This window comes from Zosterops lateralis, assembly GCF_965231275.1.
Source record: "Zosterops lateralis genome assembly, chromosome: W".
In the NCBI taxonomy this organism is placed as follows: Eukaryota; Metazoa; Chordata; class Aves; order Passeriformes; family Zosteropidae; genus Zosterops; species Zosterops lateralis.
The window spans coordinates 25,152,476-25,296,654 of NC_139801.1; the positions used below are offsets into that span (position 1 = coordinate 25,152,476).

At 43.1% G+C, this 144,179-nt stretch overlaps 1 protein-coding gene across 5 annotated transcripts; it reads left to right on the plus strand.

Moving 5' to 3' along the window:
* The first annotated feature begins 27,626 nt into the window (after positions 1-27,626).
* On the plus strand, positions 27,627-117,875 carry LOC310922192 (mothers against decapentaplegic homolog 2-like). Of its 5 annotated transcripts, XM_083882610.1 has the most exons (12): positions 27,641-27,697; positions 28,297-28,335; positions 39,309-39,596; positions 87,826-87,915; positions 89,057-89,250; positions 89,753-89,887; positions 105,192-105,266; positions 106,948-107,001; positions 108,120-108,332; positions 110,147-110,284; positions 110,434-110,578; positions 115,991-117,875. In XM_083882610.1, the coding sequence occupies exons 3-12, from the start codon at positions 39,361-39,363 to the stop codon at positions 116,112-116,114; spliced, it is 1,404 nt and encodes a 467-aa protein (XP_083738736.1). In that variant the 5' UTR covers positions 27,641-27,697; positions 28,297-28,335; positions 39,309-39,360; the 3' UTR covers positions 116,115-117,875. The 5 variants fall into 5 exon arrangements, with proteins under 5 accessions (XP_083738735.1, XP_083738739.1, XP_083738736.1 ...); XM_083882609.1 differs by lacking the exon at positions 28,297-28,335 and having other exon boundaries at positions 27,627-27,697; XM_083882612.1 differs by lacking the exons at positions 27,641-27,697; positions 28,297-28,335 and adding an exon at positions 28,007-28,076.
* The last annotated feature ends 26,304 nt before the right edge of the window (positions 117,876-144,179 follow it).

A 144,179-nucleotide genomic window follows, 5' to 3' on the forward strand; every position in this document is an offset into this window, starting at 1 on the left:
TAGAAGAAGGAAAGGAGAAAAAACAAAAATTAGAAGAACAAGTAGAGGTGATACTTAAGCAAGCTGCCAATTTACCCAGCACTGTACAGATTCCCATTCAGGTGGCTGATTTGCAAGAGCATTATGGGCATAAACAAGGTGACACTGAAATCCAGCAAGTGGAATCCCATCAATGCATACATAATGTCTGATATATTTGGATTCCAGTTAATTCTTGTCAACAATTAATAACATCTTTAAAAGATATGGGAGCAGAACACTCCATTTTAGCACAGCAGGATGCCAAGAGGCTGACTGTATGACTCAGATGGCGAAGAGTTAAAACCACTGGATTAAATGGAGCAAGTGTTATCTACCGTGCTGCTAAGGTTAATTTATGGCTTTTGAGTAAGAAGTGGATGCCAGCTACTTGCTTTGCAAACAATGAAAATATTTTAGCTTCCAGTGTTCTAAATGATCAAATCTGGTGTCTTCTTGACTGTCTGCTTGACAGCAGTGTGTGGTCATTTGTTTTGAACATTAACTCAAACCCTAAAAGGAGTGCAGAGACTACAGTGTCTGCACTCCCTGATTCAAGGATTGCTGGTGTATCACAATGTTGGATTTTTGTTGTGGCATGGAGTGGAATTTCAGAAGTTCTGGACAATTAACAGCTGCAGGACCCAATACTGCAGACCAAACAGCCACAAAAAAAGCAGCAGCGTGCTTGGGCATTGACAGGGTGAGGACAGATTTGGAGAAAATTCCCCTTCTAATTCTTCTGTCTGTCTGGTGAAAAAGTCAAACAGACAGTCATGGCTTACAGTTTATTACAGGCAATTGAATGCCAATAGTGCACCTTTAACCGCTGCCGTGCTAAATTTTGCAGAACTGATAACTCAAATTCAGTGACCATCTTACTTGTGGAGGGCAAATCTAATTGCAGCAGGGATCCCCCCCCAAAAAGGTGGGGGAAGCAGCAATAGCAGTACAGCAAGAACATGACGTAGAAGTTGAGATTCCACCTGAGAAATGTCAAGGCCAAATTGGCCCCTGACAGACCGAAGAAATCTTCATTATTTAGCTCAATGGCATTTAAAGAGACAGAACAGAGATATTCTGAGTGGGAAAAAGGACTCTGAGCTGCTAAACAACTTGAGGCACTAAGGGGTAATCTGTCCAGACTAATCCCTTTGATACTTGTATTGTTTTCTCTTTTTTTTTCTCCAGGAATGATGCCAGTACACCCCCACAGAGGATCAAGTTAACCATTGAAGGATAGTTTATCCATATTTCAGGATCAATATTGCCAACATGAAGCAAATTTGGTTCACATATTGTCCTAGGGTGACTTTATGATGCTGTATTGTATCCCCTACTGTGGCAGTGAGTTAATGAGTGCTAATGGTTATCCTTTGCTGATGTGTTACGTGTTAATGTTGCATAGTTCATGACCTGTTACTCCTTATTCTCCCTATTCTTAGGACCATAAAGCAGTTACCTGTCAATCTTGTTGTTTACATGGCACTTGGCCTTGCCATTCAACCAGAGACCTCTCCCAGTGTCTAGAAACTTCTGGGAAGAGTCCTGGGTGATTGGTTAGTGTCAGAGTTTCCCCCTCCTATAAGTTATATTATGTACCCTGAATCCCTGCCATTGGTCCCCATGCTCTGCTGTCCCACGTGTTCCTTCCCCCCGTTTAAAAACTGTAACTCTCAGGGGTTCGAGGTCTCTCCGTCTCTCTGTCTCCCTGTTACTCGGAGCCTCGGCCCTGAGGTGGAATAAACCTCAGTTGCTGCCTTCGCGGAGGGTCCTGTCTCTCAATCTATCTGCGCCTTAGTAGTGACTTTGCTTCACTGGCTCAAAGACCCCTGTGTTGCAGTGGTGCCAGGGCTGGCCGGAGCCAGCAACACCTGGGAGAAAGCCACTGTAGGGTGGCGCCCAGCCTGGAGCAGCCAGAATCAGACACCAGTCGCTGCAGCGAGGCACTCGACGAAGAGCCCCTCTGAGGAGCTCTGCGAAGAAGTCCTTCCTCCTGTGGAATTTGTAGACTTTTCGTGTGTTTCTTGCCCCTGGTAGAAGCAGCCTTTGGGTGTGCTCCCAGGGGAAGAAGAGGGTAGCTTTGTCACACCCACGAGGTCCTCTCCAGCGTGGATTTCCAGTGCCACCGTTCCTTTGCCACGCAGGAGCCTGGTGAGGGTAAGTGGACGTGTCCCACGGGGGGATACACCCTTGTCCCATTCGGGTTTGGGCTGCTTGGTGACGACTTGAGGCTGCTGCTTTAAGAAGCCCGCTGCACGGTCCCTGGGGAGGGGGCTCCCTGTTTATAGCTCCCTTCCACGTTGTTTCGAAAGGCTTCCTGCATTTTAAGTTGAATTTTTCCTTTGTTTTTGTGTTTCCCTGTCTGCCGCTTCCCCAGGCGTGGGTCGTGGTGTTTAGAGGCAGGATTTTAGTTGTGCCTCGGCGCACCGGGGGAGGGGAAAGCCTGACCCAGGTTTTTTAAAGTGCCGGTTTTCGCATTTTCAGTTCGGTTTTTTTTTACGGTGGTTTCTGAAAGAGTGACTGATTTTACCATCACAAATGGGTGCTAAATTATCAGTCGCTCAGAGAGACGTTTATTTGAGTTTTGTTAGTGTTTTAGCAGTTAATAAAGTTCGATTCTCAAAAGGACAATTGAAGCGATTTGTGAGAAAGCTCTTTCTCCATTTCCCAGACACTACGCCAGAATCAGTAACTGAAGCTCGATATTGGGACTCAGTAATTTCTAAATTCACAGAATTGGCCACCTCCAGAGATGAAAAAGCAGCAAAATATTTATTTTGGTCTCAGAAAATTAAGTCCGCAGTCAGAAAAATAAACGGCGTGGAGAAAGAGCAGTCCCAGAGAGAAAGTTCCCGTTTCCCCTGTTCCCCCAAAGTGTCTCCCCGGTCCCCCAGCTCCCACAAAAGCATCCTCAAGGGTGCTGCGGGCAAACCCTGGCCCGCCAACCCTGGCCGCTTTGGGACGCTGAGATCCCCTCGCCCAGGCCAGACAAGGCAGTCTGCCTGGGACTCTCGATGCAGCCTTGGCCAGGCTACTAGAGATCTCTCCTTTCCCCGCACTTTTCCCAGTTCGCGCCCGAGAGTTCGTTTCAGTTTTGCGGGGGGAGAATCCTATCGGAATGACACCCCCAGCCCTCAGCTGGGAAATAGCGGCTGCCGCATGGCCCGCTCATCTTCCCTTCCTACTGTTTCTCCTTCTTCATCCCATAATCCTCCCCACCCCCGCGAAAACCCTTTTCCCCCCCCACCTCTCTCCCAAACTTTGGCCCGCCGCTCCACCTCTAGCCGTGCCCCCAAAGTTACATCACCCGATCAGACCCCTCCCATGGAACACCCCAGACCCCGCCCGCACCCAACCGGTTCCCACGCTTCCCCCTCCGGTTCCCACGATTGAGATTCAGAGGAGGAACAGCAAAGCGCTGGGAGTGACAGTCCCCGTATCCCATCCGTTGCTCCGGTAACCTACCGGAGTGCAAACAGTGAACAAGCCACAAACAAAACCTGGCAAGCAATGCCCCAGCAGGTTGTTAAAGATTTAATGAAGGCACTCAAGGAGTATGGGCGGGATAGTCCATACTTCCAAGGACTTTTAAATGCCCAGCTAGCCAGAACGGTTGTTGTCCCATTTGATCTAAAGCATCTATTCAGATGCCTCCACTCGCGAGCAGAGTACCAACTCTGGGAGGCTACCTGGAGAGATCTTTTAAGGGATGCCCTTCCAGAAATGTTATTAAATCCTGACACTGCTGAGGACATCCACAAAAATAAAATTACCATGCAACACCTAATGGGCGAGGGTGACTGGGAAACCCCTGAAAAGCAAGCCTCTGACATCCCGAGGCCAGTGTTAAAAAAGGTAACAAGCCTGGCAGAAAAAGCCTTCCTTGATATGCGGCCGTCTGGGCCCTTACAATATTATTTAGACATCTTTCAGAGTCCCAGTGAGCACTACCTCCAGTTTATCGAGAGGTTAACTGCAGCAGTGGAGCAACAGGTGGATGAAGACATCGCCAGAAAGTCAGTGGTGAGGTCGCTGGCTTTCACTCATGCAAATGAGGTCTGCAAGAGAGCCATGCTGACCTTGCCCAAAAAGCCAAAGCCCACCCTGCAGGACTACATCCAAGTTGTGACTGAAGTAGTGCCCATGATGACACCGGCACACCCTGGAAAAAAAGATCCTCACCACCAGACAGTTGCCGCAGCCACTGAGACCATTGAGGCGTTACCCGCAACACAAACCCCTCGCATGCCAGGGCCAACGATGCAACCCTCTAGAGGGTCCGCTGACAAGCCTTGTGCGTTGTGTGGGAAAAGAGGGCATTGGTGGCAATCATGCCCTCTCAGGGAGGAGTTCCAGCGCTTTAGGGAGGGCAAGGAGGGTGCAAATAAGGGAGTGCAAGGAGAGTAAAACCCTCACAAACAGCAAAAAAAACTAGAGAGTGAGCGCGAAGCCACCCAGCGTGAAGATGAAAATTGGGTGACCCAAGCCGGGGGGGGGGAGGATGGGAAATGAGGGACAAAGCATTACCGGACATGACTTACCAAACCAGGTTTTTCCTCTTCCAGCAGGAGATCGAGGTCCAGCACAAGATCTCGAACTGGAAGAAAAATTCCCAAAAAAGACGCAGGATCCCCCATTGCAGGATCCACCACCTGACGTGACTGATAAACAATTTTTGCCTCCTCCAGGTACATCCCTTGTTGGGGCTTTAACAGTTAATAATGCTTACAGAAAGATATAAAGGACACAGTAACCTTGAAACTGCTAGCTAGATAACAGTCATGCAAAGTTAAGCAGGAGTTGAGAAAAGACATATGGAGGTAGCATCTAAGCAGCATCTAAAAACCGCAAACAGGAAATTTTGCTAGGCGAGTGCCAACCAATCAATAGTAGAGCTTTATGCATGCTTGCCTCGTGCAATATGTTTATAGCAAATAGGAAAATGCATGATCGCGTGCACGGAAGCAAAAAACTGTATAAGAGTCCGCACGGACGCAACAATAAACGGAGCATTAGCCTACTCATCATATTGATGTGTCTCGCTTCTTCACCTTCGGCCGCGGCAATCCCTGACAACTAGTCAGCACGTGCCCTTTTGCCTGGCCCTCGTCTCCCCGTTGTGGATTCGAGATTCCGAGCGGCACACTGCAAAAGTCGCAAGGAACAGAGGTACCTGGCACCTAATTGGATCTGAATCTGTTGTTGTGGGGGATTGTAAATACACCCCGCCAGAGATAGAAATCGCACCTGGAAAGATGAACTCTGACCCAGAGTGGTTTGTTCTCTGGCTGCGCTGCATGCGCCTGCCAGTTTTTCTCACTAAGGGACAAATTGTGGCACGATTAATTCATGATCGACAGCCTTGGTGAACAAGAAAACACAACTCAGGCCCACAGGTAAACCCAGTCATCGTTATCGATGAAAACCGGCCTGAAGAAGAATGCCAACTAAAAGTGGGCGGGGAGACCAAGACCATCACAAGTCTCCTAGACACAGGGGCGGACATCACGATTATCCCTGAGCACATGTGGCCAGCACAATGGCCTCTGCAAACCGTAGTAGAGCAAGTCGAAGGTGTAGGGGGTTTACAATTGGCAAAAAGGTCCAAAAGCATGGTCCAAATTGAAGGATCCAGGGGACAATTGGCTAATATCCGCCCCTTTGTTTTGAATTACAGTGCACCCCTGTGGGGGAGAGATGTCATGGCCCAGTGGGGGGGTCACAATCGGCTTTCCAGACCCTCTGCAAAATTTTCAGGCAGCAACCACCGAGAGGCGCCCCACCCAAAAACTGAATTGGAAAACAGACAAACCAGTATGGGTGGAACAGTGGCCGCTTTCTAAACAAAAATTAAAGGCGCTTGAGGAGCTCGTAGAGGAGCAGCTGCGCAAAGGCCACATTGAGGAGACCACGTCCCCGTGGAACTCCCCAGTTTTTGTTATACAAAAGGCAGATAAGACCAAGTGGCGCCTCCTCCAGGACCTCCAACAAAATAATGATGTCATTGAAGAGATGGGTTCTCTCCAACCAGGGATGCCTTCCCCGACCATGCTGCCCCAAAATTGGAATTTGGCTATAATTGACATAAAAGATTGTTTCTTTTACATTCCTTTACACCCTGACGATGCTCCTCGGTTTGCTTTTCCGATCGCAAACATCAATCGAGAGGCCCCAAGGAAGAGATACCACTGGAAAGTGCTTCCCCAAGGCATGAGAAATAGCCCTGTGATTTGCCAGTGGTACGTCTCTTCCCTGCTGTCCCCTGTACGTGCAGCCGCACACCAGGCCATTAGCCATCATTATATGGACAATGTACTCGTGTGCGCCCCCAACGACGACCTGCTGGCCCACACGCTTGACCTTACAGTGACTGCACTGGTTGCCGCAGGGTTCGTGCTGCAAGAATCAAAAATTCAAAAGATGCCACCCTGGAAATACCTAGGACTCGAAATCGAGAAGCGGACCATGGTTCCGCAAAAATTGACTATTACAACCAAAATTGAGACATTAGCAGACGTCCATCAACTGTGTGGGGCATTGAACTGAGTGAGGCCTTGGTTAGGTTTGTCAACTGAAGACCTAGCACCCCTTTTCAATCTATTAAAAGGGGGAGAGGGGCTGAGTTCCCCCAGGTCACTCATCCCAGAGGCGCAGAAAGCCCTAGGAAGGGTCCATAACATCATGTCCACGAGGCAGGCAAATCGATGCAACCCAGATTTGCCTTTCCGGTTTATAATCCTCGGGAATCTGCCACATCTTCACGGTGTCATCTTTCAATGGGACGAAGGGGTTACCACCATCCCCAAAAAGGACCGAAGCGGGAGAGATCCTCTTCTTATCATAGAGTGGGTCTTTCTCAGCCACCACAGGTCCAAAAGAATGACAAAGCCACAAGAATTGATGGTGGACCTAATCCGGAAGGCCAGAGTCCGGATTAGAGAACTGGCCGGTTGCGACTTTAAATACATTCACGTACCAATTCAGCTGAAATCGGGCCAAATTACAAAAGCTATGCTGGAACACCTGCTTCAAGAGAATGAAGCTCTTCAATTGGCCCTCGACAGCTACTCAGGCCAAATTTCGATTCATCGGCCTGCCCACAAAATTTTTAATCAGGATGCTCAATTCAAGTTGGCATTAGAAAGCGTTCAGAGCAAAAAAAACCCTTGAAGCGCTGACAGTTTTTACTGATGCGTCCGGAAGATCCCACAAGTCTGTGATGACTTGGAAGGACCCTCAGACTCAGCGGTGGGAGTCAGATGTTGCTGAGGTGGAAGGATCCCCTCAGGTTGCTGAGTTGGCCGCTGTCATCAAAGCCTTTGAGAGGTTCTCTGAACCGTTCAATCTTGTAACAGATTCAGCATATGTCGCCGGAGTAGTCTCCAGGGCAGAAAATTCGATCCTACAAGAGGTGTCCAACACAGCGCTCTTTGAGCTGCCCTCGAAGCTGGTAAAGCTAATCTCCCACCCAGAGCAGCCATTTTACGTGATACATACAAGGTCACACACAGATCTGCCGGGGTTCATCGCGGAGGGTAACAGGAGGGCAGATGCTCTTGCTGCCCCTGTCGCTGTGGCTCCATTGCCGGACGTTTACCAGCAGGCCAAAATCAGTCATCAATTGTTCCACCAAAATGCACCAGAGCTGGTCAGACGGTTTCACCTGACCCAAAATCAGGCCAAGGCCATTGTGGCGACCTGTCCCAGCTGCCAGCGGCATGCTGTACCAACCCTGCATGCTGGAGTTAATCCCCGTGGGCTGTGCAGCAACAAAGTGTGGCAGATGGATGTGATGCACATCTCTCAATTCGGGAGACTTAAGTACGTTCATGTCTCAGTGGACACCTTCTCAGGTGCAATCTATGCTTCTGTCCACACAGGGGAGAAGTCTGGAGATGTCATCAAACACCTGCTCCAGGCCTTCTCTTTCATGGGCATCCCCAAAACAATTAAAACCGATAACGGTCCGGGGTACGCATCCAGGGAGTTCTGCAGCTTCCTGCAGCAATGGGGAGTGGAACATAATACTGGCATCCCCCATTCCCCAACAGGTCAAGCAATCGTGGAGAGAACTCATCAAAACATCAAAAGAGTTCTCAACCAGCAGACCCAAATTCTCAAATTGGAAACTCCCCAAATTTGCCTCGCCAGGGCCTTGTTCACCCTGAATTTTCTTAACTGTTCCTTCGAGTCAATGAATCCTCCAATTATCCGCCACTGGAGGAAACAAGGATTTGAAAGAACGCGAACGACCACCAGTTCTTGTCAAGGACCCAGAGACCATGAGGACAGAGGGTCCTCACGATTTAATCACTTGGGGACGTGGCTATGCCTGCGTCTCGACACCCGAAGGACTTAAATGGGTGCCGGCCAAGTGGGTGAAACCCTATGTTCCCAAGGTCTCAGGAGGCAAAAACCGTCAGGTGGCTGAAGCGTCCTGGAGGAGGAAAAAGAAGGTCCCAGGTCCGGACAGCGAAAGGTCTCCTCCCTCCTTCCAGATCCCTCTGTGGTTCTTTTCTAATTAATTTATTTTGCTCTTTAGTTGCAGATCTTGTCCGACCAAAATGGTACACCTGAGAGCCCCGTTGCTGTCCCGCGTCTTTCAAATCGCAGTCGTCCTTGGTCTCTTTGGATGCACCATCCCGTGGATTGTTCCTCAGCCGAAGGCAAACGTGTGGAGGACCCTCGCAAAGGCCATGGGGCAGGATCACATTTGCCTGTCTCAAGGCTCGGCCGAGGACCCGATTTCGTCCTGTCTGGTGGGGATCCCGTTTAAAGAGGCCGAGTACCCCCCCACACTCCTCAATTTTAAAGATGAATATAATAAAGGAACGCCCGGTCGCCAATCCCAAGCTCTGGAGGAGTTCTGCCTCTGGAGAAAAATCAAGCTCCCTGTTACCAACCCCCTGGTCCTGTGGAGAGATTGGGTTTCCACCTCCCTTCCCCATGCCGAAAGTGAGCCTCAGGAGCTGGAACTCCTTGGCTCATCCCCTGCCCCCTTCTGCATGTTTATCCCACCACAGGGCCAGGAAAAGACCTTCTCCCAAGTTATACAAACCAAAGATGAGTATCTCGCCAACACGTGGTGTGATACCATTACACGTGAAAATGGCTTCAACCCCAAGTTCGGTTCCCCTTTCCCTCCCCAAAGGCACCTTCTTAATTCATGGCAACCGTGCATATGCCAGCATCCCTTCTCGTCTCACCAGAGGTCCATGTATGCTTTTGGCTGCTACGCGGCGGGAGCGGTGTGGGAGCCGTGTGGGCCGGGACGGGGGCGGGCTGCCCCGTCGGCAGAGCCATGCCGGCGGCGACGGGATGGCCGCGCCGGCTAGGAGCAGCGGGCTGCCCCGTCGGCAGGGCTACGTCGGGACGGGGGCAGCAGTGGGAAGGCACGGGCAGCTGGCATTTCGCGGGGGTTGCAGGCTTCTCCGAGGCGGCGGGCGAGCCCGCTCCGGGGTCTGGGGGGAGGTGCAGGCTGTCTCAAGGGGGGGGGGGGGCTGGCGGCGGCGGCGGGCTGCCCTCATCGGCGGTGCCACGGCGGGGGTAGGGGCCAGGACGGCCCGCTTCGGTGTCTGTGCAGGCTTTCCCAAGGGGGGGGGGGCTGCGGGCAGCCTCCAGCGACCAAGCAGCCCCCCCTCACTGCCCCCTCCAGGGGGACCACGGAGGTGGTTCTTTACTGTTACATCACAATTTAAAATTATTACATTTAAAATATTAATACACTTATTCCATGACAATCAAGGGTTTTAACTTTTCAAATCTTTAACATTCTAATTTTCATTTTTTTCACAAGGGCAACAAATGTCAAGATATGCTATAATAGATGAGAAATTAGTAACCACAGAAAAGAGAAAGTTACTCCCCAGTTGGTCAGCTCAAGCATGTGAGTTGTAGGCTTTGAAATGAGCCCTGGAAATATTAACACAAGAGAGGGGGACTGTGTATACTGACTCTAAGTACACCTTTGTAGTAGCGCATACTTTTGGGAAAATCTGTGAAGAAAGAGGACTGTTAAATTCAAAAGGGAAAGGATTAATTCATGAAAGGCTTATCTCAGAAGTATTAGAAGCCTTACAATTGCCAGAGGAAATTGCTGTTGTGCATGTTCAAGGACATCAGAAAGGGACCATCTTACAAATACGAGGGAACCACCTAGCAGATTTGGAAGCTAAAAATGCAGCCGAGTCAAGAGAAGAGAAAATTATGATGGTCCTAACCCCCACAGAAGAAATTCAGGATATACCAGTATTCGGTGAAACAGAGGAAAATAAATTCATCTAAATAAGAGCAAAAAAAGACAATAAAGAAAAGTGTGTTACCTGATAGGAGACAGATGTTAAATAAACTGCTGGCCAGGAAAATATTAGAAAGCATGCATTACAAGACTCATTGGGGTACCCAAGCACTAAGTAATCATTTCCTGAGAAATTGGAGTTGCATGGGAATTTTTGGAATAGCTAAACAAATAACTGAAAAGTGTGTGATAGGCCAAAAAGTGAACAGAAAAATCATGAGGAAAGCACACCAAGGAAGGCAAGAATTAGCCTTACAACACTTTCAAAGTATCCAAGTAGATTTTACTGAATTCCCCCAAGTGCAACGGTGGAAATTTTTGCTAGTAATAGACCATTTAACTCATTGGGTAGAGGCGGTACCAACTGTTAAAGCTACTGCCAATGTTGTATGCAAAACTCTTCTAGAACTAATCATTCCACGGTATGGAATAGTGAACAACATCGACTCAAATCAAGGAACCCATTTCACATCAAAAATACTACAGGTGGTCCAAGCTCTAGGTATAGAATGAGAATTACACACTCCATGACATCCACAAAGTTCAGGATGGGTTGAAAGGATGAATCAAACTCTTGAGAGAACTCTAACTAAACTGATGATTGAAACCCAGATGTTGTGGGTAAAATGCCTACTCCTAGCCTTGTTAAGAATTAGAACTCAACCTAGATCAGATTTAGGGATTTCACCTTATGAAATAATGTTTGGCTTACCTTTTCTGATTTCACCAAATAGTATTGTCACTTATGAAGAAGGGGAGGACAGTTTCAAGAAGTATGTTCTGTCTATAGCAAAAAACCTAGAGGAACTGCGAGGAAAAAGAATAATCCCTCAGACTGCTACCCTAGATTTCAAAATTCATAATGTCAGTCCTGGGAACTGGATAATGGTCAAATCATGGAAAGACCAACCATTAACCCCATAATGGGAAGGTCCCTTTCAGGTGCTACTCACCACTGAATTGGCTGTACAAACTGCAGAACAAGGATGCACTCATGCTAGCAAAATAAAAGAACCAGTGGAAGATCCCAACGACTGGAAAATTGTCACTTCCACAGGAGGACTAAGAATGACTCTAAAATGAAACACATGTGCTCAATGTAGCAAGTAAACAACGGGCAACCACACATCAATCCAGACTGGGAGGGAGTTCCCTGTGGGCTTTATTGGTTCTTTTGTATTTCCAAAGGCCAGAGGCTATCCAAACTCTGACACAACCTTTGGGGCGGTGATTTACTTCCTCCTCAGTCGGAGGGATCAGAGTTATATAAATTAACAGACACCAGGGCCATAGGTGATTGTAGAATTTTTGCTTTTGCCTGTAACCTACAAAAAGAAAAAACATCAGCTCTCCCTGCTGAGACATCTCCCAGATTTATTCCTGGTCACATACCCTGCTTAAAGCACCCTAGGGTGAGACATTCAAGCCGGATACAATGTCAGTGTGAAAATTGCGACCATCTCTGGCGTTGTAGCTCCCCCAAGCGGCAGACGTGTAGCAAATTTTGTTGAGAGAAAGGGAAAAGTTCAAACACAAATCGAGGGCAAGTACCAATTTTAACGCTTTGTTGTGGAGTTGAATGGATACTCCCCAATACTCATGAGCTATTAGAAGCTGAGTGGAAGGCTGTAGTATATAAAAAACGGGGACCATATTTTGAGTGCAGACAACAATGCCATATAGTGGGGAGGTAATAAGACCCTATTCTGCAAGTGAAATTAAGTGCTGTCTGAATAAAGAACAGTAAAAAACCCAGTATAAGAAAAGCAGGTGACAAAGATAATTTCCTGGTAAGGAGATAAGGAGGAAAGACCAGATTAATCACTATACTCACCACCAAGAAGATCATACTTGTTACCCCTGCACTTAGAGGGGCAACACATTACGACGTGGGTGTGGACCCTCACAGAGGACAGCAGGCAGCAGCAGGGTAAAACATGGAAGGCCCTTTATTATCTGACTCCAATAATTTATATACACTTTGTACAGAGGGCCAAGATTGGCCCAAGGAGGTTACAACCTCCTGACCTGATTGGTCGCTCTTACTTTCAATCAAGTTCTCTCTCAGAGAACAACAATGCAAAACATACAGATAAATTCTAAGAATACACATTGTTTACATCAAGCTCCATGAGAATCAGGCTGCAAAGACTCAAACACTCGAAAGCAAGAAAATCAGGGGCGACACATACTTACATGCTGTGGGCAGCAAACCCATAAGGCATAGAAGGTGGGGGTATACATTATACTGGACTCCTATTACTCCTTATTAGTCTTTTCCATCTTGGGAATTCAGATGATCCATGTCACAAGTGCTCCAGACTGCTGTACCATGAAAAAAGTCAAGGTTCTTATTTTAACTTTCATACCTTCCTCAGCCACCACTGTTAAAATTCATCTAAAGTAGATATCTGCCTACTACATGGCCAAATGTGTGGGGTTACAAAAATTCTAGGGTCAAACAGTGGATGCCCATGAGGAGACAAATGGGTTTGTATCTCCATGGGTCAGACATGAGAATGGAAAAAGGAACGAGATTTGGTACGAGATTTGGTACAAGATTTAATACAGGAACAAATAACAAGCAAGCAAAAAAAGCAGATACAGCAATTGGGCCCAGAGCCAACTCCATGTGGAGATTTATATGCAAAACTCAAATGACAAATAGAAAATGAAATAGAAATACCAAGGTTAGGAAAAAACTTGTTTGTAGATTTGGGGGAAAGAATCAGTAAAGAACTAAAGGTTACCAACAGCTGGGTATGTGGGAGAGCTTTAATGTCCAAAGAGTAGCCATGGAAAGGTAGTAGCCTAGGCCCGGTTGAACTTCTCAAATGGAACAGAACCAACATGAGAGGCGAAAACCAGACAGAGGGGTAGATATTAAGTTCAGAAATAATAAGAGGAGTACCTCTGATGTATGGGAAGAAAATTCTTGGATGATGTAAGACAAACCTCCTGTAAAAGATATAGTCTATAACAGAACTTCCACGTGGTGGATCCCTGAAAAACCAATACAATATTAGACCCAGGAGAGGAAAAATAATTGTAAATATGAGAAGGAAATTAAACTTTTCCTGTGTAATGACCCTGGGAAAAACACCTATTATGGGATCCCTGAAATATCTAAATTTGGGGAAAACATGAATAACTAAAGAAAGGAGTGCTGAAAAGCATCAGATGGCTTATTCTGGATATATGGAAAAAGAGCTTATCCAAAAATCCCTCCCCTATGGAAAGGAAGTTGTACTCTAGGAATTATACATCAAAGATTTTTTCCGTTACCAAGCCAAGACAGAGATAATTTAGGAATACCAGTCTACGATGCATTAAAAAGAAACAAAAGAGAATTAATCAGAGAAATTGGGGCATATCAGAAGTGGGGTAATGAGGAGTGGCCTCCTGAGCAAATGGTACAAACATATAGTCCAGCCACCTGGGCACAGCATAGGAGTTGGGGATATCATACCCCAATTTATATATTAAATCATATTATAAGACTCCAAGCAGTTATAGAATGCATAACAAATGGAACAGCTGGGGCTATGGAATTAATAGTCAGCCAGTGTCTTGGTTTGGGAAGACAGGTATCTGCCAGGGAAAGCTGGAGCTTCCCTTGGAATGGAGAATGTAAACACCCTCCCCCCCTCCTTTTTCCAATTATAAATTTGCAGTTAGAGGCTTTTAGGCAAAGATTTGGGGATAGAAATATCAGATCTTTACTAGTATGTATAACAAAGCAAAACAGAAACAACAACTACAGCATTAATAACAAAACAATATCAAGAACCTTGAGGGCTTTGCTTTACAAAAAACCCGGTTCGGTCTCAGTGTCCCTGCAGGAATTCTCAGAACACCAAGCTGGAACAGAGGAAAGTCCCGGGCTGGTAGCTGTGATGGCAGGATGTCCCAGCAGGGCAGGGGGAGGTGCAGGGTCGCACTGTAGGAAGAGGAGCAGTGCTGAAGAAGCCAACGGCGGGGCAGGGCTGGCCCAACTCCAGCAAGGTGGCAGAGCAGCTCAGAATTCCAGGGCAAGCAGATGATGGTAGATTTCCCAGGACTGGACTCCTTTGGCCACAGTGAACTCCTCTAGCAGCAAGCAGCAACCCAGTCGTTCTCTCTCTCCGAACACTGAAAAACAGAGTGCCCAGCTGCCTCAAGCTCTGTCCTTTTCCTGCCTCAAACTCGCATTATCTCTCCCTCCGAGCTTTGGCCACCTCTTTGTTTTGGTTAGGTACTCTTAAGTATCCAACACTTAGTTTCCTTGGTAACTTATGGGGAAAAAAATCTTCAGAATGAAAAGAGCATCGGGCTCGCGTGCCCCACCGGGGCCCGTGGATGGTCCGGCCCCGCCGCTGTCGCTTCCCATGAATACCAGGGCTGCAGCGGGTGCCAGCCCCACAATGTTCACTTTTGGTGCAGGCGGGGATATGTCCACCAGGAGGCTGGTACCTCTCCGGGGCAAAAGGTCTCATGATGAATCTGTTTCAGCGTGTTTGTGGACATTACCCCCGTGCCAGGTGACGATGCGTCCGAGAGACCATGCAAGGTTTTGGGGGGACGTGAAAGCCAAAGTCAAAGAGATGAACGACTGTGACTCGGTATGGCGCCCCCTGGAGGGTGGAGATGAATTTACTAGCCCTGTTGGTGCAGCAGGGACTGCAATATCAGATGGGGTCGAGGTGCCTTCCAGCCAGGCATCTGCTCCTGTTCCTGGTGGAGTGCACGGGATGGGACCCGGCAGATGCGGATACCTTCCCAGGAGGTTACCAGGCATTCCCTGTGATTCAAGGTCCACTTGGTAACACCCATCAGGCTTTATCATGGCAAGCCCTGATAGATCTTCGTGATATGGTTGGTAAACATGAGTTGGGGTCTGCTGAAGTCATGCAGGTGCTTCGAGTTTTTGGCTCTGATACGCTACCACCTTATGATATCCGCAGTTTGGCTCGTATTCTTTTTCTGCCTGTCGAATATGACATTTTTGAGTCCAAATGGGCTCAGTTGGCACAGAGTCATGATGCAGAATACTGCACTGGGTCAGTAAGATCCCAGGCGTGTGATTGGGATGGATGAGCTGCTGGGTACAGGCAATTTTGCTGATCCTAAGAAGCAGGTTGCCTTTGACCCTCTGGTGCTCGAGCAGTGCACAAAAATGGGTATGGCAACATTGGTTCAGACCATAGAAATGGCTGCGCCACAGGACTCTTTTGTGACTGCTGTCCAGGAGGCTGAGGAAACCTTTCTGCAATTTGCAGGGAGGCTGACTGCCTCTGTGGAGAGGCAGGTGGACGATCCAACTGCTAGGACACTTCTGCTCAAACACCTTGTGAGAAGCAAATGTAATGCAGAGTGTAGGAAAATCATTGAGGCCTTGCCAGGCGATCCTTCTGTACCGCAAATGGCAGAGGCCTGTGCAAAGGTAGGCACCACAGGTTGTAAGGTGGCTGCCGTGGCTGCTGCCCTGCAGCCAGCCTGGAACTGGCCGCAGGGTGGGCAGCGAAAGCAGGGAAATGCTCAGGCCAGCAAGAAACAGGGAAAGAAAGCACAGAGGGTGACAACTCCCTTGTTTTTGTGTGGTCGGTGTGAAAGGCCGAATCATACCGTGGATGTCAGTAAGGCGACAGTTCATGTTAATGGTCAGCCTTTGTTGAGCTCAGGAAACGGGAAGTGGAGCGTGAAGGGGGAGACACGCACAGACACAAGTCTCTCTCCAAGCTCCGGAGCGGATGGAGGTTTGCTTGGCCGGCTTGCAGCCAGCACCAGTGGCTCAGCAGGGCTGGATGTCTGCACAGCAGCAACAGTCATCTTAGACTCTTGCAGAGTGCACAAGGTTCCCTTGGATGATGGCATGAGTGCTTTCATTATGGGGAGATCTAGTGCCATCTCTCAGGGTATCATTGTGCATGGGGGACTCATTGATGCGGATTTCACTGGACAAATTTACGCCATGGTTTCCACACCCACCCCTCCCGTCGCTATCCCTGAAGGAAGCAGAATTGCTCAACTTGTGCCTTTTAAGTCTTCTGTTTGCAGAGCAGAGAACCACTTGTGGGGAGACGGTGGCTTCGGATCTACAGGGTCACTTCAGGTTTACTGGACTGCTGTCCTGACAAAGAAACGTCCTGAGAAGATCTGTACCCTGTCTGTCCCTGGTGCAACACCGTCTGAGATCCACCTCCATGGGCTCCTCAACGCTGGCGGGGACATTACGATCATTTCCCTTGCCACCTGGCCCCTGGAGTGGCCTTTGGATCGGGTGCAGACGTCTGTCACGGGGTAGGCAGGAACGGCACAATGTTATGTGAGCCAGAGGCCTGTGATGATCATGAACCCAGAGGGACAGATAGCCACAGTTTGGCCTCATGTCACAGATGAAGTTTCTACCAATCTCTGGGGAACGGATGTTCTGGCTGCATGGGGGGTGCATGTTGGGACAGATTTTTGATGGGGGCCACTGCGATGAAGGGTGCAGGGTGTCCTACGTCTCCCATGCGATGGCTGGTGGACAAACCCATCTGGGAGAATCAGTGGCCCCTCCCTCAAGACAAACTTGTCGTCCTTCGTAACTTGGTGCAGGAGCAGTTGGACCAGGATAATCTGGAGTCTTCTACCTGTCCCTGGAACACTCCTGTTTTCTGCATCAAAAAGAAATCTGGGAAATAGAGGTTGTTATAAGACCTCCGAAAAGTTAATGCTGTGATGGAAAGCAATGGGGACATTGCAGGCTGGTATGCCGTCGTCCACCATGCTTCCCACAGATTGGTCGGTTCTCATCATTGATCTGAAGGATTGTTTCTTTACAATTCCTTTGCATCCTGATGACAGGCCGAAATTTGCCTTCTCGGTGCCAGCAATCAACAATGCTGAGCCTCCACAGATATATCAATGGAGGGTGCTTCCCCAGGGGTGTCACAACTCGCCAGCCATATGCCAATGGTATGTGGCCAGAGCCTTGTCTGGAGTTCACAAGCGGTTTCCTGATGCTCATGTTTATCATTACATGGATGACATATTGGTGGCTGTGTCCACCCAGGATGAGTTGCTGAGGATACAGCCTCAGTTGCTCACTCCTTTGCATTCTCATGGATTGCAGGTGGCTCCAGGGAAGGTTCAGCAGCAACCTCCTTGGAAATATTTGGGGGTCAAGATTTTGGAATGAACGGTTAAACACCAAGAGATGCAATTTGTGCATTCGGTGAAAACATTGAATGATGCCCGGAAATTGGTGGGTGTCATCACCTGGTTGTGTCCGTATTTGGGACTCACCATGGCACAATTGTCTCCTTTGTTTGATTTGTTAAAGGGAGACCCCAATTTGAAGTCACCTCGCACTTTGAACCCTGAGGCATGTCAGGTGCTGGAGGAGCTTCAGGGAGCTGTTTCTGCTCGCCAAGTTTATCGCATTGATCCCTCCGTTGATGTCACTGTGTTCATCACCACTACAGATTTGCATCCTACAGGTATCATTGGCCAATGGAATGACGAATGGTCCAATTCCTTGCAAATCTTGGAATGGGTCTTCCTGCCCCATCAGTCGCAGAAGACGGCAACTGCATTGTTTGAGCTGATTGTTTGGTTGATAATTAAATGCAGGCAACGGTGCTTGCAATTGATGGGTGTGGATTGTCATGGTTTGAAAGCAAAATGAGTGAGAGGCTCCAAGTCAGAAATACAATTTAATAAGAACAAAGGTAAAAAGGTAAAAAGAAAAGAAAAGAAAAGAAAAGAAAAGAAAAGAAAAGAAAAGAAAAGAAATGCAATAACACAAAGGACCACTGACAGAGTCAGAATACAACCTGAGCAGGATGGTGGAAGCAGTCCAGATGAGGTGCTCTCCCTGAAGCAGTGATCCTGTAGAAAAGTCTGGTAGCTCTGGTCCTCTGGGAATCCAGTAGGTAAGGGCTGCTTGTACTGTTCCAAATCCCAGATTATATCCAGGTGAGAATGCTTGGCTCCTCCCCCTGGGCAGAGCATCTCCATTGGGATGATGAGTTGTGAAGTGGGTCCTTGATGGCCCATTAAACAGAGATAACTCCTGGAGGGAGTTACCTGTGAGTCATGGGCAAGGCGCTGATGGGCCATTAGCAGAAGACAGCCCAAAGGCAGGGGGCCTAGGAAGAACACTGCCCCACTTGGTTTAAAGCTCAGGAAGATGGTGATAGAATACTTTGTGTACATTCTACACTACAACCCAGGACAGATCCTGCAAAGATCATACTCCCGGTACCACGGGAAGAATTTGACTGGAGCTTTGCAAACAATATTTCTCTGCAAAGTGCTCTGGAAAATTTTTTAAGGCAGATCACTTATTATCTGCCCAGACATAAGCTATTGCAAGTGGCGAAATTCATTGAAATTTCTTTGTGGCCCAAAAATAGTCAGGAGCCAGTGCAAGGACCCACCGTCTTTACTGATGGTTCGGGAAGGACAGGAAAGGCCATTGTTACTTGGAAGGATGGATTTGAGTGCCAGGTTCTGGAAGGTCATGAGGATGGGTCAGTCCAATTGGTTGAATTGAGAGCCGCTGTCATGGCATTTCAAGTTTTCCCAGGAACCTTTCACTTTGATCATGGATTCCGCTTATGTGGCAGACATAGCACAGCGGTTGGGTCATTCAGCTTTGAAGGGAGTCAGAAATGCTGCTTTGTTTCATTTCTTGAAGGTCCTGTGGTGTGCCATTCAGGCCTGGGTTTATCTATTCTATGTTCTGCACATCAGAAGTCATACCAATTTGCCAGGGTTTGTAGCGGAAAGTAACACGAGGGCTGACAAGTTGGCTAAGTCTGCGTGGGTAGCACCTCGTCCTGACACACTCACGCAGGCTAAGGCATTGCATGGGTTTTTCCATCAGAACGCACATACCTTGCAGAAGCAGTTTCAGCTGACACCAACAGAGGCTCGTGACATTGTCGAATCATGTGACAACTGTCACACACTGGCTGTGGCTTTACCAGCAGGGGTAAACCCCAGAGGCCTTAGGGCCTTGGAGCTTTGGCAGATTGATGTCACCCAAGTTGCCGATTTTGGCCGGTTCAAGCATGTGCATGTCACTGTTGACACTTTCTCCTCTGCAATGTGGGCTTCTGCTCACATGGGAGAAAAGACCCGTGATGTCATTGCCCACTTGGAGGCAGGCCTTTGCCATTCTAGGCATACCTTCTGCTGTGAAGACTGACAATGGTCATGCTTATGCCTTGCAGAAGGTGTGGCAGTTCCTGCAGTTGTGGGGTGTGTCAGACAAGTTTGGTATCCTTCATTCTCTGACTGGTCAAGCTATTGTAGAACGTGCTCATGGAACTCTGAAGCGGGTTCTTCAAAAACAAAAACAGGGAATGCAGGGTGAAACCCTGCACATTCGGTTGGCAAAAGCTTTGTATACCATCAATCACCTTATGGTGCTGCAGAATTCTAATAACCCTGTCATGTTGAACCATCACCTTTCATTGCAGGCTTCGGACGAGATGCATCAGCCTCGAGCAAAGGTTCAGGTGCGGAATTTGGTCACCAAGCAGTGGGAAGGTCCCTATGACCTTATCGCTTTGGGGCGTGGGTATGCTTGTATATCCACAGATACTAGGGTACGCTGGGTACCTGCAAAGTGTGTTCGTCCTGACCTGTGACCGCAAAGGCAGAATCCGGCCAACGGGCAGGCTGGAGACAGTGACCAAAATGAAAGGCAGCAAGTGGATGAACCACTGAGTGATGACTCAGATGCAGATGATATGAGTGTTCACTCCGATGGTCCCTCCACAAGCAGAGACTGAACATTGTTCATTTTCCTTTTTTCTTTTTTTCTAACTCAAAAAAGGTGAGATGTCGCCTTGATTTTCAGCCTTCTGATTTTGTTTACATATTTCTACTGTAGTTTCTCATGCATTTAACATAAACAAAGTAGATTGTTTTCTCATTCCTCTCTATGATGGACTGCTGGTTTGACCACTGGGGTCAGAGGGGCATTCCTCTTGTCCCCCAATCCTTGACCAAATCCCAAAAACTATATAAGCTGAAATTCCCAAAATAAACTTGTTGGAGTCCAGGACATTCCCTTGGATGACCTGGGACCCAGGAAAGGGAATTTGAGCCCTGGACAGGGGGGTGTGGAGCCGGTCCAGGGGGCTCGGAGACCTTGGCACAGAGCCCGGGAAGACACTGAGTTTGATTTTAGCCCATGGAAGAAACTTCCGACACTAAGAGAGAAATTGCAAATCACCAGGAAGTGAAAATAGTAGTTTAGCACAGTAGAAGATGCAAAATTCAGTAGTTTTAGGGGGTTTAGAATAGAGGTAAATGGGGGACAAGATGGTGGAATTTGGGTGGTACCTCGTGTCCCTCTCCTTCTTCCTCGTCCTTCATCTTCTGGGGTGGTGATGATACAAGGTAGTTAGAGTGGATTGGGTCAAAGCAGAAATGACCCTTTTAGTGTAAGCATTAGGCATTGGTACAAAATAGTAAATAACCTACACGTAACTGTCTGTATAAATGTAAGGTGATGTCCCATCGGTGGGCAGTCGCCTCATGTCTCAGCCGCTGTCCGGACCTTGGCTGGGAGCAGAGAAAAACTCTGAGATATCAAATAATAAACATCACGAAAGATCTGAAAACAAGGCCTTGAGGACTCCGCTTTTTTATACCAACGCGACTCGGGGCTTTTAGAGGGCCAAGGACTTTAAACAACCTAAATCTTGGGTGAGAAAACCAACCTGAGATAAACTTTTCTTTTCTCACTTTTCAACCTGACGGGTGAGTGTCGTTCTTTCATGTCGTGCTTGCGACAGTAGAAGTTATCTCCCTTTTATACCTTTAATCTCAACCAGACAAAACCAAAATGTAACAGGAGAAGAGCACCCATTGGCTGGCTCAGCTGCAGTTTTCTGTCCACAAGTCATAACTATCTCTCACCCCCCAACTGACCTTCAACTGTTCATCCTGCAGCTGTGCTTTCCTACAGGGCTTTCTGGTAAACATGAGCCTTAACAGCTTTAACCATTATAACCCCATATCCTACACCTCTGTAACTTCAGCTCCAGAATTCCAGTGGTTGACTCCAAGTCTCACCAGGCACCTTCTGCCAAAGGCTCCAGGAAAGACTATTGCTCTTGGCTGCAGAGTAGAGCACATTCTTCACCTCTGGTCCCATCCTGACTAGGCCAAGGACTACTGCATGAGTAATTTCCTGCTTGATCTGGGAGAAAACTTGTTGCTTTTCAGGGCCCCAGTGGAAATCATTCTTCTTGCAGGTGACCAGGTAGAGGGCTCATGATCTGGCTGTACTCAGGAATGTGCATTCTCCAAAAACCTATGGGGACTAGGAAAGCTTGCATTTCCTTTTTGCTGGTCTATGGAGACATTGCTGTGATCTTGTTGATGACCTTGGTGGGAACCTGAGGCCATCCATCTTGCCACTTTACCCCCAAGAACTGGATCTCTTGGGGAGGTCCCTTGACTTTGCTCTTTTTGATGGCGAAATCCTCTTCTAGGAGAATCTGGATGATCTTCTCTCCTTTCTCAAACACCTCCGTTGCCATGTTCCCCCCACACAATGATGTCATCAATGTACTGGAGATGTTCTGGAGCCTAATCATCAGTACCAAGTTTCTGGCTGCAGGCTCTGCAGCAGCCTGGAAAAAAACTAAGACCACTGCTTCTTCTAGCAGGATACATCTTTATTACATACACTTCAGTATTTATATGTTTCTACTATGGGAAAGTTTTAGGAAGGTGCAGAAGCAAAGACAAAACAGCCACACCACCAAGCACCTGTTAGAGCAGATGTTTCTGCCCTTATCAGTCATTCACTCAAACATGCCACCTCCCAGCATTCTGGGTGGTAAAGGAAAACATTCACACATGGTGTTTATTGCTGGAGTCAATCCTTTGGTACGCACCTTTCCCAAGAGAACAGAGCATTTCTCAAAGTTGAGATGTGACAGGCCACTGCTTCTACACAGAGCTCTCATCAAGGTCAGGATGGCCCAAGCAGGCTGCTGCTTCTTCAGGTTCCTCTGATACAATGAGTTGGCTTAGTTTGTCCTGCGGCCAAGGGATTGATGCAGCACTGAGTTAAAGATTTAAAGAGTTAAGATGTTAGCTAAGGGATAGAAGCAATTTATATTGATTAGCATTTAAGTTAGAAGCATAGAGATGAAGTGGAAAAGTTAATAATTATTAGATGCTTAAGCTAGAGCATAGGTGATGCATTACTTGCTCATTTCAGCTGTGTTTGTAGAAAGAAATAAGATAGATGGACCATTGTGATAGTAAATGAACTGTGACTGCACCAGGACACAGAAACTAATTGGAACCAAGCAGGAACCAAGACTGGACTATGCCAAAAGGTCATGTAAGCCTGCCAGCAAGATAAAGGTAAAAAGGTCATTGCAAGGAAGACTTTTTGACTTCATCCTTCAAGACCATCGACCCATTTCAAAGACCACTGACCCAATTTGAGAGAAGAATTGTGCAGGCGTAAAGGACTTTGGGCTCATTTTAATATGAAGCGGGAATGGGAGGTGCTGAGATTATGCATATGTATAAGCATTTTTGAGTATGTAAGACTTTTGTAAATAAATAGAGGGCTAGAACTTTGCGATTTGTGCGCATGCCTTTAGGAGGTTACTCCCGTGCCACCCAACGTTGCAATAAAACATACCACTTTTTAACTTTTACTAGTTGAGTTTTTTGTCTGTGATCTATTGATTTTATGCAAATCAGCACTACACAGGCCTTGGTCTGCTCAGATTAACTGTTATGTGGAAAGGCTTTACCTCTGAACTGGAAGGTTACTCATGGTTTAGGAGATTTACTATCTCACAAGGACAAAGGAGTCTGGACCAGGAAAGACAAGAGACTTTCTGTCAAACTCCTGAGCCCCTTTCTAAAAGAGAACTGAGCCTGAATGCAGGAAAGCCTTTCAGGAATTGAAACATGCTTTAATGACTGCTCCTGCATTGGGACTACCGGACTTAGAAAAACCTTTTGAATTGTTTGTGCTTGAAAGGTCCCATTTGACACTGGGGGCATTGAAATGACTGGGATCCTGGAAGAGCAAAGGATGGCCAGCCTGCCTTAGGGCAGTAGCCACAACAGTCCTCCTAATCCAGGAAGCAAGAAAATTAATCCTGGGATAGAAATTGACTGTTTTTGTGCCTCATACAGTTACAGTGGTGTTGGAACAAAAAGAAGGACACTGGTTATGACCAAGCAGGATGTTAATATACCAGGCAATATTGTTAGAACAAGATGATGTGGAGTTAAAAGTAACTGCCCTTCTGAATCCAGCAGTGTTCTTAACAGCTGACACAGAAAAAAGGGGAAGTGGTCCGTGATTGTTTGCAGACTATTGAACAGGCATCCTCCAGTCAGTCAAGATGATCTACAGGACATTCCCTTGGAAAAGTGGATTGGAAACTCTTCATGAACAGGAGCAGCTTTGTGAAAATGGAATCTGAATAGCTGGGTATGCAGTGGTAACTCAGCATGAATTAATAGAAGCCAAAGCTCTAATCCCCCAAACATTGGCTCAGAAAGCAGAACTGATTGCACTGATGAGAATGTTAGAACTCTCATAGGATAAGACTGTAAATATATGGACTGTCTCGAAATTTGCTTTTGGAGTGGTCCATGCCCATGAAGCCATTTGAAAAGAGAGAGGGCTGTAAACCTCTCAGGGATCCCCCATGAAACATGGACTATACAGAGATTGTTAGAGGGGGTACAGCTACCTCAAAAGATGACAATAATGCATTCTAAAGCTCATCAATTAAGAGAGACCCCAGTGAATACTGGAAATAGCCTGGCTGTCAAAGCAGCCAAGGAGGCTACTGGTAGAGACATCCTGTTGGTCTTACCTGAGAAATATTGGCATTTGGACAAGGAAGCTGCCGATTATCAGGCTGAAGATGAGAAATTGGCAAAATTGTTAGATGCTGAAAAGAGTCCTGAAGGATAGTGGATTACACCCAGCAAAGAGGTAATAATTCCCCAACACCTTATGAGGAAAATCACAGGGAAACAACATAAGGTAACTCATGGGGGAATAGAGTCTATAGTAGAAACACTGAAGACTCAAGTTTTGAGCATACGAATGACTGGTATCACTGAAAGAAATTATCCTGAGGTTTGGAGTGCCAGTGGGAATGTCATCAGTCAGAGGTTCACACTTCACTGCTGAAATAGTGCAAAGCCCAGCTAAAACATTAGGGATGAAATAGGACTTGCATACCCCATGGAGATCTCAGTTGAGCAGGAAAGTAGAAATAATGAATCAGAATCTAACAGAGTATGTTATATCCTTAGGGAAGGTGGTGTCTTCTCTCCACAGCTACATTGTACTGGCAGCACCTACAATGCTGGACATTACCACCCATCCACACCAACCTGGAGACTGGGTGCACCTCAAAAGCTTGATTGAAGAACTTCTCTGAGAAAGGTGGAAGGGACCATAACAAGTGATCAAGTGGAAGATGTGTTTAATTGAATAGCATCATGAATCCCAAATTTAAGTGCAATTGCAAGAAAACTGATTGGCATAATTATAATAGTTTTGATATTAATTGTTGGTTTATGGATTTTATTCAAAATTTGCAAAATGGCATGTAATAGAATGTATAGATCCAACAAAAACTATCTTTTCTAAAACTGAAAAAGATCTCAAAAAGATGGCTGGCTACTCTGCATGATGGAATTTTTTTGAAAATTACATTTGTTTACCTAGTGTTAAGAATCTTGATTAGCATTGTTAAGGTACTAGATAATTTAAATGTTTTACCTAATAAGTTTTATTAATAGTGATTATTGCATTTTAGTGTCTTAAGTCTTGCTAAACACTCAATGATTTAAGTGGAAGTAATCTTAAAAAAGTAATTAAGATCACTTCTAAAGGGGGAAATTGTTGGAAATGATAGATGTTTCCTAACTAATTTTTAATTAGTTGTTTTAATTAATTGTAAGCAGCGTCCACTTTTAGCCAGCACTAATTAAGTTTCTTCACAGACTCTTATTGTTACTTTGATCATTAAATCACTGAAACCTTAAGTTTTTTAAAACTAACCCTGACAAGCTTCAATAAACAAAGCCAAAAGGATTTGAATACTGGGCATCTGGGATCTTAAATGTGTGGTACTTCAAGGATGTTGGAGTAACCAGATGAAGTACCAAGGCCTAAACAACAGGCCTTGAGCCAAAGTTGACCTCTGGATGAACCTTCCAACCAAACATTATATGTATCCACTCATTAAGGAAGTATTATTAGCAATATGATATATGTATCATTAGTGAAACATGTATTTACCTTTCCATATTTAGAAGCCAGACAAGGCCATGAAATCAGTCATCTAGCTTTGTTTGGAGTTGTATGATCAAAGACAAATCCCTTTTTTCATCCTTGAGCCCTGGCCGGGCTTTGGGAGGAACCCAAGAGGAAGATGAAACCAGATGTTCCCACACTAGAAGTTATGTCGGCTTGTTTATTCAACAATATAAAAGCTGGGCCTTCTCACAGCAAAGTTGGAAGCCTTGCCTGTGGGTGGATGCACCACACAGGATTTCCCAGTTTCTGGGAGTGGTTCTCCAAACCTTCACTGTGACAGTGGTTTCCCCAGCTGCTGCGCAGACCTGGATGAAGGAGTTAAGTCTTAGGGTAACTGGTGATGTATCTTTCTTAACCACTAAAGGCAATGTTTTGTAGTAATGATTATGTGCATTGCTTAGCTTATCCTTTTCTAATTCTTTGCAGTTTTGCATTATAGTAAATTACACTTGTTCCTTAAGTTTGTGTCTGCGTCTTTGGTGTTGACACTGCCTACTGGCAAAACACCAGAAGATACAGAGGACATTAAGGCCTGGAAATTTGGAGACTACTCACCTGAGAAAAAGATAGCAAAAGGACTAAAGAATTTGGACCACATTAGCATGAAGAGGGAGAAATTATAACCAATAGAGGATAGAATACTAATGATTGAAAAGAATTATGTAACTTAGAACCAATGAATATTAATTTCTTTGTTTGCTGAAAATGCATAAATGAGTGAAAAAGTTTTGTATGGGCATCTGTGCGGAGGCCAGAACTTTGTCAGCTCCACACACGCCTCTTGGCCAAGAATAAAGTAATATCTTATTCACCAACAGCAAAAAGACAGTGTTAGGGAGTCTCATTTATCCCAACTATTTCAGTGACACTGTCACTTGTTACATGGGAGAGAAAATCAATCTCTATCTGGCTATAACTTCCTTTCAGGCAGTTATAGAGAGTGAGAAGGTCTCCCCTCAGCCTCCTCGAGAATAAACACCCACATCTCCCTCAGCTGGTCCTCACTGGACTTTTTCAGCCCCTTCCCGAAGCTACATTGCCCTTCTCTGGACATGCTCCAGCACCTTAATGTCTTTCTTGGAGTGAGGGGCCCAAAACTGAACACAGTACTCGAGGTGCAGCCCCACCAGTACAGGGGGCACGATCACTGCCCTCGTCCTGCTGGCCACACTATTGCTGATACAAGTAAAGATGCCCTTGGCTTTCTTGGCCACCTGGGCACATGCTGGCTCATATTCGGCTGCTGTCGACCAAAAGATTCAGGATGGGATAAGGGAAAAGGGGCCTGGTGAGGGCTGGGGTGCAGGCCATTTTGTCCTCACCATAGCTGCGAGGACTGTGCAGTATTGTGCCCCTGAGGGGTCACCGTGGTTCCCATCCGTACCCGGACTCTGAGGGAAGAGGTTTTACCCTCCCTTATCCAACGAACATTTAAACTTCGATATAGTTACGGCTTTGTTGGCCGCTTGAGGGCAGGAAGTCTGGATGAACGGAGCGGGGTGTGGCGTCACCGTGCCGGGCCCGCCGCGGTTCCTGAGGTAATTTATGTCAGGAAACAGCGCGCTACTTTTTTCAGCTCCCAACTGCGCCTGACGCGGAACGTTACGGCAATGGCGCGCGCTCATCCTCAGTACGGCTGCGCACCTGCGGGTAACTCAAACTTCCGCTCCGATTGTCCTTTCTTGATTAACCACCCCTAATGGGCGCGTGGAACGAGGAGTGATCAATAAGGGCCACCCTGCCCTCGCCGCGCGGAGCACATCACCCCGCCCAGCCAGATCCATCTCTCTTCGCCTCGCGTCTCTTTTTTTCCCTTTCTTTTTTTCGGGCCGTGTGCACTCTATTGGCGGCTCAATCCGCCAATCGGCGGCTGGGCTCGGGCCTTGACAACCGTTGCCCAATCCTCGCCCACTGTTTCTCAAGTGACGAATGGCTGAACCAGTGCGCCACCTCCCCGCCCACTGCTGGGGGCGGGTCTGGGCGGGAGCCAATGGGTGTGGGGAGGGTGGGCGCCCAGGGGAGAGCAACGCTGAGGGAGCAGGGCGGCAGGGCTGCTTGCTGAGGAGGAGGTTGGTCTTGGGGTGGTTTCAACGAGCGGCTTGGCTGCGCTGTGGGAAGGAGTGTCCCGTCGGCGGTGTATGGGCTGACTAGGCCCGGCCTGGTCCCGGCGGGAGACGGGGGCTCGTCCCCGCGCCCTCTTCCCCGCGCGCCTCTTCCTCCTTTGTTGTGGTGGGGCGCTGCTGGCGCTGAGGGCGGCAGAGGCGCGGTGGGCCCCACTGGCGGCGGCGACTCGGGAGGTTGTCTCTCCTGGCGGAAAGAAACTGCCGCGGAGGGGGGTGGGGCGGCTGCTGCTGGCTGCTCCCAGGAAGTAGGTCCGGGGCAGAGAGTCGCTCTCACCCCCTCCGCCTTTCACACGCTGCAATAGCCCAAGGCGCGGGGTGTTAAAAGGTGGGAAGGCTTGGCCTGCGCCCTCAGTGTGTGGATGAGGGGAGGGGGAAATATGCTTTTCTTTTCTCTCCTCCTTCTCTTGCTTGGACTTTTTTTCTTACAGAAGTTAGGTGTGCAAAGACTTTGTGCCGGGGTGGTGGAGAAAGCTAGAAGCAAGTTGGAAAGAAGTGTTTAGGATTGCAAGGCTTCACTTCAGCCAGTGCTCTTTTGTGTATTCCAGAGCCATGGATGTGAAATATACACAGTTTACATGAGACATGTACGTGCGAATTGATTAGTGGGTTTCTTCATGGTATTAATATTAATGCTATGGCTATCCATGCATTGTAAGATGTAAACAAACATAATCTGTTAAGTATGTCATCTACCTAGATAAGCGCATGGGAAAAGTTGTGTTGTGATAAATGCAAGTAGTTGGTGTTACTGCTGAGTTCTTTTTTGTAATTTTGTGGAGTTCCTATTTGTAATTTCTTTTGTAGGGGGTGGAGAGGAAGAGAAAAAGTGTGACACTAGTCTTTTAGTCTTCATTCTGGGGAAATAAAAGAAGGCTAAAAAGTGGGTGAGTGAAGAGCTCTTGTGATAGTCTTGGAGAGCTGTTGAATTGAACAGCTGGAATTCATACTGCAGCCTAGTCCCATGTATTTTTGTTTGTCTGTCACAGTTTTTACTAAAAAAAACCCAACGGGGGTGTTGTGCTCTTTTCAAATTCTTTACAAACAAGTGGATAGCATTAAGAAAAAGTTTTGCTTACTGGGTTTACCATCAAACTAGTTCTGAAAATAGTGCTAGTGAATGCTGCAACCTGTGTAGGGCTCATGTTATCACAGTTCATGGTTGTAAATGAGTCAGATTCCATATGTAACAAGCAGTTTATAATAACAGCTTATTAGGAGACTGCACATAACAGCAGGTTTGTCTTTTCTTAAGTGTTCCTCTTAGCCTGGAGAGCTGTACATTCAGATTGATTTGTGACATTATTTCTGTGGAGACTGGACTCTCTAGTGAGAGACTGATTAGTCTTTGTTCTGTTCTCCAAACTGGGAAAAAACCCCAAACCAACAAAACCCCCTCTTGTTAAAGTGAAAGGCTTCCCTTAGTCTATACAGCAACATCGTTCTTCTTTCCTATGCTTCGCTGCAGTGTTGGAGCTTGCATTGTGTAAGTAGAGTGACTGTGTGTTTTTTCTGAGGTATAGCTTTTAAAACTTTATTGTTTACAAACTAGCGAATTAGAGGAGAATGAGAATGTAAGTAAACAGGAAGTTTGTGAAGTCCTCCCATTTGCTTAGCACTATCATGATGAAAGATAGCATTAGTTACAAATGCCTTTAAAAAGAGAAAGGGGAGGGTCTCATTTAAAGTGGTTTAAATTTAACTCAGAGACAAGTCTAAGCACATATTTAAGAGCATATTGTGATTTTAATAGAGTAACCTGGTAGTTGATTGTTGTTCTGCAGTTGTGTGGGTCAGACTCAGACTACACTGACAGTCACCAAAAGGAATGAGTATTTGAAGATCCAGTTTTCTTTGTGGAAGAAGCTGGGTTTGTGTAATATAATCTTGGAGAAGAATTTTTCAACTTCTCTGAGGTTCTGCTTAATGATTAAAAAGAATACCACAACTGGAAAAAATGAGGTTAAAATCATTGATCTTTTAACTATTCTTTTATTCTACCCAGAAGCTAGATTCATGAACAAAATCAAATAATTACAGTGAATCTCCAAATGAAAGTCCCTTCTGGGTTCTCTGTTTTCCTGTTCCACTTGATCTTTCAGAAGTGTTGAGCACCAGTTCATATACTTGAGTTTATTTGAGCTCCAAAAAAATCTCTGATGCTAAACACAACTTTAAAAAAAACTTGTTTCCACCTCTCCAATCCCTTTCCCACAAAAGCACTGTGAGAACAGGCCTGGATAACGACTCTGATCTCTGCTTGAGACTGAAATGAATTCTTAAGTTTTGTTTGTATGAAGAACAGTGCACAAAAGTTTGAATTATCAAAAGTATTTTTGAGCTTTCAAATTTATTCAATGCTGCCTTAATGATTGTGCATATAAATGCCCTGTAATTGAAAGTGTTCATTTATGGGCCTGACTTGCTTAGTGAGCTGTAAATTCTGCATTTCAGATTGGATTTAATGACTTTTATCATAAAGCCATTAACTGATTGTCAAGTGTGCTAAGAGGCAAACAATACCTAAGCTTACTTTGCCAAAATATTTATAATTGTTGATTTGTTAAACTGAATTGCTGCAGGTCATGCGATGAGATTAGTTTTTTTTTGTTTGTTTTTTTTTTTTTTTTTTTTTTTTTTTTGTAATAGAGTGGAGAGTACAGGCAGCCCTGTATTCAGTACTCTGGGCTACTGCAGGAAACCTTCCTAAACATTCCTCTCCACTTTCTATAGAGAAACTGTTACAAACAGTAAGGCTTCGTTCCATATGACTTTTTATTATGATGATGGGTGATAGCCATAAGTGGTCAAGTAAGACCAAGAAAAGACTGTGAGAGAGCAGTTCCTGGGTGTCCTATCAGTTTAGTTTGGGACTCAGGCTAGATTTAAGTACCCTGGAGCAATATGAGTTTATGCAAAGTGAACTCTGCTTAACAAGGGGGATTGTTTGAGAAATGTTTATGTTTAGCCTGTATTAAAAGTGATCTTGTGTTAACTAATTGTTAAATGCAATTGTTTGGGGTTTAATGAAGTGGAGAAGCTGCTAAGCTATACAGATAAAAACTGAAACAGGTACCTAGGTACCTGATAATCAGTTCTGTGAATATTCCTGTCAAATTTAGCCCAGGAGTATTTATTTTTTAAAATAATGAAGTTGACACTTTGTTGCACATGAAAAATCTTAGTCAAAATTAATGAGGTAAGGGCTTAAACTGTTGTGGTTTGGAGTGCCTCTTTGGGGCTATTATGGCCTTTTAGCTTTAAGGAGCAATACTGTTAGGTTATTCATAACACTAAGTGGAAGAAGTTCTCTGCTTTGCAGAGACAGGTGAATTGGCTGACTGCAGTTGTAATTTTCCTCATTTGCAATTCTAGGGGAGTTGCTAAAATACCTCAGTCCTATTAGTAATTTCATCAAAGGTTAGTAAAATTAACGTCTTTCTTGTGTCTCCAGTTGCATGCAATTTTAGTATACCATAAATGAATGTGTTGCATAGAGTGCAATTTTCTAATAGCAATATTACTTTTCATTACTACATTTAGATGTCATTTACAGTAGTCCTTAGTAATTAAAAAAAGAATCCAACTTCTGAAGCTTTCCTAATGTCATGATTGTGCTTATTTTAGTTCTGTGTATGAGAAATATGAGTTTTCTCATTTGATTCATAATCAAACTTCATGAAGAGAGTGAGAGGAAAAAAGTCTACTTTCAAAGTAGATGGGTAATTCTGTTTTCAGTGAGTTATATAAAGACTACAGTTATGCAGTTTCAAGATGCATTGCAATAATAGAGCATAGTATACTTAAAAATTGTGCATGTTGAGTTTCTGTAGGCATGTTTGAAATTCTCATTCTAAAGTCGACCCAGAGCAAGAAGAATTTTCCTTGCTCCTGTCCCCCCCTAGATCACAAGCAGCCTGCCTCCATTGGCTCATGTCAAAGCTCAACCAGGACCTTGGCTTTACTCCTTGAAACTTTGGGCTGTGAGCTGGCCAGATGGAACCCCTTGGGAGGGAGCTCTTCAGAGCCATTCCCCACTGCTGGGCTAATTGGCTGAAAAGCTGAACTGGGAGGTAGATTTGAGGGCATTGCTCAGCAGGGCTGCATTCCCCTTCCTCCAAAGCAACAAGCTAAAACCCTGACACTCAAAAACCAGTAAGGGAATACTTGAAGCTGTCCTACTATGGCTGAAATATGAGAAGATGAGCACCATCTCATTTTCTTATGTGATTGTTTTTCAGAAAAGTGTGTATGTGACAGTAGTCTTGAGCTTCTCCAGTATGACAAAACCAGGTGTCTAATATTCATTTATAGAGAAAAAATTAGCTCTTATCAAATTGTGGCAGGCAGTTTTTGGAGGGATTGTGGCTGCAATAGAAGTGAAATGTCTTCTCTTGTCTGTTACACTGTGTAATTTAACTAGAGTGTATGCTATCTGAAAGGGAAAAAACTGGCTTTGATTTTAGTTTGAAGTTCATGCAAAATTCAGATTTCCTGAAAGTTGAGATCATTAACATGGAGGAGAACTTTCTCAGATTCCACAGAGAATAAACTGTCTCATTGGATGGAATAACACAGCCTGAAGGATCGAGAAGCCTACAATAAATTAGTTTTGTTTTTTCTTCTGTTCAATGCAAGATGAAATACTTGTTTTATTGTTTTTATAAGTCTTAATGACTTTGACTTAATATAGGAGACATGCAAGTACTGCATAAGCTATGCCTTTTAAAACTTCAACTCCCACTATTGTTTAACATGCTTCAATTAATGTCACTTTATTGTGAAACCAGTAATATCACAGGGGTGCATGTGAAGGGAAAGGGTGGATACACCCTTGTCTTCTGAAAGATTTGAAACATTGTGCAGTTGATGAAATTGATAAAGAATCTTGTCCAAATTCCAGGAGTAATGAAAAAATTTGCCTTAAAAAATCTCAAAAATGGGACTAAAATTGTGAGGAAATGAGCCTGTAGACTCTTTCTCAAATACCACTAATTATTTTCCTTGATCTTCTTTCCTTAGGAGCTTAATTTCTGTCCTCTTTATTCCAGAACAGCTCTTGCAAATGAAATTCCTCTAAGACAGAATGGTTCTAGTAAAACTAAGAGAGATCATATTTCTTTATTTTCAATTTTAAGATGAATAAGCAGACTGATATGAAATATACTGCATAAGGTTTTAGAATAAATTAGCCAGAAAGCACTTGATACTTTTGGTAGCAACAGTATGTTTATAGTATGTTCCAGATACTCAGGAAAGGAAAATTTCTCTTGAAGATGTTAGTCTGATAGCATGCTGTCTTTAAGGTTTACTTTGTATTTTATGCTTAGTTATTGCTGGGATAATGGGCTTAATATTTAATACTTGTTCCAGAGAACCACAGTAGAATGGAATAAATAGCAGACATGACTCAAGCTGTGACTTTAGAAGCTTCCAACTATGACACTGTTTGACACACTATAGAAACGTGTGCATCAAGAAGCAGAGATGCTATGGGGGCAGAGATGAAATAAATATCACCAGTTAGGCAGTTTGTAGCTTTTCCAGTATTAGTCTGTTAGGAATAACAGCATGTGTTCCCTGTGTTCCATCATTCTAAATAAACTCTTATACCTCTCTGGGCAACAGTGAGTGCACCTTGAGTATTCAAAGCTGCAGTTTTAAGGTACAATCCAGAGAAAGTGGAAAGGGATAAAACAGTGGAAATTTGCTGCTATGTATTGCACTGCTGCCTTGATACTAATAGTTCACCTATAGTTGAGCTAAGAAAGGGGTCTCAAAAATCTCTCTGCAGTTACTCAGAGTCCCTGTATGTTGGTGTGTTGTCGTGGAAATTAAAAATAGTACATGGGAATTAAAAATCAGATTTGGGCTGTGGTGTTGGGCCTCAGCAGAACAGAGTGAGCAAAGGAAGAGGCAGTGAAAATAATAAGTGATTGTGAAGCACACTTAAAATCCTTAAAAGCAAAGGCTGTAAATGAGTACTTATTTTTTTGAGATGAGATGTTGTAGACTGCAAGGAGGAGGAGATATTACATATTTAGCATATATTTAATTTGCAGCCAATTTAGCAACGTGGAAATGTTTCTTGCATCGTTGGCAAAGATTGTTTTCTGAGTGTGTTTGGGGAAAACATTTGGTTTTTTTTTGTGGTTGAAGAAAATGTACAAGGCAAAAGAACTAGAGCAATGTTTTTAGCAAGAGGCTAGTATCAACAGTGCCAGTGTTTAATAGGATGATTCTTTAGGAAGAAAGATCAAAACCTATATTACTGTATCAATTTGAAGGCAAAAGTTACAGTTGATTAATTGAAATGGGATTTGCTGGTCAAAAATGGGCTGCATCAGTAACTCCTAAACCTGTTACCATAAACATGGTGTCTGAGACTGGATAGATATTTAGAACACAACACAGGTGTTTTTATTTGATTTCCTGCCAGATATTCAGCATCAGATATGCACTCTGCCTTCTATGTCCGGTTCCTCACAAGGTGTAGATTTCTGTCTGTACTTTTTATTTAAATTATAATGTTGAGAGCTTTAGGATAATATGACCAAAAAGATAAGTGAGAAGATAACCATAGACTGATACAATTTTTCTGTGGTCTTTAGGTCAGTCCTTAGGCAATGTCTTTGAGTATTTGTAATTTAATCGAAGTAGTAAAGCTTTCAGGCTTGACATCTCTACAGAAGAGCATCCCAAACTGCATGAGCTGTGTTCAGATACTTTCTTTGTGACAAAAGGCTGATGATAGCCCTCCATTTGAGAGAAGGATGTGATTCAAATGTACAGAATCATGAAGCTTGCAGGCAAGATGAATACAAACAGTTCTTCAGCAAAGCTTGCAGCAGTAGTGTTGTCCACAAAAATCAGATTCGTTACCTGGTGTGCAACAAGCCAATAATTACATACTTGAGGCAGACATTATTTATTTCAGAGTTGCACAAGCCTGGATGCTCAGTGGTATTCCACAAATCAAGCACACCAACTATTAAAACTTTTTACTATTTATACATTTTAGCAAACAAAGGAATTAGTGTTCATTGGCTACAAGTTACATAGTTCTTAATAATTAATATTCTATCTTCTATTGATTAATGATTCCCTTGCTTCTAATGCTAATTATTCTGCATGCTCAGTCTTTTCTTTTGAGTCAGTGGGTTTCTTGGGTTAGTGGTTCATGAGTCTGTGGTTGTGATCTCCCCCTGCCAGAATTACCTTTTACCCAGTCAGAGCTGATTCAGCACAGCTGCTGAGTTGGCTTTAATAGTTTCTCCCTTATCTTGGGAGGTCTGCCAAATGTCCTTGTGGCCCATAAATTCTGCATTCTTTGTGTCCACTATCAGTGGTACATCTTTCTTGCCAAGCTTTGTTAACCTCCCCCTACATCTGAGATCATTGAAACATGTCCAGCCCTAAGCCTTAAGGCAATTCTACCAAGTAGTTTGTCTTTGTAACACCTGGACATCACTTAGAGCTTGTTAACTGCTCCCTGTTTCATGGATTAAATCTCCCTTCTTGTTGATTAGGCTTGAAAGTATATAAAGATCAAATAACATCCCTTTTAAAGAAAATTTTACATATTCCACATTTTGCAACAGTAGAACACGAGGCACTTTTTGAAACTAAGAAGATGATAAGGAAAATAGCTAAAAGTAGTTCTTTAAACAGTGAGCCGTTAAATTCTGGTATAGTCTGCCAGAGGTTGTGGAGACAGGTTCAAAAAGTGGTTAGGTGAATTTTTGGGCAGGAGATCCGTAAATGGCTGCTAAAGGGAATGGATAGACATGTAACCTTTAATTTACTGATGTAACAGTTTAAGATGCTGAAGAATTATGAGAACAGGCTCAGAAAAGAGCCAGGTACTTGTGCTTTTCTTGATTAGCATGTCCTTTTGCCACCTTTGGAGATGGAGTGCTAGGCTGGATGTACCACTCCTGGCAGAGTAGGGTATTTTTTATTAATTTCTTTATTGCTACTTTTTCCTTGCAGAATTTGCATTTATCTAAATTGCTCATAATTCAACCTAACCATGCCTCGCACTTTGCACTGTCTCTTCTAGGCTTGGAGCAGAGTGCTGTTCTCCTGTGAATAGTCATCACAATTGGCTGAAGTATTAAGATTAATGAAGTCCTGTCCTACTTGTTACATTTTCTCTGCTCCATCTCTTTGAAAGATACAGGGCCACTACTGAAATAACTTAGTGAAATTCTTATTGATACTCCTGGCAAATCCCTGATATGTCAAAACAATAGCTAGAAAGAAGAAGCTTGTTTAAACCTCCCAGACTTAGTCCTCAGCTGTGGTGTATGTTGTGTTTTTTGGTTTGTTTTTTTTTTTTTGGGGGGGGGGGGGGGGTGGTGTCTTTTTTTTTTTTTTATAAATAGATGCTAATGCTAAGCTGTAATAATCATTGTAATAAAGGGCTCTTTAAGTGTATCCCTTTGTGGTTTATATTTTTTAAAAGCTACTTTTCACTGGGGTAGCAGATTAAACACTGACAGCTTCTAGAGAAGCTGGATGAGCATGTCTATAAGGGAACTGGTTAAAACTAGGTATAGTATCTGGAAATTTCCAATTAGTTAGTTCTGAACTTAGAGTCTTTTGGAAGTGGAAAAAGAATGATTTATATTTTTTCCCCCTCTGAGTATGTCAAAATAGTGTGAGAGTTTAAATATACAGAAAAACTGAAATGCATGAGGCTTCTAAATTATTTCCTGCTGCAAGACTTAAATTATTCAAAATTGCATTTGAAGCAGAAAGGCAAATCTTGGTTAAAAAAAAAAAAAGAACACCAGGGAATACAGAAAATAATACATAGATCAATCTTAAGGGAGAAAATACTGCAAAATTGGACACCTCATCACAAGGAGTATTGTAAAGCTGAAAAATTGGATAAAAGCATTGAGAATGTTTAGAGGGCCTGGAAGAATAGGCAGTTTACCTTGGTGGTAAATGAGACCGTACTGAAGTGTGTGTTTTATAAGACTGACAATCAAAGGAGTATTCTGGGGCAATGAAAGGTAAAAAATTTGAAGCTAAACAGGAAATATGTATATTATATCTCAGTGAACTCCATAGATGGGGGGAAGAAATGGTGTGTGGATAAGCAGTGATAGTGGTACTTGGTTGCCCACACCTTTCAACACTGAATTTAATGTTCAAGTATTATACCATCAATTGCTGATATTTAAAATGGGATCCTTAAAGCAAAAGAGGTTATCTTCTTTGGTCTTTTTCAATTTCTTGCATATGCCTCTGAAACATCTAATGTTGGCCTTGCTCAAATATTGAAGTCTTTTTCTAACACTCAGAGTGACTGCTATTCCCTGTTTCAGAAACCTAGTGTGAGAGTTTAAAACAGTAGAGGACATGCAAGCCTCCTGTTTCATCTCTGGAGTTACTCAGTGTATTGCATTAGAGGACTAACATGTTTCACTTCCAGGCTTGTGAACAGTTCAGAACATGTGAAAAAGGGACTGTAAGACTGCCTATTTGGCTTTGCCACCAAAATAAATGATCTAAGTTAAAAGTATATGCCCAGATTTGCATTTCCAGCAAAGCAGTCAATGCTACAATGGCTGCTGAAGGCTGGGACTAGAGTCCTCCATACATACTCCTGTAACTCTCCTGACATCAGTTGGAGTACTTACAGTACTCTATGTGAGCTGCTGTAACTTGTTAACCTGAAAGAAAACTTACTCAGCAAAAAAAGTAAACAAAACTCACCCCTAAATGAATCAGTTTTTACTTGGTTGTCTAGCTGAGTCTTTGTGGAAAGGTATTAGCACAGATGCAGAGGTGGTAGTGGTGATGGTACCACAGGGAAGAAAAGGAGGGCTGTGCTCCCTGTGGCAGGAAGCTGTTGGGTTGGCTTTCCTCCCTATGAAACTACCCTGAGTGTTCTAGTCAGTGTTTAATTTGAAAATTTCTATGATTCTCTTATTTAGGATAGATTATTTCAAATGGCTTGCATAAAGTTCTCAGTGTTAATCTTGAGTCCCTGTTAATTGGAACTTCTGTCTCCCAGATCCGAGAAAACGACATTTCTTGCTCCATTTGTGTTTTTAGGTGCTCTCAAAAGCTGGTTTATGGAGGTATAATTTAGTTGAAACTGAAATGTCATGTCTACTGAATGTTCTGTTTTGTGGAAGTTGAGAAGTTATGATTTAAAGTTACTTGTTGAATATAATCTGGTGTCTGTTGACTTGGTTCTCAGTGAAACTGCAAAGACATGACAAGGCATAAATTAGCCATAAATACTGTAGCCTGAAGTATCCCAAATCAACTGTGCTGTTTTGCAGATGGGAAGCTTCAGTAAGATTAAGTTGGTGTATTTTGGATAGAAGTGAGGAGTATACCTATACAGGATGTAGAGACATGTAAGCTGCCTTGAAAGCTCAAATTGAGTAGACTGAATCTAGCGTTAAGTTTTAGCTAAAACAAGTTTTTTTCAGCTGTCTGAACTAATTTATATAGCTTGGAAATAAGGGAACTTTCTGGAGGTCATTGCCTGGAAATAAGATTGTTTTTGACTTCAGTGCCATACTTCTATCCATAACATCATTATGTACTTGAGCAATTTCTAACAGCTGTCTGCCTGAAATAATGTGGTTGGTTTGGGGTTTATATTTTAATACATAAAACTAGTCTAATAGAAGCTCCAAAACCAAGATTTTTTTTCTAAATGGCTATAATTTTTCTTTTAAATTATTTGAAGTGCAAGTTGTAGTGAATGTTAAACATAGCCCAACTTTCAGCATATCTTCTAATGTTTCATTTCATATAAACATCCTGATCAGGTAGTTGATACTGAGAGGCTATCAAAATTGAAAAAGGACAGTTCTACTTCTCATGTATCTGCAAGCTAAGATTTAATCCTTTAATAAATTTTGAAAGACTTGATGACTTTGAGCACTGCCAGTTGAGAAGATTAATTATCTGTAAGCCATTGAACTCTAGACTGAAAGATGGGAATAAGCTAATTACCAGATTTATAAGTGAATTTCAAATTGGTGTCCCCAGTGGAACAAAAATTGGTAGTTATTTAAAGCATGACAAACAAGGAGAAAAGGCTTGTGAAATGGCTGGCTGTTGGAAGACTTCTGTCAAGCTGTCATGAGTAAATGACATTTCAAACACAATTTTGCATGCTAAATTAATTTGGAGATGGACAGAATGTGCATATCACTTGTGGAAAATTTTAATAAATTAATAGACCCAGCCAGCCTAGGTGCAAAGCTAGACTAAAGTTAACTTTTTTTTTTTTTTTTTTTTTTTTTTTTTTTTTTTTTCTGGAACTGATTTAGCCAGGAAAGACTTGAGGGAAAATTAAATGTCCAACCTAACAGTAACCTTAGTCTGTGCTAACTGTTGAAGAGTCTGAAGCAAACTTGCATTTGAATTTTATTGGTGAAGTACCTAACCTTTATGCTGACATATCTGACTTATTTTAGGATGCAGGGGTCCTATGGCATTTGGTAATAAAAAGTCTGAAGCAGGGTATTTGTTTCATGTGAAACCTCAGTGCTAATGCATCTGTTTTGGTTTGTGTTTTTAGGGATCAGACAGGAATCTCTATTGCTTTCTGAGTGTTCTACCTGGTGAAAGTCATGTCATCCATATTGCCATTCACTCCACCAGTTGTGAAGAGACTTCTGGGGTGGAAAAAATCTGCTGGTGGCTCTGGAGGGGCTGCTGGTAGTGAGCAGAATGGTCAGGATGAAAAATGGTGTGAAAAAGCAGTGAAAAGCTTGGTCAAGAAGCTAAAGAAAACAGGACAGCTGGATGAGCTTGAGAAGGCAATTACCACTCAGAATTGCAGTACAAAATGTGTGACAATTCCAAGGTGAGTGCTGTTATGTTTGAAAATGTTACAACCACTTAGGAAATAAGTAAATGGATGTTTAGGCTATCTGAACAAATGACTAAAAAATCAGTTGCATGCTTTGATTCTTTACAAATTCTTTAAAACCTATTTTGGTTTTATATAGTGCTTGCTTATAAGTGAATTGCATGCTTTGTAAAGTTACAATTTCTAATAATATCTTTGTTTCAATTTTCATTGCTACTTAGATTTAAATTCTGTGTATTCCGGTGGTGTCTAGCACAGTTCTTAGTTTGTACCACTGCCTTACGATTTTATTTAATAACCCTGTCTATAATCAGAGGAACATACTTGAACTTTCATTTTAAAAATAAGACTAGTTTTTCCTTGGTCAACACTTCAGTCATCTATTTATTTTCTGTTGTGTCTGGTAGTTGCAGTTAAATTTTACAAGCTGTATCCGTTCTCCCTTTTGAAGTTTTGTCTTTGGAGGCACACTGTCTGAAGATGATTTTAATTTGTCATTGGTTAATGTAAATACTTTTTTATTTAATAACTTGGAGTATTTCTAGACCTGTTCTTCCACTCCTGGTATGTATATATGTTTAGGTAAATAACTCGCAATTCTCCTCCTTTGTCTTTCTCAACTTAATTCATAGCAACTGCTGTGCGAGGGGCAAGGGTTATGTTTGTAAGTATAATGCGGTCTGTTTTCCATTCATGTTGTACAGAAATACCACTAAGGTGCCTGTGCAAGCTCCTTATGTGCAACACAAGTATCAAATCACTTCACAGGTGTGTTTTTCTATGAAAAAGAGGATCTGGTGACATGGGAATATTTTGGACATTTAGTGCCTTGACACTTAAAATAATTTCTAGGGGAGAGAAACTTCATCTGGTTTATGATGCTAATTTCTGTATTAGCACATTCATGCCAACTACTTTTAAACTTTGTATTAATCATAGCACAAATTAGGTTTGACTGGTGTCACTAATGATTTCCATATATCAAATGTATTATAACTCTTATAATGGTTTTAGTGGTCTCTTTTAGATTTGACACAGCTGTTTGGGAAAATCATGAGTATGCTCTGAATAAATGACTACTTTAATTGGGTTTTCTCTTTTCTATCCACCTTTTGTTTCTAATGCTGCCCTCTGCTTGTATTTTCTTCCCTAGAGCAGTTCCAAAATTCTATGGGTTTCCCTTCTGCTTTCCTCCTTTTGCTGGCTGGAAAACAACCAGAAATAAAATATTAGCTCTTTCTTGTCTTGGTGTATATCAGTAGACTAAGATTGGAACCTGTAGGGGTATGTATTTCTTGACTTGACATAAGATGGCTCTGTATTTAGCAAGTCTATCATAATAAAGACAAAATGCTTTAATTGTGAGGTGTTTCATATGACAGAAGTTAAATATCCCATACAGAGATTCACTTGATCTAAAATGTGTTTCTGTCTTCTAGAGCTCTCCTGGAGGGGTACTGGGGCAGTAAATATTGGTATTTCAGAAGAACAGTTGTCTAATTTTTCTAGAGGATACAAACAATATGCTAATATATCATTGTTTTCCTAGTCTACATTCGGTATGTCCTTCTGCTTGCATGACCTTTTGTGTGGCATACTAAATAATTCTTTAAAACTGAATACAAAGCTCTATGATACTCTGTATAGTCTCCATGTTGTGACCAGCAGTTCTTGCTGGACTGTGATATGCTGTTCTCTTCTATCCTCTAGTAAGCTGTAAAAAATACTGGACCTAGGTTTTACTTATCTTAACTACCTTAGGAGTAAGCTAGTATCTAGAGAGCTCTTGAAGTGATGTTGACAATTGTATAGGGTTTAATTTTAAACTAAGAAATGGCTTTGGTATTAAGGGGTGAGATTATATCAGGATTGTCAGAATTCTTGAGTTTCACAGTTAGATTTTGGACTGTTGATATTATTTCACTTTGGTATCAGGAGTCTGGGTTCCCAGGAAATAACAAATGTCAACTCAGTACTGTAATGACTTCTGGAGATTCTTGTTCTTGGATTTAGTAAGTTAACGATACTGCTGATTAAGACCTATTTAATTAATGTCTTAAAGCTCTGCAGATCAGACAGGATAAATAATAAAATGCTGAATTTGGAACTTTTTTCATTCCTAGTCAACAGAAAGTTTGAGGTGCCGAGATGCTGTGATGTAGTTCTGACGTGACAGCTGGGCTAACTTTCCAAACCTAGTTTTGCTTGGGGAGGTTTTTTTGTGTTTGGTTTTGTGTGGGGTTTTTAAACTTCCTTTAGATTTATTTACTAATGCTCAGTGTAGATATTGACAAAAGTGGGATGTTTCTGTTTGCCACTGTTGCATTATTTCCTCAACAGAAGTTTCATTTGTGATTTCACAAATTTCTGCTCCCCTTGGAGATTTCCAGAAAGTTTCATATAGTACTTAACTCTAGTATACTTTTTCATCATTGAAACCTAAAGCAACTAAACACCTACAAGCTTTTCTCAAAACTGAGAGCAGCTTGGACAAAGGTTGTACTAAATGGCCTCTTCAGAAATCTGCATATTATATATTACTGTATGTCATTGATAATCCTGTTGAATTAGGATTGCTCTGTTTCTATGCTGTTTGTCAAGATTACTACATACTAAGTGAGACTGTTATTCTGTGTGCTATGCAAAAGCTGCTAATGTGGTAATTAACAGAACTTCTTATGCAGACTAATAGAGGTTCTGAGAAAGCAGAAGCAAACAGATGGAGGGGGTGTTGGCATGCACAGCAGGGATGCTTAGCTCTTCATAAGTGGGTCAGTAATCTAGAGCAGAGGCTAAATAAGTACAGAGGTCCTTTTGACACTAACCCTCTAAGTAATTTGTAGTTATCTTGCTGAATCCTCCCAGCAAGCCAGTGGGATTTTAATCACATAATCCCTGAGTATCTTGAAGCTTTATATTGGCATGTGAGCTCATCATTTATGAGTCATCTAATGAAGCAGTTTCTTTCCTGTTATCATGGATTGTTCTATTTAAATAGAATAACAGAATTGTAGAATGGTTTGAGTTGGAAAGGACCTTAAAGATCACCTAGTTTGAACCTGCCTGCCATGGGCAGGGGTACCTTCCACTGACTAAGCAAGGTTGCTCAAAGCCCTGTCCATAAATACATTGTAATTAGTGGTAGCTAAAATCAAAGCCTTTAACAAACCAAACTATGCTACATAGTGAATAGTCAAATGGCATATCAAACATGTGAAAGCAAGACCATTTTACATGGCCAAAATTCTCTAAAGAAATTATGAATTTCTCTGGTATACTAATGTTATTCCTTTGCTTGCTTGTCCTGAAGCCCTTTTTTCATTCTCTGCAGTGAGTTGGCACTAAGGATAAGCAGCCTAGGCATAGCTTATGGTACATATTAAAATTGTTTTCTAAAGGCTCACTCTCTTTATTAGTTGATGTGAGCCTCCATACATGGAACTTTAGAGCTGATCACAGTGTCTACAAAGGAGTTAACAGCAGAAGTAAACTAGGCAAAGATGAGATAACTGGCTTGGAACTGCTGTTTCAGAACAAAAAAATCTTTTAAAATTATGACATTTTGAGACCTTTTCTTATCATAACTGAATTTTAAAAAAAATTCTAACTTAGATGTAAAGGACACAATTTTTCTTGAATATAAGCTGTGCTACTTGTTAGCATGTTTTCTTTAATTCCTTGGGAATATTTGTCAGAAAAGTGATCACATAGCTGCATGCAATAACCTAGTTTTAGGGATGCTTTTGATCACCAGCAAGGCAGAGGTGTCAAGCTAATGTGGCTTTTAGAATAGTTTGTTTTCAAATTTTAACATCTTTCCCCAAAATAGGTTGCTTCAGAGTATAGCAATACAGGTTAAAGCCATAGGAAATGGATGGTTTCAACAATTACACTGGGGAGAATGGAAAGTTCCTGTGGAAACTGTTTTAGGAGAGTTCCCAACATCTGCTGCTAAGCTATGAGTGTGTTAGGTAAGGGGACAACAGCAGGCAGTTGGATTGACACAGTAGATCCTAAAATAATATTGCTATCCAAACAGAGGTAAACTTTATTTTCCCAGAAGCAGAACTTGCCACTGTCTGCTAGTTTGTAGCAGAGCTGAGATAATTCACTATTCAAGTTGGGGATGGACAGTGATTCTTAATCATAGCTCACAAGTTGAGAGTTGCTATGTATAAAGAGCATTCTCATGGCATATACCATATCTCAGTCTGGATGCATTCACTTAACTGTAAATTGGTTCTGTGAATTTTTGAAGACTATAGTTGAACATCTTAAGCTTTCTAAAATAAGTATAGTTATTTAAATAGTGCATCAGAATATATTTTTATTGCTGAGGTTACATGAAGAATGTGCTTGTAAATTGTTTGTTTATAAACTGACTCCCTTTTCTTATGACAGTGATGCCTTGGGAAGGTTGACCTGAAACAGACTGGACAGAGCTAGAGAATAAAGTAGATATTTATTGAAAGGCCTTTAGGGTACACCTTGGGCAGGACAAGAGCCTGACCAGGGCTACACCCAAGGTGGACTTAGAATGGTCACAAAATGCCCCACTGATCACGAGGTCTTACATTTTTATCGGTTTTGGTCCATTTGCATATTGGGGTTTAATTGTCCAATTGCAGCTTCAGGTTATGAGGTCTCATCCTTCTTGTTCCTCCCTTCAGTCCCCCGTTGTTCATGCTTTTGGGCCTGAAAGTTGACCTTGGTCTTCAGCAGGAAAAGGATTTGTTTTGTCTACCTACTCTGAAGAGAGCTTACTAGCACTTAATATGAGGCTCAGAACTACACACCTAAGCAGCACAGAATCTGAAAAACATGAAAGCTAAAATTTAAGGCATCAACAGGATTATTGAGGATGAAGCAGAGCTCCCTGTGATTTTTCTCTTGTTGGAATTTCAATTAAAATAATGCTTTAGAAGAAAGCCAGAGAGATCTTTCCTGGAAATAGGGCAAGAGAGAGTTGATATTTTGGGAAGTGTTGGCCAAAATGAGCTTCAAAATCCCCTCATCCTCCTTATGATAGCTGCTGCTGTTAAGACTTTGGCTGTGTTAACTGGAAAGGTATAGCAGGAGGATCAAGTTGTCCTTCCTTTTCTCAGTTCTGTAATTATGGTGGGAGTTGAACATTGTCTCTTACATTCTCTGTAAAAGACTAAAGAACGTTCTTGGTGCTTTCTATGTGTGTTGCACTAGGCTCTGGTCTCCACAGGGCAGTAAGGACAGAGTGATGGTGTACTTTGCAGTAGCTTCCTGTTGTGTGTGACATTTCTTCATCTTGGAGTTTGCCCTATGTGTATGTACTCCTATGGCAACTTACTGTGTAACTTCCTGACTTCCTCTTAGTAAATGGTGTTGTGCAGCCTGAATTTCCAGCCTAGGAAACAGCCAGGCAGCTGCTTGTCTGGTGAATAGAGTCCACCTGCATTGCCTAAACATAAAATGTAAGGTGATCCTGTGAGAGAAGCAGTCTGTTGTTTCTGAAAGTGGTGAGTGTGAAGCCGTTGACTTTTGGAGTGTTTTTTCTGACATTTTGTAGTGTCTTTTAATCTGTGTTGAGTGTTTCTTTCAATAATTTTACAATGACCACTTTCAATTAGTCCATGTTCTGTAGTACTGTATTGTGCAGTCTGGATTAGTGTGTAGAGAGAAAAGGGTGCTCTGAGAGATTCTACTAATTTCCTTGGAGCCTTTTGAAGAGCTGGAATGGCAGAAGCTGGCATCTGGTCATCCAAGACAATTTTGCACCCAAAGATAAATGGTTCCAGCTCTTATGAGTTCCTAAATTTTCAGGATGATGTGGTTATAGACACAAGGATGCTGGCCCTAATTACATATGTGTAAGAGTTCAAACTCTGGGTTGCAGAACACTTTAAGATGCTGTATGGACATACAATGGGAAATAAAAATTAATGTCAGGTGTAGTAGTTTTATATTCTAAGCTCTAAAGACTACTTTTCTTATCTGTTTTCTCCCTGAGGCCTTTGGCAGGGTGGAAAGGCAACATTCCTGAGTCTTTTGTATTCCTGTCCTTCAACCCATCTTCAGCTAATCACCATTTTCCTGCCTCCCATGCCTACATCTCAAAACTAGCTTTCATTTTTATTTCACTCACAGGTTTTACATTTGCAGTATTTCTTACCATACAATCATATCCATAAGTCCTTCCTGTCCCATCTTTCCCAACAGTCAGGTTTGACTTCAAGTCTCTATGAAACTTAATTTCTAAGCTTGATGTTAGCAATCAATAAGGCAGTGTTGTGAGATTTCTTGCATCTGTTTGCAAACTACTCTTATGCATTTCTTTTAACTAAAAAACTATCTTAAAAATCAATTTACTTCATATTTCATTACCAAATTAAACTTAAAAATGAGAACTGGTGGTCACAAATTTCTCAAATTCTTTTGAGCTGGTAAAAAAAAAAGTCAATCTGTTCAGACAAACTAGAAACATGGAAATATCACCTTTTCTGGCATTAGTATTCACGATATATATTTTTTTAATGTTTATTCAAGGAAGGAGTTGGATAACTGTATGTCTAGGTTTGAAAGACAGGTATCTGCTAGGGAAGGCAGGAACCTCCCTTGGAATGGAGAATGTAAACCCCCTCCCTCCAAATTATTATAATTTTAAAATTAAGGGACTCTCAGGTAAAAAGATATGAGAATAGGAATAACAGTTCTTTACTAGTATGTTTAACAAGGCAAACAAAACAACAACCACAGCATTAACAACAAACAGAAACAGGAACCTAGTGCCAGCCTTCTCAGCTCCAGGCAATTTCCCCTTTGGTGTAGTGATGGTCACAGCTGGCAGGGAGCGCTGGCAGGCTCCCGGTGGACAGGGCAGCTGCGATGGATCCCCACGTGGCTGCAGGGGGTGCTCCGGCGCGGGCTCGGAGAGCACGCGGTAATGACGGCTTTGTCCGAGAGGAGGAGGGATGGAAGAGAGGCTTCGCTTCACAAAGCCCCTGGGGCTGTCGATCCCAGTGCCCTAGCAGGACTCTCGGAAGCAGCAAGCTGGAACGGCAGGGATGAGCAGAAATCCCGGGGCGGTGGACGAGATGTATCAGAAACTCCGCAGCGATAGCTGAAACTATGGGACGTCCCGGCAAGGCAAGGGGGTGCAGGGCCCAGCAGCAGAAGAAAGGCAGCTCCCAGCTGGGTTATAGCGGTGGTAGCAAAATTCCTTTCCCCAAGCAGCAGCTCGACCGTCCTCCTCCAAAAGTCGAGAGCGAGAACTTGCAACTGCCTCAGCCCTCATCCTTTACCTGCCTCTCTTCTCATGGTATCTCTGTCCTTTCTCTGTCCCTCTGAGAGAAACTCCCAAAAACCAGAGGAGTGCCACCAGACACCCTCCTTCCCTGAGGCCTGGCCAACTTCCTCCTGTCTCAAGCACCCAGCCATCAGTGTGTCTTAGCAACTCAATGAGAAAAAATTCCACAAGTAAAAAGGAAAGAACCTCAACACTGCATGATGTCTGTGGTGTTTGTCTTCAGAAACTGACTTGAAAAAAAAGCCTTTTTGAAGCCTTTTGTTAAAACGATAATTTCCTAGTCAAAAGCATTTTTAAGTACTTTTTTTTGTGAACTGGTCAACAGTCTTGAGGTCCTTGTTCATTGAGAGGAGCCATCATGGATGGGGGTGTAACAGAGTGCAGTGAATGGTCAAAGCAGAATAAGCTAAGAAGTTAAATATTGTTCCCTCAACCCTTTTTACATAACTTTCACATTATAGGCTAAAGTGGTTTTCTTTCTCCTATTTGTTTCATAGCTTCAGTGTATTTCATATATAGTGTAGGATGCAGGATTTCTAATAGCATATTTTTCTTCTACCAACACTTCCGCCTTGAATGGCTGATTAGCAGCTGGACCCTTCTGATATATCTCCCTCTCTCTGGGGAGACATTATAGCAACTTTCCAGTACCTAAAGGGGCTACAAGAGTGAAGCACTGATTTAGAAGAATTAAAGACTTTAGTTAAAATAGATATTGCTGAGTTAAGGTAGCTAAGCTTCCCTTTTGTTAACAGAAGTTGAATTGAAGGAACTGATAAATCATGGAACCTGTCAAACTAGGCTTTTACATCCTGAATAATCAATAGACTCTATGAATGCAATACAATCATAAATCAAACAGTCCTGGAAAACAGGATTCAGCTGTCACGTAACACTAAAGCTTAAAAAGTCAAAGAGAGGAAGACCCATCTTTCTTCATCATTTTGGGACCCCACCCCCTAAAAAAGACCACCGACCCATTTCAAAGAACAAACTACGCATGCTTAATGGCTTTTTGGCTAATTGCCATACGAAGCGGGGGGGGGGGGGGGGGGGGGGAATGGGATGTACCAGAGTTATGAATATGCATTTGTGTTTTGGGTATTCAATACTCCTGTACATAAAAGACCCTGTGATCATCTGTAAATTGCGCGTGTGTATTTGGGAGCGATCCCGCACGCTGCCCGTCATCGTAATAAACATACACTTTCTAACTTTAAACTGTTAGAGAGTCTTTGTCCGTCATAGTTGGATATTGGTATTAGATCAATATCCATAGTTTTTTAATAAATCAAGAGAGCTGGAGAGGGACTTTGGACAAGGGCATGGAATGATAGGACAAGGGGGAATGGCTTCAAACTGACAGAGGGCAGGGTTAGTTTAGATATTGAAGAGAAATTCTTGACTGTGAGGGTGATGAGGCATGGCACAGGTTGCCCAGGGAAGTCATGGCTGCACCCTCCCTGGAAGTGTTCAAGGCCAAGTTGGATGGGGCTTTGAGCAACCTGGTCTAGTTGAAGGTGTCCCTGCCCATGGTGGGGGGATTGGGACTAGATGGTTTTAAGGTCCTTTTCAACCCAAATAATTTTGATATCTTTATACAGAAGAACATATGTGCATCAGTAGGGCACAGCCCAGACACTGTGTATTACAGCAGTTAGGGCCTTGCAAATCAGTCATTCTTTAGAACATTAATTTGAAGATTTAAGTTTTGTAGCCTTCTAACAGTGCTGATTGAAGTTAAGAATAGCGATTGTGTTTAAGTGTAATTGAGTTTTAATTATAAATTCTAAAATATAGCTGATAACTTTGTTTGTTGCACAGCTGATGATGAGGACTGAATTGCTATAACTAAGGTTAAGCTTTAGTGTAGACCTAGTTCAGGTTACAGCATCTTATAATGATGTCATCCTGAAAAAGGAAGTCTTAAGAGTATTAAAGATACTTAGGGCTACCAGTTTTAAGGTTGTGGAATTCAGGAAGCCATGTGACTTACCCACATAATTTGTTCGAGTTGGTGTGCCAAGCAGAAAGTATCAGCATGTCTTTTGAGGTAGGTTAACATGTAAAAATATAAATGTACAAGATACTTAGCCTGTAGCAAAATGCTGTATAGTTCCAAGGAGCTTGTCTCTCAAGTCGGGAAGAAAAAAACCATTGAATTTTAGGGACTATATTGTATACTAACTGGAGCACTGGATAAAGGCTCAGGGGATGTGCATTCTGGCCTTGACTCTGCTGCTTTTTCTCAGGTAACCTTACAAGTTTTTAATTTGCTGCCATTTTTCAGTCTATAAATTGAGATGCTTTTTTATAATGTTATAAACAAGGTAGCCAGATTAATAATCCAAAGCAAATTTTATTTCTCTACAAAAAGCGATTGAGGAAAGCCACAATAAAAAGGACACCACCAATCCTGGGATCAGTGTTGAGTGAACCTCCGTTCGGCCTCTATCACACTGAACCTTCCCTGTTCACAAATCCAGCCACTGAGGGATCAGTTTTTATACAGTTTGTTTCCCCTAAGGCAGGGTTCTTTGTCCACTTTGGCTCAGTTCGCATATTCATGTGTCTTCTTTTCTGAGTTTGGTTTTCTGAAACTGTTTTCCGGGCAGGGATGAGAGCTTGATTCTATTTTCGAGAATTCGGCATTGGGATGCACACTCTTGATAACTCCGATTGTCTTATCACAAATGCATATTGGGTATCTATCATCAGGGTGTAGTCCAACTTAGCCCTGGTAACGATCCATCTCCGACTGCAGCCACTCTTTTCTGTTGTAAATTTGTATTTTCCTCGGTGCCACCAGTGCTTCACAATTGCAAATCAGTCTTCCCAGGTCGCCGCTTGTAAGTTTCCAATTTTAGATTCTTTAATTTCTAAGTACGAATTACTTAATATATATATCATATATAACAGTCCCTCCCCTTCTACATGGACACATTAAATTGTGCTTTATTAACCAAATTTTACCAGCTTTTCTCTTGGAGCAAAATACTCTTAGCAAACTATTCTAAACAGCTATTCTATGTTTCTAATTATCTAATAAATTTTACCTTATACCAATAGTGCTCCCTCTACCTTATAGTGACAACAATCACCAGTGAAAAAAATTCCCTTAATCATCTTCCCATCTATCATAATCATCCCATTCCTCCTGGGATATTTCACAGTATTTCTGATAAACAATGTTTTCTTTTTTTACTTTATCTTTGAATTTAGCCAAAGCCTCGTCAGCTTTACTTCTCTCTTCCCCCTCCCCCAGTGCCATTATTTTGGATACTTTGGGGGCTTGGCCACCTTTTTCTATTGCAAGTTCTGGATCTGTAGACAAGGTTGCTATTTGCATACCTTGCACTACAGAATGTATTAATCGAATAAAGCACGGTATTAATCAGGGCAGAAATATAACCCCAGCTATAGAACATCAGATGAAGAATGCCACCTTTTTCCACCAAGATCCTTCCCCAAACAACTGATCTCACCATGAAGCTTGGAGGATCGAGTTCCATTTCTGAACTGGTACATGTGTTACCTTTTTTATTTCAGCCGCAGGGCCCCTGATGGTCTCCCCATAGTCATCAATTTCTATGCAGCATTCGGACTCATTGAATTTTCCACACACCCCTCCCTCTTCAGCTAAGAGGTCTAATGCTATGCCATTTTGATACACATAAGCCCACATTTGGGAATGTTTTCTGGCCAATAATTCAAGAGCATCTGAGGTATGATTTGATACAATTTCCATCACAGCCTGGAGTCTTATCAACCTATTCAACAGGTAAATTGAGGTCCTATATCCCCAACTTCCATCATGGGCCCAAGTTGCTGGGCCATAGTATCCTTTCTGCAGGCCATTCCTCCTCTCCCCATTTTTGACTCCCTCCTGCTACAGGAAGTTCTTTCTTTAATTCCCTTTTCTTCCTATTCAAAGTTTCATACAGGGGAGCTCCCAATAAACTACTTTTGGACCTGGCTAGCGTGAAGAAGGGCCGGATCATCCCCAGAGTACAAGATCCTTTCCACCTGCAGGGTAATTCACTATAAGCCTTCTTACCACATCCAGTATATTCCATCAGGAACCTTCCACTTCATATTCACATTCCCTGGGTCCTTCCAGTAATCTCTTAGACTTTCCAAAGATTGGTAAGGGTTAACTCCAGAACTTTTATGCCAATATAGTCCAATTGAGTTAATCCACTCACAACCTTCTTTTCTTATCCAACTCCAATACCCCGTTTGGGGTTCAGATTGCCAAATTTTGGTTTTATTGTTTGAGTTCACTGCCAAAGTGGATATACAAGGAGTGTATCCCACTACCTCAGTGTGTTCTCTCCCCTCTCTACTGATACAAATTGTTCCAATTATCCTCCGATCTAAAATCCACCCTTTAGGTCTCTGCATTGTTTTGGAAATTTGATCATTGTCCCATTTTAGCAGTTGTTCTGGAGTTAAACTCACCTTTCCATGACCATTTTTCAGCTGACTTAAGTCCACCACAGATCCAACAATTAGATAAACCTAGTTCAGTTGCAATCTCCTGCATCAAATCTGTGAACAGATTCTGATTAAAAGCAGGTAAACCCCAGTCACTATGTTGTTTCTCTAATTGTTCATAATGTTCGCTTAAAAATTTTAACCTCTCTTGTTCCATCCTCTTTTTCCTTGCTTCTGACTCCTTTTTAATTCCTGAGATATCTGCTTCATCTTATTTTCTGGATCTAATCCTTTATTCCTTGAAAAGCAAAAAGTTTTATTGTATTGCAAGCATATCCTATCATCATCATCTCTGAGGAGGTCAAGTATTATGGGTTCATTGTTTAGTGAGGACCTTTCATTGTTTCAGATTCTTTCCTACCCAATATGTTCTTCCACCCATTACACACATTTCTAGCTGACTGTTATTGTAACACAAGTTGTTAACTTGAAAGTATCCCACAAAGGTTGACTTCGTTTTACCTCCTATCTATACAGTCTGATTAGATTGGTTACAAATAGGAATAGTAGTGGTCTCCCCTGTATCCTGTTTGTGTATTGTATGGGTGAATGATGTTTCTGACTGCCTGTCCTTAGATATCACCTTTGGGTTGTGGCATACTATCCCCTCTTCCAATTTACACATTTTATATTGAATGCCGTTATAGGTGCAGTACCCTCTCTCCGTGTCACTTTGACAGTCATATTTGGCTTGGTTTGCCATGACTTTTGGAACCTCTTGCCCCTTCAAGATTGTCTGTAAGCACTGCTTGCACTCGTCAGTTAGGCTCTGCCTTTCAGTGCTGGACTGATCCTCTGGGTGCACCCCGGATATCTTGCACACGACTAGGCTCAGGACCATCAGGATTCTCCACAGGCATACCCCTCTGCCTTTGCCTTTGCCCACGGGGTTGCCACCAGTGACGAGGTAAACCATCTTCTTGGCAGCAGGTGTATTCTTCAGGGGTTCCACAACTGGATCAAACTGCATATCGTCTTTTAAAAGTGCCCCACATTGATAATTTGACTGTATCAGCCCTGCAGGGTACTTTATTTGACCTTCGGCACTCGACTGCTAGGACTTCTGCTTTTGAATCCAATTTTACCCTTATTCCCGTTTTAAATATTAGATACCACTCAGGGGAATCTAGCTCCAGTATACCCAAATTTGTGGCAAGCACTAAGATACAGCTAGTCAGGCTTTGCTCTTCTTCCAAACACTTAAAACACAGACCCTTAGGCCTAGACCCTCCTCTGCAATGCGTGACCCAAACTTTGTTACAATATACACACTTAAAATGAATAAACGGAAAACATTCACACTCTGGTACCAAACAACTTATCTGGTCCCTGTCGGTCATTTACCGTGATGCTGTAGTTTTATCTTTAAGTTCCCTGGGTAAGAGGTCACCTTCCACCCAGGTGTCTCTTCTCAATGTTCAACCTTCTTCATTTGAGATGCGTGAGTCCAGCCTTTTTCCGCTGTCCGAATAGCTGTATCTGTGGTGAGAAGGACAAAAAAGGGACCTTCCCAATGAGGTGTCAGCAGGATTTCTCTCCAGATTTTGATCAGTACTTCATCATCAGGTTGTATCTTGTGGATAGCAAACCCCAATGGAGTGCTTTGGGTTATCAGCCCCTGTTTTCACAGCTCTTGCAGGTTCTTATTTATGGCTATTAAATATGGCCGAATTTGGCCATCCTTTATTATGGGGTGCCCCACGGGCATCCCATGTTCATAAGGCATTCCATAAGGCATTTCAAAAGGTGAAATTCCAGTCTCAGAGTGAGGCATCGTTCTAATATTCAGTAGTGCTAGAGGGAGACACTTCTCCCAGGACATCTTTGTCTCTAACATCAATTTTGATAGCTGTGCTTTTAGTGTCTGATTCATTCTTTCCACTTGTCCTGAGCTCTGAGGATGCCACGGGGAGTTTATTTCCATTGAATCCCTAAAGCGTCTGCTAAGTGTTTGATGATTTTTGAAGTGAAATGTGTTCCCTGATATGAATCTATATAATCTACTACCCCATACCGGGGTACAATTTCTTCCAATAATATTTTTGACACGGTCTGGGCTGTAGCCCTAGCACTTGGAAAAGCCTCTACCCAATGGGTCAATTTATCCACTATTACTAATAGGTATTTATATCTCCCTACCTTAGGTAACTCAGTGAAATCTATCTGAATCCTTTCAAATGGACGATAGACTAAAGGGCACCCTCCCAAAAGGGTTTGCCTTGACCTAGCTCAGTTAATTCTCTGACATATCATGCATTCTTGTACTTCTTGTTTAGCCAATTCATAAATCCCTTTACACCCAAAAAATTTAAGAAACTGTTCCGCAAGAGCTTGTGCCCCCCAGTGAGTCTGCTGATGGAGTCTTTTTAGGATTATTCTAGTATAATTTTTAGACAATAGCTCTCTCTCACCTGGTAACTTCCATCTACCTTCTTCCAGTCTTCCCCCTATTTTCTCATACCCTTTGATTTCCTTTTGGGAAGGACACGGAGGATATTTCTGAACTTCATTCCCCTCGACTTCCAGTGTACTTACCATCAATAGTGCTGCATTTTTGGCTTCCTTATCTGCCAGGTTATTCCCTTGAGTTCGAAACTGCATACCTACCTGGTGTCCTCTTACATGTACAATGGAAATAGCCTCAGGCTCTCTAATAGCCTCCAAAAAATTTTTTTATGATTTCCCCATGAACCAATCCTCGTCCACAAGTGCTAATTAGACCCCTCTCTTCCCAAATTTTCCCAAAGGTATGAACCACCTCGAACGCATATTTCAAGTCCGTGAAAATGGTTTTTTTCTTTCCTTTCAGTCTCTTAAGTGCTTGTAATACTGCATATAGCTCACAAACCTGGGCTGACCAACTAGCACTTAGAGGCCCTGACTCCACCACTTTTCCTGACTTACCATCCACTATTGCATATCCAGACTTTCTTTTCCCTTCTAAGACCCTTGCTGACCTGTCCACAAACCATTTTTCTCCCTCTTCTAATTCTTCCTCTTTCAAATCTGGCCTTATTTTTGTCTGAAGTTCTACCACTTCTGCACAATTGTGAGTGGGCTCCTCTAATGCTTCACCAAACAGGAATTGAGCTGGATTTTGAGCAGCAGTTGTCCGTAGTTCCAAATCCTGTGAATGGATCAATATGGCCTCAGACTTAAGGAGTCGAGCATCTGTGAGCCACTTGTCTGCTTTCTGCTGTAAAATACTCCTTATGTTATGGGGAGTATATACCACCAGTGGAGCTCCTAAAGTTACTTTCTTAGCTTCCTCTACTAACAGTGCAACTGCCACAATTGCTTGCAAACAAGTAGGCCACCCTCTGCTTACAGGATCCAAAAGTTTTGACACGTACCCTACAGGTTTTCTAGCCCCTGCCCAATCCTGGGTTAATACCCCATGGGCAGTATGATTACTAACATCCACAAATAACTGAAACTGTCTTTTTACATCAGGGAGGCTTAATACTGGAGCTGCTATAAGTGTCTCTTTTAGTTCTTTGAATCCCTGTTCATCCTGCTCTGTCCATTTTAATCTATCAGTAGTCAGTTTCTCATACAAGAATTTTACTTTCTCACTATACCACTCAATCCACTGCCTGCAATATCCTAAAAGCCCCAACAATTGCCTGATTTCTCTTTTTGTTCGAGGAGAAGGTAATGCAATAATACCTGCTATTCTTTCAGGATCCAATTTCTTCTTTCCCTTCATAATCCAATGACCCAAATATTTTACCTCTGGTTCTGTAAACTGTAGTTTGGATTTAGAAACTTTTAATCCTTTATCTCCTAAGAAGTTTAATAGTGCTATGGTACTTGCCCTCACGTCTTCCTCCTTTGGACCTGCCACCAATAAATCATCAACATATTGCAATAATTTTGTTCCCTCTATGGGCACAAATTGACTTAATAATTGTTCAAGAGCTTGGCCAAATAGATTCGGTGAGTCAACAAATTCCTGCGGCAGAGATGTCCACCTGAATTGCTGTTTTCTATTTGTCTCTGGATCCTCCCACTGGAAAGCAAAATAATCCCGACTTTCTCTACTAGGGGGCAGGTCCAAAAGGCATCCTTTAGGTCCATAACACTATACCAAATATCCTCAGGGGAAACTCAATTTAAAAGAGTATATGGATTTGCTACTACTGGAAACCAGGTTTTAGTTCTCTCGTTTATAGCCCGTAGATCTTGGACCAACCTGTAACTTCCATCCGTTTTCCTTACTGCCAGGATGGGGGTGTTGTGCCTTGACATACATGGTTCCAAGGTTCCCTTTTTTAACAGTTCATCTATTACCAGTTTTAATCCCCTCCTTCCCTTCATGGAGATAGGATATTGTTTAATTCTAATTGGATCTTCAGGTCTTTCTATTTAAATATAAATGGGCTCTATTTCCAACCTTCCTGCTTCTCCTTGAGTATGCCAAACCTTAGAGTCTATCCTATTCTCATCTTCCATGGTCAATTTATATAAACTTACCACCAGCTGGGATTCTCTCACAATTAGATTTATTCCAAGAGCTATAATCATATCTCTTCCCAATAGATTATAATCTGCTTCCTCCACTAACAACATATTTCCTAAGCAAATCTTAGTTTCTGATTCTATTTCTACATTTTAATCACTGGCACTTTAAAGGGCTCGCCCTTTGCACCTATGACCAACATTGTTTCCTTGCTTTTAGCACACCCTGGTGGCAATCGTTGTAAAGTGCTTTTCTCTGCCTCCATGTCAACCAAAAACGTCAGCACCTGTTTCTGGGGACCTACTTTTAATTTTATCAAGGGCTCATTGGACGTTCTGGTCCCCAAAATAAAAAGCTCCCGACACCCCTATTCCTCTTGAAAGATCTTTTCATCTTTCATCTTCTTTCTGTAGTCTCTTTTAAAGTGCCCCTTCTTTTTACAATAGTAGCATTCCAGGATTTCCTTCTGACTATTGGAGTTCTTCCTGGGGGGGGGGGGGGGGGGGACGGACTGCCTTCTCTGGGTGTCATGGCTTTGTGTTGATTTCAGAGGGTCTCGAGTGCGCTCCTGTTTTTGCACTTCCCTGACAGCTGCAACCAGTACCTTTGCCTGTATCTTCTGCTTTTCCTCATCCCTCCTCATATAAACCTTCTGAGCCTCCCTCAGTAATTCTTGTAATTATTTTTCCTGCCAATTTTCTAATTTCTCAAGCTTCCTTCGTATATCTTTTAATGACTTGGCTACAAACTGGGTTTTTAATAATACTTCCCCTATTGTAGAATTAGGATCTGTTCCTGAATATACCTGCAAGCTTTTTCTCAATTGGTCCAGCCACTCTGTCAGCGTTTCGTCCCTCCCCTGGCATTCTCCAAATACCTTATTAATGTTTTGTCCCTTTGGTACCACCTCCCCTATGCCCTGTATTACAATGTTCCTTAAATCTATCATATTTTGCCTACCTTCCTCAGTTTGAGCATTCCATCCTGGACTCTGTCTAGGCCATTTCTGTTCCCCTGATACCCTTGTGGATTTTGGCATTCCCAATCCTGTATTCTTGCTTGTCTAATAATTTCCCTTTTGTCATTATTAAATAGTGATCTTAATATAGAACTAATATCTTCAAAACTAAATATGCTGGTCCCGAGAAATTTATCCAATCTATCTGCAACTCCAAAAGGGTCATCCATCAATTTCCCCATTTCCTTTTTAAAAGCTCTTACATCCCCTGTATTTAATGGTACATTCACATAGCCTATAAGCTCTGATGCAGTTGGCACTTCCCTTAAGGGGAGAAGATTGTGCCTATCCTCTTCACTCTCACTATCATCATTTGCCTTCCTTGTTTTATGCCAAGTTCTTGGGGGAGTATGTTACCTCAGTACATGTGGTTTGCTTTTTGACTCCAGGTGGCTGCGGTGCACGTGGAGGTTTAGGCTGTGAATAGGGCTGTGGAGATTGGGGCACGGGGGCCTGTGCCAGCGGAGGCAGGAGCTCTGTGGGTTGGGAGGGTAACAGGGGCAGAGGCTGAGGACAGACCCATGGATGTTGTGGTTCAAGAACCTGTGGGGGCTGTACCACAGAAGCCTGTGATGGCTGGAGATTTAGGGGCTGTGATGGAGGGGGAGGTGGGAACAGCGAAACAGCCTGTGCAGCCTGCGGAGGGAGCAATACGGGGGCTTGCACTGGCATGGTTGCCGAAACCTCCAATGGAGGGGCTTGAGCTTGCACAAGCTGAGGCATGGGTCCTGGAGGCACAAGCCGAGGCGCCTGGGCTTGGATGGACATGGGTACCAGATATGTGGGTGGGAGATTGTCTAGAGGCTCCCATGTTTCGCTCTGGGTCTTGGCTCCTTTTTTGGTTTTCATCTCGAATAACCCCACCCTTGATCCCTCCCATATCCTTGCATAGTCTTTTTCTTCCTGATCCTCCGGCATTTTGCTATCCACATAGTTGTTTAGGGCTCGGCAGGTCCATTTCTCGAAAGTGCCAAACATGGGCCAGATCAGATGATTCCTAATTTCCTTACCCCCCTATACTTCTATACAGTAATGTATCATTTTCTCCTTAGACATTCTCCTCCTTCTAGGACAATCCTCCCAGTTTTCTAACATCCACCCCAATGGGCTATCCCATTCTCTTTCTCCAACACAGGTTTTTCCTGGGTCTGTTTCTGAACATTGCTCTTTCTCTGTCCCATCTTTACCCAGGGATTTCAGTAATTTTACTTACCAGTGTCTCCTTCTCGCAATCCGGTATTAGACCTTGCACACAAACTTCTAATTTTTATTGATACCATAATGTTCCTAATTTTAACCAGTATTATCAGACTACTGACCCTGCAGCAAACTGATCTGTGGGTTTTCGGCTGGCAATGACCTCTCTATGACCTCTTTCTTTTCCTCCTGGACTTACCAAGTCCTAAGCTAAAAGGTTTACCAGTTCTTGAAGTCAAAAGAACATTTCTTCCCTTTTAGCTTTTCTGTGACTGACCCCAAAAACTCCCCAAGTTTCGTGCTTTACGCGTGAAATGAGTTCATCCCGTTACGTTCGCTTCCCCATTGGCCGACCATTTCCCTTGCGGGAGAATGGAACAGCGACCGCAGGGCCCACATTCGCCTTGTGATAATATCACGTCTCACTCACTTGCTCAGTCACCCCCATTCAACCACGCGATACTTACAGTTCCTTTTCTCACAAGGGCTCTTCATGCACGTAGAATTTTATGAGTGAAAAACTGCCACGGCTTCTGAAGACCCCTCTCCTGGGTCTTCTCCGAGTTCTCCAAGAGCTCTGAACCCGTATCCCCTTCCTTTTATAGTGTCTCTGGCCTAAATTTGTTCGAGATACAATCGTTTCCACAGGGTTTCCCCACACTGTCAGGCCACTAAAATCAGCGGAGTGCCTCCTAAACAAGAAGGGGGACCCGTGAACCCCAAAATTGTTTCATGTCGGGGTCACCAATATTGTTGAAAACAATGTAGCCAGATTAATAATCCAAAGCAAATTTTATTTTGCTACAAAAAGCGATCAAGGAAAGCCACAATAAAAAGGACAACACCGATCCCGGGATCAGTGTTGAGTGAACCTCTGTTTGGCCTCTATCGCACTGAACCTTCCCCGTTCACAAATCCAGCCACTGAGGGATTGGTTTTTATACAGTTTATTCCCCCTAAGGCAGGGTTCCTTGTCCGCTTTGGCTCAGTTCGCATATTCATGTGTCTTCTTTTCTGAGTTTGGTTTCCTGAAACTGTTTTCCAGGCAGGGATGAGAGCTTGATTCTATTTTCGAGAATTCGGCATTGGGATGCACACTCTTGATAACTCCGATTGTCTTATCACAAATGCATATTGGGTATCTATCATCAGGGTGTAGTCCAACTTAGCCCTGGTAACGATCCATCTCCGACTGCAGCCACTCTTTTCTGTTGTAAATTTGTATTTTCCTCGGTGCCACCAGTGCTTCACAATTGCAAATCAGTCTTCCCAGGTCGCTGCTTGTAAGTTTCCAATTTTAGATTCTTTAATTTCTAAGTACGAATTACTTCATATTGTCCTGGGTTGCAGTGTAGGATGTACACAAAGTATTTATTCTATCACCATCTTCATGAACTGTTAAAACCAGGTGGGGCAGTGTTCTTCCCAGGCCCCCTGCCTTTGGGCAGTCTTCTGTTAATGGCCCATCAACGCCTGGCCCATGAGTCACAGTTAACTCCCTCCAGGGGTTATCTCTGTTTAATGGGCCATCAAGGACCCACTTCACAACTCCTCATCCTATTGTGAGATGCTCTGCCCAGGGGGAGGAGCCAAGCATTCTCACCTGGATATAAGCTGGTATGTGGGACAGTAACAGTACAAGCAGCCCTTACCTACTGGATTCCCAGAGGACCAGAGCTACCAGACCTTTCTACAGGATCACTGCTTCAGGAAGACCACCTCATCTGGACTGCTTTCACCATCCTGCTCAGGTTGTATTCTGACTCTGTCAATGGTCCTTTGTGTTATTGCATTTCTTTTATTTTATTTTATTTTTTCCCTTTTTACCTTTTTACCTTTTTACCTTTCTTCTTATTAAATTGTATTTCTGGCTTGGAGCCTCTCACTCGTTTTGCTTTCAAACCACGACATATTTTTTGGTGCCCAACGTGGGGCCAGAGGCACTGAGAAAAGTCAGAATTACAGTTTTGTATTGAAGAAGACACCTGTTTGCTATGATGCTCAACATGCTTACATGTGTCTTATACCTATCTCTCTATATTTTTCCACACATGGGGCACTATCTGCCGGTCTTAATGCTCCTGCGTAGACCAGGGTATGGTACTAAAATTGCCTTATTGGTCTACTGTGTCCATTGCTTGATAAACTCCGAGGCAATGAACAGCATTCAGAATATATACCGAGTTTTGTATTCGTGTTCTGGTCTAGGATGCTACATCTGGGGCCTCAACAATCTTACCCAGCCCCTGTGGGGAGGAGTATAGAATGATTTTTTTTCCTGCTTTTCAGGCATCACACAGCAGTTTTTGAAAATATTAAGTAACCTCTGGATGCGAAGGGCAGTATGATGTTGTTGTTAGTCCTGCTTTGTCTTCTCTGCACGGCCCTTTCTTTTTCTGCACCATGCTTAGGATCAAAACACTACATGGTGTGATGCAGTGTGTTCTTAAGGAAGAGGAAGAGGGAAAGAGAAGCAAAGCAACAGCATTAGCGTCTACACAGACTGTCACAGAGGAGAAGGGAACCAAAGGCAAGGCAACAGTGTCCTCATCTACACAGACCATCGAAGAGGAGAAAGAAGCCAAAAATGAGGCAACTGTGTCCACATCTATGCAGACTCTCACAGAGGAGAAAGGAACCAAAGGTGCCATCAGCATCTCCCCACAAACCGTCACTGAACTGGAATAACTTAAACCAGTAGCAGTTGCCCCCGTTCATAAGAAGAAATCAAGGAGCAAATCAGTCCGTGTAGTGACTGACGAGGATACAGCAGGACCTTCGCAGCCAGCAGAGGAGACAGAGATAGAGATCATCACTCGCTCTCTATCCCTGGGTGAGCTGCGTGACCTGAGAAGGGAATTCACCCGCCAGACCAACGAGTCCATCCTGACCTGGCTGCTCTGCATTTGGGACGCTGCAGCCAATGACACTATTCTAGATGGAATTGAAGCCAGACAACTGGGATCGCTGTCGCGGGATGTGGTCATTGACCAGGGGATTAAGAAAACCCAAGAACCTCTCAGCCTCTGGCAGCGACTGCTAACAAGTGTGAAAGACAGATACCTTTGTAAAGAAGACATCCAAGTGCACCAAGGAAAATGGAGCACAATAGAACAAGGTATCCAATGCCTGAGGGAATTGGCTGTGCTGGAGATCATTTTTTCAGAAGACAAGAGATTTCCTAAAAGCCCAGATGATGTCCAGTGCACATCACAGATGTGGTTGAGATTTGCACAGCTTGGACCAGAGATGTATTCACGTTGCCTGGCAACACTGCAATGGAGAGAAGGTGAGGACAAGGTGGGTGTCTTGGCCAATAAATTAAGAATTTATGAGGACACTGTCACCGCCCCAGTTCGTATCCATATCTCGTCTGTGGAAGCATGACTGGCTGAGCAAGTCTGGAGCTTGATTGAAGAAAACCATCAGAAATTGAAAAAAGAACTTAAGGAAGAAATTTATCATATCTCACCAGAGCCGACGAGAGTCTCTGCCATTAGGAGCAGGTGTCCCCCAGCCAGGGAGAGAGGATACACACCACGGGATAACCTCTGGTCTTTTCTTCGAGAGCATGGAGAAGACATGAAGAAGTGGGATGGAAAACCCACCTCCTCCTTAGCAGCCCAGGTACGTGAATTGAAAAGGGAAACACCTACCACAAGAAGCCCATCTAGAATCAATGTTGCCCCAGTCTCTCAGAACTCCAGACGGTACAGGAATGATGATATGACTGATCCTCTGGAAGGGACCTCAGAAACATACGTACAGGAGGAGAACAATGTATGCCATGACCAGGAATAGGGGGGCCCTGCCTCTAGCCAGGTAGAGGAAAGGGACAATCGGATCTACTGGACTGTGTGGATCCCATGGCTTGGCACATCTGACCTACAAAAATATACAGCGTTGGTTGACACTGGGGCCCAATGTACCATGATGCCATCAAGGTATGTAGGAACAGAATCCATCTCTATTTCTGGGGTGACAGGAGGGTCCCAGGAACTGACTGTATTAGAGGCTGAAATGAGTTTTACTGGGAACGGGTGGCAAAAACACCCCATTGCGACTGGCCCAGAGGCCCCATGCATTCTTGGCGTAGACTATCTCAGGAATGGATATTTCAAAGACCCGAAAGGATATCGTTGGGCTTTTGGGATAGCCACAGTGGAGAAAGAAAACATCAGACAGTTGAATACTTTGCCTGGTCTCTCAGATGACCCCTCTGCTGTGGGACTGCTCAGAGTCGAATAACAACAGGAACCAACTGCCACAACAACAGTACACCGCTGCCAATACCGCACTGACAGAGACTCTGGGATTCCCATACATGAGATGATCCGTAAACTGGAGAGCCAAGGAGTGGTCAGTAAGACTCATTCACCTTTCAACAGCCCAATATGGCCTGTGCATAAGTCCAGTGGAGAATGGAGACTGACAGTAGATTACCGTGCTCTGAATGAAGTCACGCCACCATTGAGCGCTGCTGTGCCAGACATGTTAGAGCTTTATTATGAGCTGGAGTCCAGGGCAGGAAAGTGGTATGCGACCATTGACATTGCCAATGCCTTCTTCTCCATTCCTTTGGCAGCACAGTGCAGGCCCCAGTTTGCTTTCACCTGGAGGGGCGTGCAGTACACCGGGAACTAATTGTGCCAGGGGTGGAAACACAGCCCCACCATCTGCCATGGGCTGATCCAGGCTGCACTGGAGAAAGGTGAGGCTCCGGAACACCTGCAGTACATCGACGACATCATTGTATGGGGGAACGCCCCAGGACAGGTCTTTGAGAAAGGAGAGAAGATTATCCAAATTCTGTTGAAAACTGGTTTTGCCATTAAACGAAGTAAGGTTAAGGGGCCGGCTCCAGAAATCCAGTTCCTGGGAGTCAAGTGGCAAGATGGACGTCGCCAAATCCCCACAGAGATAATAAACAAGATCACTGCCATGTCCCCACCTACCAACAAGAAGGAAACACAAGCTTTCCTAGGTGCCATAGGCTTCTGGAGGATGCACATTCCTGAGTACAGTCAGATCGTGAGCCCTCTCTATCTGGTTACCCGCAAGAACGATTTTCACTGGGGCCCTGAACAGCAACAAGCCTTTGTTCAGATCAAACAAGAGATTGCTCACGCAGTAGCCCTTGGCCCAGTCAGGACGGGACCACATGTGAAGAATGTGCTTTACTCTGCAGCCGGGAACAACGGTCTGTCCTGGAGCCTGTGGCAGAAGGTGCCTGGGGAGACTCGAGGCCGACCATTGGGATTCTGGAGCCAAAGTTACAGAGGTTTCGAAGCCAACTACACAGTCACAGAGAAGGAGATCTTGACCGCCTATGAAGGAGTTCAAGTTGCCTCAGAAGTGATTGGCACTGAAACACAGCTGCTTCTGGCACCCCAATTTCCAGTACTGGGGTGGATGTTTAAGGGAAAGTTTCCCTCCGCGCATCACGCCACTGACACCACATGGAGCAAATGGATTGCTCTCATGACACAGCGCGCCCGTATTGGAAACCTAAATCGCCCTGGGATTCTGGAAGTTATAACAAACTGGCCGGAAGGTGAGACTTTTGGATTATCGTCTGAAGAAGAAGAAAAGCAAGTAACACGTGCCGAGGAAGCCCCACCATATAATGAGCTACCGGAGACTGGAAGACGATACGCTCTCTTCACTGATGGCTCCTGCCAAATTATAGGCGCTAACCGGAAATGGAAGGCTGCAGTTTGGAGCCCACACGACAAGTTGCAGAGGCTACCGAGGGACAAGGTGGATTGAGTCAGGTTGCAGAGCTTAAAGCTGTCCAGCTGGCTTTGGATTTTGCTGAACGAGAGAAATGGCCGAGGCTCTATCTCTACACTGACTCATGGATGGTAGCTAATGCTCTGTGGGGATGGCTGAATCGCTGGAAAAAGGCCAACTGGCAGTGCAGAGGAAAACCCATCTGGGCCACTGACATTTGGCGGGACATCGCTGCCCGAGTAGAGAGACTGATCGTGAAGGTTCGACACGTGGACACGCACGTACCCAAGAGCTGGGCTAATGAGGAGCATCGCAACAATGAGCAGGTGGACAAAGCTGCCAAGGTGAAAGTATCACAGGTGGATCTAGATTGGCAGCACAAGGGAGAACTGTTCCTAGCTCGTTGGGCCCATGATGCCTCTGGTCATCAGGGAAGAGATGCGACATACCGATGGGCCTGTGACCGAGGGGCGGACCTTACTATGGACAGCATCTCACAGGTCATCCACAATTGTGAGACCTGCGCTGCAATCAAACAGGTCAAGTGAGTGAAGCCTCTGTGGTATGGTGGACGATAGCTGAAGTACAGGTATGGGGAAGTCTGGCAAATTGACTACATCACCCTTCTCCAAACTCGCTAATGAAAGCGCTACGTGCTGACCATGGTGGAAGCCACCACTGGATGGCTGGAAACCTACCCTGTGCCTCATGCCACTGCCCAGAACACCATCCTGGGCCTGGAAAAACAAGTCCTGTGGAGACACGGCACTCCTGAGAGAATTGAGTCGGACAGTGGGACCCATTTCAAGAACAGCCTTATAAACGCCTGGGCCAGAGAACATGGTATTGAATGGATATATCACATTCCTTATCACGCACCAGCTGCCAGGAAAGTTGAACAGTGCAATGGACTACTAAAGACTGCCCTGAAGGCACTTGGCGGGGGGACCTTCAAGAATTGGGAAATGAACTTAGCCAAAGCTACCTGGATGGTCAACACCCGAGGGTCTGTCAGTCGAGGTGGTCCTGCCCAGTCTGAATCCTTGCACACAGTGGATGGAGATAAAGTCCCTGCAGTACATATGAAAGGCATTTTGGGAAAGACTGTTTGGATTAATCCTGCCTCAGGAAAAGGCAGACCCATCCATGGGATTGTCTTTGCTCAAGGACCTGGTTACACTTGGTGGTTAATGCGGAAAGATGGGGAAACCCTTTGTGTACCACAGGGAGACTTAAGTGAGAACAGTGTGTAACGTTTTATTCTCTATGTGTATGCATGTCTTTGTAAGAATGTATTGATTTGGATATGATGTAGATAGTAATCGAATAAGGGGTGGATTATGTCCTGGGTTGCAGTGTAGGATGTACACAAAGTATTTATTCTGTCACCACGTTCATGAACTGTTGAAACCAAGTGGGGCCGTGTTCTTCCCAGGCCCCCTACCTTTGGGCTGTCTTCTGTTAATGGCCCATTAACGTCTTGCCCATGACTCACAGGTAACTCCCTCCAGGAGTTCTCTCTGTTTATTGGGCCATCAAGGACCCACTTCACAACTCATCATCCCATTGTGAGATGCTCTGCCCAGGGGGAGGAGCCAAGCATTCCCACCTGGATATAATCTGTGATTTGGGACAGTACAAGCAGCCCTTACCTACTGGATTCCCAGAGGACCAGAGCTACCAGACCTTTCTACAGGATCACTGCTTCAGGAAGAGCACCTCACCTGGACTGCTTCCACCATCCTGCTCAGGTTTTATTCTGACTCTGTCAGTGGTCCTTTGTGTTATTGCATTTCTTTTTTTTTATTTTTACCTTTCTACCTTTGTTCTTATTAAATTGTATTTCTGACTTGGAGCCTCTCACTCGTTTTGCTTTCAAACCATGACATATATATATATCACATATAACAGTAAGGTGTAGGATAATGCAATTTCTTCACCTCAGTGGTATAAGCTGTATTATTTGTTTAGGGAGGAAGTTTAAGGTATTGTTCTAATTGGAGTATCTGCGATGCAGAAAGCAAGTTTATGGGTGAAAAAATGTTGGAATTTGTGCAAGTTCAAGTTACTGTTGCTCCTCATTAGGATTGTCTTAATAGTGAGCAGAAAGAATCAGAATAAAAAATAAATGTTAAAACTTGTTTGATTTTTATATGCTATTTATTGTTTGTCAGTTTAGCAAGTGCTGCTAGGACTGCTGAGTTTAAAGCAAATGAAAAGGAGCCATTTGTGATTACTTTAGTGACTTACCTGCTCAGTTAATCCTGGTATAAAGCTCTAACTAATTAGAATAATATCTGTATCTGAAACTTTTCTACCATTAAGAAGACATATTAGTCACTTAAGAAAAATGTTGACTATGCTTTATTGGCAATACTGAGCCCAAAATTATCTCATAAATAGTACTTATTTTTCCCTCTAGTGATGGAATCAAGGCTTAATTGGCTTCAGTCAGTTCTAAACTATTCCTGGTTTACTGTGGTAGTTTGCTTTTATATCGGGCCAGCTATTCAATGTGACAAAGATTCGTCTCCTCATTATATTTTTCTTCTGTAGAAGGTAGCCAATTTAGTTTTCTTGGGACTGTAACAGAACAGCTGAGTGCTGTTTTTGCTGGTGTGAATGTTTTATGACAACCAGAGCAATTTTACAGAAAAAAATCCTTCCTGGTTGTGTTGCTCAAACAGTTAGCCTACCAAGAATTTCTAGGATAAACAACATACTGCAGTTCTTTTACTGCTGCAGCTTTGAACACAAATAGCTTGTTAATAGACTCCCTACTGCTTTAATCCTGCTTGCAATCTATACCTGCTAATTTAATAAAAGTAACTTACCATGTCTTGTTTACTACTTGTTTTTGTTTACTTAGTCTGAGTTGCAGTGCTGATTGGTGGAAAACTAAAACTTACTGTATAAAATGCTGTAGTCTCATAATGAACAACTTTCTTTGGCTTCTGTCATGCTGTATTATTTGAAGCTGACCAGCAGGATACAAGAGAACAATTGAGAGCTGGAGTAAGTTCGCATCTTGCTGCATATGCTTAAAAATTGGCAGAAGAAAAATGAGGTTGGGAAAATCTCCTTGAACAAATGCTGCACAGTAATCTGGCTTGAGCATTTGTTCAGAAAAGATTCCCAAAATTGTGGCTTTTTATTCTGAAATGTACAAGCAAATTTTAGTAGGTCAGGAATTGAGAGTTTTCACTTAGAATCTGCCTGTTATTGTAGATAAACTGACCATTTCTTTGGATGCTTGGGTTGCCTTTTCTTGGGTACTGGATGGAGAAAAACCTGATGCAAAACAAGCATACTCTGGGTTTTGCTTAAAGGTGCAATTATAAAGTTATTGTTTAGTTGAATTGGCAAGTTGTATTCCAGAGCTGGTCTTCACTTCCTCTTAGTTTTGTGGGAGGGTACAAATCATGTTCCTCTGATATTTGAAATAATTGTACCTCATGCTGTAGTTTTGCAATTTTGAACATGAAGAAAGGCTGACAGCTGGCATGGAATCTTGCGGCTTTGTGCCATGGAAAGTTGTGTTTGAAACAATGTTTGACTCTCAGGTGTTTGGTTGAAGTCTTTTCTGTTTAATAGATAGCTCAAATGTTGATTTCATGGACTCCAACTACATTTTTCAAGATTGGCTTCTGAACCTTGCTGTGTTAGTGTAAGCCTACAGAAGTGCAGCCTCTAATCTCTGAAGCTTATTGATAGTTCTTTACTGTCTTTCTGTAATAAATCTCCTCTTCTGTTATGAGGGGGAGGAACTTGGGTATAAGGCTAACAGCCATATCAGGGAAAGAATTCAAGTAGGTCCATACTGATGAATTCCACAAAGTTAATGAAAATACCTTTTTAGTTCCTTTGTATTTAAATTTTGAGTGTCTAATGTTCTGCTTGTCCCATGTACCTGTCTTACAGACTGATGCCTTGTCTAAGCATAGTTAGTAATGAAAAATCAATGTTTTGCTGTCACCTATGCATCTCAAATTAGGTGAATGTAGTAAGAGAACAGAAGGCCTTGTACATCTTGCAGGCTGCATTGGTGGCAGCCAGTTTAAAAATGCTGTAATAGGCTGTTTAATGATAAGAAGTTTTTACTCGAGCCCGGTGTCAGTGTGTCTTTCATCATGTAGGAAACCTTCAATGTTTTGACCAACAACCACAGACATTCCAATAAGGATTTAAACAGCTCCTTCCAGCAAGAAGGCATTTAACTGTTTGAGTGCTTATGTTCCTCAAGCCTTTGAAACTCCCATCTTTTTGGCTGCAATATGCCAGAGAGAGAGAGAAGAATAATTGCCCCCTCAGCAGAGGGCAAATGATGGTAGAGCATGGTTGACTCCTGCTAGGTGGAGTGAGGAAAAGAAATTGTTGGATGTCCTGGGAAACTGCTTTAACTGTTAAGCACTTGAATGTGAGGCAAGAGCACTTGTGGGTATCATCTTCAGATGCATGTTCTGGGTGTGGATTGTGAGCAAGATTCTTGAAGGCTTCAGGAGTTGTCTGTGATCTTAATACATCCTTTCTGTCTACCTCTAGGCAGTGAAGCTCAGGCAATAGATTTTGATTCTTGTTCTACAGGTGTACCCTGCATACTCAATTTTCTGTCAACAATATCAAATATGGAGTTCTGTGTTCTGTTCTGGGCCTGAGGAGAGCAGGGTCCTGTAGTTAGACACCTTGGCTAAGTTGCTTTCTTGATTTTTGCCTGAGCAAAAACACATAAGGTAATATAATGTCAGCAAACACGTTAAATTAATTTTAAAAATGAAATGCTGACCCAAAATTACCAAAGGGATATTCCATACCATATTATTAATGTCAGGTCAGATATAAAAGCTGAGGAAGCAGGGGGCATTTGTTATTTACAATGTTTGTCTTCCAGAGTAACTGCTACATGTACTGAAGCCCTGCTTCCTGGGAAGTGGCTAGACATAATTTGCTGATGAGAAGTAGAGAATAATTTTTTTTTCTTTGCTTGCACATGTGCAAACTTTTGCTTTGGTAAACTGCTTAATCTAAACCTATGAATTGTTTTCCATCTTATTTTATCTCCCCTGTCCAGCTGGGGAGTGATAGAGCGGCTTAGTGGGCACCTGGTGTCCAGCCAGGGTCAGCCCACCACAGTCCTTTTTGGCACCCAATTGGGGCAAGACAAAGGCAATTATATATATGTGTGTGTATTTATATGTTTATATTTATTTTTATATATAGCATGCTATAGTAATAGAAGTTACTAAGTACAAGCTCCTGTATGGGACACAGAGTTTATCAGCTGCACTGCTTATCTTTTGCTGAGTTTGGGAACATGTTAATACAAGCAATGGCTTTGTGCTTTGTCCTTATGTTGATGGCTTTGTGCTGGGGGAGCTATCTTCTGTGGACGATGAGGGAATACACCTCCCTCTGCCTGCCCAAGATTGATGTGAATGGTTTTATAATGCAGACTCTTGTGATCCATGTTCATCCTTATGTGAGCTGTTTATTACTATTAATTAATAGGGTTAACATATCATGTGGTTTGTGGAATCTGGTGTCGTTCTGGTGTAAGAGAAAACACTAGGTGAGGAGCTATTGAAATCTGCCCTAAGCCCTCCAGTTCCTGGGTGGCAGGATGCGTGGAAGGATTTGGGCAGGTATTTAAGGTGGTTATCACCTAACATAACCTGGGATTTTAGACCTGAACAGGAAAACAACCCTATGAAACTGACCCATCAACTTATAGAAGGGTGCCTTGCCTACCCTAATGAAAACCAGAAGCTTCTCGCCCTTTTCTGGGGCCTGGTCTGTGCCTACGGAGCCACTGTTCAGTACTCTCAGAGGACTTTAGTTGAGACAGGAACCCAAACTGCATTAGAGGACACTATGCCTGAGGCAGGGACTCAAATCACAGCAACTAGAATAATTGCTCATGTAGTAAAAAATAAATATGGATAAGGAGAGCTACAGGTCCATATCATCAATTGAAAAGGGAGAATCATACACAGAATGACTAGGTTGGAAGAGGCCTTCAAATTCATTGAGTCCAACCCATGCCCTAACACCTCAACTAAACCATGGCACTGAGTGCCACATCCAATCTTTTTTTAAACACATCCCGCGATGGTGACTCTACCACCTCCCTGGGCAGATGATTCCAGTACTTTATCCAGTACTTTATCACTCTTTCCGTGAAAAACTTTTTCTTAATATCCAACCTAAATTTCCCTTGGTGCAGCTTAAGACTGTGTCCTCTCGTTCTGTCAGTTGCTGCTTGGAAAAAGAGACCAACCCCCACCTGACTACAACCTCCTTTCAAGTAGTTGTAAAGAGTGATAAGGTAACCTCTGAGCCTCCTTTTCTCCAGGCTAAACAACCCCAGCTCCCTCAGTCATTCATCATAGGGCTTGTGTTCCAAGCCCCTCACCAGCCTTATTGCCCTTCTATGCATGCTTTCAAGCATTTCAATATTCTTCCTTAATTGAGTGGCCCAGAACTGGACACAGTACTCAAGGTGCAGCCTTACCAGTGCCAAGTACAGGGGAAGAATTACTTCCCTGGTCGAGCTGGTCACTATATTTCTGATACAGGCCAGGATGCTATTGGCCTTCTTGGCCACCAGGGCACACTGCTGGCTCATGTTCAGTTGGCTGTCGACCAGTACCCCCAGGTCCCTTTCTGCCTGGGCACTGTCCAGCCACACCGTCCCCAGCCTATAGAATTGCAGGGGGTTATTGTGGCCAAAATATGGGACTTGGCACTTGGACTTATTAAACTTCATCTTATTGGACTCTGCCCATCTATCCAACCAAGGAGGAAGAAGGAGAATCAGCAAAGGAGGGGTTAGATCAAGAAGCTGCTCCTTCAACACAGAAATTGAAAGTAGTGAGGCAAATCAAACAGGAAACTGAAGTTACTCAGTCCTTGACCTCATCAGAACTTCGAGACTTGCGTAAAGATTGTCACCACCAGCCAAGTGAGCGGGTTTCTGTATGGCTGCTTTGATGCTGGGATAATGTGGCTGACAGTCAGCAGTTAGAAGGTCATGAAGCCCAACAGCTGGGATCCCTTGCTAAAGATTGGGAAATTGAAAGAGGAATTGGAAAGGAAGGAGCAATTTGCAGCCTTTGGAAATGGCTTCTCTCAAGCATGAGAGCAAGATATCCATTAAAGGAAGATCTGTGAACTCCCCAGGGAACTGGACCACTGCAGACAAAGGTATCCAGTTCTTGAGAGAATTAGCAGTGCTGGAAGTTGTCTATAGTGATCTAAAACATTATGTCCCTAAAGGTCCAGAGGATGTCTCTTCCTCAATGGCCCTGTGGAGGAAGGTGGTTCAAAGTTCCCCTGCATCATATTCCAGCAGCTTAGTAGCAATATATTACCTGAAAATGGATATGCCAACTGTAGAGATGGAGCCAGGAAGACACTGAAACTTAAAAGAAACTCTAGGTACTTCCACTTCCCTACAGGCCAGCACCTCTGCTTTTAGGGGCAGCCCAAGAGATCAGTTCTCTCCTGCCTCAGTCAGAGGGAAGCCCCAAGTGCAGGCCATGTAACAAACTCTGGTTCTTTGTGACCAGAGGGAGGACATGAGGAAGTCAGATGGTGAATCCACCTCTAAGCTGGAAGCCCATGTTGGTGAACTGAGAGGGAAGAGAGTTCTTAAGAAGGGGTCATCCAAGAAGGCTGTCAGTGTAGTTGCTGCAGAGACAAGAAGACAGTCAGCCATCTCCCAGACACAACTGAAATCACTTCCTTTGACCCTGGTGAGGGGACTTCTGGTGTGGCACTGCAAAGGTCAGACAGCAAGTACTCTGACCAGGAACAGGAATAGAGGGTCCCTGCCTTTGGCCAGGAGGAAGAAAGGGATGTCCGGGCATACTGGACTATGTGGGTTCAATAGCCTCATGTCTTGGTTTGAATAGACAGGTATCTGCCAAGGAAGATTGGAGTCTCCCTTTGAATGTAACCCCTCCTCCCCCTTTTCAAATTATTATAAATTTGCAATTAAAAGGCTGTCAGGCAAAGATTTTGTGAATAGCTATAGCAGTTCTTTACTAGGGATATTAAAAATACAAATGTTGTAGTACAAAAGAATAAACAAACAAGGAATCCCAGAAAACCCTGACAGAGTCAGAATTACAACCTGACGCCCTGTTGGTCAGGATGTTGGACACAGTCCAAAAGTAAGCCCTCCTGGAGTGGCAGATGTGGTCCTGTTGGAAGCAGAGATGGTCCTGTGGAGCCAGGGGTCCCGAAGTGGGTCCAGTCTTCCTTTGGGAGTCCCGTGGGAACACCGGAGTGCCTGGTGACACTTGTGGCTCTTTTTTATCTAGGTGGAAATGGTTTGGCTCTTCCTCCCTGGGTGGAGCATCCAACAATAGGATGATGAAATGTGTCATGCCATTGGTGAGCTTTAATGGTCCATTAACAGAAGATATTCCCATGGGGGTAGTGGAAGAGTGAACAGAGATAAGAAACAATATCCCACCTGGTTTTTAACAGCTGGCTTGTTATCAGAGAAGGCAGTTACCCCCTCCCTTCTGGAGTTACAACAGATAAAGAAAAATCTTCCCAACTGAGCTTTGGTCATCTCTTTGTTTTGGTCAAGTACTCTAAGTATCCAACACTTAGTCTCCTTGGTAACTTATGGGGAAAAATTTCTTTAAAGTAAAAAAGGAACAAACCTAACCCCCAACACCTGACACATCAGATCCACAGAAGTATAAAGCTTTAGTAGATACTGGTGCACAGTGTACACTGGTGCCATCAAGGTACAGGGGCACAGAACCCAACTGGATCTCTGGAGTGACAGGGGAATGCCAAGAATTGTCTGTATTGGAGGCTGAGGTGAGCTTAACAGGGGGCAGATGGCAAAATCACCCCATTATGACTGGTGTGGACTACCTCAGGAGAGGGTACTTCAAGGATCCAAAAGGGTATTGATGGGCTTTTGGTGTAGCTACAGTGATTACAGAGAAGGTCAAAAAATTATCCACTCTGCCAGGCCTCTCAGAAAATCCCTTCATCTTGGGATTGCTGCAGGTTGAAAACCAGCAGGAGCCAATTGCTACTAGGGCATTGCACTGGCAGCAATATTGCACAAACTGAGACTCCCTGGCTCGCATCCATGAGATGATTCATCAGTTGGAGACCCAAGGAGTGATCAGCAAGACTCACTTGCCTTTTAATAGTCCATATGGCCAGTGCCAGTCTAATGCAGGGTATAGGTTAACAGTAGGCTATTGTGGCCTAAATGAAGTAATGCCACTATTGAATGCTGCTGTAACAGACATTGGAGTTGCAGTATGAACTGGAGTCAAAGGCAGCCAGACGGTGTGCTGCAATTGACATTGCCAATGCATTTTTCTCAATTCCTTTGGATGCAGAGTGCAGGCCACAGTTTACTTTCATTTGGAGAGGTGTCCAATACACCTAGAATTGACTGCCCCAAGGGTGGAAGCACAGCTCTACTATTTGTCATGGACTGATCCAAACTGAACTGGAAAAAAGTGATGCCTCTGAACATCTACAATATATTGGTAATGACATTGTGTGGGGCAATAAGGCAGAAAAAGTATTTGAGAAAGGGAAGAAAATAATTCAGATTCTTTGGAAAACTGAGTTTGCCAAAAAGAAAAGGAAGGTCAAGGGACCTTGGGAATAAAATGGCAGGGTGGACGCTGTCGTGTGCTTATAGAGGTGGTTAACAAAATTGCAACTTTCTCCACCAGCTAACAAGAAAGAAGCACAAGCTTTTCTAGGCCTTGTGGGGTTCTGGAGAATGCATGTTCTAGGTTATAGCCAGCTTCTGAGCCCCCTCTATCAAATGACCTGAAAGAAAAACCACTTCAAGTGGGGCCTTGAGCAACAAGAGGTCTTTCATGAGAAAGGACAGAGAGAGAAAGAGGGGGAGAGAGGGAGCAGGAGAGAAAGGAGAGAGAAAAGAGAGACAAAGAAGAATGTGAAGAGAGGGAGAGAAAAGAGGAGAGAGCAGAAGACAGTCACCACCTGTGGATCCAACAGCATCCTCTGGGTTCTCCTTCACCCTGGACCTCTGTTGTGGGGGTGCCAAAGACATTCTTCTGGGGGTATCAACTTTACACAGTTTTGTGTATCTATGGGGTGATCACAATGATGTTCCTATAACTTGGAGTGATATGTGTATGAGCAGTTGCTTCCTTTCCCACAGTTTGCCATGGTTAGAATTTTTTGTCCAGATGCATTAACCAGCATGTGCTAGCCAGATCTCACCTCTGCCTGGCCTGGAATTAGCACCTTCCTGTCACAAATTCCTCCCCTCTGTGCTTATCTCAAGTTCCTGTTCTTGTGGCTTTTGGCAAGTTCTTTCCATGGCCTTGACAGTGTTTGAGATGGGCAACTGTGTCTTTCAAGTCCTTATGCCACCCAGAACTACCAATGTAACCCCTAAGCTATATCTCCCAGTGCCAGATCTAGATGCCTCTTGAACACCTCCAGGGATGGTGACTCTTCTACTTCCCTGGGCAACCTATTCCCATGCCTGACCACCCTAACTGAAAAACTTTTTCTAATATCTAATCTGAATCTCCCCTGTCTCAGCTTAAGGCCATTTCCTCTGGTCCTCTCACTGCAGGTATGGCAGAAGAAACTGGCCCCCACCTCACTACAACCTCCTTTCATGTAATTGTAGAGGGAGATGAAGTCTCCCTGAGCCTCCTCTTCTCTAGACTAAACAAACCTAGCTCCCTCAGCCATTCCTCATAAGACATGTTTTCTAGACCCTTCACAAGCTTTGTTGCCCTTCTCTGGACACACTCCAGCACCTCAATGTCCTTTTTGAAGTGAGGGGCCCAAAACTGAATGCAGTAATCAAGGTGCGGCCTCACCAGTGCCAAGTACAAGGGGACGATCACTGCTCTAGTCCTGATGCCTACGCTATTTCTGATACAGGCCAAGATGCCGTTGGCCTTCTTGGCCACACTGCTGGTTCATATTGAGCCAAGTGTCAACCAGCACCTCCAGGTCCCTTTCTGCCAAACAGCTCTCAAGTCACTCTGTGGGCTCGATATTTTCTGAGCCTGAGAATTGCTGAGCTCTTCCCAAAGAAAACTTTTCAACAGTTTTCTTTTCCCCAAAACAACCTTGTGTAAATAATATTCCTTTCCCATAACAACAGGTGTTGTTTGCTATTTCTGTTACTTAGCCAATGGGAGAGGTGTCAGCCCTATGGACCATTAATGTGCCTTTTTAGCGCAGCATGTTATAAAAGGGCTGGATGAATTGTAAATAAAGCCTTCTGATTTCTACTGCCTTCTGACTGGAGTCAAACATCTTTATTTTCTGTCCTATTGTGACACCACTCTTCCCCCAGCCTGTAGTGCTGCCTGGGGCTCCTGTAACACGAGTGCAGGACATGGCACTTTGCCTTATTGAACCTCATGTAGTTGTCCTCAGCCCATTGATTGAGTCTATCCAGATGTCTCTGCAGAGCCTTCCTACCTTTGAGCAGATCAGTACTCCCACCCAACTTGGTGTTGTCTGCAAATTTACTGAGGATTTGTAGAGGTGTCTTGTCTCTGCCTTGGCTAGCCCTGACACCTCGACAGTGAAGGGTACGGCTCGGTAGCAGGATGAACCTCACCGACCCCTGTGAGTTCTTGCTTGCTTGAAGGAGTGAAGCAATGACAGCAGGAAAAAAGAGGGAGGCTGTTCTGGGTTAACTGCTGGCTTTATTCATCAGGGTATCTGCCCCAGCAGACACCTCTCAGCAGAAGCAGCAGGGAAGAGAGGCGAGGGGAAAAAAGCGGGAAACCCCCCAATGCAACACCTTTTATTGGGGGGAGGAACTCAGGGATGGGTTTAACTGGAGACAAATCAGGGGCCAAGGGGGTATGGCTCTTTAGGTAAATGACATACATTGTAACAAATTAATAACTCGGGTGGGGAGACAGCTGAAGTCTTGTCCAATCACTTGGGGTTCTTACTGGAACTTTCGAGACTTTTGGGAGAGACCCCAAAGTGACAGACAAGACCCAGGGGCTGGATGACTTATGACTGACATATAACTGGGATTGGGGTGAAACTAATAAGGGTGGAACATGAGTGACATGGGGCAAACCATTATAACTTATAAAAATGAACTTAATACAAGGAACAAATACATACATAAAACTGATAAAACCAAAAAATACACCACTTCATCGATTCACTTGATCCCCTTGTTCAGATTGTCAATAAAGATGTTAAACTGGACCAGCCCCAAAACTGAGCCCTGGGGAACATAGCTAGGTGACTGACCACCAACTGGATTTAGCTCCATATACCATAACTTTCTGGACCTGTCCATCCAACTGGTTTTTTACCCATCTAGGAGTCCACTCCTGCAAGCCACAAGCAGCCATTTTTTCTAAAAGGGTGTTGTGGGAGATGGTGTCAGATGATTTACTGAACTCTAGATAGACTAAATCCACAGCCTTTCCCTCATCTACTAAGTGGGTCACTTTGTCATAGAAGATGTCTTGGTTTAAGACAATTTAAGGTGGGCACTGAAATGAGTTACCTCTTTAGTTTTAATGAATCCCTTTCCACCAATAAGGAGAAACTAATACAAGTAGATAAGTGATAAAATAAGTTTACAAGAAAATGAAACAGCAACAGGCAAAAAATAAGTTATAGACACTAGTTACAAAGTTGCTGAAATCCCACAGACTCCCTGTGAACAGAGAAACCCAAAATGGCAGTGTCTCCTTCCCCAAGAGGGTGCCTGCCATGTGCATAGAGCAACAAAGGGAAAACACAGTGGCAGCCCTCCCTCCAAGATGGCGTGCTCTTCAGGTGGCTGTGTGGTCTGTGAGACAAAGGGGAGATGGCAGACTAACCTCGCTTGGTGCACCCTTGCCCCTGGAAGAAAAAAAACAGGAAGGTAGGAGCTTATGAAGCAGTTTAGTGGCAGATGGGAATTGCTGAAGTTTGTGGGGGTCAGTGCTGCCGCTTGTTGCCGCCTGCCACCCACTGGACTTTGCCGGTGGTGGCACTGCTGTCTTGGGTCCCTACTTTCATGGCGGGGGAAGAAAATGGGCTCTCAGGCACTGATGAATGGCAGCCCAACCCCAGACCGGCTTAGGCTTCACACTGCTGACAGATGTTGCAAATTTTACTCTGAAACAGTTTTTGATTGTGAAATGCAGCTTCTTGAGTTGCTATTTTTGAGAGTCCAGAAACCTGCCTGAAACAAGCCCCTCCAGAGACCAGAGAGAAACAGAAAATAAACCACAAAAGGGAGCCTCTGCCTTGAGCAAGAGCTGCAAGGCAAAAGAAAGAGAGAGCACTCCTTGCATGCTCCAACTTTTAAAAGCCCCGGGCACCCCCTGCCCCAGCATTGCATTTCAAGCTGCATTGTAGGGTCTTAAAGAGACAGTAACAATTTTTGGGCACAGATAGATATAGAACACAATTACATTTTGGGTTACCCAGGACAAAGGAGATCAGGTTGGTCAAGCAAGACCTTCCTTTTGTAAATCCATGTTGGCCAGGGCCTGATCCACTGATTGTCCTGCATGTGCCATGTAGTGGCACTCAGGATCACCTCTTCCATAACCTTGCCTGGCACCGAAGTAAGGCTGACAGGCCTGTAGTTCCCTAGATCATCCCTCCAACCCTTCTTGTAGACGAGCATTGCATTTACTAATTTCCAATTAGCTGGAACTTTTCTGGTTAACCAGGACTGCTGGTATATGATTGAGTGGTTTGGCAAGTTCTTTTGCCAGTTTCCTCATTACTCTGGGGTGGAGCCCCTCTGGGCCCATAGACCTGTGGGTATCTAATTGGCATAGCAGGTCACTAACCATCATTTCCTGGATTATGGGGGCTTCACTCAACTCCTGGTCCCTACCTTCCAGCTCAGGGAGCTGGTTATCCTGAGGACAACTTGTCCTGATATTAAAGACTGAGGCAAAGAAGGCATTAAATACCTCTGCCTTTTCTTTATACCCTGACGCTACACCACCCTCTGCATTCAATAAATGGAGACTCTCCTTGACCCTCCCTTTGCTGCAAATGTATTTATAGAAACTTTTTGTTGTCTCTAACTGCAGCAGCCAAATCAAGTTCTAGTTGGGCTTTTGTCCTTCTCATCTTCTCCCTATATATGTCCCTCGTGATATCCTTATAGTCCTCCCAAGTTATCTGACCCTCCTTCCAGAGATGATAGACTCTTTTTTTTCCCCCTTAAGTTCCAGCCTAAATTTTCTGTTTAACCAGGCTGGTCTTTCCCTGACAACTTGTCTTTCTACACATGGGGACAGCCTGCTCCTAAATATTTAACAATTCTTTTTTAAAGCACATCTAGCCTTCTTGGACACCTTTGCCCTTCAGGACTAACTCCCCAGGTACTCTGTCAATAAATGTCCTTAACAGGCCAAAGACTGCCCACCAGAAGTCCAAGGTGGAATTTGGCAGACTTGGTAGGAACTGTCTGTGCTGAATATAATATTGTATGTAAGCCAATGGACTATATTACACCTAAGCTTGTCGAATCAGGCTTTCCTATTACTATTGTCTTTGAGACCCTCTCTGAACTAGTTCCAAAAGTTTGGTATGTTTCCCTCCCAGCTGTTTTTGAAACTTAGGTGCATCAGGAAGAAGATAACTGGTATGAGAGGAAGGATTCTGTTCTTTCATCCATCAATTTGTTGATCATTTTCTCAAAGTTAGTATCAGTGGAGTGTAATGGGACAGTGCCTTCACAGGAGCTTCACCAGTGATGAACCAAAAAATAACCCCACAAAAAACCCCAACCAACCAAACAAAAACCAATTAGTATGCAAGGTACAGATCTTCAATCTGCAGACTTCAACCCATTTTCTCAGGCAAATTTTACACAAGCAGCCATGAGCGATGTTAATGCATTGGCATTTGCCCATTTGTTGTGTGAAAATGGAATTCAATAAATCTAGTGGTCATTTCTTACTGCTCTAACTCTTGTTTGGGTAGCTTGGTGTAGCTCTCAAAGCAAATTCTTCACCTCTTTTCTACCTCCCTGTCCTGAGGTGACTTTGTGATGCTTGTATCCCCAGTTGTCTGTTCTGTTTGTGCTGGATATTAAGTTCTGCACCTTTAAGACTGGTTCCGAGAGCAAACGGGGAGAAGAAGAAGCACACAGTTTGTTTTCAGAAACTGCACTCACTCCTCTGCATTCTGCTCCTGGACTGTGTTGTCTACAGATGGACAGCGAGAGAGAGCTCTCCTTTGCTTTTTAGTTAGTTTTTACCTAGCTGAGGCAGAGAATTTCCCTGGACTGTTTTATCTTCTTTTCCTTGGAACTGTTTAAACCTGTCCTGGACTGAAAACCCAGAAAAACACCCAGAGCTCATGCCTGCGGCCCACTGGGGACCAGGACGGCATTTTCCAGCACTAGAGAGACTGATAAGAGACTGGGTGAGCTGAGCTACAGCCCACAGCAAGGACTTTCTCAATTTTGCCATCTCTCTTCAGAACAGCGAGAGGTTTTGTTGTTTGATATTGTTTATTATTTTTGTGCTTGTGGGCACCTTGATTGTTGAATAAACAATTTTTCCTTTTTTCTCTGAGGAAATTTTTTCCTGGAACAATTGGGGGAGGGGCCACTTGAATTTGCTTTCTAGAGGGACCCCATTCAGAGGTTTCCTCCCAAATTTGCCCCAAACCAGGACATATACATTAATGCAATGTGTGATTCAAACCCACGACCCTGAGACTCTCTGGGCACTGACCCCAAATCCCTGGATAAGCCCAGAACACCCCCTGGCAAAGGTAGTAAGTCAGGGTAGTAAGTCCTGTAAATGTTAGGCTGCTGTAAAGGTGTTTATGTCCCTGTGCTAAATAACTTCTCCAGTTCAAGTGAAAACCTGATCATATTTTTTGTTGCATTTCTCTTGTTTAGTTTTGTAGTGGTTTAGGGCAAATTTGGGAGGAAACCTCCTAAGGGGCCCTCCCTCCCCCAACCGGTTCGGAAAGAAAACCTCCTCAGAGAGAAGTGGAAAGAACCCTGTTTATTAAACAGGCAAAGCACTCCCCAGCACAATAAATTTAACAATACCCAAAGACAAGAACTTCGTGCTGCTCTGGAGAGATGACAGATTTGGAAAAGAAGTCCCTCCTGGAGGTGGTTGCTCTGTCTCAGTCCCTCTGGCGCTGGGAAACGTTGCTGCGCAGATCTTGGTGGATTCCAGCTGTAAGCCCCCACGGCGCTCCCCCAGGTCCTCATTCCAGAGAGATTTTTAACAATTCCAAGGGAAGGCAGAAAAAAAACAAGAAAGGAAAGAAAAAAACAGGAGAAGAAAAAGTGAAGCTTCTCCCCCTCTGCTAGCTACACACTAACTAACTAACTACTTAAAAAAAAAAAAAAAAGGGACGAAAAGAAAGAACTCTCAGTTCCGCGCCGTGGGTTGCTGACTCCGACTCTCAAGGCCAGCCGATGGAGGAGAGTTTCTGAAAAAGACTGCCTCTCCCTTCCCCCTACTCTCAGATCCAACACAAGCCAAACAGACGATTGGGGATACAAACATCACTGTAGGACAGTCTTTCAGTGAAAATGTGAGTAAAAACAAACGTCAGGCTCACATCTATAGGGAAGATTTTGCATAAGATTTCTAGAATTTGAAAACTCATCTACTTTTAAACAGATCAGTGGGGTACTGTCATGGTTTACTGAAATTATTTTTTGTTTCAGTCACAGCTCCAGCACTACAAATGCCTCAGAAAATGTAGGGGTAGACAGATTAAATGGAAGAAAGGCTTGTGATTATAAGATGCAGGGAAAAAAAACAAATGGAGACGATTGCCTTGAATGTGGACTTGGCAAACTTGTTAGTGGCTGTAGATTCTTAAAGATATGAAAGATTCAGTAGAAATGTTTGTGGCTCTGTAATATTTCACAAATAAGCAAGCTAAATGTCCAAGATCGTTCTGTAATGATTTCTGTATAATGTGGGCTTTGACTAGTGTGATGATATTTGCATTTCAGGTTTTATTTGCCATTTTTCTAGTGCTACCACTTCAGGTAAAGAGGAGGCTGTCAACTGAACTTGGTGCCTTTTAAGGTCCTTTACAGTTCTGCTTTCTGAGACTGAAGAAGAAGAAAATTATATTTAGCAACTTCTGTACAGAGTTTCTGGTACTTCATATGTAAATATCTTTGAAGTGTTTCTGATGGTGTGCCATTCACAAACCTGGGAATTGTGTGGAAGAAGAGTAATTGGCATGGCCCAGTGCTGGGGAATGTCCTAGCTGCTTTCTAGCATAAATGATCACGTCCCAGGGCATGGGAATATTTCTGGACAAGACTTAACTTATGAGTACAGATGTTAATCTTTGATTCTCCTAAATTCTTTATGGAATAATCTCGGGGATGGTTTCCTCACCCGAGATTTAAGTTGTTTAAAGTCCTTGGCCTTCTAAAAGCCCTGAGTCGCGTTGGTAGAAAAAAGCAAAGTCTTCAAGGTTCCGTTTTCAGGTTTCTCGTGCTGTTTATTATTTGATATCTCAGAATTTTCTGCGCTCCCAGCCGAGGTCTGGACAGCGGCTGGGACATGAGGCGACTGCCCACTGATGGGGCGTCACCTTACATTTATACAGATAACTACGTGTCAGTTATTTACAATTTTATACCAATGCCTAGTGCTCACACTAAAAGGGTCATTTCTACTTTGACCCAATCCACTCTACCTTGTGTCATCACCACCTCAGAAGATGGAAGATGAGGAAGAAGAAGAGGGACACGAGGTACCACCCAAATTCCACCATCTTGTCCCCCATTTACCTCTTTTCTATGAACCCTAAAACTACTGAATTTTTCATCTTCTACTGTGCTAAACTACTGTTTTCACATCCTGGTGGTTTGCAATTTCTCTCTCTGTGTCAGAAGCCTCTCCCATGGACTAAAATCAAACCCGGTGTTTTCCTGGGCTCTGTGCCAAGGTCTCTGAGCCCCCTGGACCGGCTCCACACCCCCCTGTCCAGGGCTCAAATTCCCTTTCCTGGGTCCCAGGTCATTCAAGGGGATGTCCTGGACTCCGACAGAATAAGGCACAGAAAGGACTCTTCACAAGGGGTTTTGGATGCTTCAGAATGGTAGGTTTAGGAGAGAATGCATCCTATTTATTTTGGGACAGTAATTCTATACTCCTGTTTCCCTTTCAGAGGATTTTAGTGGTTATTTAAACATCTTTCAGAATGCAGTCATCTTTCCAGCTCCACCTTTCTGGGATGAATAGATGTGTCTGCCCTCTGTCAGGCTATTGCCTGCATATGAATGAACATATTGTGGTCTTTCTTGGAAGTGCTGTGCATGAAGTATGCTTTTTAGGGTTGTGAGGAATTTCATTCTGATTTAGTCTGTATGTGTGTGAACACATACAAGGAGCCTTGTTTACTGTCTGGGTGATGTAGTGGGGAGACAGTCTTGCATCTCATGCAATGGATCTTTTATGTGAGCAGGAGAGTGGAGAGACCAATATTTCCTCAGATATTTCTTCCAGTGAACAGTAAAAGCTATTTTGAGCTGACTTTATTGATCATATGGGTTGATTTCCTGAAGACTCTTCTGTGTTTGTGGATTATTGGAGTTGAGTATAGTCATAGTGTAGATGAACCGGTAAAACATTTCTATTAATCCTAACTCTAAGCAGACATATATCCTGGAAGATAGCATGTCATGTAAGCTGCTGTATATTAGAGCAGTTTTGCTCTAACTTCTAACTGTTCACTTTTTCTGTACCTCCTGGCCTGCCTTCCCTCCATGGTGTCCTGAGCTTCACTGTAACCTATGACTCTGTTGCAGTCACTTCAGGATATGGTTTGTCTTTCTGTAGGTTATTAAATATGCTGTCAGCTTTGATAGTTTGAATATTTATAGAGAGAAGAGGTTATGAATATAAAATATTGTTCCTATTATTATAAACTAATCAGCCGGATTGAAAATCAAAAAATAAAATTTTTTTCACGTAACACCGGTCTCGGAAAAGCTACAATAAAAAGGACAACTCCGATCCCGGGATCGGAGTCGGGTGAACCTCGGACTGGCCTCTATTGCACCAGTCTCCCCCTGTTCACAAATCCTGCCACCGAAGGGGCAGAGTCGAGGGATTGATGAGATTTCTGAGAAGCCGATATTGAGATGCTCAGTCCTGATGAGCTTGGGCATCTTGTCTTAGATGCATATCTGGTATCAATCATCTAGGCATAACCTGGCTCATCACTCTTGATTGCCCATCTCCGTGGCTGCAGCTCTTTTTCTGTTGTAAATTCGTGCTTCTTCAGAGCCATCCATCCTCTTACAATTGCAAATTAACCTTCCCAGTTGCTGCTGGTGAGTTCTCAATTCTATATTTCTTAATTCCCAAGCACGAATTATTTTATACAGACATTACCCATAACACTATTCATCATGCTTTGTCAGGAACTGTAAAATTTTACTTTTTGTCTTGGTTTTGTGAAAAACGAGGTTCACTTTTTGGTAAATTTTAAGAAATACGTTTAATAAAAAAATTAAGACAATTAGGAGAGAGAAAAAGCCAAGTATGGCTGGCTGGGTGACTTGGCATTTAGCCAAGTCCACACCTTGCTATCTCAGAGACATTCTTTAAATACCCTTTCTATCACAACAGTTTATGAATATTCATATAATTCCATAAACTAGTTTCCATATTCCAGGAACTCTTTTGCATGGTCCCTCCTTGGGTCCGCCTTTTTAGAGCATGCGTGTTTTGTGGCTGTGTCTTCATTATCACCTCCAGCTTGGGCCTTGGTCCGTGCTTTCTTCAGGTGGTAGATGCTGATAGTTGGTATATCAATAGCAGAGTCTTCTTTACATGTTCACTGGATGTTATCCCAACCAAACAGACAGTTTAAGCATACTTACATCAACTACTACCACTATGCCTTAATCTTCTTTTACTAATAGCAGAAATAAAAAACCTATATCCTATATCCTTACCACAACGTTATAGCACACATCTTGCAAAAAGCCAATTTTATAATCCACATTTATAACAGTTTGAAAGACAGGTATCTGCTACGGAAGGGCAGGACCTCCCCAGGAATGGAGAATTCAAATCCCCTCCCTCCAAATTATTATAATTTAGAAAAATTAAAGGGGCTTTCAGCAATAGGAATGGGGGTAGGAATAACAGTTCTTTACTAGTATGTATAACAAAGCAAAACCAACAACAACTACAGCATTAACAACAAAGCAGAACCAAGAACCTTGAGGGCTTTGCTTCACAAAACCCAGGGAAGTTTGGTCTTGGTGCCCCTGCAGGACTCTGAGAGCACCAAGATGGAACAGTGGAAAGTCCCAGGCTGGTGGCTGGAACGGCAGGATGTCCCTGGCAGGCAGGGGCGGGATGTCCCGGCAGGGCAAGGAGGTCCAGGGTCACACTGTAGCACAAAGAGCAGTGCCGAAGAAGCCGCGACAGCGGGGCAGGGCTGGCCCAGCTCCAGCAGGGCAGGCGGAGGAGCTCAGAATTCCAGAGCACGTGAGCAGATGATGCTAGATTTCCCAGGACTGGACTTTCTGGTGACAGTGAACTCCACCCGCAGCAAGCAACAGCCTGGCCGTCCTGTCTCTGACAGCGAGAGCAAGAGAGCAAAGCTGCCCCTAGCTTTGTCCTTTACCTGCCCCAAAACTTGCATTATCTCTCGCTCCAGAGACAAAAGAAGTGTAGTCAGGTGCTACAACTCCTCTCCTTTGGACCCTTTGTTCTGCCTCAGTATCTATAAGCACTCAATAGTTAGTTTCCTAGCAACTTATGGGAAAAATTCTATAAGTAAAAAAAAAGAAACAAATCTAACCCCCAACACTTTGGCATGTGTGGTCTTAAGTCTTGTGCAGCAAATGTGTGGCATGTCATGCTTACACTAGTGATGTACCCCACAACTTTGGGAATGTGTCATCTGTAACAGTGTCAGCTTTGGAGCACTGCTTTGTATAAAGGATCCATTGCTCAAAGGTAATGAGCTGACTGTGTCAATTAATATGCAGCAGGCTTTGTCTGCTGATTGTTCTTCTGATTCAATGTGTGCAATGGTCTGTCTTACAAGCAGCAGTGGTGAATATTTAAGGACACAGTACAGTGTTGGAATGCTCCCTGGCTGTTGTAATAAGTCAGCGGAGACTCCATTATCTTCATGCAGGAAAAGCCCATTCTTTATTTTCACTACTCATTTTATACAGTTTTTACAGACCTCATGTGGAACTTTAATTGGTTAATAGCTTTCTTGCCAATTACTCTACTGATTAGTAAAAGGTATTTTACTTGTCTATCAAATCTCTCTATTCTTGTATTGTTTACATATTTTCTTTACTGATTCTCATGGGACAAATCCCTTGTTATTGCAGATGCATTTGTTTTTCAACCCAAGAATATGTTGTTATGCTAACAAGTTTCCATACCAAGATTGTTTTCACATGGGAACTTGCAAATTGCTTAACTACACTTAGAAGAGATTGTTATAAATGGATTAGCCAAATTAATAATTAAATTGAAATTATTAAATAATCAAAATATGAGTTTTGGAAAAGCCACAAGTGAAACAGTGCCAAGCCCAGGATCAACACTGGGTGAAGAGCAAATCGGACTATATAGCTCCGATTCCCCCGTGGTTCACAAGTTCTGCCTTTGCAGGGTCCTGTTTTATACAGTTTTCTGACTGAACAGGGTTGTTTTTTTTTTTCGTTCTTTTGTCACTCTTGTTTCTTTAGCATATTCATGTATCTTTCTTTCTTGCTGCCGGTCTGCCGAAAAGTTTTCCAGGAAGGGATGAATACTTAATTTCTTTTACTGGAATTTGGTTCGGGAATACACATCTTTGGGGACCATATTATCTGATATTGGCCATATTATCTGATATCGGATGCATATCATGGAGGTGTTGTCAGACGAAAATCCGTTGGAATACACATTTCTGGAGACAGTCTATCCGTGCTTGATGATTCCCTCCTTTCTGGTGCAAATCGCTTTCTTCCCCTGTTACTGGCTTTGTTTTCACAAAGGCTGAAATGTTTAATTCTCCAGCACTAATTATTTTTTAACATATACCACAAGATGATAGGCTAGCTATTAATTTAATAGAGCAGGCCTGATTTTGTAATGCCTTTCTTTTATAATTCTTCTACCCCTCAAGACACGTGGCATCCCACAGGCTTCAGGGCAACTATTTCAATCATTATGCATGTTCTGGCAGTCTACCATCCTAGAGACATCTTAGGAATGTGAAAAAGAGAGTCTATATGCTCTGCTGATATAGTGATGCTCAGGATCCCTCTCTGTCCACTTTCTAGAGATCTGTGATGCTGCCTGTGTCTGAGATACATGTAACTTGCTCAGGAGAGTTGGCTCTTTTGAAGAGATGGATCTAAATCAGAGAATGTGCCTTCTCATCTGACACTGCTGCTCTCTACTAGACAAATGTTCTCTACTAGAAGATTTTACTTGTGTCCGTAATCAGTAAAATGTCAAAGGCCATATTTTATGTAGCAATTTTATTTCTGATAAATGCAGACTGCTGTCTACAATTATAGTCTTATTCCTCATTCGTAGTGTTCATGTAACTCTAGATGAAAAGTAACTCTCAAAAGTTAAATTTTCTGCCATGTATGTTCTTTGGTCAGATAGCCAATTGATATATTTGGGTTGCTGCTCAATTGCATGAACATTTCAGCCTCCCTGGAATGGCACTAAAAATTAGGTGTTTGGGACAGGCAAGAAGGGGACAAGAACCATTAATTCTCTTCAGCAGTTGCCCACACTTATATTTATGTGTTCTTGTTTCATAACACTAATGAATTTTCCCTGCATAGGGAGGAGAAATAAAAATACCTACTTCTCTTCCATTAAGCACTCAATCCAAACTTGTGACTGTATCAGCTAAGTTTAGTAGTTTAAATCGCAACACCTATATTATAAACCAGGAATTTGGTGAACTTGGATTTTTTTCTTTGTGTTGCAACTTTTCAGAGGCTATTAATTTTAAAGGGACTGTAGCACACAGCCAAACTTCAGGCTCTAATTAGGAAATAGAGATATCAGTTGTTTGTGAACCAAATTCTCAGAATTTCTGAAGTCTGAAGTCTAGTCGTATGTCACTTCTATAAAAAAGAAACTGTCCATTTTTAGTGGTCACAAAGCAAGTCTGTGATAGAGCTGAGCTGCATTTATGTTTCTGATTCTGCTTTCAGTTTACAAAGCCATGCTGTTTTCTTGTTTTGTTTAAATCTGATGCTACTTTTAGTTTGTGCCTATGACTGAAGGCTCCTTTGTCTTTACTGTTGTGATCTTGTCCTTAAACCAGTTTGGTAAAAAATTGTCTCTCTTTTCCACCTCCTTAATTTAGCAATTAAAGGTTTGTTTTCCTGTAATTGAATCCTAAAATGCTATACTGTAAAACTATGTTAAACATTCTGTGTTTTGTATACTGTGGAAAAGAATATTTAGTTCTTTAATCAAGGAGAGTACTGAAAACAGTGAGAAGTATTAGCTACAATGTGCTTTTCTTTAAAGTCTGAATTTTTACTCTTTTGGGGAAAGCAGCAAATTAGTATGTGCATGGAGAATGAGATTAATGCTTAAGTGGTGGTACCTGAAAGTTAGATTGTGATGTTCAGTTTCAGATATACACAGCATTTGTTTGAAGTCTTAGGAAAGCTTATGTTTAAAAACAAACAAAAAGACCCCAAGAAACAAACCCAGAAACTACCCTTTAAAACTGATTTTTTTAAGAGCTAGGCTGAATAAGTTTTTCCTGTTTTAAGTAATGTTACAACTGTACTGACTACTTAAAAGCAGAGAACTTGTTCAACTTTTAAAAACATTTATCATTTACCTTGAATCACTTGTTCCATTTTGATAGCCTCCTTCATATAGAAAATATAGCATGCGATGTCAGTATAAATGCAAGTCTAACAATGCTCTATCTTCTATGTGAAAGGAAGTATTCTGTATGTTTTTCCATGTTTGACACCATAATGTTTTGAATAACCATGTTCCATATTCATATCAATTTTTTGTTTTTGTTTTCAATTTATTATGCACAGCACTTGTTCTGAAATTTGGGGACTGAGTACACCAAACATGATAGATCAGTGGGATACAACAGGCCTTTACAGCTTCTCTGAACAAACCAGGTGAATATTCTGCCCTCTTGCATCATAGAAATCTTGTGGGAGGGATTGGCTTTGGAGGGTCTGTAACGGGATACTTTAGCTGTAAAATAGACTAAAATGCTTCCTAGGCCTCTCATGGTACAGCATTTTAAGATATTTGCTTGCCAGTGTAGAAAACCAAGTGTTATCAGCTGATGTTTTGACCAATGAAACTCTAATTCTGCAATATTGATTTTTCATGACAGTGCTATTGAAAGAATGGGAAGACTTGTTAAATGCAAGCTCTAATATGATTTGATATTTATATTAACAAAGTTGGGAAGCTTGATTCTTTAGGCCTACTCTTTTAAAGTATTTAAACTGCTTTGTATGTCACAAGCTTTCAGTTAAATCTTGCTAATTGGCTCGGATATGAGCTACTAAAAAATTATTTTAAATTCTTCAGTAGCTAATGGCAGGCAAATTCTAAACAGGGTTTTTATTTTTTCATGTCACATTACTTGATTTGTGTATTGAGGTTTGTCTCCCATCCCATAACAATCATAAACATCTGTATTTGTGTAAGCATATGCCGTCTGTCTTAAAACTAGTAAAATGATTTCAGATGGTAGTAAGGCAGACGAAGTCAAGAAGATAAACTGTACAGTCCTTAAAAGATGTGCATTCATGCTTTTTGCATTACAGTTATACTACCATGTGGATCACTTGGGTAGCTGACTGCTTATAGGCTTATTTGCAGTCCTGTGAGAATTCTTAAACTTAAAGCCATAAAGCATCTATGCCATAGCAAAGCTTTGAAGTTTAGTAATGGAAGGGACCATTAACTGTGTGATTTTATTATTTTTTTTAACAACTCTCTTCTGCATTTAAAAAAATATATGAAGCAATCATCCTAAATAGTTGGTTGGAGGTAAAGTGGCTTTTAATGAATTCTAAATTTACTGGCAATGATTTGAGCAACTCAAATATAAGTTAAGAGACTACTGATATGATCATTTTTATCACATTTGAAGCCTTTCAACAAGAGTATAAATGTCACTAGCAGTATCAATCCACTGAATTCTTAGAATGAATAAACTCCCCATCCCATGTGTGTACACTCTTGCTTGAGTGACTAAGAGCATGCAGTCTGTAAAAACTTTTTAACATCTTTCCCCTCCAGATCTCTCGATGGCCGTCTACAGGTATCTCATCGTAAAGGATTGCCGCATGTTATTTACTGTCGTTTGTGGCGCTGGCCAGATCTTCACAGTCACCATGAACTTAAATCAATTGAAAACTGTGAATATGCTTTTAATCTTAAAAAGGATGAAGTATGTGTAAACCCTTACCACTACCAGAGGGTGGAGACACCAGGTAGGAAGACTACTTCTGACTTTGTATAGCATCTGTACGTACTTGATCAGCATAATATTATAAGTGAAAAAGAGAAAGATGATGCTTTCTCTTGCCAAAAGTACAAGATTCTTAGAGATAAAGCTTTTGAGAAAACTACCCCTGATAGCTTTTAATAGTAAAGTTACTGAAAAATCTTTAAGAATAGGGAGATACCTTTACCCCTGATAAACATTTCCAGGACCACTAGTAGTTTCCAGATGGCTAAATACAACCCAGACTTAAAAGGAGAACAGAGGTGATTCACCTTTCCTAATGTGGAATAGTCTTACTCAAGAGGCACTTCAGGAATCTGTTTCTACCACTAGCAGTACAATCGTAATACTAGCAGTACTGAGATTCAGAAAATTTCAAAACATCTGAAGAAATTGTTAGATGATTTAGATATAGATTTTTTTCCTTTTAACTCACAGAAGCGTGCATTTTGAGGGTCTTATTAATGCTTTGAATTTTGATTTTCCAGTCTTGCCTCCTGTACTAGTGCCACGGCACACTGAGATTCTAACAGAACTGCCGCCTCTTGATGACTATACCCATTCCATTCCTGAAAACACTAACTTTCCAGCTGGAATTGAACCACAGAGCAATTACATACCAGGTATTTTCTTAACTTTCACTGTAAACAGTACATTTAACATTGTGCTGGTGAAAAAAGATGGTAATTTTATGCTCCTGAGTGATCAAATTAATTGCAAGATGTGTCAATAAGTTAAATCTAGTTGATTTTGTGTATTAGTTCCAATGGAACTGTTAAAAACCACCTTGCAAGCACTGGGTGGGGGATCTTTCAAGAATTGGGAGCAGCATCTGGCAAAGGCCACCTGGTTGATTAACACCTGCAGCTCCACCAACAGAGCAGGCCCTGCCCAGTCTGAGCTCCTACATACAGTAGATGGAGATAAAGTCCCAGTGGTGCATGCCAAAGGTTTGTCAGGGAAGGCAGTTTGGATCAGTTCTGCCTCAAGTACAGACAAACCCATCCGTGGGATTGTCTTTGCTCAGGGACCAGGTTGCACATGGTGGATAATGCAGAAGAATGGAAAGAGATCTGATTGTTGGGTGAGAACCATGTGTAAATATCACTGTTTCCTGAATGTCACTGCCATTGGCTACATATAGCTGTATATTGTTTTTATATAGATATATATATGTATAATGTATGTTTGTATAACTAGAATTTCTTTTTGTTTTGGTAATAATATGATGATATGGGGATAAGGGGTGGAATGCCCTAGGGTGACTTTATGATGCTTGTATCCCAAATCATCTGTTCTGTCTGTGTTGGATATTGAGTTCTGTGCCTTTAAGACTGGTTTTGAGAGTGAAGCATGGAGAAGAAGCGCACCGTTTGTTTTGGAGAAACTGCTCACTCCTCCACATTCCTTCTCTGGAGAGTGTTCGTCTGAGGCACAGACAGCAGCGGGACAGAGATCTCTTGTGCTTTTAGTTAGTTTTAGCTAGCTAGGGCAGAGAAGTTCCCTGGACTGTTTTTTTTTCTTTTTTCTTGGGACTGTTTAAACCTGCTCCGGACTGAAAGACCCAGAAGAGCACCAGGAACTCACACCTGCTGCATCCCACCGGGGCCTGGACCTCCGGAGGGACTGATAAGAGACCGAGCAAGCTGAGCTACCCACGGCAAGACCTTTCTGAATTTACCATCTCACTTCAGAGCAACAAAAGGTTTTATTGTTTGATATTGTTCATTCTTTGTGCTTGTGGGCACTTTGTTTGTTAAATAAATAGTTTTTTCCACTTTTCTCCGAGGAAGTTCTTTCCTGGACTAGTTGGGGGAGGGGCCATTTGGGTTTGCTTCCCGGAGGGACCCTATTCTGGGGTTTCCTCCCAAATTTTCCCTAAACCAGGACAATTCATTTTTTATTGGTGCCCAGTGTGTGGCTCAAGAGAGTGGAAAAACCTTGTACTGATTGCATTTTGGTTGTACTTTGTGTGGGGATAAAGCAGTTAGTAGCCATGTTGCTCCTTGAATATATAATGTCTCTTGGAATGGAGTCCTTTCTGTGTTTCTGTTCCCTAGGCTTTTTTGAGGTTTTAATACCTTTCTGGTCCCTAGGTTTGTTTTCTTATCTGGAAATACCCCCAGTGTTGTCCCTAACACATAGCTTTTACAGTAGAGATGCACGAATTAGGATGGCTGTTTTGTTGGGCTCGGTGGTAATGATTTATAGGAAGGTTATAAAGGTACTGGAGTTTGTTCCAGGTATGTTTGATTTATGGTTTCTTCGTCCTACCCTGCGTCATAGTTCCAGCATCATGTTTTGGGGATTTATTAGTAATTGCACCCAGTTTGTTAGAGGAGTAGTAGGGGATGAAGCTTTTCAGCCTTTCCTGTCCCTCTTCTCTTTTGAATTGGTTACATCACTTTTGGAGAATGTTCAGTGTCCCCTGAATGTTAAAGAGGCCACCTTCCTGGTATTTAGTCTGGTAAGCTTCCTCTATATGGTCTGTAGCTTGTCTAGAATGAGGACTGAGATGTCCAGAAGAGCTGATGAGGCCCCTGACCCAGAAGTAGGCCCAGGTATGGAAAATCCTGAATGGTGTGGAGAATGGGAGAGAATGGGCTGAACCCTGAAGGAGTTTTCTGATCCCGCAGCTTGGGAATTTTTCATGTGAACAAATTCAGAACCCAGATGAGGTGGGGGAAATATCTGGAAGAGAACTGCCATGATGACTCTAAGGAGAAAAAGCTCATTGCAATAAGCTGGGCCCTGGCATATGCTTATCACACGCGGCTTGATATTGTAGGGGAGCAGATAGAGGCAGGGGGGAAGGAAGATAAATCAGCAGCTACCCCAGTCACTCAGGCTGCAGCCAACACCCCAGTTACTCAGGTTGTAGGTAAACCAGACAGTGAGCCTAAGACACTGGCAGTTGCTAATGGAAAGAAGCATACACACAAAACCGATCAACCAGTGGACAGTGATCTAGGTGAAGGACCCTCAATGCTTCCCGACACCCAATCAGAAGCCGAAGCAACAGACACACGATCAGAAGCCGAATCAACTGGCACAAGATCAGGAGCCCAACAAACTGGCACAAGACCAAACCAATCGACCAGTGGATGACGATGACCCAGGAGAAGGACCTTCACCAAAATCAGAAGCCAAAGCATCTGGCACAGGATCAGAAGCCAATATTAATTCCATTTCCCTGAAGGACCTTTGTGGCATAAGAAAGCATTATACTCAATGACCTGATGAATCTATATTTAGTTGGAGAGTCTGTCTTTGGGATGCTGCAGGCAAGGCTACAATTCTGGACAGCACTGAAGCGAGGCATTTGGGATCCCTATCACATGATCCGGTTATTGACCAAGGAATGATAAGGGAGGCTCATCCTTGCAGTCTCTGGGAACAGGTCCTGGGAAGTGTGGCAGAAAGATATCTGTGTGCAGATGATCTCTGTATTCAGCAAACCTAGTGGAAGCCCATAGAACAAGGGATTCAACGCTTGAGAGAAATGGCAGTGGTGGAGATTGTCCTCTCAGATGACGTAAACACTAGGAACCCAGACTTAGTACCATGTACACCCGTGATGTGGCAAAAACTTGTACGATTGGGCCACAAGAATACTCTTTTGCTTTAGCAGTAATGAAGCAGGATGACATGGGGGAGACCATGCTGGATATGGCAAAGAAGCTCCGAGCATATGCAGATGCCATGCATGGTCCAACATGCAAGAATCACAGCTGTGGAAACCCGTCTGCAGAAATTAGAAGACAAGGTAGAGGAGAACCACAAGAAAGTCAGGGAGGAGATTAAAGGGAACCTTCTCCAAGTCTCTGCATTACAAGTCAGAGGTTCTGGCACCAAATGCAGATGTTCCTCAGATAGGGAGAGAAGGGACACCCTATGAGCTGAGCTGTGGTCATTACTGTGTGATTGTGGAGAAAATATGAGTAGATGGGATGGAAAATCTACTGCTGCTCTGGCACAATGGGTGCGTGAATTGAAGGAAGGCAAGACCCAGAGAGGAAGTTCCACCAAAAAGGAAGCAGCTCCAGTTACCCAGGGAAAGACAGATAACCAGGCTTACAGGGGCCCTGCCTCTAGCCAGGTAGAGGCTAGGGAAAATTGCGTTTTTTGGACTGTGTGGATTCGTTGGCCTGGCACATTAGAACCACAAAAATATAAGGCCTTGGTTGACACTGGTGCGCAGTGCACAATACTCCCATCAAACCATGTGGGGGATGAATCTGTTTCTATTGCTGGTGTGACAGGGGGATCGCAGGATTTTACTTTGGTGGAAGCTGATGTGAGCCTGACAGGAAATGAGTGGAAGAGATGCTCTATTGTGATTGGCCAAGAGGCCCCATGCATTTTGGGCATAAACTTCCTCCAAAATTGATATTACAACGACCCAAAAGGATTCAAGTGAGCATTCTGGATAGCAGCTGTAGAGACAGAGGGTGTTAAGCAATTGAACACCTTGCCTGGACTATCAGAGAACCCATCTGCAGTAGGACTTCTGAAGAGAGAAGAGCAACGAGTGCCAATTGCCACTTCGACAGTGCATCGCCGACAGTACAGAACAACTCGAGATGCTGTGATCCCCATCCACAAGATGATCCGTGAGCGGGAAAGCCAATGGGTGGTCAGCAAAACACACTCACCCTTCAACAGCCCCATTTGGCCTGTGCACAAATATGAAGGAGAATGGAGATTGACTGTGGCCTCTCATGCCTTGAATGAAGTGACTCCACCATTGAGCGCTGCTGTGCCAGACATGTTAGAGCTCCAGTACGAGCTGGAGTCCAAGGCAGCGAGGTGGTATGCCACTACTGACATTGCCAATGCATTTTTCTCCATTCCTTTGGCAGCAGAATGCAGGCTTCAGTTTGCCTTCACATGGAGGGGTGTGCAGTACACCTGGAACCAATTGTGCCAGGGGTGGAAGCACAGTCCTACCATCTCCCATGGACTGATTCAGACTGCACTAGAAAAGGATGAGGCTCCAGAACATCTGCAGTACATTGATAACATCATTGTGTGGGGGAATACTGCAGCAGAAGTGTTTGAGAAAGGAGAGAAGATCATCCAGATTCTCCTGAAAGCCTTTTTTGTCATCAAGAAGAGTAAAGTTAAGGGACCTGCCCTAGAGATCCAGTTCCAGGGAATAAAGTGGCAAGATGCACGGTGTCAGATTCCTACTGATGTCATCAACAAGATCACAGCAATGTCTCTACCAACATACAAGGAGACACAAGCTTTCTTAGGTGTCATAGGTTTTTGGAGAATGCATATTCCTGAGTAGAGCCAGATTGTGAGCCCTCTCTACCTGATCACCTGCAAGAAGAACACTTACCAGTGGAGCCCTGAACAGCAACACGCTTTTGCCCAGATCAAGCAGGAGATCGCTCATGCAGTAGCCCTTGGCCCAGTCAGGACAGGACCAGATGTGAAGAATGTGCTTTACTCTGCAGCCGGGAGCCATGGTCTGTCCTAGAGCCTTTGGCAGAAGGTGCCTGGGGAGACTCGAGGCCGGCCACTGGGATTCTGGAGTCAAAGCTACAGAGGGTCTGAAGCCAACTACACTCCAACAGAGAAGGAAATTTTATCAGCCTATGAAGGAGTCTGAGCTGCCTCAAAGGTAATAGGCACTGAAACAAAACTCTTCCTGGCACCCCGACTACCAGTGCTGGGGTGGATGTTTAAAGCAAAGGTTCCCTCTACCCACCATGCCACCAATGCCACATGGACCAAGTGGATTGCTCATCACACAACACGCCCGTATTGGACAACTGAATCGCCCTGGGATTTTGGAGATAATTACAAATTGGCCTGAAGGTGAAAATTTTAGTCTCACAGATGAAGAGGAACAAGAGCAAGTGATACATGCTGAAGAAGCTCCACCGTACAACCAACTGCCAGCAGAAGAAACATGTTACGTTCTTTTACAGATAGTACTTGTTGCATTGTAGGGGTGAAACATAAGTGGAAAGCAGTCATATGGAGCCCCACATGACAGGTCGCACAAGCTACTGAAGGAGTAGGTGGGTCAGGCCAACTTGCTGAACTCAAAGCTGTTCAATTTGCCCTGGACATTGCTGAAAGAGAGAAGTGGCCAAAGCTCTAGCTTTATACTGATTCATGGATGATAGCCAATGCTCTGTGGGGATGGTTGGAGAACTGGAAAAAGGCTAATTGGCAGCGTAGAGGAAAACCGATTTGGGCTGCTGAAGAATGAAAAGATATCACTACCAGGGTAGGGAAACTACCTGTGAAAGTCCACTATGTAGATGCCCATGTCCCCAAGAGTAGAGCTAATGAGGAGAACCAAAACAATGAGCAGGTAGATCAGGCTGCAAAGATAGAGGTGTCAAAGATAGACTTAGATTGGCAACACAAGGGAGAGTTGTTCCTAGCTCAATGGGCTCATGATGCCTCAGGTCATCAGGGCAGAGATGCCACCTATAAGTGGGCACAAGACCGAGGGGTGGATCTAACCATGGACAGTATTTCTCAGGTTATCCATGACTGTGAGATGTGCGCTGTGATCAAGCAGGCCAAACGGGTGAAGCCTCTATGGTATGGTAGGCAGTGGTCCAAATATAAGTATGGAGAGGCCTGGCAGATTGATTATATTACACTGCCCCAGACATGCCAAGGTAAGCGCTATGTACTCACAATGGTAGAAGCCACCATAGGATGGCTGGAAACCTACCCTGTGCCTCACGCTACGGCCCGAAAACCCATTCTAGGCCTTGAAAAGCAAGTCCTTTTGAGGCATGGTACCCCTGAGAGGATTGAGTCAGACAATGGGACTCATTTCAAGAATACCCTTATCAACACCTCGGCTAGGAAACACGGCATTGACTGGGTGTACCATATCCCCTACCATGCACCACCTGCAGGCAAAGTGGAGAGGTGTAATGGACTGTTAAAAACCATCTTGCAAGCACTGGGTGGGGGATCTTTCAAGAATTGGGAGCAGCATCTGGCAAAGGCCACCTGGTTGATTAACACCTGCAGCTCCACCAACAGAGCAGGCCCTGCCCAGTCTGAGCTCCTACATACAGTAGATGGAGATAAAGTCCCAGTGGTGCATGCCAAAGGTTTGTCAGGGAAGGCAGTTTGGATCAGTTCTGCCTCAAGTACAGACAAACCCATCCGTGGGATTGTCTTTGCTCAGGGACCAGGTTGCACATGGTGGATAATGCAGAAGAATGGAAAGAGATCTGATTGTTGGGTGAGAACCATGTGTAAATATCACTGTTTCCTGAATGTCACTGCCATTGGCTACATATAGCTGTATATTGTTTTTATATAGATATATATATGTATAATGTATGTTTGTATAACTAGAATTTCTTTTTGTTTTGGTAATAATATGATGATATGGGGATAAGGGGTGGAATGCCCTAGGGTGACTTTATGATGCTTGTATCCCAAATCATCTGTTCTGTCTGTGTTGGATATTGAGTTCTGTGCCTTTAAGACTGGTTTTGAGAGTGAAGCATGGAGAAGAAGCGCACCGTTTGTTTTGGAGAAACTGCTCACTCCTCCACATTCCTTCTCTGGAGAGTGTTCGTCTGAGGCACAGACAGCAGCGGGACAGAGATCTCTTGTGCTTTTAGTTAGTTTTAGCTAGCTAGGGCAGAGAAGTTCCCTGGACTGTTTTTTTTTCTTTTTTCTTGGGACTGTTTAAACCTGCTCCGGACTGAAAGACCCAGAAGAGCACCAGGAACTCACACCTGCTGCATCCCACCGGGGCCTGGACCTCCGGAGGGACTGATAAGAGACCGAGCAAGCTGAGCTACCCACGGCAAGACCTTTCTGAATTTACCATCTCACTTCAGAGCAACAAAAGGTTTTATTGTTTGATATTGTTCATTCTTTGTGCTTGTGGGCACTTTGTTTGTTAAATAAATAGTTTTTTCCACTTTTCTCCGAGGAAGTTCTTTCCTGGACTAGTTGGGGGAGGGGCCATTTGGGTTTGCTTCCCGGAGGGACCCTATTCTGGGGTTTCCTCCCAAATTTTCCCTAAACCAGGACAATTCATTTTTTATTGGTGCCCAGTGTGTGGCTCAAGAGAGTGGAAAAACCTTGTACTGATTGCATTTTGGTTGTACTTTGTGTGGGGATAAAGCAGTTAGTAGCCATGTTGCTCCTTGAATATATAATGTCTCTTGGAATGGAGTCCTTTCTGTGTTTCTGTTCCCTAGGCTTTTTTGAGGTTTTAATACCTTTCTGGTCCCTAGGTTTGTTTTCTTATCTGGAAATACCCCCAGTGTTGTCCCTAACACATAGCTTTTACAGTAGAGATGCACGAATTAGGATGGCTGTTTTGTTGGGCTCGGTGGTAATGATTTATAGGAAGGTTATAAAGGTACTGGAGTTTGTTCCAGGTATGTTTGATTTATGGTTTCTTCGTCCTACCCTGCGTCATAGTTCCAGCATCATGTTTTGGGGATTTATTAGTAATTGCACCCAGTTTGTTAGAGGAGTAGTAGGGGATGAAGCTTTTCAGCCTTTCCTGTCCCTCTTCTCTTTTGAATTGGTTACATCACTTTTGGAGAATGTTCAGTGTCCCCTGAATGTTAAAGAGGCCACCTTCCTGGTATTTAGTCTGGTAAGCTTCCTCTATATGGTCTGTAGCTTGTCTAGAATGAGGACTGAGATGTCCAGAAGAGCTGATGAGGCCCCTGACCCAGAAGTAGGCCCAGGTATGGAAAATCCTGAATGGTGTGGAGAATGGGAGAGAATGGGCTGAACCCTGAAGGAGTTTTCTGATCCCGCAGCTTGGGAATTTTTCATGTGAACAAATTCAGAACCCAGATGAGGTGGGGGAAATATCTGGAAGAGAACTGCCATGATGACTCTAAGGAGAAAAAGCTCATTGCAATAAGCTGGGCCCTGGCATATGCTTATCACACGCGGCTTGATATTGTAGGGGAGCAGATAGAGGCAGGGGGGAAGGAAGATAAATCAGCAGCTACCCCAGTCACTCAGGCTGCAGCCAACACCCCAGTTACTCAGGTTGTAGGTAAACCAGACAGTGAGCCTAAGACACTGGCAGTTGCTAATGGAAAGAAGCATACACACAAAACCGATCAACCAGTGGACAGTGATCTAGGTGAAGGACCCTCAATGCTTCCCGACACCCAATCAGAAGCCGAAGCAACAGACACACGATCAGAAGCCGAATCAACTGGCACAAGATCAGGAGCCCAACAAACTGGCACAAGACCAAACCAATCGACCAGTGGATGACGATGACCCAGGAGAAGGACCTTCACCAAAATCAGAAGCCAAAGCATCTGGCACAGGATCAGAAGCCAATATTAATTCCATTTCCCTGAAGGACCTTTGTGGCATAAGAAAGCATTATACTCAATGACCTGATGAATCTATATTTAGTTGGAGAGTCTGTCTTTGGGATGCTGCAGGCAAGGCTACAATTCTGGACAGCACTGAAGCGAGGCATTTGGGATCCCTATCACATGATCCGGTTATTGACCAAGGAATGATAAGGGAGGCTCATCCTTGCAGTCTCTGGGAACAGGTCCTGGGAAGTGTGGCAGAAAGATATCTGTGTGCAGATGATCTCTGTATTCAGCAAACCTAGTGGAAGCCCATAGAACAAGGGATTCAACGCTTGAGAGAAATGGCAGTGGTGGAGATTGTCCTCTCAGATGACGTAAACACTAGGAACCCAGACTTAGTACCATGTACACCCGTGATGTGGCAAAAACTTGTACGATTGGGCCACAAGAATACTCTTTTGCTTTAGCAGTAATGAAGCAGGATGACATGGGGGAGACCATGCTGGATATGGCAAAGAAGCTCCGAGCATATGCAGATGCCATGCATGGTCCAACATGCAAGAATCACAGCTGTGGAAACCCGTCTGCAGAAATTAGAAGACAAGGTAGAGGAGAACCACAAGAAAGTCAGGGAGGAGATTAAAGGGAACCTTCTCCAAGTCTCTGCATTACAAGTCAGAGGTTCTGGCACCAAATGCAGATGTTCCTCAGATAGGGAGAGAAGGGACACCCTATGAGCTGAGCTGTGGTCATTACTGTGTGATTGTGGAGAAAATATGAGTAGATGGGATGGAAAATCTACTGCTGCTCTGGCACAATGGGTGCGTGAATTGAAGGAAGGCAAGACCCAGAGAGGAAGTTCCACCAAAAAGGAAGCAGCTCCAGTTACCCAGGGAAAGACAGATAACCAGGCTTACAGGGGCCCTGCCTCTAGCCAGGTAGAGGCTAGGGAAAATTGCGTTTTTTGGACTGTGTGGATTCGTTGGCCTGGCACATTAGAACCACAAAAATATAAGGCCTTGGTTGACACTGGTGCGCAGTGCACAATACTCCCATCAAACCATGTGGGGGATGAATCTGTTTCTATTGCTGGTGTGACAGGGGGATCGCAGGATTTTACTTTGGTGGAAGCTGATGTGAGCCTGACAGGAAATGAGTGGAAGAGATGCTCTATTGTGATTGGCCAAGAGGCCCCATGCATTTTGGGCATAAACTTCCTCCAAAATTGATATTACAACGACCCAAAAGGATTCAAGTGAGCATTCTGGATAGCAGCTGTAGAGACAGAGGGTGTTAAGCAATTGAACACCTTGCCTGGACTATCAGAGAACCCATCTGCAGTAGGACTTCTGAAGAGAGAAGAGCAACGAGTGCCAATTGCCACTTCGACAGTGCATCGCCGACAGTACAGAACAACTCGAGATGCTGTGATCCCCATCCACAAGATGATCCGTGAGCGGGAAAGCCAATGGGTGGTCAGCAAAACACACTCACCCTTCAACAGCCCCATTTGGCCTGTGCACAAATATGAAGGAGAATGGAGATTGACTGTGGCCTCTCATGCCTTGAATGAAGTGACTCCACCATTGAGCGCTGCTGTGCCAGACATGTTAGAGCTCCAGTACGAGCTGGAGTCCAAGGCAGCGAGGTGGTATGCCACTACTGACATTGCCAATGCATTTTTCTCCATTCCTTTGGCAGCAGAATGCAGGCTTCAGTTTGCCTTCACATGGAGGGGTGTGCAGTACACCTGGAACCAATTGTGCCAGGGGTGGAAGCACAGTCCTACCATCTCCCATGGACTGATTCAGACTGCACTAGAAAAGGATGAGGCTCCAGAACATCTGCAGTACATTGATAACATCATTGTGTGGGGGAATACTGCAGCAGAAGTGTTTGAGAAAGGAGAGAAGATCATCCAGATTCTCCTGAAAGCCTTTTTTGTCATCAAGAAGAGTAAAGTTAAGGGACCTGCCCTAGAGATCCAGTTCCAGGGAATAAAGTGGCAAGATGCACGGTGTCAGATTCCTACTGATGTCATCAACAAGATCACAGCAATGTCTCTACCAACATACAAGGAGACACAAGCTTTCTTAGGTGTCATAGGTTTTTGGAGAATGCATATTCCTGAGTAGAGCCAGATTGTGAGCCCTCTCTACCTGGTCACCTGCAAGAAGAACACTTACCAGTGGAGCCCTGAACAGCAACACGCTTTTGCCCAGATCAAGCAGGAGATCGCTCATGCAGTAGCCCTTGGCCCAGTCAGGACAGGACCAGATGTGAAGAATGTGCTTTACTCTGCAGCCGGGAGCCATGGTCTGTCCTAGAGCCTTTGGCAGAAGGTGCCTGGGGAGACTCGAGGCCGGCCACTGGGATTCTGGAGTCAAAGCTACAGAGGGTCTGAAGCCAACTACACTCCAACAGAGAAGGAAATTTTATCAGCCTATGAAGGAGTCTGAGCTGCCTCAAAGGTAATAGGCACTGAAACAAAACTCTTCCTGGCACCCCGACTACCAGTGCTGGGGTGGATGTTTAAAGCAAAGGTTCCCTCTACCCACCATGCCACCAATGCCACATGGACCAAGTGGATTGCTCATCACACAACACGCCCGTATTGGACAACTGAATCGCCCTGGGATTTTGGAGATAATTACAAATTGGCCTGAAGGTGAAAATTTTAGTCTCACAGATGAAGAGGAACAAGAGCAAGTGATACATGCTGAAGAAGCTCCACCGTACAACCAACTGCCAGCAGAAGAAACATGTTACGTTCTTTTACAGATAGTACTTGTTGCATTGTAGGGGTGAAACATAAGTGGAAAGCAGTCATATGGAGCCCCACATGACAGGTCGCACAAGCTACTGAAGGAGTAGGTGGGTCAGGCCAACTTGCTGAACTCAAAGCTGTTCAATTTGCCCTGGACATTGCTGAAAGAGAGAAGTGGCCAAAGCTCTAGCTTTATACTGATTCATGGATGATAGCCAATGCTCTGTGGGGATGGTTGGAGAACTGGAAAAAGGCTAATTGGCAGCGTAGAGGAAAACCGATTTGGGCTGCTGAAGAATGAAAAGATATCACTACCAGGGTAGGGAAACTACCTGTGAAAGTCCACTATGTAGATGCCCATGTCCCCAAGAGTAGAGCTAATGAGGAGAACCAAAACAATGAGCAGGTAGATCAGGCTGCAAAGATAGAGGTGTCAAAGATAGACTTAGATTGGCAACACAAGGGAGAGTTGTTCCTAGCTCAATGGGCTCATGATGCCTCAGGTCATCAGGGCAGAGATGCCACCTATAAGTGGGCACAAGACCGAGGGGTGGATCTAACCATGGACAGTATTTCTCAGGTTATCCATGACTGTGAGATGTGCGCTGTGATCAAGCAGGCCAAACGGGTGAAGCCTCTATGGTATGGTAGGCAGTGGTCCAAATATAAGTATGGAGAGGCCTGGCAGATTGATTATATTACACTGCCCCAGACATGCCAAGGTAAGCGCTATGTACTCACAATGGTAGAAGCCACCATAGGATGGCTGGAAACCTACCCTGTGCCTCACGCTACGGCCCGAAAACCCATTCTAGGCCTTGAAAAGCAAGTCCTTTTGAGGCATGGTACCCCTGAGAGGATTGAGTCAGACAATGGGACTCATTTCAAGAATACCCTTATCAACACCTGGGCTGTAAAACCAAGTGAAGCTGTAGTTTTCTCATAAATGTTTTATGCAGGTATGTTATGAACAAGCTGAAAATTCAGTTCTGGACTCTCTTGAAGAATAAAATTACTTGAAACTCAAATATGTGCAATGTAGAAATTGTATCTATGTTTCTTAAACAGGTCGTTGCTCATGTTTTCTTTAAATGTATCCAGGAATTGAAATGGCATTAAAAATGCAATAAATTTGTTCTCATCTGTTTAATCTGGGCAATGTTTGTTTCCGGCTAGGGACAGCAGATCTTTAAAGAGGAATTTAAGGGGATTGAAATTGGTGCTGCTTTTCTAACCGATGTATGCTTTTTTTGAGTCAGTCTGAGGGTGTTGCATTTTTATTTTCTTTTCTGTTAGTCAGGGTTAAATGCTCGAGAGACGTTTCACGTTCAGACTCAGATGCTTATAATTCTTATCTATGTTACAGTCTCACAAGTTGTGAGTTCTAGCTAGCTAAGTAAAAAATGGCTCCATCTCTTTCTTTAGAAGGCCTTTTAAGGATAAATTGTCCAATTATGAAATGACATCTAAATTATTTTTATCTTTAACCCAATAACCAACTACCCATGGTCCTCAATGCAGATTTTTCTATCCAATTACAAAATACCACCCAGACCCATGAAAAAGAAGGTGAAAAAGGAGGACTAGCCTATGCCCTAAAACCTCCATCTTGCTTTATGTATATTACTATATTCTAAAACCTTAAACTCTAAGTTTTTCACCATGTGATATTACACACTTCTATATTCAAACTACACACCCATATTCCCAGCACTATCATTCAATTTTGGAATCCTTTTCCAAGGCCTCAGGTCAAATGTAGTGTTTTCTTGGGGGTTGGTGCCTGTCAGCAGAGAAAGTCTAAAATTCTCAGTGCTCAGGGTTCCAACATGAGGGCTTTTGATACCATTTGCTAACAACTTACTGGAAAGCTACCATTTGCAAATTCAGTGCTATGGAAATGAGCTACAGCAGCTAGGTAGTTATTTGGAGGAAGTTTGTTCAAGGAGATTGTGGGTATTCACATGATTTTCAAATGTTTATGCAGCTAACCACATCTTGCCTCCTTATCTTTGTCACTGACACCCTCCTGTTATATTCATGGCATCTTACTTTTTTTGACCTTGCTGAATTAATCTTGAACACTTAGCTAGGTTCTGATAAGTCTTGTGTGTCTTGACAACCTGCTTCAGAGAACCATTTTCTTTAGTGATAGGCCAGACTAAGACCATGTTAGCTTTGCACCACAATACTGTCTCAATATATGGTCTACAGAGAGGTTGGTTTCACTTACAGCTGGGAAGATGGCAGTTGTGAAGGTGCAGGATGGCCATTGAGGCTGTATGTTCCATTAATAGTACTATGTGGAGGAAACCTCTATTCAGACAGAGATTAGTTATGGAAAATAATCTGTGCCAAAGACTCTAGATTAGCAACTGGAAACAGGAGGCATGGGTTGGACTGGAAATGGTTATCGACCTTTTACCATGGCTATGGACTTAACTATAATAAATGATTTGGAGAAGGGTGGAGTCCACTTTATCACAATGAATTCAATTAAAATGATAAAAATTAGTATGATTTTTGTTATCATAATTCTTGCTAGTGAAGATTTCCCTTAATCATCCTTTTAAATTCTCATTTGAATTTTGTCACAACTATATTTAGCTCACTAGTTTTACAGAGTGAACCAAAGATATATTTCTTTTGGTTAATTTTTTTAATCAACTGACTTAATCTAGTTTCCTCTTACTGACTTCCTTCTGACCTTACTATATTGCTGTAAATCTCAGACATGATATTTGATATAATTTGATTTTAATCCTTATGCAAAAAGTTTTAAATTTCTGTTGTTTGATAATAATGTAATTAAATGTTTTTAATCCCTCAGATGTCTCAGAGACAATTCTAAGGTGATTGTAGACATAGTTAGCTTCAAACACTTGCATTAAAGCAGTCCAGGTTTTGCCTTTAATATATAGAATCATAGAATATCTTGAGTTGGAAGGGACCCACAAGGATCATCAAAATCCAACTCCATATAGGAAAAGACATTTGCCCAGCTCAAAGAAAATTATTTCCTGAAAGGCAATTGGTTAACTTATCTGGATTACAAAGTCCCTTTTGAATGGAGAAAAGGAACATGCATACTCTTCTGGATTTTGAAGATATTTCTGTTGAATTAGGCAAAGTTTCTAGTATCAGAATGCTTCAAACTTGTTACTGAGTTTGCTTTGGTTAGTGAAACTCCATCTTTAAAGAAAGCTAGTTAAAAGAATAGATTATTGTTTTAATACGTTTTGGAAGTACTAATGATAATAGAGCTTGTGCAGTGTAACTAGTTAAATAATATAGTTATTACTGAGTGAAATCAACTTTTAGGTAATGAAGAAAGATGGATTTGAGAATTGAACTGAAAAGTAACCTTCAAATCTATAAGGCATGGGAAGGTATCTGATCTGATGGTTATAGTACATTAAGACAGCTCTCGTCATTTTGTTTTTGTGCAAGTCACCAGATGTGGGGTTTTTTTCATTTGTAATTCTACTAAATGTGAAAGCTGTTGATCACAATTGCAAAACTGTTACTTATTCTAGTGAAAGTATCTTGTCTTAAATGAAAAAGAGGATTATCTGTGAATTATATAATGTATTTGAACAGTCGACTGGGATACAAGAGATGATACATTTTGCATAGACAATTAAGGCAAGTAATGTGTTTAAAGACCTAGTTGAAGGAGAAAGGGATGGCAAAATGACATTCTAATAAAGTATTTAGGTACTGAATGGAGCTCATGAGGACTTGAGAACAAAAACCCCAAATGCTAAATCTTACAAATTTCCCCAGTCATTGAACCATTAGGTGTTTTGTTGGTTGTTTTTTTTTGTTTGTTTTTTGTTTTTTTTTTGACAGAAACACCACCTCCAGGATATATCAGTGAAGATGGAGAAACAAATGACCAGCAGTTGAACCAAAGCATGGATACAGGTAACTACTTTCAAAACTTGGGATCACTAGCTGTGATGCCTCTGCATAGCAGAATGAATTCAGCCTAAAAGATGATGACAGTTTTCCTCTGTACAACCTGGTGTTTTCTGTTTAAAATATCACTTTCAGTCTTTAGTGAACAGCTTAATATTTTGTTAGGGGAATGCTTTTAAAACATTCTGTGCCATATTAAGTATATTACATTTGTTTTGTAACAAAAGCATATAGGTCTAATTAAGTTTTCATCCGATTTTAATAGCTCATTTTTTTTAACCATCCCCAACTTTACCTTCTGGAAACAGGTTCATTGAAGCAATGTGTCTATTGGCCTAAACAAGTTACAGACTCTGAATTTTGAGAACCTGTCTCTTACCTCTGGTACCTTATCACTTCTGCCATGTTTCAAATCAATTCTTGTATAGAAGGCTCTATGGAAAGAGTAGTAGAAATATTAAGCATGCATGCCTTTGTATGAAAGAGTTTCTAGATAATATGGTTGGCTTTAGAATTGGTCAAAGAACAGTTAATGTGCTGGATAAGAACATCCTGCTATCTGCTGGCAGACTTGAGTGTATTTGGTTAGCTAATGTTAGCAATCTTTTTCAGTTAGATGGAATCAACTGCACCAGTTTCTGAAAGAACTGCAATATTTTCCCACTATGTCATAATGGCTACCTTAATTTAAAAAGCCTGATATCAGCAATCATTGTGGGAATGATTCTGTGCAAAGCCTCTTTGTATTTTGTCTACAAGTGCACAAATTGTGTTGGAGAGTTCATGTTTTTCTAAATTTTTCCTTCCTCCTTCCAGGAAAGAATAATCTCAAATAAGGAAATCCAGCTTGTTCTTCTAGAGATAAACCCTCTCCTTTGAGAATAGAGGCAATATCTTGCTTGTCTCTTCCACTTTTTCTTAGCTGTTTTTCCACTGAATTGGAGAAGAAGTCACTACCTTCTCACTGGGCTGAAGCACCTCTCTTATGAAGACAGGCTGAGAGAGTTGGGGTTGTCCAGCCTGGAGAAGAGAAGGCTCCAGGGAGACCTTAGAGCACCTTCCAGTACCTAAAGGGGCTACATGAGAGCTGGAGAGGGACTTTGGACAAGGGCATGGAGTGATAGGACAAGGGGGAATGGCTTCAGACTGACAGAGAGTAGGGTTAGATTAGATATTGGGAAGAAATTCTTTCCTATGAAGGTGGTGAGGCACTGGCACAGGTTGCCGAGAAAAGTTGTGGCTGCACCCCCCCCGGAACTGTTCAAGGCCAGGTTGGATGGAGTTTAAGTAACCTGGTCTAGTTGAAGGTGCCCCTGCCCATGGCAGGGGGGTTAGAACTAGATGATCTTGAAGGTCCCTTCCAATCCAAACCATTCTATGATTCTGTGACAAGCACATAAATAAAGTTATGTCCACAGAGTGCGCATGAAGTAAAAGCTCTGCCAAATACAACACTAAGATGTTAATTAAGTTTATGAGGAGGGGTAGGGTCCCATGAGTCTGGAAAATGAAATGCAGTCTTAATTCACAATAAGTGTGTGATATGCTGGAAAAGTGGTGTTAGTATTTCTGAGGTTTCTTATTCCAAAGAATTTCAATGTAAAACTATATCTAGATAATGGTTATTCCTACTTATCTGAAATAATGAGAGTCATTTGCTCTGAAACAATCTGTATTGCTTCAACAGGATCTCCAGCAGAGCTGTCTCCTAGTAGTCTTTCCCCAGTTAATCATAGCCTGGGTAAGCTGGAAATACTTGTAATTGTTTCTCTGTGTGATAACTCTTCCTTATGTATATATTACATTAAAACTGAAAATATACTTAAAAAAATTAAGAACTGTATTAGGAGACTATTAGGTTGGCTTCCTGATGATAAACATAATAGGGCTGGGTAAATAACTTCTTAACTACTACTCTATTTCTGCAACTGTTGAGTTCCTAGCAAAGAGAAAGAATAATATGGTTGTGTGTGCAGGACAAGCATTTATAAAATAAATAGTTTAAAGGACGTTAGCCAATCCATAGTGCTTCCCAGACTTGCTGACTCCCTTATATATATGTTCTGCTACTCTTCTCGTGTACTGTTTCACCCGTAACAGCAACACAATCATTGCTCCTACATTAGTTGCCCGCCTGTTTTGATCAGGTGCCATTGCTGTGCATTTGTATAAATGACTCAGGAAGATCAGATTCCCCTGGTTTTGTTTAAGGAATGATGACAGAAAAATGCTGTTCAGAACACTTAGTAAGTAATGATGGTAGGTAAAAAGGGGAAGCAACTCAGGAAAAGCTGAAGATGCACAGGGAAGATAAGATCTCATAGGGGAGAGTAAAAGGAGCTTAGAACTGCTTTTAGATAGAGATGGTATAAAATATAGTGTAATATAAGGAAACATCATTTTCATATTAATATTTTTTCCTTTGTGTGGTTCAGTGTTTGATAGTTTCTTTTCTTTAAGATTAAATATTAATCTTTTTTAATTTTTAATCTTTTCTTAATCTTTTCTTACAAGTCAGTTTTTACCATCCATGCTAAACCAACACACATTGCCAAAATGTTTGCAAGTTATAGAAAAGCAACAGAAATGTCTCAATGTCTGGCACTCACAGCAGCATTAGGTTAATCATTTTGCCAAGCAAAATGCAAGTACTGAACTAAATGAGCTGTGGTCAGATTAGATCACCCCCTCTTCCCCTCTTTCTTTCTTTGTGTGAAAGTCTAAATTCCATTCTGTTTACTGGAGTAGGTAAAAATGACACCAAGTAAAATATAATTTGAGGAGACTACAACAGGGCAGATAGATTTCTTTTCAGCCTTGAATTCTGTATTAAGCTTGTTTTTAATTTTTTTTTAATAGACTTGCAACCAGTTACTTACTCGGAGCCTGCATTTTGGTGTTCAATAGCATATTATGAACTGAATCAGAGAGTGGGAGAAACCTTCCATGCATCCCAGCCTTCCCTGACTGTAGATGGCTTTACAGATCCATCAAATTCAGAACGATTTTGTCTAGGTTTGCTTTCCAACGTAAACAGAAATGCTACAGTGGAAATGACAAGGCGACACATAGGTAAAGATCTCTAATCTTTAATTTCATTTTAGACATTAAATTATCTGGAATGATCCAGGTAGGATGGACAGATCTGTGTTTTGGGTTCTTTTCACCCTTGTGCAGCCAGCCATAGAACTTCTCTCTTGGGGTTTGCCAAGAAGAGCTTGATCTCTCTTGCTAAGGATAGAAGTGAAAAGATAGAGAGGTTGCTGCTTCTGAAATTGAGGAGAAATATAGCTGCTTCTGTTACCACAGCCTGTTGCAATCGGGAAGAGATGTAGTGATGGCTAGAGCTGAAAGGAGCTCCCTTTCCTTGATCAGTAGTCACTAAGCTGATGGCAGTAGCAGTCAGACAACTGTCAGGATGCAAGTGGCAAAGGAAGAAGCCACTCAGCTGTAGGGGATTTCTGTTGCTCATGCTGCTGTTCTCTGCCTTCTGGAAAAAGATGACGCACCAAAGTATCCCAAGGGACAGGTTTTTGGCTTTCAGGCTCCTTATTGGACTGCTCTGCCCTAGGTAGCATTTATATTCAGAGTTGCTTATAATTGAAATTTAAGCTTTAATTGCAAAATATTAGCATGTTGCTTAGTTTATTCTAATTTATAAAATGCAGAATGAACATTGGTAGTACTTGAATGCTTTTCTGAAATGGGAAAAGCTGCAGTTGAGATAACATGCTGTTTTGACATGATTAAGATTTTCTTTGTAATGGTTAGTAAAGAATAGTTTTCTACAATGCAGTGTCTTGGCTTTAGGTTCTTCAATAAACTATCCTTTTTTTCTGGATTCTTTTATTTAGCAATATTCATGAGTTTTTTTGGTTTGATTTTTAGTAAAAATTTCAACCTTTTTAATAGAACCTTCTGATTGCCTCTATGCCAAATCCAAATGCTTGTCTAATAAAAATTTAGATGTGCAGAAGCCCAGGCTACACCTGTGCCAACTAATCAAAATGATCAATGATGAGGAAAAGCAAAAATGTAAGGAACTCTCACTTTTTTTAATAGAGCAATTCACATTTTGTTTGAAAAAATGTTTTAAAGAAAAGAGGAAATAGAAACTATGGCCTTTAAAGAACCTGTTAATTATAAATAGCTTTTTTTGAGAGCTCAATTGTACATTACTTATCTTCTGCTAGAAATAAGCCATACAGGTTTTTTTTCCACTCAGAGAGAGAGAGAACAAAACCACAATTTAAAAGTGAACAATAATTTCTTATGGTTTTTTGGTTTGGTTTTGTTTTGTTTTTTGTTTTGTTTTTTTTGGTTTTTTTTTTGTAATAGACCTAAATGAAGTCCTGTTGATTTTGTTTAAGTAGTACAGAGAAAGGGGTATGCAGTGGGTTGTGAAATAGTATGGGTGCATGTAAGCAGTGTTGAAGTAGTACGCTATGTTTTTCTTTTTTCCCATAGCGGCCTGTGCTGCTTCATATACAACGTTTTAATACTAGCACAAGTTTTAACTCTGCTGAACCTAATATTTTTATTTTGATTCTGGTATTTCTTAAAGTAAAAAATTATTTGGTAATTAACACTGCTTTCTAATTTTGATTTGGTTACAAGCCATTAAATGGCTAGAAAATTCTATCTCACTCTTGACCAAAAATTATTCTGCTTCTCCTTCAAATATTTTGAGTTCGTGTGAGGAAAAATGCAAGTTAATTGTGTTCTGCTCCTGCTACAGCTGTCAGCCTAGCAGTATTGTCCTGTAGATAATTGATTTCTGTTTCTGTTATAAAGAAAAACCTTGGCCTTCTCTGAAACAAAATACTCTCATTTGTTAATCTTCTTGGGTCATATCATAACTAGAGTTCTTCTGAATTTTGCTGCAGGAAGGGGAGTACGTCTCTATTATATTGGTGGAGAAGTTTTTGCTGAGTGCTTAAGCGATAGCGCGATTTTTGTTCAGAGCCCCAACTGTAATCAAAGATATGGCTGGCATCCTGCAACTGTGTGCAAAATTCCACCAGGTTAGTAGCTTACCAAAGGTCTTGTGTAAAAATATTCTGTGAATATATTCACTGGATATTTGCTTTCCTTTCATAGTTTTGGGTTTCTGTGTTGTAAACACAAGTATTCATTGATTGATTGTACTCTTTGGACTTTTTTTTCTTTATAGGATGCAACCTAAAAATCTTTAATAACCAAGAATTTGCTGCTCTTCTGGCTCAATCTGTGAATCAGGGTTTTGAAGCAGTTTATCAGCTTACTAGAATGTGTACCATAAGAATGAGTTTTGTTAAAGGATGGGGAGCTGAATACAGGTAAAAAACTTTTGTTTTTAATTTTAGAGTTAATTTTTCTTCTTTCACTAATGTACTATTTCTGTCTGGTTTGAAAGCTGTACCTACAGGCTTCTTACTGCTACTGTAGACATGCTGTCTGCAAGTTGAACCCCATATTTTCCTTTTTCTCCCTCCTCAGCTATTGAGTTAAGTTATAAAGACCAGAAATTGATTTTAGTATTACAGTCAGCTGTTGAGCAAGGAATGTTGTCAAAGTTGTTTCCTCGCTTGGTTCTCCTTGCTTGCTTATGGCAAAATCACTGACAATATCTAGAAGTTTCACAGTTTGTGCTGTGAGATTATATGCTGTTTGTTAGATGTACAGTCATTTTGGTCTCTGTCCTGTTCTGTGGGGAGTATATTGAGTTCATTAGGTTGTGATGAGGGATGCAGTTGATAGTACCTGAAAGAAAGAATTGAAGTCATTTGGAGTGCATTCTGCAGAATGAAATAGCTGGAGAACATGCATTTAAGGGATGACAAATATTTCAGAACTTGTAATGGAAAAAAATTTGTGGGAGTAAGATGACTGTTTATGTAGTAAAACTGCTAAAAACATTTTTGAGTGGAAAAAATAGCCTTTTATCTGCTTTTTTAATAGATTTCAATTGTATTCTTTATTTAAACTAATTCCTTAAACCTCTCTAGAAATTGTCCCCTGAAAGAATGAAGTCTCACATATCAATACCCTATTGTAATACATAATGACTTTTAAAAAATCCATATAATTTCTGAACTTTAATAATGGTGTATAGGTTCCACTGTGAATCTTGGGGATTTGTTTCTTTTATCTGCTCTTGAAATATACGCATGTAAATAGCAGCATGAGTATGTGGGGGAGGCTTCTCAGATAAATGAAGCCAATTTTGTATAAGTCTAATTAGATGAAATGAGAAATTTGAGTAATGGAATAAACTGGTACCTCTTTGTTAGTAAGAGATACACAAAAAAGAATGTGGCTCAAATTTAAAGAACTGTTGGATTTGTCTCTAAGTATGCATAGACTTACACGTAATTAAATACAACATTCAAATCAGAAGAGGCTAATCAGTCAGATTATATGGAGACAACTTGAAGTGAATGGAGTGTAAGTGCTGAATTAAAACAGTGAGGAACTTTTTGGTAAATTTGTTTCTAGGGAGGGAGAATATTGGTTGTTAATAGTCTATAAACTGTTGAGAGATCACAGGATTAAAAAAGCTGCAGTGCAAACACTGCCAGAACACCATGGAAACTTATTACTCTCATAATGCCAAACTAGTTTCTTTGCATCTCTATTTAAGATGATGCTAATAAACTATTGATGCACAAAACCTGTAAGTTAGGCTGTAGTCGTGATTAAAGCAAGATGAGGTTGCTCCTGCAAACACAACCTTGAATTTAAATGAATGTAGTCTGAATTGTCAAAATAGGCTAGGAGACTCTGTAAAATCCATCATTCTTGTTAAAACTTCTGTGCTTCATCATTATGTCAAAAAGGTTTCTTATAGAACTGATGCCTTGGGAAGGCTGACCTGAAACAGACATTGGACAGAGCTAGAGAATAAAGTAGGTATTTATTGAAAGGCCTCTCGGATCCACCTTGGGCAGGACAGGAGCCTGACCAGGGCTACACCCAAGGTGGATTTAAAATGGTCACAAAATGGCTGACCAGTCACGAGGTCTTACATTTTTATAAGTTTTGGTCCATTTGCATATTGGGGTTTAATTGTCCAATTACAGCTTCAGGTTATGAGCTCTCATCCTTCTTGTTCCTCCCTTCAGTCCCCCGTTGTTCATGCTTTTGGGTCTGAAAGTTGTCCTTGATCTTCAGCAGGAAAAGGATTTGTTTTGTCTACCTACTCTGTGAAGAGAGCTTACTGGCACTTAATATGAGGCTCAGAACTACACACCTAAGCAACACAAAATCTGAAAGACATGAAAGCTAAAACTTAAGGCATCAGAACGGGCTTGGGCAAAGCCAGAGCCTTACTTGCATTTTATGCTATGTGGGTAAATGCACAAGTATGGCAAAGTGGTACATTTTGATTATTTACCAAGCTTATAAGCTTGGTAGACAAAATAGTTTACAACTTTGTGATGGTTTTAGTTCGAACTGGGCGGAAACACCAAATTCATGTAGTGGTTTCATGTTCGCCGATTTCTGTTTCTCAAAATTAGTGTAGTGGTTTGAGTGTCTCCCAGAATCATCTATTCCTTTTCCTGCTGTGAGGTAGGATTAGGAGAAAAGCAAAGCAGGCCCAAATCTTAAAAGGTTTAAAGATAGATTTATTAACAAAACTAAAAGAAAATAATGAGAATCAAAATGAAACCTTCAAAACACTTCTCCTCCCACCACACAACTGTTCACTTTATCACTAACATCATAAAGAGACAAAACCTGGGATTTTCAATCAGTTTCACCACTCTAAAATAGTCTTTCATCAATTCTTAGGGAGAGGAGCCTCTCTTAGAACTCCCATGGAGACATTACCACAAGAAAACAGTTCTCTGGTGGCTCCCATGTCATGAATCTGCAGCTGTCTGGGGAATTCTGCAAACTGTGAAGTCCCTCCCATTTAGCAGCTTTTCCCATAATTGCATATGGGCCATATCAGCTTTCTTCGGGTACAGGTTAAGGATGACTATTCTAGTATAAAACAAAGGTTCTTTTCATTTATCTCCAAAATCATCTTCCTCTGTTCAAAATTCTCCATTGGATCACAGCTATATCAGTCCACAGTTATGACTAGAACTCTGCATCCCCCTAAAAAGCATTCCGTAAGTTACAGGAATATTTTACTCCATTCTCCATGGCTTCACAAGAGAAGTCCAGCCCAAACTAGGCAACTCCTCAATCCTTCCTCCAACTCAGGACTTTTGCACTCTCTTCACTGACTTCAGTTTCATGCTGTGTCTCTTTATGTCTCAATCACTCTGTTCTCACTCAGAGAGAGGATTAGTGCTTTGTAAGTCCCATCTGTCAAAGAAAGAGTTAACATCTTGCCCGGGCCTGCAGATGGCCATGGGATCTCTGCCGGGCAGCAGCCTATCATGTTGGATTTCAAAGCTGCGCTGATGGACGGGGTGGGGGGTAAGGGAGGAGTAACTCATGCCGAGAGATCAAGAGATCGGAGTGGCTTAGGGAAACGGCGGTCAGGAATCTTAGCATCCAGGATCTCAGTAGTTAGGTAGGCTGATGGATGCCTCCCCCTACCCCTTGGTCTCATCCGGGGTGGGCCTGGCCCAACCCGGATTTGGAGCTGCTCCCTGGGGCCTGGGGGGGCATCTCTCTTGGCCTGGCCGGCATCGAGGGCAGGCCTTAGAGTCAGCTGGATGTTAGCAGCTGCGACCTCCCCTTCCTCCTGCCCACTGCTGCCGGGGCCCAGCCAGACCTGGCCTTGCCAGCCTGGCGGAGCAGCGGGGCCTGGTCTGGCCCACCCAGCTGCTGCACAGCCGGTGTTACCTGCTGGCAAGCTGGAAGAAAGAGAGAGATTCCTGGAATCCCTCTGATTTTTTACCTGTGTAGCCCAGAGGCATATGTAACACTAATTGGTCAATCAAGCTGTCAACATTTTGCCACAACTTCCTTAGAAAAAATCACTTCTGTGCCAAACCAGCACAAATTTTTGCTCAACACGTTGGCTAGAATTGAGGATGGTGGAAGAAGTTCAGATCAGCAGTCAAGTGTTCATGTTATCACAAGAACTATCCACATCTAGGATGATCTTCTGAAGAGAGTTCAGTAGAGACGTAATTACAGCAAAAAGACTTAGTGATATGTAAGCTGGAAATCTGTGGGTAGAAGAAGCTGAGTTTTAGCTTTGAGACAGCTACTAAGTAACTGTTGCTACTTTATCAACTTCTGCCAGTATAGTGCAAAGCTAGGGTTGTTGAACAGAACCAGTTATAAAATTCTGAGGAAGTGTGTTGTGGAACACATTGTAGGGGAGTTAACAGCATTGGGATAATGAGCTTCCTTCTTTGGGAAAGGATTCAAGATTAAATAGAATTAAATTTCCTGTAATTTAGGTTGTTCTATTGGATCACTTTATTTTGGCATAGGCATTTGGGGCTAAGATAAACAATGTTTTTTAGAGTGCTGAGAATGCACAGACCTCAGTTGCTTTCTTTTCCTAGAAAATGTGAAATCACCAACAACTTTGGAAGTTCATCTTCTCTATGGCTAATTTTTCTGCCTTTTCAGTTCCTCTGTTTATGTAAACAGATTTCCTCAAAGCGAAGGATTGCAGTGACAACAGTAAAAATGAAGGGCCTGGGTTTGTGTCTGAATAATCTGCTGCCTTTGAATCTTAATGCCTTCTTGCTTTGACTTTGGGATAGCTAGAATAACTAGGAAAAACTGGATTAGCAACAGTATTCTTGGCAATTTAGTTTGGGAAAATCCCCATGCCTGGAGGAGGTATAGTGAAAATAACAGGATTTTTCAGGCAGAGTATGTCTGATACTGATTTTTTTAATTTGGAGATGAGAAGGAAAAATTTTGAACAACAGATCTCTGAAACAAGAATATATGGGAGAGTGAATGAAGCTTTTTTGGTTGTCAGCCCTTCAGCTTTACTGAGACTTGCGATATGGTGTTTAATTAAGGGTTTCTATTGTGAAAAAATATAGGTAAGCTTATATAGAAGACAATGGAAACACAATTTTTACTTTGGTTGGTTTTGTGAGGATGTTGCAGTACAAAACACATGTAGAAGTGTAAGATTACAGAAAATTGGAGGTAAAATTTTAGTGTTCCTTTGAGATAGCATCAGTTAGCACAGTATAACCACACATCGTGTTTTTACATAGTGTTTCTGACAACATCTAGCAGTTTCCCTATACATTTATCTTGTCATTTGCTCCAAAAAAGCCAGACCTTATGATCATCATAGCATTGTGCTGTTTGGCCATGCTAATAGTGCAGTCAAGGGTTTCTAGTTTGTATTTCTCAGTAACTGTCTACAAAATTCAAACCCAGTTATACATGCAGACTCTTTTAAGGTTGTGATGCAGCTGCACACAGCTATCTGTGACGTGAACACCACATTGGTTGGACAATCTTTAGTTTTGAATTTCTTTTTAGATGTAAAGCTCTTGGTGTGGTACTTGAAGCATACTTGAAGCAAACGCTGAAGCTCTTATTCTCCAGAGTGGAATATTCTCGATGTATTATGGACAAGCATGTAATTATTGATGTGTCTTACAGATGTGGAGTGTTTTGGAGTTTTTGTTGGGCTTTTTTCCTTCAAAGACTGTCTGAAAAAAGTTTAGTAACAATTATGGTAATGGTTGTGGATTTTTATCTTTCTGTGTATGAGATATAGATGGAAACAGATTTGATCATATGATGGAGAACTTTATGGTAGCTAAAGCTGCTTTCTGACTTCCCTATTCTTTATTTTCTAGGCGGCAAACAGTAACAAGCACTCCTTGCTGGATTGAACTTCATCTGAATGGACCTCTACAATGGTTGGACAAAGTATTGACTCAGATGGGCTCCCCTTCAGTACGCTGCTCCAGCATGTCATAAAACTCCTTCCTTTGTTACCAGTGGGCTAAATATCAAGTCTAATCAACAGACTTAATATAACACCTTGTCTGTCATAGTATTTGTGTGTGGTCCCCATGAACTGTTTACTATCTAAAAAGGGTTTTAAAAAAGAAAAAAAAAAAAAGAAAAACAGCACTTGAAGTCTCATCAATTAAAGCACCTTGTGGATTCTGTTTCCTATACTCTGCTACTAGATGAAAATTTAGTGTATAGAAATGCCTTCTTCAGAAAGAAGATGGGACTGTACTCAAGACTCTTAATGGTGTTTTTATTTGGTATATAATTGAGTGTCCTAATGGTTTATCAATAACATGAATAACTAAGTGTATGTACATCATGATCTCAAATGTCACAGTATTGTGCTGTTCTACATTTTAGTTCCCATTAATAGTTGCTTGGGTTTTTTTGATTTGGGTAAATCTCTTATAAAATTCCAAGACTCTACTCCCTTATTCTTTTATATTTTTTAATATAAGCAGATTTTTGAGTTGTCCTAAACATAAAAAGCTCAACTTTTTGCTGCCTTCTTAAAGAAAAAGAAAATCCCTCAATTGGAAGGGAAAGAAATGTCTTGAGATTCATCTGTGAAATTTTAAGACACTATATACTTAATTGGGGCCTAAATCAATTCATATTATAAATTCCAAGTATTCATCATACTAAGAATCTACGTTTTCCTACCCATCTGAGTTGATGAATCTGGTGCCAGCATTATTGCTGGCAATGGTGTAATTTGGGACTTTTTTTGTTTAGTTTGAATCATTGAAGTCAGTGTTTTTTTCTCATTGAATGAGAATTTATCATAGTATTGGATACTGGATTAAGTACACAAGGTTATTGGCTTACCCCTTACATCTGTAGTTTTTCATTGAACAGATGTCACTAAAAATCATGGGTTTTAGTTTTTGGAGCTAAATACCTTGAAAAACTCTTTCCCAAGGTAAACTACTCTTTCATATAGATTTTTAATAGATGCATCTTCTTAATATATTTCAGTAACCGATTTTAAATTTCTGATCTGTGTGGCTTTGTATAGCTTATTTGCATACCAGATCATACACATTCATTATGTTATAATGGGTCTTGTTATTAAAAGTAGTTGCTTTTGCAAAACCTCTAGCATAGTGGTTGCTGAGGTATGACCAACAAAGGACTTCTAGGTTCTTTGTGACCGTGCATGTTATTGTGAACCCTTGGACACTACAGCTGCACCATAATAAAAATATTCAGAAATATATCCTACAAATAGGTCTGGGTTGGGGATGGGTTGGGAAGCTATATAGAAGGGTTATTCTGACTTAAAAAATATATATCTTACTAATGAGCTTGTGATCTAGCTGTCTGTCATTCTTTTGTTATTGTGGCAGTAGCGGGATTGTCTTTGTTTTTCCCATTGTTTCATCTATTACACTAGTACTGTACTTTGTAAGTACAGCTAGTGATAGCTTTTAGAACAAATATGGGGCCAGTGTTACAGCTTTTAATCTGTTAACTGAATTGACATTAGTGATGGATATTTTTATGCCATAATGACTAGGGCATAGAAGCAATACCAAAAATCAAAACCTTGAAAAAGTGGGACAGACACTTTTCAAAAATTGGGAAAGAAGTTACCAATTTATGCTAGTTTTACCACTAGACTAATGTATCGGTAGAACTTGTGAACCTAAGAAATAAGCTTCATGTGTGTTGCATTTGCCTAATATGTGAATACACTAATAAAACTTTTAACTCTCATGATGGTTGGGTTTTTTATTAATTGCTGTCTATATTTTCTGTTGAAGGTTAGGAGTCATTCTAACCCACCCAAATAAATGGCACAACTGTCCTGCATGTTGTGGCTGGAAAGGTATAGTGTAGATGTTAAAATCACTTCTCATACAGCTGTTGTGCAGGTTCTGGATCTATGTGTGTTTAGTGATACAGATTTCTACTCGATCAAGTTTATTAAAGCAGTTGCTTTTTCCTACCACAATCAAATTCCATCCTACTAGCTCAGATGATTACTTTCACCTGTGAAACAGATAAGAGCGACTTGTATGGGTGAAAGACTCCCATTGCATTTATGAGCAGTTTGCAACTTGAATCAGTTGGATGACCTAATTCTGTAGTCCCCTTACTGTGAATTTCTGTATATGTTCTTTCAGTAATGGCAATATTACTTGTTTTGCCTTGAATATTGTAATTAATAACCTTGACCATACCCATTTTTTGGTGGGCACTTCCAAGTAGACAAGGACACCTCAGACATTATCTGTGGACCTGTGGTGCAGCCTGCATGCAAGGCCATCTCAGTCTATGTAAGTCGTTTTTTGTTAACTTCTGTTAGTACCACTAAGATATTGTCTCCTGCGATTCCTGTTTCAGCCACAGCTTAGTGGCACAAGGAAATTTATCTGCATTTGAAACATTTGCTTGCCTGTATTTCATTTAAATTCTTTTGTCAGTTCTTGAGTAACTTTACTTAGTCCTGTTTCTTAATCCAGTGCCTTTCTGACTTATCCCACTGCTGTTCTGCTCTTCAAAATCTGACCAGTGCCTGCTCAAGCATCTTAATGCAGAATGCCTGTGGTATGTAAGGAATGCAATTTCATCCCTCTTCTGCCAAAGTACTGATGTCCAAAGTACATATGAAAAGTGAATTTTTTTTTTCAGTGAGGCTGTTTTGTAAAATAAAATAGTTACCAAGCAGGGAGTACTCAAATGGAGAGGCTTAAAGTATGGGTAGCCAGCTGCTTATCTGTATTGTCAAGCTGGAAAAACTCTGCATGTAACTGGTGCCTTAATTTTGGACTGTGATCCTGTAACCCTGGGTTCTGACCTCTCTCTTGTCACTAGCCCTGTCTGAGCTTGAATTTCATAGTATTGCCAAAGCCAAGTAATCAAAAATCAGATAGTTTGTTGCCATTTGATTCAATAAACTGTATTTAGATAGTAGTAAACCTTAATAGTTGACATTTAATTGACATTAGTAGTAGTCATGCTAAGGCTTGGTAGGCCGCATGTAACCTGTAGATGAACTGTTATAGCAGATTTTGTAATGTAAGCAGTGTAGCTAAGAGATAATCACTTATCTAAGGAGTGTATCCATTTATCTAAGGAATGTACCTTTTGGCAGAAACTTAAATGTCAGAGAGATTATTGTACCAGGTAATGAAAATGAAGTAAGAATTTGTGATGATGAAGAAATCATGTAAAGAAACATATAAAAACCCTGTGATTTTTCTGTGAAATGGGGCTCTGTCTTTGGACGCTAGTCCACAGGCTCCCGGGCCCTCAATAAAGCACCGCATAAACTACTTCGGTTGTTTGTGTCTTCTTCGGATCGGGCAACAGTTTTCTGGCGACCGCGGCAGGACTCCGAAGGTGGCTGGGGCGGTTCGCGTTCTGATCCACTCCACGCCGGCACCGAGTGATTCTCGTGGAGTCATCGGTTCGTGCCCGACCCCTGCGCCTGGCGGACGACTGCAAAAGGTAAGCCCGAGGTGCTTTATTTTCTGGTTCTGGTTTGGGTGCCTGCCCATAAGACGAGGCGGCGATCCTCGCAGGGTTGGGCTAAGACGTCTGGTTGGTCTGGTAAGCCTAGGCGCCGGCTGTCAGACGCGGCGAAAGCTGCGCAGGTCTGGCACTTGCCCCTCGCGGCGTCGAGAAGCGGCAAGTTGGATTGGTCTGGTATTTATCTGGTATTTATTTTTGTTGTGTGAGTGTGTGGTATAATTGATTCTGTTAAACTGTCAATATTGATTGTGGTTATCATTGTTTTGTACGTTGCTGCATATTGATTGTTGCGTTGTTGTACAGTTGTAAGTGAAACTGGTTCAAAATGCCATTCAAGGCACTTAAGTCTATGGTTCAGTTCAATAAGGGTATACCTGGAAATACTCCGCTAGGATGTTTATTGAGGAGGTGGAAAAGTGAAGGGTTTTTCCAGGAGATGAGTAAGGATAAGATGATTGATTATTGTAATCATTGGTGGCCAGAATATGAGCGAGAAGGGCCGTCATGGCCAGAAAATGGTACTGTGGATCATGATACCCTGAATTCATTAATGCAGTATTTAAAGGAAAATGAAAAATGGGATGAGGTACAGTATTTAGACTTGTTTTATTTACTGCACCGTAAAAAGGAGTGGCAGACTGAATGTGGAATAATGGTATTGGAAATTCCAGAGTGCGGGGGTTGTAAAGAGAAATCTAACTGTGTTCAGTGCTTAGCCTTGACCTCTCGACCAGAAGAGGATTTGTCTTTAATGGTGTCACCCGGTGCGCCTCCCGCTTCACCCCCTCCTGCTGTTTCACCCCCTCCTGCTGTCTCACCCCTCCCCTCTGTCTCACCCCATTCCTCTTTGTATCCACCGTTACCAGAAAGCAATACAGAGGAGGAGGAGGAGGAGGAGGAAGAGGAGATGGCAAACATAACAGTGGCATCAGGGAATGCTAAAAAGGTTGTTATGCGTCCTCCAACCCCCTCCCCTGTTTCTCCCCAAAATCGGCAAAATACTCCGCTCGCGGCACGAACTAGACAGGGACGTAAGAATCATGGGGAACCCCAGCTTATTGCCCCTTTAAGGGAAGCTATGGGACCCCAAGGAGAGAAAGTGTTTGTGAAAGTGCCTTTCTCCCCAGGAGATTTGGTGATTTGGAAGCAGTCAGCAGGCAGTTACCGTGAGAATCCTGAAAGAGTGGCGCGGGTGGTCAAAATGATCATTAAAACCCAAAATCCAGATTGGAATGACATGCAGGTTTTGTTAGATACCTTAATGGATTCCACTGAAAAAGAGATGGTGTTGCGGGCAATGAAAGAGCGTGCTCAAGAAATGATTAGACTGCATTTAGCTGGAGGGACTGTGAATGACTTGGTACCGAGTGATGATCCGGGATGGGATCCGAACAGGGGTGAAGGAATGGAATCTATCAGGGAATATCAGGAGTTGTTAGTAGAAGGAATCAGGACTGGAATGCCTAAAACACTAAATTGGTCAAAATTGTATTCAGTTAGACAAGATAAGAATGAATCACCTTCAGCATTCTTAGAGTGACTTAAGGAAACTGCTAGGCGCTTCACTGATTTGGAAATCAACAGTGAAGCAGGAAAATTGCAGCTTGCTTTAATCTTTTTAGGTCAGACACAGGAAGATATACGTAAGAAACTGCAGAAATTGGAGGGACAAGATACTCGAGATTTTGATAAAATGTTAGAAGTGGCTTGGAAAGTTTATAATAATAGAGAAAAAGAAACTGCCAAGAAACAGCAGGCGAATATATTAGCTATAATGCAGCAAGCCGGTGATAGAGGAAGAGGCAGAGGTGACTTTGGGCGTGGTCGTGGCTTTGGACGCGGTAGAGCAGGATTCCAGAATGTTGGATTTGGAGGAAGGGGGATAGCCCCTCCCGGTCCCCAGCAAGGAGAGATTGCTCCCAATCAGTGCGCGTTCTGTCGTCAGATAGGACACTGGAAAAATGAGTGTCCAGTGAAAGCTGGACTGGGAGGAGTGCCAGGAGGAATACCAGTAAATAGCCCAACAGGTTACCCCATGAATCCAGAAGGTGTCGCACAAGCATTAGTTTTGGGAAACTATCAGAATCAGAGCTGACTAGAACAGGACTTGAAGGTTAGAATTGATATTGATGGGAAAGAACAAGAATTTACTGTGGATATGGGGGCAACGTATTCGGTTTTAAATAAAAGATTGGGACCTATTAGTAATACTACCATACAGGTAGTAGGGGCTACAGGACAATTGGAAGAAAGACCCTTTTTACAACCATTAAATTTGAAATTTGGAGGGAAGGAATTAGACCATCAGTTCTTGTATATGCCTAATTGCCCCAAGCCATTACTGGGCAGAGATTTATTGTCATTATTGAATGTCAAAATTATATTCGAACATGGAAGGGTAAAATTAGAAGTTCCGGGAGAAGAAATTGCTAAATTGTTTGTAATAAAGGAAATTGATCCCTCTCCTATTCCCATCAAAGTGGATCAAGCTGTAGTGCCTTGGGTATGGGAGACGGGGAACCCTGGTAAATCAAAGGCTGCCCAGCCAGTGGTAGTAGAATTAAAAGAAGGGGCTCAGCCAGTCAGAATAAAACAATACCCAATTAAATTAGAGGCTAAGAAGGGTGTTGCTCCTTTGATAACTCAGTTTCTAGCACAAGGGATTTTGCAGGAATGTGAATCAGAATTTAACACTCCCATTTTTCCAGTTAAGAAACCAAATGGTAAGTATCGGTTAGTGCAAGATCTAAGGGCAATTAATAATATTGTTAAAGACATTCACCCAGTGGTTGCCAATCCGTATACTTTATTAACATCTGTGTCAGAAAAATTTAAATGGTTTTCTGTTATTGATTTAAAAGATGCTTTCTTCTGCATCCCTTTGGCATTGGAAAGTAGGAAATACTTTGCATTCGAATGGGAAAGTCCTGATACTGGAAGAAAAAGACAGCTCACCTGGTCTCGATTGCCGCAAGGTTTCAAAAACAGTCCTACAATATTTGGAAATCAATTGGCAAAAGAATTAGAAGAGTGGAAGACTGCTGAGGTAAGAGAGTCACCTTTCTCTTATGTCATTCTCCAGTACGTGGATGATATCTTTCTAGCAACAGAGGAAAAAGGAATGTGTCTGAAATTGACTATTGCTTTGTTAAATATGCTGGGTCAGGCTGGCTACCGAGTGTCAAAAGAAAAAGCACAGTTAATAAAAGAAAGTGTAATATATTTGGGATGTGAAATCACCCAAGGCCAGAGACGGTTGGGAGTCAATCGAGTGGAAGCTATTTGTGCTATTCCCCTTCCCAGGAACCATCAGGAATTAAGGTCTTTTCTGGGGATGGTGGGATGGTGCAGGTTGTGGATTCTGAATTTTGGACTTCTAGCTAAACCATTATATGAAGCTTTGAAAGAACCGCAGCTGAACTGGGATCGACAAAGGAAAAAGGCCTTTGAAGACTTGAAACAGGCCTTGAAAGAAGCTCCGGCATTAGGCCTTCCAGATTTAAATAAAGACTTTCAGTTATATGTGAATGGGAGACAGAAATTAGCACTGGGAGTGCTAGCTCAGAGACTTGGTTCTTGGAAACGCCCGGTAGGGTATTTTTCAAAGCAACTAGATGCAGTAAGTGCTGGTTGGCCGTCATGCTTGCGGGCAGTTACGGCCACAGTGATCCTCATCCAGGAGGCCAGAAAATTGACTCTGGGGAGGAAAATAGAGGTATTTGTGCTTCATATGGTACTGGCAGTTCTGGAACAAAAGGGGGGTCACTGGCTTTCGTCCAGCAGAATGCTACAATACCAAGCAATTCTGAGAGAACAGGACGATGTGGATCTGAAAATAACTAATCATGTTAACCCAGCAGAATTTCTCCGCAGTGAGCAGGAAGAAGGAGAACTAGCACATGACTGCATGGAGGTGATTGAACAGGTGTATGCCAGCCAAATTGATTTGAAAGATGTCCCAATGGAAAACCCGGATTGGGAACTGTTTACCGACGGGTCCAGCTTTGTGGAAAATGGTACCAGGTATGCGGGATATGCAGTGGTGACAGTTACAACCGTAGTAGAGGCAAAGGCCTTGACCCCTGGAACTTCAGCTCAGCGAGCCGAGATCATTGGACTCACCAGGGCCCTAATGCTAAGCTCAGGAAGGAAAGTGAATATATGGACTGATTCTAAATATGCCTTTGGGGTTGTGCACATTCATGGCGCCTTGTGGAAAGAACGAGGATTGCTGAACTCTCAAGGAACTACTATCAAATATAGAACTGAAATTCTAGCCTTGCTAGATGCAGTACACCAACCTGAAAAAGTTGCAGTAATGCATGTGAGAGGTCATCAGAAGGAAGAAGGAAAAATATATCAAGGAAACAGGGTGGCTGATATCACAGCACGAGAAGTGGCCAGAGAAGTATGGACCCAAATGGCTTTGATACCCACTAAGGTGAGTCCTGTAACTCCACATTTGATCCAGGAACCGAAGTATTCTCCAGATGATGAAAAACTAGCATCACTACTGCAAGCGCAAAAGAATGCAACTGGATGGTATGTAACAGCCATGGGACAAGTTGTAGTTCCCACCCGAATCATGAAAGCTATCTTAGAAACTGAACATAATAAATGCCATTGGGGAGCAGAAGCACTGGTAAAATTTCTAAAAAGAGAAGTAATTTCTAACCAGATGTTAACGTTGGCAAAACGGGTGAATGCCATGTGTTCAACTTGTTTGAAGAATAATCCAATAGTTAGGAAACAGATCCAGTTAGGGAAATTACAAGTGGGGCCCGAACCAGGAGATTACTGGCAAGTAGATTTCTCAGAATTACCGAAAGCACAGAACTTTAAGTATCTTTTAGTGTATGTATGCACTTTTTCAGGCTGGCCTGAAGCCTTTCCTTGTCAAACAAAGCAAGCAAAGGAAGTAGTCAAAACACTGTTGAAGGAAATTATTCCTAGATTTGGGGTACCGTTAGGATTGTCATCAGATAGAGGCCCACACTTTATAGCGGGAATAGTACAAGAGGTGGCTAGGATGTTAGATATATCTTGGGACTTACACACCCCTTGGCGACCTCAATCGAGTGGTCAGGTAGAGCGGACGAATCAAACAATTAAGGGACAAATTAAGAAAATTTGCCAAGAGGCAAAAATACAGTGGCCACAGGCATTGCCATTAGCATTGTTCAGAATTAGAATCAAACCCAGAGAGCGATTAGGAGTTAGCCCATATGAAATCCTATATGGGAAGCCATACCATGCCAATGTGTTGAAAGGGGATTTGCATGTGCAAGGTGATCAGACAATATTTGGTTATGTCATGTCATTAAACAAAACTCTTAATGCCTTAAGGGGAGCCCTGCAGTGGAACCGACCTATGCCACTAGAAAATCCGGTGCATGACATCCAACCAGGAGACCGAGTGTATGTGAAAAATTGGTCCACCCACCCCTTGAAAGAAACATGGGACGGCCCACGTCAAGTGATCCTGACAACCTACACTGCTGTAAAGGTCGAAGGAATCGATTCATGGATCCATTATACTCGGGTCAAGAAAGTCCCTGCACAATGGGAGACTCAGTTAGTCTCTCCAACACGGATGATTTTTCGCGGAAAGTAGCATTTTTAATTATATTGTTACTGGTAATAACAAAACCAATTCTTGTTAATGGTTCTGTTGTAGTTGCAGTTACCGAACCAGTGGTTGGTGTTATGGATGTGAATCTGACCTGTTTTATAACGAATTACCAGAAAACTGAAATCCAGAATGTACGGGCAACCTGGAAGAAAGGTGCTGATTATCCAGAAGCAAATATTGTCACAGTTTGGGATAAGGATGCACAAAGAGGAAATACCACATTACAACTGAAGCAAGTCAGGCAAGAGGATATGGAAGGATACATGTGCATTGTAAAATCCCGAGAAAGCTTTGATTATAAGCAAATTAAATTGAGAGTAGTGCCCTGGAAATTGAGGAAAGACACTCCATCCCAGGAATCTGTAGAGATAAAACCCCCTTGGACTGTACAAGGTATGTGGGATGGACTTCCTTTGCAGGTAAACTGTTCATTTGTGTTAAAACAAGAATGTAATCAGACATTGCAAGTTAAATGGTGGAAAGAAAACAATCAGAAATTATGGGAGAAAATAGACCAAGGAATTAGCTGGTGGGAAAAGTCTGGAAAAGGTATAGGATGGTTGAATATTAGTAACCCTCATATTGGCTCTACAGAAGGAAAATACTTGTGTTTAGTGATATGTGAATTTGATGCTGATTATGGAATAAGAATAGTAGAAGTTGGACAAGGAACCAGGCCCACTCACATAGTATCCCTAATAGAAAAGAAGCATAGAGAGCTGAGAGATACAGAAGTAGCTGTACATCAAACTCACGAACAGGAGAATTTGGTAGTAGGATTAATTAGAGATTTTGGGATAGTGCAAAACGTATCCCGAATCACAGCATGCTTGCCACTCCCACAAGCGGCAGGAGAACCAATTCCGTGGGGAATAATTCCTATTCCATTACCGCCTAAAGCAACAGAAAATACATCTACTGTATGTCAAATTGAAAGAAAAGAAAAAGAAATAGTGACTGATAAAAAAGAATACTCCCTGACACCGCAATATTCATCCATTTGGAAATGTAATGAAAAAGGTGGCAAATATGAAGCAAAACTTGGGCTATATGGAGGACTCGGGAATTATGGTTGGTGCTATGAAGCTACAGTAACAAAAATTAAAACAAAACAACCTTACCAGGAAGTTAAGTGTCAAAACATAAGCCAGCAGCATGTGATTTGGGATGATTGGAAAACCGTATGGGGTCCGAGCTTATTGGAACATTACAGCTATATTGGAACAGTGAACTGGTGTATACAATGGACAGGAAGTAAAAATCAAACCCTGGTGGAAGTCTATAAGACAGAAACCTCTACAAGAGAAATTAAAGCAACTAGGGAAAGCTGGAATTGCACTAAAGTCATTACATGTGATACCCCTGAAAGTCAGATCAGTCTAGCTCCTCTTAGAGTATTACTTAAGTGGGGATGTGAATGTAGGAAAATTAATCATACAATTATAGGAGAAGTAGCCGCACTGAGCAGAAACAATGGAATTAAAAGAGCTGTAAGTTGTAGAGATACTACAATCAGAAGTCCAGGAAATCTAGTTTGGGTAATGGGACACGGGCAATGGACTACACATATTCCTATAGATGGGCCTGTGACACAAATCACTCTAGGAGTCCCCACCCTTTGCCCTCTGTGGAAACAATCAAAATTAAAATATAACCGGAAGAAAAGAGAAGTAGATGCATTCACTGAGCTAGAAAATGAATGGCACGAGCCTGATGGTGGAGTTAAATTTGGGTGGGCTTTGGAATCACTATTTGCACCTGTAGCCACCTATAGGAACAGAGAAATGCTGTACAAACTGCTAGGGCAGACTGAGAGATTAGCAGCAGCCACTAAGAAAGGATTCAAAGATATGGATTTGCAATTGCAAGCCACATCCCGAATGACTTTGCAGAATAGAATGGCATTAGATATGCTATTGTTAAAAGAGCATGGTGTATGTCAGTATCTAAAAACAAAAATTGACCACTGCTGCATCCATATTCCAAACATGACTATTGAAGTGGAAAAAGATATCTCTCAATTAGAAGCAATTGAATCCAAAACAAAAGAAATTGAAAAAGAAGCACAACACAGTTGGATCGGAGAAATTTTTGAATCTTTAGGACTTCAGGTTTCTGGATGGGTTTCGTCAGCAATACAGTACATTCTGTTGTTTGCAGTTCTATTATTAATTATTTGGTTAATGTATAAGTGTGTTTTAAGAGTCATCGAAAAAGAAACAAACTGTACCAGAAGAGTGATGAAAGCCTTGACAAGAACTAACAAAATGTACCTGCCTCCTCCGAAATATGAAGTAGCTATCGGGCAAGAAAATCCAGCGTATGAAGGACCCGATGATAATTAAGAGTTGAGCATCCTTGCAGAAGACTGAAGAATGCTCAAAAGGGGGGAATTGTTGCCATTTGATTCAATAAACTGTATTTAGATAGTAGTAAACCTTAATAGTTGACATTTAATTGACATTAGTAGTAGTCATGCTAAGGCTTGGTAGGCTGCATGTAACCTGTAGATGAACTGTTATAGCAGATTTTGTAATGTAAGCAGTGTAGCTAAGAGATAATCACTTATCTAAGGAGTGTATCCATTTATCTAAGGAATGTACCTTTTGGCAGAAACTTAAATGTCAGAGAGATTATTGTACCAGGTAATGAAAATGAAGTAAGAATTTGTGATGATGAAGAAATCATGTAAAGAAACATATAAAAACCCTGTGATTTTTCTGTGAAATGGGGCTCTGTCTTTGGACGCTAGTCCACAGGCTCCCGGGCCCTCAATAAAGCACCGCATAAACGACTTTGGTTGTTTGTGTCTTCTTCGGATCGGGCAACAGTTGATGTAAAAACTCAGGCCTAAAAATTATTTTTGAGTTGCCTTTTGGTAACTTGGGTATGATGAGCTAACATTTAAGAATCCTTTTCCCTCCAAAGAAAAACCTGATTTCATTTTGATGTTGTTTCACGGCTGAGGCTTTGAGAACAATGTCAAATGTCTGGACTCTTGTGGCTTTAAATTGTGAGAACTGATAGTAGAGCATTTTCTCTGTGTATTTCCCCATTACTTTAGTGCATGTTTCCTATCTAGATGGTAAGCTCTCTGCAACAGGAATTCTCCGCTGTTACTTTAGCGTCTTGCAGAGTACTTTGGCTTTCGGATGCTGTTATATAAATCTAGAGCAGCAAGAGCTGTGGTATTATTCTGCTCTTATTCAGGACATTGTGCTTAATCAGAACTTAACCTCCTTGAGACTGATTGCAGGCAAGCAATAGTTTAATTTCAGAGTACCTGTATAATCAGAACAGAGAGGTAAAGTCTGAATTTGGGGCTCTGAATTGCTCTCTGGTAGAGAACCTAGGCTGTTGGCTGAGGTGCCTGATTTAAATGCATAAGGTAAGTAGGAATATCTGCCTGTCCTGGTTCTGGCCAGGGCAGTGTTAATTTTTGCAGGAGCCAGGAGGGGGCACACCTAGCACACAGAGGTTATTCTTTACAATCTTGTGTCATTTTCTGGGAACAGGGGAAGGGGTCCCTTTGGGATCATGTAGTGTGGTGGGTGGGCACGTATTGCTAGGCTCTGTGTGGTGAACAAATCTTGTGTGAATCATTCACCTCCCTCATACACTTTTGTTATTAATATTGTTGCTATTACTGTTTATTTCCTTATTTCATTGCTGTCTCCAGTAAATTGTTCTTATCTCAACCCATGATCTTTACCTTTTGTGCTTCCAATTCTCCTCTCCAGCCTGCCACAGGGGAAAGGGAGGAGTGAGCAAGCAGCGCATGGTTTGGAGTGTTTCTGTGGGAACACTAAATCGGAGAATATCATTCCTAAACCATGACAGCCTTATTTGGTGCCCAATTTGGGGCTCAAAGGGTTGAGATAACAACAGATCTTACCAGAGTGGTTTGGAACCAAATTTGATCTAAGCACTTGTTGTATTAGGTTCAGAGCTACTGGTCACAATGTTGCTTGGTCTGTTCACATGGTTGTGGCACCTCACTCTATATATATTCCCATATATGCAACATGTCCTCCTCGTGATGATTTTCAGAACAGGGAGAGGGATCAGGAGTGTTTTGTTGATGTACTGTGTGATATCAGTTTATGTCACAACATCAAGGGCAATGAGGGTCATTTGGGATGTGTCTTCAGTGCTTCCCCTCTGCCCTTACTTTGCGCACTACTTCTAGGAGTCCTTTGATAATCTTCCTGTCACCAGACGGACACAAAAAGAAGGACACTCACCGAGTCAGCATCAGGGCAAAAAAGAAGGAAGTTTATTTTGGGATTCTGACATATATCTTTTGGAGTTTGATCAGCGATTGGGGCGTGAAGTTAATACCTCTCTGACCCCACTGGTCAAACTAGAAGTCCATCAATTTGTCTTTCCTCCTGGAAAGGAATGCATTATTTACAAAACATCATTCTTTGTTTATATTACAAGTGTGAGAAAGCTCCAACAGAAAATGCAAAACATCAGAAGGCTGAAAAATCAGGGTGACATCTTACCCGGCCTGTGGGGGGAACAGAGGAGGATGAATTTCCCCAGCTTTTCATCCTCTTTTCCTCCTTCAGGCCTGTTACAACAGGTTTGGAGAATTTTGAATTTCCTTTGGGTGTTAAGGAAAGCATGTTCTTGTTGCTGTCTGCCAGGTGTCCTCAGTGAAGTCCATACCATGTTTAAAGTTACAAGAGATTTTTAGGAGGGTCTTTCAGAAATCTGCCCTGAGAGTGGATAATCATGAGTCACTGACAGAATGAGGGGACATAGTCTTAAGCTGTGCCAAGGGAAATCTAGGTTGGATATTAGAAAAAGTTTTTTACAGAAAGGGTGATAAAGTACTGGAATGGTCTGTCCAGGGAGGTGGTAGAGGCACCATTCCTGGATGTGTTTAAAAAAAGACTGGATGTGGCACTCGGTGCCATGGTTTAGTTGAGGTGTTAGGGCTGGGTTGGACTCGATGATCTTAAAGGTCTCTTCCAACTTAGTGATTCTGTGTGATTCTGTGATGAGTGGCATGGAAGGTGGGAGAAAATCAGCCAGCTTTTGAAGGACTATTCTGCTCAAATGGTCTGGAAGTTCACCCCTGAACAACTACAGGGCCCTGATAAAGTGGCAGTATATTTGAAAGAAAAATGCTGTGGCAGTTCTAGAGAGACGCGAAGTTATGCAAAGTGCTAGGCCCTGGCTACTATTTATCAGACACTGCCCATTACTAGACAGCACCCTCAGGGGGAGGAGGAGGAGGAAAGCAAACCAACAGGCACTATGGCCACTCAAACTGCAGCTGAACCAGAGGAACAACCTGTGCTGGTAGCAGTTGCCCCTGTACAGAAGAAGAAAGCCAAGACAAAATCAGTTCTTTTAGGGATAAAGAAGTAGGGCCCTCACAGCAGGAGGAAGAGACAGGGCCAGAGATAATCATCCAATCCCTATTCCTGGGTAAGCTGCGAGGTATGCAAAAGGATTTCAACTGCCAGTTTGGTGAGCCCCAGGTGACCTGGTTGCTCTGATGCTGGGATGTCATGGCCCACAATCTGAAACTAGATGGTAGTGAAGCCAAGCAACGGGATCCCTGTCCCAGGATGTGGGCATTGACCGGGAGATTGTGAAAAGAATAGAAACTCAGCCTCTGGAGGCAACTCCTGTCCAGCTTGAGGGAAAGATATCTTTTCAAGGATGACCTAGTAGTGCAACAAGACAGGTGGAACACCATGGAGCAAGATATCCAGCACCTGAGAGAATTAGCTGTGCTGGAGGTACTCTTTAAGGATTCAAATAATGAGCAATCCCCTATAAATCCAGATATGGTCAAGTGTACACAAACCGTGCAGCTGAAGTTCCTATAGAGAGTGCCATTGTCATGGCATTAACGTCAATGAAAGAAAGAGAACAAAGAGTGGATAATTTGGTTACCAAACTCCAGCAATATGAAGAAAGTATCACTTACCCTATATGGGCCTGTGTCTTATCTGTGTAAAGACTGTCCAAGGACCTCCATCAATTTAAAGAGGACTACCAGCAATTTAAAGGAGTGTCCCATGCCCTACTAGTACAAACAAGTCTCTGCTATTGGGAGAAAGTGCCCCCCTGCTCAAGAGAAAGGGTACACACCACAAGGTCACTTGTGGTCTTACCTACATGGCCACAGAGAGGACATGAGGAAGTGGAATAGAAAACACACCTCTGCCCTTGCAGCATGGGGATGTGAGTTGAGAGGAAGAACAAGCACTGCAAGAAATCCTTCAAGGATAAATGCTCCTCCATTTTCCAGTGGGCAAGTCCTCAGACAGAAGAGGAGGATGTAGTGGTTTGACCTTGGCCAGGTGCCCACTAAGCCACTATCACTCCCTTTCCCAGTGAGACAGGGGAGGGAGAATAAGATGGAAAACAGCTAGGAGGTTTAGATAAGGTGGTTTATGAAAGCAAAGAAATAAACAAGCAAAAGCTTGCATGTGCATCAGCAAAGGGAAAAGTTAATCTCTACTTCCCATCAGTGAGCGATTTCAGCCACTTCCCAGGAAGCAGGGCTTCAACACATACAGCAGTTGCTCTGGAAGGCAAACATTGTAGAATAACGAATGCCCCCCATTCCTCCTCCCTCCCATAACTTTTATATCTAAGCTGATATCATATAGTATAGAATATCCCTTTGGTTAATTTGGGTCAGCTGGCCTGGTTGTGTCCCCTCCCAGAATCTTGCCCACTCCCAGCCCCTTGATTGGGAGGGAAGGAATGTTAGAGGGACAGCGCTGCTCAGCAGTAGCTAAAACACTACCAATGCAAAGCATAGAACTGTGAGGAGTGCTAAGAAAAAATGAACTATCTCAGTCAGACCCAATACTGAGGGCTGATGTCACTTGTGATCCTCTTGAAAGGACCTCTAGTTCATATTTACAAGAAGTGAGCAACGAGTACTATGACCAGGACTAAAGGCCTCTGGCCAGGTGGAGGAAACCGACAATCAGATCTATTGGGCCGTGTGGATCCAATGGCCTGGAACATCAGACCCACAAGAGTATAAGGCTTTAGTTGACACCGGTGCACAATGTACCCTGATGCAATCGAGATATGTAGGAACAGAATCCATCTCTATTTCTAGGGTGACAGGGGGATCCCAACAGCTGACTATACTGGAAGCTGAAGTGAGCCTGACTGGGAACAAATGGCAAAAACACCCCATTGTGACTTGCCCAGAGGCCCCGTGCAGCCTTGGTGTAGATTACCTCAGGAGAGGATATTTTAAGGGCCCAAAAAGACATCATTGGCATTTTTGGATAGCTGCTTTGGAGACAGACAAAATTAGACAGCTGAATACCTTTTCTGGTCTCTCAGAGGGCCCTTCGGTGGGACTGCTGAGGGTCAAAAAACAATACTGATTGCTATCACAACAGTGCACTGTCAACAATGTCACACCAACCAGGACTTTGTGACCCCCATCCATGAGATGATTAATGAACTGGAGAGCCAGAAAGTGGTTAGCAAGACTCACTCACCCTTCAATAGCCCTATATGGCCAGTGCGTAAGTCCAGTGGAGAATAGAGACTGACAATGGACTATCGTGGCCTGAACAAAGTCACACAACCGAGTGCTGTTGTGCCAGGCATGTTGGAAATTCAGTATGAACTGGAATCCAAGGCAGCAAAGTGGTGCCACCCCTGACATTGCTAATGTGTTTTTCTCCATTCCTTTAGTAGCAGAGTACAGGCCACAGTTTGCTTTTACTTGGAGGGGCATCCAGTACACCTGGAACTGCCTGTCCCAGGGGTGGAAACACAGCCACATGATTTGCCATGGACTGATCCAGACTGTACTGGAAAAGGATGAGGCTCCAGAACACTTGCAATACATTGATGACATCATGTGGGGCAACACAGCAGAGGAAGTCTTTGAGAAAGGGGAGAAGATAACCCAGATTGTCCTGAAGGCCATTTTTTCCATAAAACAAAGTATGGTCTAGGGACCTGCCCAGGAAATTCAGGTTTTAGAAGTAAAATGGCAAGATGGACATATTCAGATTCCAATAAATGTGGTCAACAAAATAGCAGCTATGTCCCCACTGACCAGCTGTTGTGGTGTGCATTTTGGGTTCCAAAGTTCTGTGTGTTTTGTTATTTATTTTATAATGGTTTGTTCCTACACCCCCATCTCCAAACCCCCTGTGGTCTTTCCCTAGTGATGGGTCTTGTCAATCACCCTGTAACCATGCCTAAAAGCCTGGTCAATTCTGGTGGAGATGCTCGGTGATTTGGCAAGTTCTCAGGTTCACTCCTTCTCTCATTGTCCTGTTAAGTGTCCCCTGTTCTGGGTTACACCCCCCCTTTCCCTGGATTGATTCTAGGTATTCCCCTGCTCGGTCTACGCCCCTAGTACTTAACCTGTAACCCAAAGCCCAGAGGCCACTCTTCAGGTGGGTCTCTGGGTTGAATAAACCTGGTTGCTACCCACATGAGAGTCCTCCTTCTTCCATGCCATTTGCCACGTTTCAGCCTGAGGGTCAGACCCACCAAACCTAAAAGGTACAAGACTGTACTCATATGCTGACCAGTGAGCAAGCTAGTCAGTGAAGCAGCTCAGGACACCAGCATAACCAGCAAGAAGGAAACACAGGCTTTCCTAGGTCCTGTGAGTTTTCAGAGAATGCATTTTCCAGATTACAGTCAGATTGTAAAACCTCTCTTTCACCTGACCCAGAAGAAAAACAGTTTTAAGTGGGATCCTGAACAAGAAGCCTTTGAACAGATGAAACAGGAGATTGTTCATGCAGTAGCCCTTGGGCCATTCAGGACAGGACAAGATAAGAACGTGCTCTGTACCACAGCTGGGGAGAATGGTTGTTCCTGGAGCCTCTAGCAGAAGGTACCTGGAGAGACTCGAGGACAACCCCTGGGGTTCTGGAATTGGGGATACAAAGGATATGAGGCCTGTTACACCCCAACTGAAAAGGAGTTCCTGGCAGTTTATGAAGGGGTTTGAGGTGCTTCACAAGTGATTGGCATCAAAGCACAGCTCCTCCTGGCACCCTGACTTAAAGTGCTGGGCTGAATGTTCAAAGGGAAAGTCCCTTTTAGATACTATGCCATTGGTGCTACATGGAGTAAGTGGATTGCTCTGATCACACGAGTTTGAATAGGTAACCCAAATTACCCAGGGATCTTGGAAGTCATCATGAACTGGTCTGAAGGAGAAAATTTCAGACTATTGGAGGAGAAGGAAAAGCTGACTCATGCTGAGGAGGCCCCACCATATAATCAGCTACCAGAAAATGAAAAGTGGTACACTCTACTGATGGTTCCTGCCATATTGTAGGGATACATAGAAAATGGAAAGCTGCCATATGGAGTGGTACATGACAAGTCACAGAAGCTATTGAGGGACAAGGAGGATTGAGTCAGGTTGCAGACTGAAAGTTGTCCAGCTGGCTTTAGATATCTCTGAATTTAAAAAATGGCTAGTGCTCTACCTCTACACTGACTCGTGGATGGTAGAAAATTCTCTGTGGGAGTGGCTAGACTGATGGAAAAAGACCAATTGACAGTGCAGAGATGTCGCCCCTGATTTTCTTGCTTTCAAGTGTTTGAATCTTTGCAGCCTGATTCTCACACTGCTTTAATGTAAACTATATTTGTTATTAGAATTTATCTTGTGTTTTGCATAGTTGTTCTCTGAGACGAGAACTTGACTGATGGTCACAGTGACCAATGGAGTCAGGAGGTTGTAACCTCCTTGGGCCAATCCTGGCCCTCTGTAAAAAGTGTATATAAGTAATGGAGTCAGAGAAATAAAGAAGCTTTCCATGTTTGACCCTGCTGCTGCCTGCTGTCTTCTGTGAGGGTCCACACCCACGTCGCAAGGTGTGACCCCTCTAAGTGAGGAGTGACACAGAGGGAAACCCATCTGGGCTGCTGAATTGTGGCAAGACATTGCTGCCCAGTTAGAGAAGCTGGTTGTAAAAGTATGTCGTGTAGATGTGCATGTACCCAAGGGTCAGGCTACTGAAGAATATCACAGCAATGGACAGGTGGATCAGGCTTCCAAGATGTATTGTTTTTGCATGGCCTGGTTTTTGGTAGCAGGGGGGCTACAGGGGTGGCTTCTGTGACAAGCTGCTAGAAGCTTCTTCCATGTCCAGCAGAGCCAATCCCTGGTGTCTCCTAAGATGGACATGCTGCTGGTCAAGTCTGGACCAATTAGAAATAGTGGTAATGCCTCTGTGATAACATATTTGAGAAGAAAGATAAACAATGTGGTGACAGTTTTAATTCCAAGCAGAGAAGAGTGGAGTGAGAACACATGAGAAAAACAACATGCAGACACCAAGGTCAGTGAAGAAGGAGGGGGAAGAGGTGCTCCAGGCACAAGAGTGGAGATTCCTCTGCAGCCCATGGTGAAGCAGGCTGTCCCCCTGCAGCCCTAGGAGGTCCATGGGGGATGCAAAGATCCACCTGCAGCCTGTGGAGGAGCCCCACTCTGGATGCCTAGAGTAGGGTGTGAGCCTGGGTGAGAGCTGTGGAGAGGGGGCCTGCTCACATGCTGGAGCAGTGTCTTGGGGTGATTTTATGATGATTAGTCTATTCCCTGATTGTCTGTTTTATGCTCAAAAATGGTTGCTGTAACTTTAAGGTAGGTCTAGGGGGAGGGGGGAGCCTTGGGGCTCTTTGGGAGTCTTTTTCAAAGCCTCACTCCACAGGCATCCAGCATGCTGTGCAGTCTGGGGTTTTTGCTTGGCTATCTAGGGTTTTTTTGTTAGCCCAGCTGTTTTTTTTTTCTTTCCCTGGCCTTGGAGAGGATACAGCATCAATCCCTCATCAGCTTTTCAAAGTGACCTGGACAATTTAGTTTTGATCCCAGATCAGAGAGAACAACTGGCAGGAAAGGCAAGCGGCCACTCCATTTCAGCCCCATGTCTCCAAAAAAGCCTAGCCAGCAAGAGAAAGAACACCAAACCCACCTGCTTCATCTGCTGTGAAGAGGAGACCAACACCAGAGATTCACCAGGTTCCCATGTTTTTGCTGGAGCTGCTGCATGAACCTTTCGATGTTTTTTCCAGAGACAAGCCAGCGCCATCTTTCTTTCTCTCCCCCCCCATGTGGCGGGGGGGGGGGGGGGGGGGGTGAGTAGGGTTTTTTTTCTTTCCCTGGTATTTTGGGTTTTTTGTTCCAATGGGGGGGAAGGTCTGACAGCTCAATATCAAGCATTTATTTACGTTTTACTCTGCTGTGTGGGCACTCTCTTTGTCAATAAATGGATGGAGTCTTTTTTCACTTTCATCCACTAGTATTCACTGCTTATTGATGTAAAGGGATTGTTGGAACCCTTTTTTTTTTAAGGAAACACTTATTCCAGAGTGTTTTTCTAAACTTATCTCTAAACTGAGACAAGCAGCTTGTCCTTGAAGGACTGTATCCTGTGGAAGAATGACCTGCGCTGCAGCAGTTTGATGGGTACTTGTCCTGGGTTGCAGTGTAGGATGTACACAAAGTATTTATTCTATCACCATCTTCATGAACTGTTGAAACCAGGTGGGCTAGTGTTTTCCCAAGCCCCCTGCCTCTTCTGCTAATGGCCTTTGGGGTGTCTTCTGCTAATGGCCCATTAACGCCTGGCCCATGAGTCACAGGTAACTCCCTCCAGGGGTTATCTCTGTTTAATGGGCCATCAAGGACCCACTTCACACTTCTCATGCTATTGTGAGATGCTCTGCCCAGGGGGAGAAGCCAAGCATTCTCACCTGGATATAAGCTGGTATGTGGGACAGTGCAAAGGCACTTATCCACTGGATTCCCAGAGGAGCAGAGCTACCAGACCTTTCTACAGGATCACTGCTTCAGGAAGAGCACCTCACCTGGACTGCTTCCACCATCCTGCTCAGGTTGTATTCTGACTCTGTCAGTGATCTTTTGTGTTATTGCATTTATTTTATTTTACTTTTACCTTTTTTACCTTTCTTCTTATTAAATTATATCTCTGACTTGGAGCCTCTCATTCATTTTGCTTTCAAACCACAACATTTTTTTGGTGCCCAACGTGGGGCACGAGGCACTGAGAAAAGTCAGAACTACAGTTTTGTATTTGAGAAGACACATGTTTGCTATGATGCTCAACATGCTTACATGTGTCTTATACCTATCTCTCTATATTTTTCCACACATGGGGCACTATCTGCCGGTCTTAATGCTCCTGCGTAGACCAGGGTATGGTACTAAAATTGCCTTATTGGTCTATTATGTCCATTGCTTGATAAACTCCGAGGCAATGAACAGCATTCAGAATATATACCCAGTTTTGGATTCATGTCCTGGTCTAGGATGCTACATCTGGGGCCTCAACAATCTTACCCAGCCCCTGTGGGGAGGAGTAAAGAATGATTTTTTCCAGCTTTTCAGGCATCACACAGCAGTTTTTGAAAATATTGAGTACCCTCTTGATACCAAGGACAGTATGATGTTGTTGTTAGTCCTGCTTTGTCTTCTCTACACAGCCCTTTGTCTTTTCTGCACCATGCTTAGGATCAAAACACTACCTGGTGTGATACAGCGTGTTCCTAAGGAAGAGGAAGAGGGAAAGAGAAGCAAAGCAACATCATCAGCATCTACACAGAATGTCACAGAGGAGAAGGGAACCAAAGGCAAGGCAACAGTGTCCTCATCTACACAGACCATCGCAGAGGAGAAAGAAGCCAAAAGTGAATGAACAGTGTTCGTGTCTACACAGACCGACACAGAGGAGAAAGGAACCAAAGGTGCCATCAGCATCTCCCCACAAACCATCACTGAACTGGAACAACTTAAACCAGTAGCAGTTGCCACCACTCAGAAGAAGAAGTGAAGGAGCAAATCAGTCCGTGTAGTGACTGTCGAGGATGCAGCAGGACCTTCACAGCCAGCAGAGGAGACAGAGATAGAGATCATAACTCGTTCTCTATCCCTGGGTGAGCTGCGTGACCTGCGAAGGGAATTCACCCGCCAGACCAACGAGTCCATCCTGACCTGGCTGCTCCGCATCTGGGACGCTGCAGCCAATGACACCATTCTGGATGGAATTGAGGCCAGACAACTGGGATCGCTGTCCCAGGATGTGGTCATTGACCAGGGGATTAAGAAAACCCAAGAACCTCTCAGCCTCTGGCAGCAACTGCTAACAAGTGTGAAAGACAGATACCTTTGTAAAGAAGACCTCCAAGTGCACCAAGGCAAATGGAGCACAATAAAACAAGGTATCCAATGCCTGAGGGAATTGGCTGTGCTGGATATCATTTTTTCAGAAAACGAGAGATTTCCTAAAAACCCAGGTGATGTCCAGTGCACATCACGGATGTAGCTGAGACTTGCACGGCTTGGACCAGAGATGCACTCACGTTACCTGGCAACACTGCAATGGAGGGAAGGTGGGAACAAGGTGGGTGTCTTGGCTAATAAATTAAGAATTTATGAGGACACTGTCACCGCCCCAGTTCGTATCCATGTCTCGTCTGTGGAAAGACGACTGGCTGAGCAAGTCCAGAGCTTGATTGAAGAAGGCCATCAGAAATTAAAAGAACTTAAGGAAGAAATTTACCATATCTCACCAGAGCCGACGAGAGTCTCTGCCATTTGGAGCAGGCGTCCCCCAGCCAGGGAGAGAGGATACACACCACGAGGTAACCTCTGGTCTTTTCTTCGAGAGCATGGAGAAGACATGAAGAAGTGGGATGGAAAACCCACCTCCTCCTTAGCAGCCCGGGTACGTGAACTGAAAAGAGGAACACCTACCACAAGAAGCCCATCTAGAATCAATGTTGCCCCAGTCTCTCAGAACTCCAGACGGTACAGGAATGATGATATGACTGATCCTCTGGAAGGGACCTCAGAAACATACGTACAGGAGGAGAACAATGTATGCCATGACCAGGAATAGGAGGGCCCTGCCTCTAGCCAGGAAGAGGAAAGGGATAATCGGATCTACTGGACTGTGTGGATCCCATGGCCTGGCACATCTGACCCACAAGAATATACAGCGTTGGTTGACACTGGGGCCCAATGTACCATGATGCCATCAAGGTATGTAGGAACAGAATCCATCTCTATTTCTGGGGTGACAGGAGGGTCCCAGGAACTGACTGTATTAGAGGCTGAAGTGAGTTTAACTGGGAACGAGTGGCAAAAACACCCCACCGCGACTGGCCCAGAGGCCCCATGCATTCTTGGCATAGACTATCTCAGGAATGGATATTTCAAAGACCCAAAGGGATATCGCTGGGCTTTTGGGATAGCCGCAGTTGAGAAAGAAAACATCAGACAGTTGAATACTTTGCCTGGTCTCTCAGATGACCCCTCTGCTGTGGGACTGCTCAGAGTCGAAGAACAACAGGAACCAACTGCCACAACAACAGTACACCGCCGCCAATACCGCACTATCAGAGACTCTGTGATTCCCATACATGAGATGATTCGTACACTGGAGAGCCAAGGGGTGGTCAGTAAGACTCATTCACCTTTCAACAGCCCAATATGGCCCGTGCGTAAGTCTAGTGGAGAATGGAGACTGACGGTGGATTACCGTGCTTTGAATGAAGTCACGCCACCACTGAGTGCTGCTGTGCCAGACATGTTAGAGCTTCAGTACGAGCTGGAGTCCAAGGCAGCAAAGTGGTATGCGACCATTGACATTGCCAATGCCTTCTTCTCCATTCCTTTGGCAGCACAGTGCAGGCCCCAGTTTGCTTTCACCTGGAGGGGCGTGCAGTACACCGGGAACCAATTGTGCCAGGGGTGGAAACACAGCCCCACCATCTGCCATGGGCTGATCCAGGCTGCACTGGAGAAAGGTGAGGCTCCGGACCATCTGCAGTACATCGACGACATCATCGTATGGGGGAACGCCCCAGGGGAGGTCTTTGAGAAAGGAGAGAAGATTATCCAAATTCTGTTGAAAACTGGTTTTGCCATTAAACGAAGTAAGGTTAAGGGACCGGCTCAAGAAATCCAGTTCCTGGGAGTCAAGTGGCAAGATGGACGTCGCCAAATCCCCACAGAGATAATAAACAAGATCACTGCCATGTCCCCACCTACCAACAAGAAGGAAACACAAGCTTTCCTAGGTGCCATAGGCTTCTGGAGGATGCACATTCCTGAGTACAGTCAGATCGTGAGCCCTCTCTATCTGGTTACCCGCAAGAAGAACGATTTTCATTGGGGCCCTGAACAGCAACAAGCCTTTGTTCAGATCAAACAAGAGATTGCTCACGCAGTAGCCCTTGGCCCAGTCAGGACGGGACCAGATGTGAAGAATATGCTTTACTCTGCAGCTGGGAACAACGGTCTGTCCTGGAGCTGTGGCAGAAGGTGCCTGGGGAGACTCAAGGCCGACCATTGGGATTCTGGAGCCAAAGTTACAGAGGCTCCGAAGCCAACTACACTCCCACAGAGAAGGAGATCTTGGCCGCCTATGAAGGAGTGCAAGCTGCCTCAGAAGTGATTGGCACTGAAACACAGCTGATTCTGGCACCCCGATTACCAGTGCTGGGGTGGATGTTTAAAGGAAAGGTTCCCTCCACACATCACGCCACTGACACCACACGGAGCAAATGGATTGCTCTCATCACACAGCGCGCCCGTATTGGAAACCCAAATCGCCCTGGGATTCTGGAAGTTATAACAAACTGGCCAGAAGGTGAGAATTTTGGATTATCATCTGAAGAAGAAGAAAAGCAAGTAACACGTGCTGAGGAAGCCCCACCATATAATGAGCTACCGGAGACTGAAAGACGATACGCTCTCTTCACTGATGGCTCCTGTCGAATTGTAGGCGCTAACCGGAAATGGAAAGCTGCAGTTTGGAGCCCCACACGACAAGTTGCACAGGCTACCGAGGGACAAGGTGGGTCGAGTCAGGTTGCAGAGCTTAAAGCTGTCCAGCTGGCTTTGGATATTGCTGAACGAGAGAAATGGCCGAGGCTCTATCTCTACACTGATTCATGGATGGTAGCTAATGCTCTGTGGGGATGGCTGAATCGCTGGAAAAAGGCCAACTGGCAGCACAGAGGAAAACCCATCTGGGCCGCTGACATTTGGCAGGACTTCGCTGCCCAAGTAGAGAGACTGACTGTGAAGGTTCGACACGTGGACGCACACGTACCCAAGAGCCGGGCTAATGAGGAGCATCACAACAACGAGCAGGTGGACAAAGCTGCCAAGGTGAAAGTATCACAGGTGGATCTAGACTGGCAGCACAAGGGAAAACTGTTCCTAGCTCGTTGGGCCCATGATGCCTCTGGTCATCAAGGAAGAGATGCGACATACCGATGGGCCCATGACGGAGGGGTGGACCTTACTATGGACAGCATCTCACAGGTCATCCACAACTGTGAGACCTGCGCTGCAATCAAACAGGTCAAGTGGGTGAAGCCTCTGTGGTATGGTGGACGATGGCTGAAGTACAGGTATGGGGAAGCCTGGCAAATTGACTACATCACCCTTCCCCAAACCCGCCAAGGAAAGCGTTATGTGCTGACCATGGTGGAAGCCACCACTGGATGGCTGGAAACCTACCCTGTGCTTCATGCCACTGCCCATAACACCATCCTGGGCCTGGAAAAACAAGTCCTGTGGAGACACGGCACCCCTGAGAGAATTGAGTCGGACAATGGGACCCATTTCAAAAACAGCCTTATAAACACCTGGGCCAGAGAACATGGTATTGAATGGATATATCACATTCCTTATCACGCACCAGCTGCCGGAAAAGTTGAACGGTGCAATGGACTACTAAACACTACCTTGAAGGCACTTGGCGGGGGGACCTTCAAGAATTGGGAAATGAACTTAGCCAAAGCTACCTGGATGGTCAACACCCGAGGGTCTATTAATCGAGGTGGTCCTGCCCAGTCTGAACCCTTGCACACAGTGAATGGAGATAAAGTCCCTGCAGTACATATGAAAGGCATTTTAGGGAAGACTGTTTGGATTAATCCTGCCTCAGGAAAAGGCAGACCCATCCGTGGGATTGTCTTCGCTCAAGGACCTGGTCACACTTGGTGGGTAATGCAGAAAGATGGGGAAACCCATTGTGTACCACAGGGAGACTTAATTTTAAGTGAGAACAGTGTGTAACATTTTATTCTCTATGTGTATGCATATCTTTGTAAGAATGTATTGATGTAGATGGTAATAGAATAAGGGGTGGATTATGTCCTGGCTTGCAGTGTAGGATGTACACAAAGTATTTATTCTATCACCATCTTCATGAACTGTTGAAACCAGGTGGGCTAGTGTTTTCCCAAGCCCCCTGCCTCTTCTGCTAATGGCCTTTGGGGTGTCTTCTGCTAATGGCCCATTAACGCCTGGCCCATGAGTCACAGGTAACTCCCTCCAGGGGTTATCTCTGTTTAATGGGCCATCAAGGACCCACTTCACACTTCTCATGCTATTGTGAGATGCTCTGCCCAGGGGGAGGAGCCAAGCATTCTCACCTGGATATAAGCTGGTATGTGGGACAGTGCAGGGGGCACTTACCTACTGGATTCCCAGAGGAGCAGGGCTACCAGACCTCTCTACAGGATCACTGCTTCAGGAAGACCACCTCATCTGGACTGCTTCCACCATCCTGCTCAGGTTGTATTCTGACTCTGTCAGTGATCCTTTGTGTTGTTGCATTTATTTTATTTTACTTTTACCTTTTTTACCTTTCTTCTTATCAAATTATATCTCTGACTTGGAGCCTCTCACTCATTTTGCTTTCAAATCACAACAGTACTGTTGCCTGTGGGATGGACTCGCTGCAACAGTGTTCAGAGAGCTGTTGCTCATGAGATGGACTCATGTTGGAGAAACTCATAGAGAACTGTCTCCCATGGGAGGGGCCCCACAGTGCAGCAGGGGAAATGACTTCTTTCCCTGAGCAGTGGGAGAAACTACAGGTGATGAACTGACCATAACCCCCATTCCCTCTCTCCTTGCTCCACTGAGGGAGGAGGTAGAGCTGGGAAGGAGGGAGGGGTGGAGGGAAGGTGTTTTTAAGGGCTTATTTTACTTTTCCTTATCTTGCTCTGATTTTGTTAGCAATAAATTCATTTCATATCTCTAATTTGAGTCTGTTTTGCCCACTATGGTATTTGATGAGTGATCTCCTCCAGTCCTTATCTCAATCCATGAACCCTTCATAAATTTTCTCTCCCCTGTCCAGCTGCAGAGGGGAGTGAGTGAGCAGCCTTTGTGAGTGCTTGGCATCTGGCCAGCATTAACCCACAACACAAGATTAAAGTGTCTCAGGTGAATCTGGACTGGCAACATAAGTGTGAATTATTTCTGATTCAGTGGGCCCATGACTCCTCAGGTCATCAGGGAAGAGATGCAACAGATGGGCTCATGGTCGAGGAGGGGGGCTTAACCATGGAGACTATCTCCCAGGTTATCCATAACCGTGAATCATGCACTGCGATCAAGCAGGCCAAGTGGGTAAAGACTGTGGTGGGTGATGGTTGAAATATAAGTATGGGGAGGCCTGGCAGATCAATTACATCACACTCCTGCAAACCCACCAAGGCAAGCACTACATGCTTACAATGGTAGAAACAACCCCTAGGTGGATGGAGACGTACCCTATGCCTCACACCACTGCCCAGAACACCATCTTGGGCCATTAAAAGCAAGTCCTGTGGCATCATGGCACCCCAGAAAGAATTGAGTTGGACAACAGGACTCATTTCAAAAATAGCTTCATAAACACCTGGGCCAGAGAGCACAGTATTGAGTGGGTATATCATATTCCCTATCACACACTAGCCTCTGGGAAAGTTGAATGGTACAAGGGACTGTCAAAAACCACACTGAAAGCAATTGGTGGTGGGATTTTCAAACAGTGGCGTCTACATTTAATGAAGGCCACCTGGTTAGCTAACACTAGAGGCTCTACCAATCAAACTGGCCCTGCCCA

Bases quoted from the DNA above. Each gene is read 5' to 3' on its own strand.
- LOC310922192 (XM_083882609.1), top strand. From the start codon at position 39,361: ATGTCATCCATATTGCCATTCACTCCACCAGTTGTGAAGAGACTTCTG. The intron at 39,597-87,825 runs GTGAGTGCTGTT...TATTATGCACAG, and splicing joins AAATGTGTGACAATTCCAAG to CACTTGTTCTGAAATTTGGG. The intron at 110,579-115,990 runs GTAAAAAACTTT...TTTATTTTCTAG, and splicing joins GGATGGGGAGCTGAATACAG to GCGGCAAACAGTAACAAGCA.